Source organism: Sarcophilus harrisii, chromosome 2 (assembly GCF_902635505.1).
Source record: "Sarcophilus harrisii chromosome 2, mSarHar1.11, whole genome shotgun sequence".
In the NCBI taxonomy this organism is placed as follows: Eukaryota; Metazoa; Chordata; class Mammalia; order Dasyuromorphia; family Dasyuridae; genus Sarcophilus; species Sarcophilus harrisii.
The window spans coordinates 8,764,496-8,886,554 of NC_045427.1; the positions used below are offsets into that span (position 1 = coordinate 8,764,496).

At 47.5% G+C, this 122,059-nt stretch overlaps 1 protein-coding gene across 7 annotated transcripts; it reads right to left on the reverse strand.

The window, feature by feature from the left end:
• Nucleotides 1-54,266: 54,266 nt before the first annotated feature.
• On the reverse strand, nt 54,267-121,558 carry LPIN1 (lipin 1). 7 transcript variants are annotated; one of them, XM_031949622.1, is made up of 22 exons: nt 121,206-121,286; nt 98,506-98,628; nt 90,601-90,801; nt 88,891-88,986; nt 87,941-88,248; nt 86,649-86,771; nt 84,329-84,436; nt 80,962-81,091; nt 79,352-79,706; nt 77,520-77,613; nt 76,867-77,057; nt 75,982-76,075; nt 75,147-75,216; nt 72,580-72,669; nt 69,177-69,256; nt 64,100-64,226; nt 60,878-61,026; nt 60,440-60,526; nt 58,808-58,960; nt 57,697-57,811; nt 57,256-57,359; nt 54,267-55,781 (listed from the first exon to the last, which is right to left on the reverse strand). In XM_031949622.1, the coding sequence occupies exons 3-22, from the start codon at nt 90,790-90,792 to the stop codon at nt 55,613-55,615; spliced, it is 2,835 nt and encodes a 944-aa protein (XP_031805482.1). In that variant the 5' UTR covers nt 90,793-90,801; nt 98,506-98,628; nt 121,206-121,286; the 3' UTR covers nt 54,267-55,612. The 7 variants fall into 7 exon arrangements, with proteins under 7 accessions (XP_031805482.1, XP_031805481.1, XP_031805479.1 ...); XM_031949621.1 differs by lacking the exon at nt 121,206-121,286 and adding an exon at nt 109,630-109,706; XM_031949619.1 differs by lacking the exon at nt 98,506-98,628 and having other exon boundaries at nt 121,206-121,556.
• Nucleotides 121,559-122,059: the final 501 nt, after the last annotated feature.

The window sequence follows — 122,059 nt, forward strand, 5'->3', positions numbered from 1 at the left end:
TCACATTTAATCTGAGTCTTTATAATAAAATAACATATTGACTCAAAACTGTTCTTAAGACCATTATTGTTTGTGTCTTTTCCCCTCAAAATCTAACCTGGAGTTTTGCAAATAACTGGTGCTTAATAATTATGTGTTGGATTCCATTGAATTAGCTTGAACTGAATGAAGAACAACAACTAAAACAATAACTCTAATTTCCATAGAACTTTAAAATCCCAGAGGCTTTCCTCCCAGGAACTTAAGGAGGTGGAGAGCATGACCCATTTTACAAACGAGGAAGGGAAATTGCTAAATCGAGATTATTGAGTGGCAGAACTGAGCCCAGCTCTCTACAGACCAAATCCAAGTTGGTTTATTTTTGTTTGGCTCATTTTTCCTCATCTAGTGCTTTCTACTTTACATCTATTGGTCGAGGAGATTGGGGGCAGGGGTTGCCTTTTACTTTTCCTGTATTCCCAGGGCTTAGCTCAGTTCCTGGCACATAGTAGGTACTAATAAATGTCTATTGGCTGATTCACTGACTACACCGAATTGGAAATGAAGTGGGTAAAGAAGGAGGGAGGGAGGGAGTGGTGTTTGGCACTGCTGTAAGGTAGCTTATGTTAGGAAAAGTTATTTTAATATGTTCCACATGAATCCAGGAATTTTTCATACACTTTGTGTCCAGATAAATGGTCTGTATCCATGCAATGAGGAATGGAAAATATGCATTTTTTTTCAGAAAGCTGCATTGAGAAAAATATTACCATATGGCAATGATTTCCTCAATCTTCCTCCATTCTGGAAAAGAGGGGGAAGGGAGGGAAGACCAAGTCCAACAGCTTATAGAAATCACCTGAATCTCTAGGGGAGTATCTTTAGGCTTCTAGAAGGTTTAGGGCTGCAGAGGTGAGCAGAGAAGACTAGGAGCTTTGATGTGGGGATTGCCAAGCCCTTTGCGGGGATGTTCATCTATGACTCCAAGCACGTAGCATGGGCAACAGCCGAGGCAGAGGGGCCATTGTTCACATTAAAAACTGACTGAAAAGGTAAAGCAGGAAGAAGTGATCCCCCAAGATTTCAAGGATACTTCCATTGTCGATCTCTATAAAGGTAAAGAAAATGGGTTATCCTGTGACAATCCCAGAGGATCTCTCCCTTAGTCATTGCCAGGAAGGTTCTAGCCAGGATCCTCCTCCATGGGCTGATCCTTCCCCTGGAAGATGGCCAGCTACCCAAGAGCCAGTGTGGACTTAGAAAGGGCTAAGGAATGGTACTTAATGGTGTTTGCTGCCCAAGAACTCCAAGAGAAATGGCAGGAGCAGAACACAGCTCTGTATACAATGTTCCCGCCCAAGATCTTGGACACTGGAAGTCATGAGAGCTTGTGGAAAGCTTGGTCACCTGGAGAAGCTCATCAGTGCTGGGACACAAGCTTGCGCAGGTCCTGGATGCTGGACAATGGCCTCTCACGCTCTCCCCCTCACCAATGGGGTGGAACAAGACTGGGTGCTTCCTCCCATGTCTTTTAGCTCGATGTTCTCAGCGATGCCTTCAGTGAGGATGAAAACAGCACCAAAGTCAGCTGGGAGGAAATTACTGATCTTGAAAGGCTATAAACAGAGACCCAGGTGCAGGGAGAGCTGGCGCTGACTTCTTGGTCCCTGAGGATCGTGCCTCAGAGACTGAGACGCAATCCAGGATGAACCAAAGCTCTGCTGCTTATGCTAGTTTGGGCCTGGCAATTAGCACCAAGAAAACCCAGATCCTTGACCTCCCAGTACCTGCAAGGGAACCACCAGTTACAGCAAATGGAGAAACGTTTAATGCTGTGGATAAATTCACTCCCCTTGTCAGGACACTTTCCAAGGATACGCACCCGGCTAACAAGGTTGATACTTGCATTGTGAATATTGAGTGTTCACAAGGAAAGCATAGAGGGAAGAGGTTGCTGTCCACCGGACTGAAGGTCTACAGAGCTGTCACATTGATCTCACTGTTGTGTGCCTGTCAAACTTGGATAGTCTACCAGAACCAGGCCAGGAAACTGAGTCACTTCCATTTAGATTGTTGTGGGAGGATTTTGAAGCTCACCTGGCCAGAGAAGAGACTGGAAACTGAGGTCCTTTCTCTAACTAAACAGCCAAGCATCCCAACTCTCCTACAGAGAGGGCAGCTCCTATGGACTGGCCACGTTGTTCAAATGCCCAACATAATTTGCCTAAAAGACTTTTACAGAGAACCCACGTAAGGCAAGCACTCATGTGGAGATTGCAAGATGTTTCTGAAGAACTTTGGAATCAATGGGAGACTTGGGAGACACGGACACAGGAGTGCCCAGCATGGCGTGCCTTTTGTGGTAGCAAGGAACTGGAAATTAAGTGACTGCCCATCAGGTGGGGAAAGACTGAATAAGTCATGGTGTATGAATGTGATGGAATATTATTGTTCTATAAGAAATGATGAGTAGGCTATTTCAGAAAAGCCTGGAAAGATACATTAACTGATGCTGAGTGAAGTGAGCAGAATCAAGAGAACATTGTACACAGCAACAAGAACATGTGATGATCAACTGTGATGGATTTGGCTCTTCTCAACAATAAGGTGATTCAAGGCAATTCCAAATAGATTTGTGATGGGGAGAGCCATCTGCATCCAGAGAGAGGACTACGGAGACTGAATGGGATCAAAGTATAGGATTTTCACCCTTTTGTTATTATTGTTGTTTGTTTGCTTGTTTTTTTTTCTTTCTTGTGTTTTTTCCCCTTTTGATCGGATTTTTCTTGTGTAGCACGATGACATGGAAATGTTTGGAAGAACTGGACATGTTTAACCTTACATTATATTGCTTGGTATCTAGAAGACAGGGAGAGAGGAAGAAAAATTTGAAATACAAGGTTTTGCAGGGGTGTATGTTGAGAATTATCATTGCATGTATTTGAAAAAATAAAAAGCTATTCAAAATTTAAAAAAAGAGAAAAATGTTTAAAATAAATATTTTAGGGCAGCTAGGTGGTGCAGTGGATAGCACACCAGCCCTGAAGTCAGGAGGACCTGAATTCAAATAGGACCTCAGACATTTAACATTTCCTAGCTGTGTGACCCTCGGCAAGTCACTTAACCCCAACTGCCTCAGCAAATAAATAAAAATTTTTAAAAAGAAAAAATAGAAATCTGCTTTTATCCATGGTTCAATTCTATCTGCCCTACTGAAGGGAAAGAATGTGTTGGGTATTGGGGAAAATGCCAGACTGGTAAAATAAGTTAAATAAAGCATTAATTAAGTACTTCCTGTGTGCCAGACATCATGCTAAGTCTGAAAAAATGAATATAAGGAGGGAAAAGACATTCATTGAAATCAAGGAGATTATATTCTCTTTTTTTCAGTTTTTTTCCAAATTTTAAATAAGTAGATTTTTGTTAACCTTTATTTCCTTTATCTATATGCTGCTGCTGCTAAGAAGCTGGATGCTTTCCCTTTTTGTCTTAAATATTTTGTTTTTTAATGTCTTTTTTCTACATCTTTTTATAACTGATGCTTTTTGTTTTTCCATGACAATCATCTCCAAATGTACTTCCTTTCTCCTCTACCACTTTAATAAAGATTTTTAACAAAAAAAAAAAAAAAAAACAGTTCAGCAAAACCACCACAGGCATCAATGGTCTCTGATAATGGGATATGTAATATTTTACACCCATTCTCTCTCACCATGGCAATAAACAGAGGAAGACTTTTCTCATCTCTTCTTTGGTCAAATTTTATCTCAATGTCACAAATCTGTACAGTCTCAGTGAGAAGAATGTCCAAGATCTCTTCTCTCACTATATCTATGATCCTGTAGTCTCAGTTGATAAAACTCATGGCTTGGAATCAGAACAACCTAAGTTAAATCCACTTTCATATATTGTGTCAATGGGTAAGCTACTTAATCATTCTCAGACTCAAGTTTCTTCACTGTAACATGGGTGTGTTGGATGTGAGTTTCTTTTTTTAAAAAAACTTTTCATTTTCAAACACATGAATAGATAGTCTTCAACATCCACCCTTGCAAAACCTTGTGTTCCAATTTTTTCTTCCTCCATTCCCCCATCCCCTCCCCTACAGAGAAGGTAATCAAATATATGTGAAACATGTGCAATTTTTCTATATGTATTTTCACAATTATCTTGCTGTAAAGAAAAATAAAACCAAAAAGGGAAAAATGAGAAAGAAAATAAAAGGCAAGAAAATAACAACAAAAAGAGTGAAAATACTATGTTGCGATCAACACTCAGTCCCAACATTTCTCTGTCTGGGTCCAGATGGCTCTCTCCATCCCAAGATCATTGGAACTGGCCTAGATTATCTCACTGTTAAAGAGAGCCACATCCGTCAGAATTGATCATTGTATAATTTTGTTGTTACCGTTTATAACGTTCTCTTGGTTCTACTGACTTCACTTAGCCTTAGTCCATGTAAGTCTCAAGGGGAATAAATTCTAAAGGGGGAGAATAACTTTGAAAAAGGAGAGAGGGGTAGAGGAGCAAGGGAGAAAGGGGAAGAATGATATGTTATCAATACCCTTACAATGTAAATATATAAAGTCAGAGTTCCTTAGGGTTGGAACTTTGAATTCACTTTAAGGCCAACCCTGTCCTTTGCAGGTGAGAAGTCTGTGGACTAGCAGAGCCTGTGACATGCAAGAGTGATAGAGCTGGTGAGCGTCATGGCCACAAGTAGAGACAAAGCATCTAAATCCCAGTCTGGAGCTCTCTCCACCTTCCCACACACTCACAGATACACATAAACCTATACAATCACACACATGTAGACAGAGATACATATACAATTACACACATACATAGACAGAGATACATATAAATATATACAGTTACATTCATACATGTAGAGAGATACATACAAACATATACAATATATACACACATAAACAGAGATACATAAAAATATGTACAGTTACATTTATACATGTAGACAGAGATACATACAAATATATACAATTATACACACACGTAGACAGAGATACATACAAACATGTACAATCACACACATGTAGACAGAGATACATATACAATTACACACATATATAGACAGAGATACATATAAATAATAGTTACATTCATACATGTAGACAGAGATACGTACAAATATATACAATTATACACACACGTAGACAGAGATACATACAAACATGTACAATCACACACATGTAGACAGAGATACATATACAATTACACATATACATAGACAGAGATACATATAAATAATACAGTTACATTCATACATGTAGACAGAGATACATACAAACATGTACAATTGCACACATGTTGATATAGATACATACAAACATATACAATTATACATGCACATAGATGGAGATACATATAAACATATGTAATTACACACATGTACACAGAAATACAAACATATACAATTATACGCACATGTAGACAGAGATACATACAAACATGTACAATTACACACATGTGGATATACATACAAACATATACAATTACATTCACACATGTAGACAGATACGTGCAGACTTATACAATTACACACACACACACACACACACACACACAAGCACATAGTTTTATCCATAACTGCTGCTTCTTGCCTTCCAGTTGAGCCTCCCCAAAGTCAAGCCGCCCTGATTCAGAAGGGACTGCGGTTTGGAACATCCGATGGGGATGACGGATGTTGCGGCCAGTGCAAAGCCTGCTTTCTCCATCTCCTGTCCACGGTTGCCTCTTCTTTCCTGGGGACATCCTGTCCCGTGCTGGAAGAGGGAAGAGCCCTGTCCGACTGTTTACAATTTTTCCCAACCTGAATGGCTAATGACTTTAACACATCTCCTTTTCAGCTCGAGTTGAGGCTGTCAGAGTGACTCATGCTCCCTTTATATAGAAATTCTAGCCATATTTCAAGGGGAATTGAACTGTGGAAGGCATTCAGTTGCTGGGAAAGAGAAGGGGCCGTTCTTCCTCTGAGGTTTTCGGGGAAGGCTGTCTGTGATGGAGGCAGGGAGATTAGCCAAGGTGAGTCTGGCAACCTTTGGGACAAGCTTCTCCGCAAGCCTAGGCCTGTCAAACCAAGCTTAAGGCAGCATCCTCAGTGCCCGAAAATGCCTCATCGACAAACAAAGGATTGGTCATCCACGGGTCTGGGACGATCTAGACAGGGCCAACGGGAGCACAGTCCAGAGGTGGGAGCCCATCCCCAAGCAGCAGGAAAACTGAGCTCTGAGACTCCCTCCCTCTCCTGCCAAATGATGTGGTCTTAGGAATCTCTTGGTCAGTCATCAAACATTCCTTAAGAGCTCCCGTGTGCCAAGTCCTGTGCTCGGTGACTGGGATGAGTACCCAAAAATGCAACGGCTCCATTCTGGCCGAACTAGCCTGTCGAGGGGAAAGGGAACCAAGCTAGGAGACATCTCAGAGGTCAAACGAGGAGACAGAAGAAAACATATTAAAAGCAGAAATAACAAAGGACAAAATAACCCTTGTGCAGCCAGTCAATTAATCAGCTAGCATTTAAGAAGCATTAAAAATGTGCCAGGTGCTGGTGCAGATGGAGCGCTAAACTTTTAAGTCAGAAAGCTCTGAATTCAAATCCAGACTTAGACACTTACTATGGGACCTTGGGCATATCACTTAACCTTATTGCCTCAGTTTCCTCATCTGAAATATGAATATGGAAGTAGCACCTCCTTTGTAGGGTTGATGTGAGGATCAAATGAGGTCACACCTGTAAAATGTGGTGCAAACCTTAAATCACTATAAATTTTAGCTATTATGATCAAACCCTGAGGTACTTCTGGGTATGTCACCTCAGTGGTATGGGAGCAAATAGAACTGGATCCCCACAGGCCACGTACTTCAAAAACCACAAGTTAACATTATCTTCATTGTGTCATGTTCTTATTCTGTTATCCATCTCTCAGTTACATTTTAATCTCTGTTAACCATCTCCCAGTTACATTTTAATCTGAATGGGGTCTCATCTGGCACTTCTTCTGATTGCTATTGTGAGCCTATGATACCTTCCACCCTTTTGGGTCTATTCTGGGCTTTGGAGACTTACAGGTTAGTGTCTGGAACATAGCAGTCACTTACTAAATGCTCCTCGAATGAATAAAAACCTCCAAGGGTCCTCAGCTGTACAATGAGGCTGATACTAGCACCTACTTGAGCAGGTTGCCGTGAGGATGAAGTGAGAGCCTCATATGGAACTTTCAAATTGACTTAAATGTTGGCTAATTAGACGATTTCTGAATTCCTTTCTAATACTGATGTCACACAATTTCATACCTGCAAAGTGTTATGCTGATGAGATTTCATATTGTGATGATAATAAGAGTTATATATAAATATATTCTATTATTACATTTTTATAAGGTGAATATATTTTAATAAGAATTTATCAAAAATGGCAAAAACTGAAGCAGCGACTCAGCTGAACTCTTTCCAACATTTTTCACCAAATAACTTTAAAAATAACACTTCGAATCTAACTCGAGTGACAGAGCCAAGAAAAGGTCAGGGTGAGACATTTTTTCCAGTCCAAATCAACTTAGGAGTGTAGCAGAAGGCTGTGACGCTGTCTTGGAGAGCCATAGGACGGCAACTCAGCAATGGACTTGGAGGTAGAAGCAACAGCAGCAGAAGAAACTTCAGGGGCTCTCAGCCCAGAGATAGTAAGAGGGTCAACAAGTGGTCAAAAGGAGATTACAGGAAACTCAAAGCTGGCACTGTGCACAGGATCTGGCTCAGTTTAGGAAACTCATTGTCCATACATTGTTCTGGGTCACAATTTCAGGGTGAAGAGGAGAATCTGTGCTTGCAGTTACAAAGGACCTTCCTGGGTAAAGACCAGAATGCTGATCAAGAGAGCATTGACTACACATCTCCCCAAGTCGCATCAAAAACCTTGTGGACCCCCAGGTCTAGCTCTGAAATTAGTAGCACTAAAAAGCCTAAATTTGAGGCAATTCACTCATCATACCCTTCTCCAAGCAAGCAGAGCCCCACTTTAACATAAAATTCAAATCAAGAAATAGACTGGAAAAATAAGTCAACAACAACAAAAAGAATTTGACTGTAAAAACAAAACAAAACAAAACAAAACTACTCTCATGGAAGGGAAGACCAAAAGACAAGCTCAGAAGAATATAATAATGTGAAGATAGTTACAAACAAAACCTCAGAGAAAAATGCCAGGTGGACACAAGAAAAACAAGAATTTCTGAAAGAGTTAAAGAAAACAATAAGAGCGGTAGAGGAAAAATGGAAAAAGACATGAGAGTGATTCAAGAATATTATGAAAACATAATAATTGGTTAAAAAAAAAGCTTGGTAAAAAAAAGAGGCACAAAAATATTGAAAAAATAGCATTGTTGATGGTTTTTTAAAAAGCACAAAAATTTGCTAAAGAAAAGAATGCCTTAAAAAGTAAAATTGACCAAATGATAAAGGGTATATAAAAACTCACTCAAGAAAATAATTTGTTAAAAATTAAAAATAAGCAAGTAGAAATAATGACATCATGGGATATCAAGAAACAAAGTCAAAAGTAAAAGAAAAGAAGAAAATGTGAAATGCATGAAATGCAGCATTGTAAAAACAGATTGATAGCCCCCAAATTCTTAAATTATTTATCCTCAATCCATGATCCAAATAAAGAGGCTAGAAATCATATTTCAAAAAATTATCTAGGAAAACTGACCCAATATCTTAGATCCAGAAGGTAAAATAGAAATTGAAAGAATCCATCAATCACCTACTAAAAAAGGTCCCAAAATAAAAACTAATAGTAACATTATAGCCAAATTCTAGAGCTCCCAGATCAAAGAGAAAATATTATAACCAAAAAGAAAACATTCAAACATTATAGAACCACCATCCAGGTCACACAAGATTTGGAAGTTTCCATTTTAAAGGAGTGTGGATCTTGAAATGTCCTGAAGACAAAGGCACTAGGATTACAACTATGAATAATCAACCCAGAAAAACTTAATATAATCCTTGGAGGGAGGAGGATATTTAATGAAATAAAGCATTTAAGTATTCCTGATGAAAAGACCAGAGCTGAATAGAAAATTTGACATTCAGACAAAAGACTCAAAGAGAAGCATTAAAAAGGCAAATGTTAAAGAAAAATAATAAAGGACTTAATAAGGCTAAGCTATTTACATTCCTATATCAGAAGGTAATGCATATACCTTCTATGAAATTTATCATTATTAGGGCAGTTAAAAGAAATCTACATAAACAGAAGGCACAAGTATGAGTCAATCGCAAAAAAAACAAAAAATGAAGAATTAAGAAAAAGAGAATTGCTGGGAGAAGGAGAAAGGGAAAGGTAGAACAGGAAAAAATTATCCCACATAAAAGAAATACTAAAGAAAGAGCTTTTACAACAGAAGGGGAAAGGCCAGAGCCCTGAGGCAAGTCAGCAGCCAATACAGACCAACAACACAATGAGGTCCCACTGCCATTGCTGGTCAGCAACAAAGTCTTATACTGCTGTCAAGGTGGGCCATCAGTGGCCCCTTCCCTGGATAGACTAACAATGATGCCCGACTCCCAAGGCAAACTGAAAGGGAGGTCCTGCCTTCAAAGGTACAAAACAGCTAGGAGCTCCCTCCCAACTCCAGTGTAAACCAGTAGCTAGGTCCTGAGCCCTTGCAAAAGAAGTTTGTGCTAGTTCAGGAGCAAAGTCTAACTCATAAATAGGATTGTAATGGAATACTATTGTAATATGACAAATGATGAGCAGTATGATTTCAGAAAAACCTAGAAAGACTTACATGAATTGATGCAAGTAAATACATATAAAGTAAAGTGAATAGAACCAGAAGAATTTTGTACATAGTAACAGTAATATTGTACAATGAATAACTGTGAATGGCTTAGCTATTCTCAGCAATACAATGATCCAAGACAGTCCAAAGGACTCATGATGAAAAATGCCATCTGCCTTCAAAGAACTGATGTTGTCTGAATACAGACTAAATCATATTATTTTTGTCTTTCTTCATTTCTTCCTTTCTGGTTTGAATTTTCTTGCACAAAATGAACAATAAGGAAATAATTTTCATGTTTGCACATGTATAACATATATCAAATTGCTTACCAATCTTGACTGGTTGTTGTCCTTCATTCTCAAAGAGAACCAAAATGACATTACTATATTAGAGTCATTAGTGTGTTTGACTCTGGCTGATCAGACTAAGACAAGTTCAGAACGCTCTGCCATAGGTCGGACATAAAAAGTCCCTAGGAGCATTGGGATGGACTCTCTCATATTTTGTCTGAGCTAATTTGATTCTGCTTTGTTTATAGAGCACAGCACCTTCTCTGATGAGAGCTGGGCAGTCCTGTGCCAGTGTCTTCCATGTCATAAATCAATTCCAAAAGTCTTTAAAAAGACGTTGAAAGTGTCCTCATATCACTTTTTCTGGCCACCTCGTGAATGCTTGTCCCGTGTGAGTTCTCCATAAAACAGTCTTTTTTACAAGTGTACATTTGGCACTTGAACGATGTGGCCCGCCCCATGGAGTTGTGCTCTCTGCAGTAGAGTTAGAATGCTTGGCAGTTGAGTTTGAGAAAGGATCTCAATGCCTGGTGTCCTGGCAGGTAATCTTTAGAGGGGAGAATTCAAATGGAAACAATCCATTTTCCTGGCCTGGTGCTGGGACACCATCCAGGTTTCACAAGCACACAACAATGAGGTCAGCACAATGGCTCTGTAGACCTTCAGTTTGGTAATCATTCTAATACCTCCCCCCTCTCCCACACTTTCCTCTAGAACCTCCCAAAGACTGAGCTAGCTCTTGTAATGAAGGGGTCAACCTCATCACCAGTGTGGACATCCCTGGAAAGCGTACTGCCAAAAGAAGAGAACTTATCCACAGCATTCACAACTTCACCGTTTATTGTAACTGATGGTTCCACCTTCCTTTCCTATCCATCCCTTTGTGATGGCTAAGAATTGGAAATTGAGGGAATAATCAACAATTGGGGAATGGCTAAACAAAATTAATGTATAGGATTGTAATGGAATACTATTGTAATATGAGAAATGATGAGCAGGTGTGGTGCTGGCTGATGGAGGATCTGAGTTTTCTTGCTGTTGTTAAACCAAAATTAGCACAAACAGCAGAGAATTGATCATAATTTGTTGTATCTCCCCTTCAGAGGCTGTCCCGAATTCACAATCATCTGCAAAAAAAAATCACTTAGCAACACTCCCTTTGCTTTAGTTTTGGTTTGCAGCCTTTTCAAGTTGAAGACTTTATCACCAGTGCAGTAGCTGACTTTGATGCCATATTTGTCTTCCTTGAAGGCGGCCTCAGTTACTTACTAGCTGTGTGGCCCTGAGCAAGTCACTCAGCTCTATTTGCCTCAGTTACTCATCTGCAAAATAAATTGTGGGAGGAAATGAGGTAATCATCTCAGGAAGAAGAAGAAAGGGGAGATAGAATTTCAAACTCAAAACTTTTTCTAAATAAGTGTTTAAAATTGTTTTCACATATAAAAGAAGAGAAAATAAAATATTATTTACATAAAAAAGAAATAATGAAGGAGATTATTTTCAGAAAAACTTAAGAACTATAAGAGATGAAGTAAGCAGGACCAGATCATTGTACATAACAATATTTTTAGAGTGGTCAGGTGTGAAAAACTTAAGTATACTAATTATCACAATGATCCGAGACAATTCCAAAGGATTCCTCATGAAAAATGCTATCCGCTTTCAGAAAGAGAATCTATGAACTCTGAACACAGATAGAAGTATAATTTTTCTTCCTTTATTTTTCTTTTTTTATTTGCAACATACCTAATATGGAGATATATTTCACATAATTTCACATGTGTAATCAATATATTGCTCAACTTCTCAATGAGTAGAGGAATAGCTGAAAGGAAAGAGAAACTAAAAAATTAAACACTTAATTTTTTTCAATAAGATTACATGGGCAGAAGTCCGAAACATTAATGTGAGACGTGAAGGAAGAAACCAGAGGGAGAAAAAACAATTAAACTGCTATTAAAATAGGCCAGTAAGATCTGAAGGCTTCATTTTCATAGCAGTGAAAAGGAAGGGATGGATAAGAAAGAAATTATAGAAGTTGAATCAATGGGACTTGGCAACTCATGAGAGATGGGCATATTAGAAGAATAAAAATGATTCCAAGATTGCCAACCTAGATCACTAGGATGATACTAGAACCGTCAAGGAAATTAAAAAACACAGTGGAGAGTCCAGATTCTGGGTTTTGTTTGTGTGGTAAAGGAGGTCTTTGTTGTTGTGGAAAATGATGTGTATAATCCTAGGCCTGTTGAATGTGAGGTATCGGTATGGGCTCAAAGTAAAATGATCCAACAGATGAATGAAAACATAGGAATGGAGCACTATTGAAAAAATGGGGGTAAGTCCATTGGCTAAATTACTAATTCCAAGTCCAAGACAGTCTAGGCAAAAAAATTTCTTCTTCTGATCCCTCATCCTCATTCACTTCAACTCTGAGCCTCTGAGGCTCTATTCTGCTCTCACTTCCCTTTCTATTTTATGGACCCCCTGTTCTAGTGTTGAAAAAACTCTCCTTTAAATGAGTTCTCTTCCTCTCAAATGTCTTCCATGTTCAAACAAATATATAAATGCACAAAGGGATTGATCCTTTTACTATTCCTTTACAAACATCCATAAAGCTATTTGCATCACAAACTTAATAAGCTTTATGTTAATGTTAGATACAGGGATGGAGATGGGTCTGTGATTTCATTGCTTAGAAGGAACACCTTCTACCAGAGTAGGTTGTTACCTCTTTTGTGACCTACAGACTCAGCCAATTGCTTAGACCTTAAGCCCTAGAGCAATGAGAGGTTAAAAAGATTTTTAATATAATCAATATGTGCCAGAGATAGGATTTGAACCCAGGGTTTACTGGCTTCCAGATTTGCTCTCTAGTCAACATATCGAGCTGCTCCTCCAAACGTAGCAATATTAAATAGGATAAATAGGAAAGACTCATATAGACCATTGGCAAGACCTAATGAAGTGATCTCCATGACATCCCTCGTACTTTATTCCCTCTATTACCACCAACATTCAGTCCTCAACACCTTTCACGTGGATCATTGTTAAAGTCTCCTAATTATCTCTCTACCTTGTCTCTCCTTCCCTCTTATCCATCTTCCATACAGTTACTCAAGCTTCTTAATATGCATGCCCTACCATATTACTTACTCTAAATCAAAGTGAGGTGCCCTAGTACTCATGAGATGAAATATCAACTCCTCAGCCTAATGTTGAAGACATTACCTCATGTAATCTGTTCCAATCCACCTTTTGGGACTAATTTACAATATTTTCCTTCCCTGAATAACAATTTAACTACTTAAAGATCTCATTCTGCCACTTCCCAACATTAAAACCATAGATTTAGAACTGGAAAAAATATATAAATCATTTACCCCAACCCCCTCTTTTTATAGATGAAAAAAATGAGAGAACCCAAGTGACCCTCCTAGGGTTATACAGCTAGTGAGTCTAAGGTAGGATTTGAACCCAGGCTTCTGTCTTTCAGGCCAGTATCCTATTTATCACTTGATGCTACTCATCAGATGACCATACCAAAAAAGAAGGAAAGGAAAGAAGGAAGGAAGGAAGGAAAAAAGGAAGGAAGGAAAAAGAAGGAAAGGAAAGAAGGAAGGAAGGAAGGAAGGAAGGAAGGAAGGAAGGAAGGGAGGGAGGGAGGGAAAAGCAGGCAGGAGAAAGGGAGAAACTAAAAAAAGAGAAAGAGAGGCTATAAAAGCAGTAAACTCATGGGAGAGGTAGCGTTAATAGCAGAAGTAGATTAGCCCTGTCCAGGAGAAGAGCCATCTTTTCCCCAGAGGACATAACAAAGGCAGATGAAGATGAATAAATGCAGTTGTTTTGCCTCAGCTCACTATGTATTTTAAGCTATTTTGCAAATGTTTACAATTTAAGGGAGAAAAAAAATCAATGAAATGAATTTTGCCATTTTTTTTCCTGTTCCATGATTAAACTCATAAATTCTGGGACAAATGTGATCCTCATGTTTCAGATTCATTTACACTTTTTTCTCAATGTGTTTCTCCCCACTCCTTCATTACCACTTTAAGTCCAAGTCCAAGAAGGTCTCTAAGCCCCCTTTTCAAATTTATTTTCCTAAAACCTAGGCTGCCTTGTACATTAAACAACTAAATTTTTAACTTCAAAATATGTTTCTATTACGAAATTCACCAAGTTCAGAGTGCTGGTTCTCATCTTAGAAAAGTCCATTAAAACCATCCCAGAACTGGTGGCTTCTCTAGCCTGCAAAGCCCCTGGCAAGGCAGGATTCCAGAAAAAAAGAACTGGCAAGGAGAATAGTTTGAAAGGAATGAGTGGCAACTCGGAGAAATCAAACCCATCAGCTATGTAAACACCGAGGAAAATAAACCAGTGGTGGGAAGTGTCATTGGAAGGTGGCCCAACTTTGCACTGCCCCTCCCCCTCAACACTGCCATGAAGACTCGGTGGGTGGGCAAGTGTTTGGGCACCAGTGCCCATGTATTACCCAGATCCCCTAGGTTTTGGGGGACTTTTGACATTGCTTTTTGTGGAGATTTGGGGAGTCTCCTACTGCACAAACCATAGGATTTTCAAGTTGGAAGAGACCTGAGAAATCATCTAATTATTTTTTTCTTTTACAGATGGAAGAAGGTGGAAAATACTTGGCCAAAGTCACGTTATCAATTTGTTGTTGATTCATTTTTCACTGTCTGTGACCCCTTTCTTGGCAAAAACACTGGAGTGAGTGATTTGCCATTTCCTTCTCCAGCTCATTCTACAAATAAGGAAACTGAGGCAAATAGGATTGAGTGACTTGCCCAGAATCACACAACCAGTGATCTGAGGCTAGATTTGAACTCAGGTCTCTGTGTCCCCAAGCCCAGTGTTCTACCCACTGCGCCACCTAGCAGAAATCTTTATTTTCTGTGACCTAAAGGCAAGGAAAGGTAATGTGGATGTTATGTGAACTTGGAAAACCTGCAGTCTCTGAAAGAGCCTTTCAAGCTACACTTACGCTATAAAATGTTTATTGCATGTGCTGCTGATACCACAAAGGATTTTGCACAGGGCTGCAAAATGTTGTAGCCCCAGGAGGAATGTAGTCCATTTTTTATAGCCCCAGCAAAAAACCTCAGGACAGAATTAGGAAAGACAATTGGGGATGTTTGGCAGATCAGCCTCCCAGCATCCTCCAAACTTGGAGGGGTTTCAGACTCTACCTGAAGTCAAAGGATCTAGAGGACCCTGAATTAGAAGGGGGTGTTGGACATCAAGTGGAGTAACACAGAGATTTACAAATTTCATGTTGTAAAAATGGGTATAAAATTACAAACTGATGTATTCTGAGGCAAATGTAAGCCCCAGTTTCCCCCAGTTATGGGAGACATTAAGAATAATGTCCCATCATGTATGTATATATATATATATATGTAATATTTAACTTATACTTTAATATATTTAACATGTATTGGTCAACCTGCCATCTGGGGGAGGTAGTGGGGGGAAGGAGGGGAAAAATTGGAACAAAAGGTTTTGCAATTGTCAATGCTGAAAAATTACCTGTGCGCATATATATATATATATATATATATATGTATATATATATATATCTTGTAAATAAAAAGCTATAATAATAATAAATAAATAAAAAGGAAAAAAAATTTACCTTCTACATAAAAAAAAGAAGAACATCCCATGAGCTTCACTGAGACTTTAGTGCAAGACATTAAGAAAAGGCACTACAAACAGCCATGTTGGGACCTCCACTCATTGAACTGAAATGACAAACACACATGGCAAAAGCAGCACAATTACTTTTCCAAGGACTGCAAATGTTTTACTTGAGAGACAAATAAATTAGGACACATCCTAATAATTAATCACTCCCCTATCAACTCAGTTGATATAACCATAGCAAGTGAGTTAACAGAGGTAATAAAGTGCTCCGCACAGTGCCCGGTATGGAGTAGATGCTTAATAAATGTTTATTGTATTAACGTTAAACCAAAAGAAAATAAGAATCTAGGCCTTATTCGCCCTTTAGAAAATAAGAAAAAGGTTTCCTGATTCAATTAGCTGATGATTACTCATGCCCTAGATGGCCCTTAAAAAAAAGGCAAACATCAATCCATTGTCTCTTTTGAAGAAATATCCAGATGCTGACAAGATGCTTAAAATACAGGAAATAAGGAACAGGAAGACCATGGGCCGACAGATGGCAAAAACAGCCTCCTTGAGAAGCAGGTTCCATCAATTAAATGGTTTGTCAGGACAGACACCAAAATCCTCCATGCTACTGAGGCAAGGCAATCATTCTTTATATTCTTTTCTTATCTAGGCTCCCTGATAAGAGCCAAAAAGCTTTTCCATTAGATGCAGGTAAAAAGTTTTCTTCTTAAAAGCTAACTGACCATTCCCCATTTTAACATTTACTTCATCTTCTGAGCCAGCAGTTGGGACAGAGAGTGTAATCTACAGGCACTTGTTAATTAATCCAAATGGGTGGGTTGGGAATGCAGTTAGGAAAAGGTGGTTGAGGGAAGTGTCTAAGGAAAAAAGAGAGAGAAATTTCCAAGTATAGTGTTTTTCCAAGTACTCCCTTCCACTAGGTCCTCAGAGTTAATCAAGCAAAAAAAAAAAACCATTTGTTACAGCATACATAAATGAGGAGTTAAGTAGAATGAGTAAAATAAATAAGAGTCTAAATAGTCCTGCTCACCACATCACTCCACCATTGCTATGTTTGATATTTTTTTAAATTATACAATTTTGTCCCTTCCAAGGAGAGTACAAAATAAGAATTACAGGGGCATTAAAAGCATCCATTAATCACAAAATCTTGAGACTTCAGAAGATTATAATTCACCCCACCTCTCATCAAAAATGTCTTTCTAACATGACTGAAAAATGGTCTTCCAACCTTTGCTTTAAAGATCTCCAATGACTAGGAATCCACATGTCGATAACTCCAACCCAGTCCTTTCCATTTTAGGATAACTTTAATTGTTTACGAATATATTATAATTTACAGTAGACCTGAATGGGTTAATAAAGCAACATTAAAGTCTTCTGACTTTTAGAATTCATTATTGGATTCGTACTCTGATGAAGAATGAGAATAATGCAATAAAAGGAGTACTATATTTGGTGCTTATTTTGAAGCTCAGTTGTGCTAGTTACTGTACTATCTAGAGGCTCATTTCTCTTAACCTCAATATCCTAAAAAATAAAACGAGAAGGATAAACTAGATGGACCTTTCAGGTGCCTTTTAGCTCTAAATCTGTTAAGTCTAAGTCTTTAATTTCTGGATGTGAAGCAGTTCCTGACTAGATTCTCTTCCCCTCTGTCTCATTGAGGAGTGAAGATTATCCTAGGTCCTTGAAGTCTTTGCCAGCAAAACCCAAGGTTTGCTCACAGGTTCTACCGGACCACATGGACTCTGAAAATGGGTGAACCATGGGCTATCCTCTACAAGTCAACCTCAGCTAATGCAGAGTGTCTCACTGATCCTTGAGGTCCCTCCCAGCTCTGAACCTATGTTCACTAGGAGGTGTTTGTTGTATATAGGTAACTCATGAAACCATCAATAACCATGGAGGTCCTGAGACCTTCATCTATGGAGTAAATCTTGAGTATTGGGAAACAAGTGAAATTTTGAACTATTTCATTATTCCTTTACCTATAAAGACCAGAGCTCTCAATCTAAAGTCAATAAGTTCAAATTTTCATGTTATCCTTTACCATCTGAGATATCTGGAACAAGTTATTGAGTATTTCTATTATTTTCTTATTTGTAACAGCTAGAAATTATGCTACATGACTTCTTAAATGTGTCTGTCCTGCCATTCCAGCTACTGAGGAGACTCAGACTGATGGATCATTTGAGTTTTGGGATTCTAAACAAGGGGTTCTAAGTGAACTAAGCTGACTGATTTATCCACACTAAGTTCAGCATAAAAATGGTGACAGACGTCTTCTCTCCCTTGGGAATGAGTAGCCATCAGAATTCCTGAACAGGGCAAACTTACCCATGTCAAAAATGGAGCATGTCAAAGGTCCAATGCTGACCAGGGTAAAATTGGATCCATGGGGAACTCCTGAATTTCCAGCTTAGGCAAGAGAAGGCAAACCAGTCTCTAAAATAAAAGTAAACACTATCTCCAATCACTATTAGAACCATAAATGATGTAAATTAAGCTGATTCTCCATTTTGTAGAAAATTTTGTTTTCTAATCCTTCAGGACACGACTTTGGCAAAGTTATTGTTGGATAAATCCATCCCTCTCGGTCTCTGGGGTCCCACTCTTCCTCAACCTTTACCATAAATCATACTTTTTTTTCTCTGTGAAAATAGGTATGTCTACTTGTCAAATGCAAGAGGCCGGAATATGCATGAATTACCTTGGGGCTATCTCAGCTCTAAAAAATAGTCCTATCTATCAACATAACACATATTTCTCAGAAAAAAATGAATGTATTTATTTGTTAAACACACAAGACCAAAATATACATTGGTTACCTGAGGGCAATCTTAGCTCCAAAACAAATGTTCCAGCCTATCAAAATAATTTCTTTGCATAGGGAATTTAAGCTCTAATATAAAAAGCTTAAAAATTCATTCATACAAATACAGAGATGGACACAGCTCTTTTTCCTGAATCCCAGGGGAAATGGGCCAGTTCTGTTAAAAAGCCCAAAGGCTAAAAGGTTTAGGAGAGAGAAGTTTGAAAGATGAAAAGAGATCTCACTCACCACATTGTGCAATGGTAACCACAAGGTCCTAAAAGCATGATGTTTGTGCCTTCACATGGAATAGGGGCAGATAGTAAGGAAACCAGGTATCCTCAGTCTAGTTCTCAAAAAGGTTTTTGGGGGGAGTTGGGTTTTGGGGGGCTTTAAATTTATTTATTTATTTAATATTTTCCCCCAGTTGCATTAAAAACATTTTTACATTTCTTTATAAGATTTTTGAGCTTTAGGTTCTTTCCCTTATCCCCACTCACCCTCAAAAAATGTTAAAGTTCAGAATCATGGGAAATAACCACATGCCTTCCAAATATCACCTGAAGGTAAAAGCCCAAGGTCATCCTTCCCTCCCAGCTACCTTCCATCCCAGCCCTCTTTGGTCCCAAAGTTGACATACTCTGGATTCAAAGGTCACTTCCTCTATGACCCAACCCCTTCTAAAGGGTAGGCAAGTTCATTTTATGTCATGCCTTTGTTTGAGGAAACTAAAAGAGAATTTTCCCTTCCAGACCTTTCCAACCCTGAGATTTGGGTTTAGAACAAAGCCCAGCAAGTGGGCTCTGAATTCAAGAGTGTGACAACCCCCCCAAAATCCAGATATTTTCAAGTCTCATAAAAACTGGATCTGAACTCATCAGTATAACAAGTCCCCCCAAAAATCTAGATGTTTTCAAGTCTCATAAAAAATTCCCTAGAAATAGCTGGATTCCTTTCTCGGGTCATGGGGGAATAATGCCAGATAAGTAGCACAATTGTGATCCCAGAAGTCAAAAAAGAACCAAGGCTGCACTTATGCCTTCATGGAGATGAGACCATTGAGTGTGCTCCAAATTCCCCTCGGAGTCGGCCCTTTCCGTAGCAATTCTTATTTTCTTTATATCTGACCTACAGAGCTTTATGGCTGGTCTATAAATAGACAGCCTTCAGCAGAATGATATTTAATGAGTTTTTTTATTAGAGTGCTTGTGTAATGAGATATACTAAGCATATGGACTTCTGCAGGAAATTTCTAGCTTAAGGTAAACATGTAAATCTATTTCCAAAAAAATACCTCCTCGTTTTAATGGGTGCGTGATCATTTTGATAGGGTATTTCACCTACCCAAACAAATATCAATCCTTTCATATCTTCAATTAGGTCATGCAATTCTGTGAATTCAGACCTAGCTGGATGGCAGACTCAAATTTTATTGAATGTTTACATTTCCTAATATCCATCTCAATCTACCTGGCTTTCAAGTCGCCCTCTTGTGAAATTGCTTAACTAAAGGGCCTAAGATTTGTGTGTGACTTGTATGTGAATAACTCTGTATATAATATAAACCTTCCAGAACCTGGGGAGAAGCTGCCACCCCTTCTTTCCAGCTCATTCTCTGCTCTCAAAGGACCTAATAAATTTCTTTCTAAAACTATTTCAGATTTGGGGTTTTATTCTCACAAATAACACTCCTAATAATAATGATAATAGCTTGCATTTATACTTAAAGGTTTACAAAGCACTTTTCACATGTTAATTCATTTGAATAATTTAGTAGGAATAGCATTAAAGCCATAATAAACCTCAAAGATTGCCTGGTCTAACTCCTTCATTTTGTTGAATTTTTTTTAATAAATATCATGCATATATTTTGTCTTACATCATCTATTCTCCCTGTACTCTTTCCTCCATCTCTCAGAAATCTGTCATTTATGAAAGAATTTTTAAAGAAAAAGAGGAAGAAAAAATTAATAAAACTGAACAAAACATAAAAAAAACTGACAATAAATGTAATGTTCCAGCTGGCTCCTCCCAGCTCCCAGCCTTCTATCTACTGTGCCAATCCAGCCTGAATCTGTGACCCAGAACTGGAGAATAAGCCACAGAGCTGCCCCTTGGCACCTGTTCTTATGTCCTGAACAAGGTTAGCCCATTATCTGTGGGTCTAGAACCTCTTCTTGATGTTGGCACAGTATTAATCCTGTCAACCCAGCATTGCAATGCTCTATGTGGTTGTTCCTGGCCAGGCTTTACCTCAGAGTTCAGACACCTCTCTGTCTCAAAAATCTCCCTTTTGCCAACCTTGGCTTGAAAAAAGGACTCACTGTGACTATATTTTTGCATTTCCTAATCAGAACTCAATCTGGCATATTACTCCATTATCTTGGCTCTGCCCCCACCTCCTCTTGGTAGATGGGGAAACTGAGACAGAGAGATAGGAATCTTAATCTCATCCAATCAACTCATTTTACAAACAAAATAACTAACTCCATGCTTCCCACTTGGAGTCAGAATCTATGGATTATATATAACCCTGTTAGTTGTGTGAACTTGAACAAGTTACTTACTCCATCTGGATCTTAATAACTGTAAGACAAGATAATTGTCTTAAAATCCCTTCAGACTTTAAGAATCCATTTCCTACTACTTCTGATACAGTCAAGTTATATGCAAGGAAGTCCATCAAACATCCCCTTACCTTTGGGGGATCACCATAATCTTCTCCTTGGAGCCCTTTGAAGGCTGAAGGCATTTCTTCATTATATGTTTTTCATGGAGAGAGCAGCCACAAGCCTCATTTTGGAGATGTTGCTCCTCAGGAGAATTTAAGTTCCTTGTGGGCAGGGACAGCTTTGTCTTTGTCTGGGTATCTCTACTTTGGCACATTACACTTTGTGGTAAGTGCTTAGAAGATGCTTGATTGCTTGAAGAATAGTGTATTCCTCCCATTTTACAGATGGGAAAACCAAATTCAAGGGAAGACCAAATATTTGCCAAAGATCACACCGACAGTGAGTAGCAGATGCAGAATTGGAATCCAGGTCCTCTGGCTCCAAACCAAGTGTTGTTAGTCTACTTTGACTTATCCTGAGACCTTGGGTCAGACACCGTGCTAGGAAATGGGGACACCTTGCCCCCCAAAAAAAATAAATAAAAGAATCATAAGGATTCCCAGATCGAACGAGATTTCTCAGGTGCTTACACTGCCAGGAGGTGATATCTCTGTGGCCCTCGTCACAAGGTAGTGTGGACAATGAATGGAAGTGGATGGAACCTTCCCTCAGTGTCCCCATGGACAAGGAGATGTGCAGCCCATGTCTGCCTTCCAAGACCAGGGTGAGGTTGCCTGAAAGAATCTCCCAGACCCTCCCGGAACCAGCAAGTTTTCCCTCTTGGTCAAGCCCAGGCCCTTGGGCTCTGCTGCCTTCCCCCTGCACCCCATCTCTCTTGGACAGTTAGAATTCTGCAATCATTGCTCCCCTCATAGAGCAGAGCCAGTGAGGAGGTTCTTTCCACTGAGGCTGCAATTCTAATCCTGAAAATTAATTCCTTGAAGAGTCCTCCTTTGTCAGCAAACTCGCCTTGCTGTACTGCAATAAGCAAAGGAAGGTGCTTGTGTGTCAGTGCCTGGATTTTACTTTTAAGATAAGTTTCCTTATCTGTAAAATGATCTGGACAAAGAAATAGCAAACCATTCCAGTATCTTTTCCAAGAAAAACGCAAAATATCATTTGATTGTCTCGAATGAAACTGAATTTTGGAATCCTACCATCATTTAACATTTTGTTCAAGGACCCCCTCTTCCATCTTCATGAAGAAAACTGTCTTTCTGAATGGTTCATCTCCTTTGATCGTGCACAATAAAGCTCTCCAGAGGAGTGGTCTGGGGACCTGAGCTGCTGGCTCTTTGCTGTGTATCCCTTTTATCTACGACTTCGATAAAGACATAGAGGGCATCCTTATCAAATTTACAGATGGCACAAAGCCGGGAGGGCAGGCCAGCTAACTCACAGATTGACAGTCAGGATCCAAAAAGATATTGACTGACTGAAAAGGCCATCTGAATCTAATAAAATGAAATGTGATAGAGATCAGTGTAAAGTCTGACATTTGAGTTCTAGAAATCGACTCCGTGAGTCTGAAGCGGGGAAGGTGTGCTAACAGAGCAGTTTGTCTTAAAAAGATCTCTGAGTTTTAGAGGATTGTAAATTCAATTTGAGTCAACGGTGTGGTAGGATGGGGGGGGGGGGGGAATTAAGGCGATCTGAAAGCTTCCAGGAAGAAGGAAGTGCTCCTGTCGCGTCATTCTGTCCTCATGGGATCTCACTTGAGTTTAGTCCTGTGCAAAAGTCATGGAAAGCTGGAGAGTAATGAGAATGAGCATAGCTTCTAGGCCATTGTCAACTAGGAATCAGGTCAAGGAGCTGGGCAGGTTTCACCTCAATTTGATAAGGGATGGTGGTTCAGACAATTTTTCTTGGAAGCAGCTGTTTGTCCTTTGATCTCCAAGAGGACCATGACATCAGGGAGGTGACACCATGATGTACAAGTGAAGTGGATTGAAGAGAGGGAGGGGGGCAAGGTCACCCACCTCTCTTTCCCCTCCAGAGCCATCCAGGTCCAGTAGCCAGTTAGAGATCAGGACAACCGGGAGTTGGTTTACAATGGGAGGCCTTGAGTTTTTAAGCTAAGGTTTTCAACACGTCTCAGTCTGATTGAGGCTTAAGCTAAAGTCTCCAAAAGGCCTCAGTCTGATTGAAGCTGTACCCATTCCATGATTAAGGCTAGGTAGCAATTACAACAAACTAGACTCTATTGATTGCCCTCAAAATGATGGCTCTGAGCAATGGGCAGCATTTTTAGTTTTAAGGTCCAGAGAAACTCTGATGATTAAAGATGTCCCAAATGGACCAAGCCTCCTGGAAAACAAAGCTGGCTACAGGTGTTGTCCCAGATATTCTTTCTCAGGTATGGGCTGGGTTTGGTAACTGCTTGGGGTCTCTTCTGATTCTGATTCTGGGACTGAGAACCATTGTCTCAAATAACTAATGGTTCTCTTTAATGCACACATAATAACACAAGTACATGAGCCAACAAAGAGAGAGTTTTGAAATCCACCCGTTGAAACGCACCCTACCTTGATTACACAACCTGATTTTCCTTATTTCACAATTTCTGAGTCACTTAGAGCCCCGAGTGTCTTTTTGATGTAATGTTTTGGCTTAAGAAATCTTTGTGCAAATAAAAGATTAATCTCTTTAACCCCCCTAGCCTCCAAAGTTCTCACTGGGAAGTTAGGAGTCTATATTTATTTTCCCCCTCAATCATTCCCAAAATATTTGGAAAGAATCCGTATCCGTGTTTCATAACAATTTGCTGCACTAAAAGTCGGCACTGTGAGAAGCATTGTGCTATAGTAAAATAGACTGATTTTGTGGGAAAATTCCCCTCTCACCCACCCACCCCCCCCACTTATTAGCTTTCTGACCTTGAAAAAATCACTTCTGAGTCGGAAGAGTCCTTGTTTGCCATTTAATCCAATGTTTTCATGCCCTTCTTTTCTTCTCAGCATCCCTCCTCTAACTTTTAATCTCTCTTTATCCAGTAATACTTTTTTCTCCAACTTGCCAGTTATATGGTTTTTTCCATTTTTAAAAAGCCTTTACTTGACCCTGCTATCCCTACAAACCACGGACTGGATCCTGATTTTCTCAGGAAAACCCACGCTCTTGCCCACTTCCTATTCCCCAACCGCCTGTTGGACAGCTCCCCCGGAACATCCCTCTGCCATGTATTCTTGTCCCCAGGGCTTAGCACTGAGCCAGGCACCCAGTGAGCACTTAATAAATGCTGATTGCCTGTATAATCTGGCTCCCATCTACCTGTCCACATGTAGGTAGCACATCTCTCACTCCACAGTATCCAGACCAACTTTCCTCTTTCCTGGACGCCAGGTACAGTATTCTCCTCCTTTTCAGCTTTGATCCTTTACAATCCTCGAAGTCCCATGAAATCATTTGCTAAAGCAACCGCAGGCGATGATGAGCTGAAAACCAGGTGCAACAACCTCCCATGTCTTGAGTTCTATCAGTTGATAATTCTGGCCAACGAATGAAGAATGAAGTTATAAATATCCAAATGGCCCTTGGCCAAAAAAGAATGGTCCAGTTTGGAAAACTCTCTCTTCTCCTCTACGTGTCTTAGAATCTCTGGCCATTTTTAGAAGCAGCTGAGGTACCTCCAGTCAGGAACAACTTCCAATTAACCATTTCCAGCTGTGTGACTCTGGGTAAGTCACTCAGCCTCTGTTGATGTCAGTCTCCTCATCAGTAAAATGGGAATAATAAGAGCACCCACCTCAAGAATTTATTGTGAAGATCAGATGAGATATATAAGGCACTTAGTAAACTGAGCAAATCACAAGCTTCTGTCTGCCTCAGTTTCCTCATCTGTAAAATGGAAATAAAAATAGTACCTGCCTCCCAGAGTTGTTGTGAGGATCACGTGAGATAATATTCATAAAGCACTTTGAAAATATTAAACTACTAGAAAAGTAATAGCTATGATTGTTATTGTTATCATGTTAAGGCTCAGTTCAGATTTCTCCTCCTTTAAGAAGCCAGTTCTGGGGACGCTCCGAACTTCACTTGCTCCACACTTTGCATTCACTTGCCTTCTTAGTAGAATTGAAGCTCCTTGAGGACAGGATTTGTTTTTGTTTGTTTGTTTGTTTTGTTTGTTTTTATTCTTTGTGATATACTACCTGGTATATAATAAATACTTAATAAATGCTTGTTAAATTGAATTGGATTGGATTGGATTAAATTGAAACTAAAAAATAATGTCTCCTTTAAAATATCCAGAAAGTTCTTATTCAGCTTTTACTTAAAGACTTCCCAGAAGGAAGAGGCCATTCTGCAGCAAAGCAGGACTTTACCTGTGGGATTGTTTTATCCGGGAAGTTTCTCCTTTGGACAAGCCTATATTTGCCCCTTTGTCACTGTAAACTTGTCACTGCTTCCAGATCTGCCCCCTGGGGCCATTTCATCTCCCCCTCCAGTTCTTCATCCATAAAACTAGGGGAATAATGCTTGTGCTAGCTCCATCAAAGGGTTCTGGGACAGACTAAAAAGGATAATCAGTGTAAAGACCTTTGCAAACTGCCATACCAGCTTATGTTTTTCATAAAAACACATAAAAAACATCAAAACACGTTTTCTTGTCCAGGAAAATTTAAAGAATTTTGTTACACTAGAAAGTCAAATGATCGGAACCATCGGTGAGAATGCAGAGCGGACACCTAGAACACAAACTAGAAGAGGGAGATTTATACTTCTATGTAGACATGTACATATATGTATGTGTCTACAACATAGATCTCACATGTGATATGTAGATATTTCATATGCAAGTATATATAATAAACACTTAATATATTGCATGTGAAATATATGTGTATATATGTAAATATTTATATATCTGTAGATAGACAGACAGACAGACAGATAGATAGATAGGTAGACAGATAGGCAGACAGATAAGTAGATAAGTAGGTAGATCAGTAAGTAGGTAGGTAAGTAGACCAATGGAAAGGGGACTAAAAAGGTAGATAGGTTGCATAGTAGGTAGATGACTAGACGACATCAGGAAGACCTGAGTTTAAATCCTGCCTTAGACTCAGTATTACACTGAGCAAGCCACTCTCTCTACCTCAGTTTCCTTATCTATAAAATGAGGCTAATAATAGCAGCAACCTCAAAGTGATGCTGTGAGCACCAAATAAGATAACACATATAAAATTATTCTCTCACTTTCCCTCACTCTCTGTTTCTGTCTCTTTGTCTCTGTCTCTCCAAGTTTCTATTTCTCTGTCTCTGTCTCTGTGTCTTTCTGTCTCTCTGTCTCTTTGTCTCTGTGTGGTTCTCTCTGTTTCTGTCTCTTTGTCTCTGTGTATGTGTCTTTCTGTCTGTCTCTTTGTCTCTGTCTCTGTGTGTCTTTATCTATTTATCTCTAATTCTAGATCTCTCCATATGTATATGTGTATATTATTTTAATTATTAAATGAACCTTCCCAAAGGGTTCCCTACAAGTTTCTTAAATATCTTATAATAGGTTCATTATAAACTTATTTAACTTAATTCAACTTGAGAAAACCCAACATTTTCTATCATTTCAATTTCAAAATTTTGAAATGTTTTCATTTCTTCATTCAGAATACTTTGTCACGTGCTCATTTATCCCTTTATGTACAGAGCCGCCAATCTGTGCAAGACACTGGGATTTTGTGAGGGATATGAAGATGTCCAAAGCAGGGTCATCACTCTATGCAGTCTCCAAGAGAGCTGGCCCTTTTATTTTCTTCATCAAAAGTGCTAGGTGGTGCAGTGGATAGAGCACCAGCCCTGAAGTCACAAGGACCAGAGGTCAAATCTGGTCTCAGACACTTAACACTTCCTAGTTATTTGACCCTGAGCAAGTCATTTAACTCCAATTGCCTCAGAAAAAAAACTGAAAAAAAATCTTTTTTAAAGTACTAGGCTAGATATCTAGCTTAAGATTTCTTCTGGCTCTGCTATTCCATATTCTAAGATTTTCCATTCCCAAATCCAGTTCTGATATTTGTGATCTCTAAGTTTCCTTTTAATCCTAGATCTCTATGTTTTGAAGTGCTCCTTTTAGCTCTAACACTGTAATATTCTCTATATTATAAGTCCCTTAATGTGGCTCACTGATAACATGCTACATTTTGTGCTCCAAGGTCTTCTCCAGTTCTGACATGTGTGTTCTAAAGTCCTTTGTAGTTCTAAGGTTCCATGACTTAAGATTCATTCAGCCCTGATATCCCATGTTCTGCTTGCCTCTAACATTCCATGTTCTCTATTGTAAGGTCCCTATCTTTCCATATTCTATGTTCCTTCCAGTTCTAACATTCTATATTCTATGATCTAAGTTCTCTATCGTTATCTTTAACTTTCTGGGTCATCTCAGTTCTGACATTCTATATTCTAAGGTTCATTCCAGTTCTCAGTTTATAATTCCATATTCCTAATAAAACCATGGATCCTGGATATTTCTTCCATACAAAGAGGGCCTTTGGATACAAATGACACTTTGGAGCAAGCCAGTAGTGAATGATCGCGTAGACAACCTTGTAGAATTGGATTCCACTTATGGAATCAAAATTGGTTAATACGATGGCTAAGCCAAAGCATACAGAGAATGGGAAAGGCGCCACATGCCTAGAGTGCTTGATTCTGGGAAATGGAAAGGGAATGGAGTCAACAAACTGTAACCCGATGAGCTTGACTCTGCTGTCTAGAAAAAATAATGGAACCCATTATTGAAAGGGTGTTAGGGGACATCCACAGAAGATATGGATGACTTCATCAAGAACAGGTCTTGCCGTATCAAGTCTCATTTCCTGGTAGATAAAAGGGCACAGAGCTTCTGAGGGTCCCATTCCCATGGTATTCTTAAAGAAAAGATGGAAAGCTATGGACAAGGTGATATTTCATAGCTGGATCTAGAAATGGTTGCAAACTGGACCTAAAAAGTACAGTGTTTCAATGTCAATTTGGATGAAGGTGCACATTGGACTGCCCAGAACCAATGATTTGGATGGGCATAAATAGAGACCTTGTCAAAGTGCAGAGGATACAATGCCGGGACAGATATCTAATGAGCTAGTGACAAAACCAAATTTAAAAGTATCTAGAGATGTAAGAACATGGAATGATTCTGAGAATATGAAACATATAGCAATAAATGCAAAGTCTTACCTTTGGGTAAAAGAAGAAATCATCTTCACATATATAGAACTGGGGAAGAACCGATATAATTCAATTCATTGAAAAAATGTGTTTTTAGAAAACTACATATTCCTTATGGAACCTTCCTTCCTTCCCCAATCACTTCTCTTTCACTGGATAAGAGTGGGAAAGGAAGATGTACAAACTGGGCTTGTAGGGGAGATTCCTCTTTGGGTATGGATTTGAATAGATAAACATGGCGGAGAGGAGGGTGCATAAGTGGGAGTCTCTTCCAGATATGAATTTCTATATTCTAGATTCATGTTGTAGTTCAATTAGTAGCGGTATGGCAGGTAACACACAAATGTGTTAAGTGCCCACTATGTGTCAGATATTGTGGTTTAGTTGTTCCTGATTCTTAAATAGGAGCAAAATGACATCACCACATTAGAGTTAAGTTGCAGTGTGTCACAAGTCAGACACAAACAATCCATATGGACATTTAAGATGATCTCTAACTTTACTCATCTCACATTTTTTTCCTAAGCTAATTCCATTCTGCTTTGCTCCTAGAGTACAGCCCCTTCTCTGATGAGGGCACACCATGCTGGGCAGTTCTGTGCCAGGGTCTCCCATGTCATACATTCAATTCTAATATCTAACATCAGACATCATGCTAAGTGCTAGAAATACAAATACAAGTAGAAAGAGGCAGTCCTATCTCTGGAGGAGCTTACATTCTAATGGGGGAAAAACACATAAAAGGGGGCTGAAAATAGGAGAGTAGGGAAGAGTAATATATAAGGGGGACAAGGTGGGAAAAGTCCAAAGAGGCAAGAATGGAGTAGCTAAGTTAGTTATGCTCTCTCTTTGAGCCTCAGTTTCTCCCTCTGTCAAGAGGAGACAGAGAGAAGGGTTGGACAAGATGATGTTTCAGTTCTGGGTGGTCTTGGGGCATTTGGGAGCTATGTCTTTGGGGAGTCAGGAGAGCAGAGCAGCACTCAGGAGGCAGCGAGTGCTAGATGCTAGGGGAGGACTCAGCTGGGGTTGGGGCAGAGAAGGAGGGGAAGAGAGAATTTCTGGATAGAAATAGACCATAGAATATGGAAGGTCAGAAATGCACAGCATCTTCAAACTTAGACTATAAGACCTGAAAGAGGTAGTGTAAAATGAGATGTCCGAGCTAGGAGATCCCTTTGAACATCAAACATCAGAGGAAGGAAAGACCCTGAACTACAGAACTGGGAATATCAGAGCTGGGAAGGATCCAGGGGAACAGGGTGGAGGGGTCAAGCATCCCATCTTTGCATTGGTTTCCAGAGATGTGGACATAAATACTGGCTCCAACTCTGACCAGCTTTGACAACAACCTTTCTGAGCCCCAATTTCCACCTATATTTAAATATGCTATATAAATTCTCTACTTCACAGTAGGAAAGTACTTAGTAAACTTAAGGCAAGTGTGTCATCATTATTGTTGGTTTGTTATCACTTACAAAGCCCAGCCTAAAAGAATTGAGTTCCTCTCATGAAATTCAATTTACAAAGGAAGAAACTGAGGTTTGAAGAGGTCTTGTGATTTGTCTTAAAGTTACACAGAGAATAAGAGGCAAGACATAATTCGAAACTGGAGCCTTTAATGCCAAACTCAGGGGTCTTTCTGGTTAGTTAGGTTTTCTGCCATTCCTTAAACTTTGATGAAGAGAACAAAGTCTGACCATGGTGATGAGAATCACAGGTGAAAACTAATAGAGCAACTAGCAATTATGGAGTGCTGCCCAGGTGTGCCCCTGAGAGGAGTTTGAGATTCAGCATCTACCTGCTCAGCTTCTCTAGTCATTCCTCAGGGCTGGTCTTCCCATTCCCAATTGCTGAGAAATCCTAGAACTTCTCAGTCCTGGCTTGGCTGGTTATTATTCCCCAAGATGACATCAGGAAAGTGGGAAGGAGTCAGTTAAAGAAACCCCCTAGCAGAGGAGACTCCTTGTCCTGAGAGGAGAAAGGTCCTTTTGAAATGAGAAATGAGTGCTTTCCGTCATTTACAATCTGGTGAGGGGACTGGTAGGGAGACTTACAAATAAGAAATGCAAATTAAAATAAGAAAGGAAATAGCAAAAGAGAAAGCATAAGAAGCTATCTGAGGGAAGTGTATGCTGGGGAAAACTGACTGGATTTACTTTGGATACAAGACCAATGATTTAAGGACTCTCTGTACAAGGATACAAGACTCTCTGCCAGGTAGCAAAATCCTGTGAGATCCTACAGACAGGTCTAGTTAACAAGTGAGACCCATGTAATAATGAGGGGGGAGGGATGTACTGTCTTTAAAAACTCCTAGAAAAAGGTAGTCTGCCACTTCCTGAGGTAGCCCACTGCACTTTTGTATAGGAAAGGCCAATCTATTTTTGGTCATTAGGAAGTTATCCAAATACACCCAACTCTATGGACACCCCATGTGTGTCCTGATAAATGTTTAACATAAGCTTTGTCCAAAAATGCACCTACATTTAAATTTCATCTTCATCATTAACATTTCCTTTATCACTTTTTTTTAAATCTAGACAATCAGCAAAATAACAAACAAATAAATAAAAGTCATACAAACATTTGGACATTTGCTGATTTCCAAGGTATAAATGCCCAGACTGAAAGTTTAACCAGGCTCCCCTGAGCTACTGGGAGCTGGCTGCACCTAGCCCACATCCCCTTCGGGAGCAGTCCCAGAATCGACAATTTTAAAACCAAATGCAAAGGAAGCCAGATTCGACTGGCTTGACTGGTTCTTGCTGAAGCCACATGAGGACTGCTTCCTGCCCTCCTGTAGATGGAGACCAACCCCTGTTTTTAATAATACAGTCTAGAATTTTCCCAGCGATCCAAGTTAAGCTCCCTGGTTCAAGGTTTGAAGACCACATTCTCTTTCCTACAAAAATAAAAATAAACAATGGGATAGTTGCCCTTTTCAAGTCCCATGGAGAAAGTTCAGACTCCCCCTCCTTGTAAATAAAAAACTTAGGAAAACTCACCTAGCGATTTTCTTGCTCTGGGCAGTTTTCCAGTAATTCTGAATGAATTCTCCAGAGTTTCAATCCAGTGAATATGGTTTCAGCTGAAGCCATTGAGTCTTGGGGCTTTCAGCAGCTGCTGGATGTTTCAGCATCATTCCGAATATTCTGAGGTAGGGGAGATGACTAAGGGTGGGGGCAGCTCCCATGGAAGCTGTCAAACACTCACACACACACACACACACACACACACACACACTCACACTCTCACACACACACACTGACCCATTCACTCACACTCACACTCACACACTCACACATTCACATACCCTTTTTAGCCTCAAGAGGGAAGGCATCCAGGGGAGCCAGTTGTCCTGAAGAAGGCTCAGTCAGGGGAGCAGTGGGGGCCGTGGCCATCATCAGGATTACCCCAAAAGCCAACTTGATGAGGAGTCCCCAGAGACACGCCCAGAGCCAAGCATCAGGTCTATACTCTAGGAGTGTACCTCACTCCCTTTGTGCTTCAAAAAGAATATTTAGACAATGCTTACTATGTTCAGGTTAGAAGCCATAACTACTCAGGGTTACCCCTAAATCCCAGAGCTCCTCTGTCCTCTTCTCCAGGAACCCAACTTTCCAATGCCTGGTCCATAAGAGGTATTCCAAGGGAGTCTCCCTTCCCAGGTGCAGAGCCAAGACACAGACCTTCCGGCTCCAAGGTCCAAGCTGTCCCCATGATGCCACCATTTCTGCCCAAGGTCACAGGTAGGACGGTCCGTAGCCTTGACTGAACCAGGGACGGTCTCCGGTCTACATCCATCTCCTCATGGGAATTTAGGGGCTATCCAGCCTTTTCTGGGTCTCCTCCAACTGCGTCCTATTGAAAGGGGAACCAATCCAGTTCTGGGATACTACCCTGTGGCTCCATCCTCAGCCCTCCAGACAGGAGGTTAAACTGATGGATAAATGGCCCCAGGAGCAGCAGCAAGGACCTGTGAGCCCAGCCCCCTCAGAAAGGACCCTGAGAGCTGTCCTTGCCAGCAGCAAACATCCAAGGACAACTCGGGCAGTTGGGAAGGAAGAGGTCCCAGGGAACCTGGGGCTCATCTGAAGCAAGGTCGCCTTGTCCAAGATGAAGACCGGACCTGAACACATGCCTGATTGTCCTGGAAAGGGTAAAAGTCCTTCCTAAAAGACACCCACTGCCCAGGTGAAGGGTCTGGCAGCCTTTTCAATGGGACTTTCAAGCCAGAGGCGGTTCCCAATGTGTCCCAATCATCTAATCAATTTTCCCTCAGCAGTCACAGTCTCACTTCCTTCCCTTGGGCCTTCTTGCATTTTTTCTTTTTGCTCAAACTAGAGAACACTCCACAATTCCACTGAATCTATGACCTCCCCAACATGTGTTCTCTCCATATAGACAGATTGTGATTCATCCATCTCTACCCACTCACCCAGGGTGACTTCTGCCCAGTTGGGAGATGTTTGGACTGGAGGGCCTTTCTGTTTTCTCCTGTTATTACAGAAGAGGATAAAGGTCATCTTTGAATTATAGATACCTCAGTCTCATCATATTAAAAAAGATGTGGCAAAAATAGCCATCTCAGCATTATCTGTGACAACGAAAAGCTGGAATTAATCAATCAGCCATCATTTATTGAGCACTACCAGGTCAGTGGTTAACATCATGACTGGTAGTCCATGTATTTAGGATGAAGGAAAGCTTAGAGGTCCCCTTCACCAAAGAAAAATATCCAAACATCAAAAAATATAAATATTATGAAAAATGAGAAATAAAGAATAAATTGAAAGAAAAAAATTTTTGAACCCAATGTACAAGACAAATCTCAAGCCCAGAAAATTTAACACTGGTCGCAGATTGCTTATTGATTTTTTTAAAAAGAAAAATGGTAAAATATGTAAATAAATTGATGTTTCTAATTCCCTGGGGTGGGAGAAAAGAATTTTCTGCACAGCATAGAAATTTAAAGCATTCCTTTTTAAAATTTTATTACTATTTACTGTGGAAAGGCTAAGAATGTCATTTGTGTTTTCTACTCCCAAATTTTTAGCTGAACAAGGAACCGTAATCTGGGATTATTAATTTCTTGCTTGGACAATGATCTATTATTGTTTGTCCGATGATAACACGGGGTGATGTCTTGACTTTTAGGTAAATTGGATTCAAATGAGGCAGAATTGCACAAAATCACTCTCTCCTCCAAAATCATCCATATGTCCAATGACAGGACAAAATCAGGGTGAGGGGTGATGTACTGGGGTGCAGTGGATGGTATGGATATATTCAATCCCTGATCAAGCTCTAAGCTCTCCAGGACCTGCTTCAGATGCCTTCATGGCCATTGGAACACATCTACCCATTCTACTGGGAAGTGTTCACATGCTTGGGGCCCCCATTCCTTGGCCACAGAACGCTCTTCTTCAGAATCTGTAGCAATGATCTAAGACAATTCCAAAAGAACGATGGTGAAAACTGCCATCCACCTGCAGAGAGAAGTGAAGAGCTCTGAGTCAAAATTGAAACATGTTTTGTTTTGTTTTGTTTTTATTTTCTCAATTCTTCTTGGGTTTATGCATACATATGTGGTGGGGGGTGGGGAGTTTGCATGATGGTTAATGTAGAAATATGTTTTAAATACTTCTGCATATATAATTGAATATTGCTTGCCTCTCCAAGAATCAGGGGAAGAGAGGAAGGAAGAGAAATTTGGATTTTAACATTTTTTAAAAATGAATGTTTAAAAATTTTACATGTAGTTGTCAAATATCCAATGGAAAAATTTATTTAATATAAAGTAAAATTCTTGTTTTAACAAAAACTCATAAACCATGGAAAGGATAAAAGGACTGCTGTGAGAAGGATATCAAAGTCACTGCAATACAAAGACAAAAATGAAAGCCTCTTCCCTTAAGGACCTTATATTCTGTTAAAAACAAAATATGTGTCCAAAAATTGGGCAATGATTGAACAAATTGCAGTATATCAATGAGTTGCTGATAAATATGCTATTCTTTAGCAGTGCCATTTTGAAAGACTTGTTTGTCTTTTAGCTTTAATTTCTCCAGAAATTTGTCCAATTCTATATTTTTTCTTTTTTTTATATTTCTGTTAGATTTGTCCCAAATTGAGAGAATGACATTGAAATCTCCTGCTACGTGACCAGCAGGATGATTTCAGAAAGGCCTGGAGAGACTTACACGAACTGATGCTGAGCAGCACCAGGAGATCTTTATATACTTCAACAATACTATACGATGACCAATTCTGATGGACCTGGCTATCTTCAGCAATGAGATGAACCAAATCAGTTCCAATGGAGCAGTAATAAACTGAAGCAGCTACACCCAGTGAAAGAATTCTGGGAGATGACTAAGAACCATTACCTTGAATTCCTAATCCCTATATTTTTGCCCACCTGCATTTTTTATTTCCTTCACAGGCTAATTGTACAATATTTCGGAGTTTGGTTCTTTTCGTACAGCAAAATAATGTTTTGGACATATATACTTATTTTGTATTTAATTTATACTTTAATATATTTAACATGTATTGGTCATCCTGCCATCTAGGGGAGGGGGTGGGGAGGAGGGGAAAAATTACAACAAAAGGTTTGGCAATTGTCAATGCTGTGAAATTATCCATGCATATAACTTATAAATTAAAAGCTATTAAAAAGGAAAAAAAAGAAAAAAAGAAATCTCCTGCTACTATTATATTAGTCTATTTCATCTTCTTCTAGTTTAGTTCATTTTTTCCTTTATGAATTTGGATGCCAAGGCACTTGGAGCATTTTAGTTTAATATAGATATCGGTTTCTTCTCTATAGTTTCTTTTGCATTATGTAGTTTCCTTGTTTATCTCCTTTTATGTTGTGAATAGCTTTGTCTGATGGCATGATCGCAACTCTTGCTTTTCTGGATTCATTTACTACATAGTAAATTTTGTTCCAGTCCTCATTTTTATTCTGTATATAACTTTGTTTTTTTTAGGAATATTCCTTTTATGAAATAGATTATAGGGTTTTGTTTTCATATGCAATCTATCAATTTTTTCATTTAATTGAATCCATTTACATCTAAAATTCTGAGAGTTAAGTTTATGTTTTTCTCCATTTGTATCTAATATTGTAACCCCCTAAAAATAAAACTTTCCCCTCTTCCTCTGCAAATACATGTTTTGGTTCTTCAGTTATTCAGCTTAATCTATATTTTAAGGTATTCCTATTCCTAGCTGCTCTCCTCCTATCCCTTTCTCATTGTTATCCCTTCTGTGGCTCTATGGCTTAATTTACCTATTAGTTCCTTTTTACTTCTTCTTTGCCCTCAAGTAGCTTACATCTAATGGGAAAGGCAACCTCTGCATCTCTAAAGACAAAGCAGACAGGAATAACCTGGAGAAGAATGGGAAGGTCTCCTATTGAAGGCGTCACTGGGGGGGTCTCCAAAGAAAGTAGGAATTCCACATAGTGGGGAAGCCTTGAAGGCATGAGGAGACAAGTTAGTTCAGAGCTCCTAGGATGGAGATGAAGAGGAGCTGGATCAGGGTGGTCTGGCAGTCGGCACTGAGCGGAGTCACTAGTAAGAGGAGGAAGGGATCAATGGGCAGAGCCTTGGGGCTCTGAGCAGCAAGGACAGCTAAAGGGAGTGGGGGACAAAGGGGTCTATCCTGTGCTCCAGAGCCAGAAGGGGCCCCAGAGAGTCTGACACCCCTCATTTTACCAAGGAGAAAATTGAGAATAAGATCATACCACAGGGGAGGGTCAATAGCAAGACTTTAATACCTAGAGCTAGTCAAGCCCTCAGTGACCAGCCAGTCCAACCCATATCTCAAAACCAATCTATCATAAATAATAATGGTGATAATGATAGAGAACATTTATAGAGTGTTTACTAATATGGTATCGGGCACCGTATTAAATCATTTACAATTATTATGTCATTTGAGTCCATAAGGCTTTCACAACCAGTGAGTGTCGGAAGGCAGCTTTGAACTCACAAAAATGAGACTTCCTGACTTCAGGCCTGGCACTCTCTCCACCTATTTTACACCCAGTCAACTAGCTACTCCAAGGAGCATTTATCCAGCACCTATTCGATACCTAATATAATAAGGAATCACTGGGAATAGAAATACAATAAATTCTACTCTCAAGGAGCCTGTACAACCTAAGTGGCAAGATCACAATTATTATGGCAGCATGTGAGGCCATCCCAGGAGGGGAAGTCCTGCCCCAGATGGCAGTTGCTTCCCCTTTTGGAGAATTCAAAGAAAAGCTGGATGGAAGCCTGTCAAGAGTGCTCAGAAGTGGTTAAGAAGTTGGGATTCTCATTCACCCACCCAGCCTGCAAGATCTCATGATTTTCACTTTGATGGGTTTTTCCCAAGTTTAATCAAGTCAACAAGGAGCTAAAAAGGGGAGAGGTCTACTCAATGAACAGAAGCCCACTGTCTCCTTGATCCTTGAAATCACCCTAGGAGAGAAGCGGGGACAAAGGTGTCCCCTTGCCTTTGAAAGGCAGAGAGCCTGAAATCAGAGGGATGAAGGGATTTGCCCAGTGTCACCCAGACTCCATGCTGTTGGCCAGACCAGGACTGGAAGCCTGTCGTCTAGGCGGGGACTCATTCTTTTTATCTCAAGGAGCTTTCTAGGTGTCTCTAAAGCTTTGCCAAAAGGCCAAAACATCACTTTCCCTTGGTCTAGAACTTTCCTTCTTTTTATTATGATTTTACTGGTCTCTGGAAACACTGTTCAGCTATAGGAAATGTCACTAAATATTTATCATTCAGTCAATGAAAAGGACTCCAGCTCCCCAAGCAGGGACCCCCATGTGTGTCACCTCCCCGGGCCTCCCTGCCTCCACTAGCTGGCCATGTTGGGCTAGAAGGCTGGTGATTCCTCATGGCAGCTGGAGCAGAACAGGGTGGTTTGTTACAGAATCTCAAACTGGCACCGTGGGGGAGGGCTGATAGAAAATCAGTCCCAGTCCCAGAAAGGGGCTCCCCTCCCCTGCTGTTCCAGCCAAATCTGGAGACAAGACTTTTCAGGGATTATGGCAAGACCCCTGGTACGGCTGACAACCAACAGCTGTGTTGTGATGTTCACAGCTGCTGATCATTTTTAAGTGCCTTTTCAAAAAAGATTCAAAATATTTGAACGTAGGATAAGTCCACTAGGCAATTAGTGTAATTCTAAGGAATCAATGTCTGTAATCCAGGAAAGCCTTCCTCTGATTAGAGCTAGGGGCAGTGCTTGGGACCCCTAAGGAAGGCTGGGAAATGATGAATGGATCTGCAGTCAGAGGAACCAACTGAAAGGAAGAAAGGAGACTTCTGCCCAAGATGTCTGATTGGGCTCCAATCCGCAACTTTGCACACGTGTGGTGTAAAAAATAGAGCTTGGCCAAGGCCAGATCTTACCTCTGACCCTCACTAGAATGGACAAGTCACAGCCTCCCTAAGCCTTGGCTTCCTCAGCACTGAAATCAGGGCAAGAACTCTCAGACTAAGACCTCAGAGGGTCGTGGTAAGAGTGAACAGAGACAAAACGGCTTTGCACGGGTTATATGGTACTATGTCAAGGCAGTCTGAAGAAGGGAAGAAATACTGGACCTTGAGAACCAGAGATGAATCCGCTCTCAATCTTACAAATTCACTCACCTCTCCGTGCTTTATCTGTAAAATGGAGTTAATTAGGACACCTGCTCCCAAGGCTGGGCTGAGGATCCCAAGAGGTCCCATTTGTGGAGCACTTAGCAAATTTTCAAGTGCTTTAGAGATGGCGGTTATTCCAGCTAACCACAGACACTCTAACATGACCAAAAGTTGGGTTGCCATGAGGTTATTTTTTTTCTTAACTTATTAACTCATCAAGCTGTCTACCAAGGTATGGAAAGCTGTGATTGGTCTTTTAATATAAAATGATGTACCCATGGGAAGCAGCTAGCACCAGGAAAAGTGGAAAGAGTGTCAGGAAAGGTTCCAACACTGGTTCTCTTTGTCCACCTTTTCACCTGGCTGACCCTCAGTTCTCACCTTGAAAACAGGAGCAATAACTCCTGCTTGGTCTCCTCCCCCAGGACTGCCAACATATCTTGAAGACCTTGTATGAAAGGGAACCCTGCTCATGTCTCTACAGGCTCCTGAAAGTCCTTCTGAATCAAAGAAAAATTCCTCGATGCTCATTGGAAGCTTACCAGAATATCCCATTCATCATCTCTGGGTGATCAATAGCTTAGTCTTCCTCCATTAACACTACCAGTGAAGGCTATTAAAAGGGAATGGAGAGAAAGGAAGAAAGGAGACTTCTGCACAAGATGGCAGGTTGTCTGGGAGGAAGACCCCTCAGCTCCCATGTGCCCTTTCCAACAAAACCTTGATGTTCACATCACATCAAATTATGAGTAACAAAACTGACTCCTTCTATCCCAAAACCAAAAATAAAATAAAATCTCTGAAGGAAAGAATTGGAAGGGGAACAAGATAGTTTAGATGAGAATGTGGTGAACCTTACTTAAGATCAGACTTCCCCAAAACTAGAATAGATGCCCCCCCAAAAAAATCAAATGCTCCATGTGATAGTAAGAAATAATAGGATAAAATCAAAAGACTGAAACAAATTGGTAAGGAGTGGGAGAAAGTAGGATGTCTGATATAAAAAACTACTGACCTAGGAAATGGGTCAAGAACCCTAGTTAAAAAAACATGATTTTTTAAAGCCGGAACACTATGTTTCAGGAAATTATCTGTGAAAACTTCCTATATCTTTAGAAACAACTAAAAATAAAGTGTAAAGGCAGAAGAATCCACCTATCACTTTCTGAAAGAAACCCTGATGGGAAAAACCTCAGGAATATCATAGCTAAAGTCAGAGCCCCTCATCAAAGTCCTCCATTAATCCAGAAGAAAGAATCCAATTACCAAGGAATGAGTCAGGATCACACAAAACTTGACTGCTTCTATCCTAAAAGAGAAAAGCTCTTAGAATATAGGGTTATACAATACAGGCTTACAAACATAACTAGTTTACCCTGCAAAGTTGAAGGGGTTAGGAAGAAATACAGAATGGATCTTAAATAAGGTTTTGAATAAAGGACTTTCAAACATTTTTGGTGAGAAAGTCAAAGCTGAAAAGGAACATCAAAATATAAACACAAAAGCAAAGGGAAACTTAGAAAGGAAAGTTTAATAATCAGAACTGTATAACGTTTTAGCACTAACATTCTAATAGAAGAAAAAGAAGTAAGCATCCCTTCTGAATCTTAATGTTCTCAAAGGTAGTGTTGGAGTTGAACAAAAAAAAAAAAGAAAGAAAAATCAGAAGTTCTTGGATGTGGATTGACTTTTTTCTACAATTTTGAAGAAGGGGAGGGGGAAATACATTTGTGTAGAAAGTAAGAGATTAAGGGAAGCTACAAGGTCTTCTAAATGTGTCCATCTTTCAAAAGAAGAGACTGGATTAGACAATGTCCATTGTACTCTCCGCCATCGATGTTGGATTTTTTAATATATTCTGACATTCTATGCTCACAAAATCACAGACTTTGAGTTGGAAGAGACCTGTCTTCTACAAGATACTCAATTAATGGTGAATCAACCTTTGACTAAAGACCTCTATTAAAAGGAAGCCAATCACCCTCTAAGGCAGTTCATTTCACTTTAGGAGAGTTCTGATTGTTGGTAAATTTTTCCTGACTTTGAGTTTTTGGCCTGGTTATAACTTCTACCCATTGTTTTTACTACCCATGCCCTCTGGAACCAAGGAGAACAAAGCTAATCTTTTCTCAACATGGACAGCCCTTCAAATACTTGAAGTCAGCCATCATGTCCCACTGTCTTCTCTGGCTATACGTTACTCTAGGTTCTTCCTTGGACTCTGTTGAGGAGTGTTCTCCAATCTCCTGACACCCCAGGTGTCTAATTCAGGACACACAGGACACGCTCCATTAGAATCTGACCAGAACAAAGCAAAAGCAGAATTACATCTCTCTTCTTCTGGACCACATACCTTCTTTAGACTGCCAAAAACAGCATCTGATTTGGGAGTGTCCATTTCATATGATTGAATGATATTGATTTTGTAATCCACTAAATCTCACTGATAGTTTCCATGTAAAATGAAGTTGAATATCGCCTCTCCAATTACACTTGTAAAAATTTTTAATCCAAGTGCAGAGTTTTACAAGAGGAGAAGGAGAAGGAAGAAAAAGGAGAAGGAAGAGGAGAAGGAGGAGGAGGAAGAGAAGGAGTAATGATGATGGTGATGGATGGTAACTAGTGGTAGTAATAGGAGTAGTAGGAGTACTAATGGTGGTGGTGGTGGTAGTAGTAGTACTAGTAGTAATAGGAGTAGTAGGAGTAGTAATGGTAATAGTGGTGGTAGTAGCAGTAGTGGTGGTGGTACTAGTACTAGTAGTAATAGGAGTAGAAATAGGAGTAATGGCAATAGTGGTGGTGGTAGCAGTAGTGGTGGTGGTAGTAGTGATGGTGGTGGTGGTACTAGTACTAGGAGGAAGAGGAGGAGGAAGAGAAAGTGGAGGAAGAAGAGGAGTAATAGCAATAGTGGTGGTGGTAGCAATAGTTGTAGTACTAGTACTAGTAGTAGTAATAGGAGTAGTAAGAGTAGTAATGGTGGTGGTGGTGGTAGTAGTAGTAGTAGTAATAGTAGCAGATTTAATCTTATTATATTTGGCCCATTGTTCTAACCTGACGCCAAGGTATTTGCATTCTGACCATCACTCATTCTATGAGTTAAGCTTTATGACTTTGTTACAACCGATAATTTAACTTTCATGTCTTCGGTCCCATGTTGAGTCCCACAGTTCTAGGTATAGATCCTACACACTATCATTAGCCACTAATTACTCCTCTTTGGGTTCAGTCATCTAACTAGCTCCAAAGCCACCAAATGGCACCATAAAGTTGTCACATCTCAACATTTTGTCCACAAAAATAGCACAAAAGACTTTGTCAAAAAGAGGGCCGTCAAAAGTTTTGCTGCAGTGTACGTGTACTTTGTGTTATGGTGGAAGGAGCAGTGTCTCTGGAGTCATAGATTCATCCTCTGACACTCCTTGGATGACTTCTAGCAGATCAACTAACTTCTCCGAGTCTCAGTTTGTCCATCTTTTTAGAGATTTGCAGTAAGTGACTTCTGAAGTCTCTCCTAGTTCATTCTCTCTCTAGTGCTCATTTTGGTGAACCAGTCTAACAACCTTGTACTAAAAAAAAGAAAATGGTGTTGCTTTAACATGACCTGCTATTGACTAAACCCTAAACCATGTTGGTACCTTGCGATCACTGCTTCACTTTCCCAGACGTCAGAAACCATCCCTTGAATCACATCTTCTAGAATTTAGCCAGAAGCAGACATCAGGCTCACTAGTTTGTCAATTCCATCCATCATTTCTTTTTTTTAAAAAATGGGACATTTGCCCTTCCAAAGACCTATGGTGCCCTTTTCATTTTCCATGATCATCTGAGATCCGATTTCAAAAAGTCAGCAGTCATATCCACCAGTTCTTTTAGCATCTAAGGATACTCTTTTTTTTCAGACCAGGTGATTAGAACTCATTAAAGATATGGAGATAACATCTTATCATTGTATTAATTGTACACCTTCAACATCCTTTCCGTCCTCTGCAAAGAGGAAATGAAAGTAAAAAACGAATTGATTCATCCTTCTCCATGGTCATTATCCAATCAATTCAAACTATGGCCTTGGTGCTTCCCTTGAATCCCTCTCTCCAATATAGCTCAAACATCTCCACAGCCACAGATGATGATGTGTTCCTGACTGTTCTTCAAGAGCTGTCCTTGGTATCCATCCTCTTATATTCCCCTTCATCCATGTTCTTAGAGTCTGAACTGGGAAAGTCTAAGCTGCTCACTAAGCTCCATGTGGATGCTCACTGGACTTTTTTTTCCTTTGGGTTTGAATTATAAGAACTTCCTTCCTTCTTGGGCTGGTTTCCCCTGGAGAAAATCAGTGCAAGGACAAGGCCTAGCTGTGCCTTTGAAATCCACCCTTTCAAAAAGCAATGATTTAGGTCAGACCATTCTCAGCTTCCTCCTCTTCAAGACCATGAGGCCATTTGCCTCCAAGGCTTTTGACATTTATACTCTGACAAATTTCTCCTTATTGCTTGCTCATAGTCAGAGCTAGAAATCTGTGCAGCTTCTTATCTCCTTACTCTCTTAAGGGACTAAATTTTCACTAGGTTAGATTTGAGAAAAAGAAACAGAGACAGAGAACAAAAGAGAGACAGACAGATAGATACACAGAGACAGAGACAGAGCACTTCAATGCTTGTCTTAATCTTTTTTTTTTTTTTTTTTTTTTTTTTTTTTTGCTGAGGCAATTGGGGTTAAGTGACTTGCCCAGGGTCACACAACTAGTATCAAGTATCTGAGGCCAGATTTGAACTGAGATCCTGCTGACTTCCCGGGCTGGAGCTCTATCCACTGCACCACCTAGCTGCCCTGCTTGTCTTTATTTTCAAAAGCCCCAGCCAGCTACCTTATCCTACTCTCCTGCCAGGTTTATAATCAGAACAGAATTTTTTCTTCTTTCTGCCAGATATCTCATGACATTATTTTTTTTTCCTCTTCCTCCATTGCTCTTCATCCAAACACTCTCCACCAAGTTTCCACTCCTGGTTCCTATATTTCCGCAGATGTGTATATATCCCTGAAAACCAGTGACTACCCTAAGACCCCCTTTCCCCATTCTGAAGAAGATGTAACAGAGCCATTTGCCAGGCGTGGCTGGCGTCCCATTGGGCCTCAATGATGCCTGATGATTTAATTTACTTCCTTGTATTAAAAACGATGGTCGGTTCTGTTCTTCGCCATAACACTGCAGGCGCACAGACATCCGGCTTTATGAGTTTCCTTGCTGGGTCTCTTCCTGGATGTTTCCCTGTTTCTTTTTTTCCCCCAGCCAGAAATACTCCTGGAACAGAACAAATTTTTTTTTTTCTTCGCAATAAACAATAATTTTTTAAATATATGCAAATGATAAATTTATTTGCCGTTATATATTAAATATAATATATAGAAAATATGAGTATTTATAAGGGTTAAAATTTATATATATTAATAATATTGATATTAATTTTATTTTATAATATAAATGCAATATAATTTAGTATTGAGCTAAATATTATAAATAATTATATAGAAAATATATTTATGGGTTTTATTTTATTTTATTATTGTTTGTTAAATAATTATAATAAGCAATTAATATCTATTGTATTGCTTATTATAATATTATATAATAATATATAGAAAATAAGTATATATGTATTATGCATAATATATTATTAATATATGAATATATATTATATATGCAATAAAATATATTATATTATAATATATATAATTTATATGAAAACTCTATATCAAGTTTCTTGTAGACATATTACATATGATATATATAATATATGAACTAAAATCATTAAGGAAAAATAAATTATTATTAATTGAGGAAGTAGCTACATGCTCAGCTTTATTATTTGTAAATGAGGAGGCATTATGTTCCTTTGCATTTTCATCAGGCCAGATAGTAAGAGTTATTGGAGTAAACCGAGTCAGGAAGACTGCTGGTTGACCCTAGGAAGAAGTCTTTTCCGTTACTCATTGCCTATCCTAATAACAATAAATTTTTGATGACATTAAATGAATTATTGAATCCGTTACATAGTCCTAGACGTTTCCAAGAGATTTGTGTTAATGCTTCTGGTGGCAGAACTTGGGCTTATGGAAAGTTGGATGGTGGCTGGCCCGAGCAGGCCAGTTGAGGAGCGCCCAGTCTGTCTCCTGAATTTTATTGGCAGTGGGGAGCCCGGTCCAGGCTGAGGGTCATGAACCTGGTCCCGAGTGCCATCCCTTGGCCAGTTCATCCAAGCCAAGCCGGGCGGCTTTCAACCTCAGTGGCGTTCCAACCCGCCGCCAATCAGCCGGGACCGAGGTGTGTCAGGGATGGAGGCAGTTGCGAGCTCCTCTCTGGGGAGCTCCTCCTCAATGGGCCGCCTTGCTAAATGGGGCTGCGCAAGCCCGGGTCCCAAGGAAGGGCTTCCCGTGCCACAGGGGCGCATCCGACACACATCTCACACTCACACAACTCAACTCATCCACTCACAGTCACTTCCTGGAAACTCATAACAGTCACTCGCACACACCCTTCACTCACTCCACTCACAGCACACAAGTCACTCACACCTCCACTCAAACCCTCCACTCAGTAACCACGTCAACACTCCCAAGTCCACCAAGGCCTCCCACCACAGTAACCAGTCACACACACACTCGTAGCACACTCCTCCACCCTGTCACTCACACTCCACACACCACTCACTACCCCACTCCACCCTCACACCTTCACAGTCACACACTCCTCACGCCTCCCACACCCCTCCCAGTCACACCGTCCACTCACTCACCTCACCCAGCTTCACACACACTCAAACACACACACACAGTCCTCACACCCCCTCCACCCTCCCATACACACACTCACTCACCTCCACTCCCCACCCCCACCTCAACACTCCCAGACACTCCACACCCTTCCAACAGTCATCCCGGCACACTCACCCAGCACCCACACACTCCCTCCACTCCCACCTCAGTCACCACACTCCACCCTCCTCACACCACCACACACACCCTCCCTCCAGTCACTCCCCACACCCTCACCAGTCACACACGTCACTCCACCAGTCCACACAACACACAGCACCATCCACACTCACCCCAGTCACACACACACTCCACCTCCACATTCACACACCTCACTCCACACACACACCCTCATACACTCTCACTCAGACACTCACACCCTCACACACAGTCACACACACTCAGTCACACAACACAGACACACACACACTCACACTCACACTCAGTCATTCACACACTCACACTCAAACACACTCCACACTCACACTCACACACACCCTCACATACACACACACTCACACACACCCACACACCCTCATCACTCCACCAACCACACACACCACAGTCACACCTCAGTCCCACACACCCCACCAGACACACTCACCCACTCAGTCACACACCCCCCACCCTCACTACCTCCTCACTCCACCCACACATCACATCCTCACACTCACTCAGACACACACACACACTTACTCACACTCACACTCAGTCATTCACACACACACACACACACATACTCACTCACACACAGTCACACTCACACTCCCACACACACACAGTTCTCTCCGTCCTCCTTCTCCAAGGCCAGGCCACAACTCCTGGTCCGGGTTCTGGCCCGCAGGGGGAGTGGCCGGGCCGGCCGGGCCAGAGCAGATGCTGAGCCAGGAGATGGAGGAACAGAGAGAACACCAGTTCCCAGCTCGTGGCGGGAGAAGGGAAGCTGGAAAAACGGGGTCTCGGACTCTGAGCCGGAAGGGCCTGGGAGCGGCCCGGGGCCAACCCCTCCCCTCAGGGGTGAGAAGCCCCCCTCCCCCCGCCCACGTGGCCGAGAAGGACCCCCCCCTCCTCCCCCGCCGGTGCGCTCGGACAAGCCGCCCGCCGCCCTTCCTGCTTCCGGAGGCCCTCCCTGGGCTCCGGCTCCAGGCCGGGCGGGCGGCCAGGACAGGCCCTTCTCCTCCCGCCCGCTCGAGGGCCGTGGGACAATTAGCAGTCGGGGCCTGGCAGGCAGACCTGGCATTAGCTAGTTAGCTCCAGTGACCTCGATTGTCTTTTCCCAGAGAAGGGTACTTCCTGACTGACTTTTTCTCTGTGACTCTGTGTCTGTCTCTGTGTCTCTGTCTCTCTCTCTGTGTCTCTCTCTGTCTCTGTCTCTTCTCTCTCTCTGTGTCTCTCTCTCTGTCTCTGTCTCTCTGTCTCTCTGTCTCTTTCTGTCTCTCTGTCTCTGTCTCTCTCTGTCTCTGTCTCTGTCTCTCTGTGTCTCTCTTTGTCTCTCTGTCTCTGTCTCTCTGTGTCTCTCTCTTTGTGTCTCTCTGTCTCTGTCTCTCTCTCCATGTCTCTGTGTCTCTCTGTCTGTGTGTGTGTGTCTCTCTGTCTCTGTCTCTGTCTCTCTCTCCATGTCTCTGTCTCTCTGCGTCTCTCTTTGTGTCTCTCTCTGTCTCTCTCTCTCTGTCTCTGTCTCTCTCTGTCTCTCTGTGTGTCTCTCTCTGTCTCTGTCTCTCTCTTTGTGTGTCTCTCTCTGTCTCTGTCTCTGTGTCTCTATCAGACTATGATCCACAATCTAAGGATTTGGGGCCTTTTCCCGTTCCAACTGCCACTGGGGATCTCCCTCCCTGTCCCTGTTCCTCCAGCCCTTCCGTTGCGTCCCAGGTCTTCTGGCTCTGTCACCTTGGTGGAGGGTCGTCTCCAGCTCTGCCTCCGCTGCTCTAAGGGCCGGCCCTGCCCGACCCGTCCAGGCCCCCCACGGCCCGGGCCCCGGGCCTCGGCTTCCCGCTCCCCCGGCTCCTCCTAATGCAGCCTCCCCGGCCCGCTCTCAGGCCCCTTCCCGGCGGCTTCCCGGCGCCTCGGGTCTCCGCGGCTCGGCGCCCCTGCCGGCGCCCGGGCCCGCCTTGGCCTCTGCTCCCCTCCCCAGAGGGCCGGCCCGACAGCGGCGGGCCCCGGGGTCACTGGATTGGCGCGGGCCCCGTCTGGCCCGCAGCTGCTCCGGCCGAGGGCCGGTCCTCCCCCCGTTTCCTGGGGGGGCCGTATCGCCTCTGGCCCAGAAGGACACGGGGAGGAGGGATCCGGCCCCGCCGCGCCGCGCTGGGGCCCAGAGGCGGAAGGCAGCGGAGAGGGGAGGAGGGGGGGAGGGGGGGCTCCGGCCGGCCCGACTCCCGGGAAGGCTTTGACCGGGCCCCTGGAGGGTGGCGTTAAAGCAGAGGGAAAGTGTCCGGTACCTCTTTTGCAAATGGCCATCACACACAACCATCCACACACACACACAGTAACAATCACACACAAAATCAGTCACACAGTCACACAGTCACACACTCAGTCACAATCTCACACTCACACAGTCACAATCACACAGTCACAATCACACACAAAATCAGTCACACAGTCACAATCACAAAATCAGTAACAACCCACCTACAGTCACACAAGCCACAGTCATAATCAATGCGCCAATCACAAGTCAACACCGTCAAACCACAAAAACAGTCACACAAATCACAACACACAAAATCAGTCACACACACCTCAAGTCCAACCACAGTCACAGCACACCCCCAGTAAACCACACAGTCAATCACAGTCACAATCACACACACAGTCACACACAGTCACAATCATACTCACACACAGTCACAATCACACAGTCACACACACAGTCACAATCTCACACTCACACACAGTCACAATCACACAGTCACAGTCACACACACAGTCACAATCATACACAGTCACACAGTCACAATCACACAAAATCAGTCACACAGTAACAATCACACACAAAATCAGTCACACACACTCAGTCACAATCACAGTCACAATCACACACACAGTCACAATCACACACAGTCACAATCACACACAAAATCAGTCACACAGTCACAATCACAAAATCAGTCACACACACACTCAGTCACACTCAGTCACACACAGTCACACACTCATAATCACACGCAGTCACAATCACACAGTCATACACACAGTCACAATCACACACAAAATCAGTCACACAGTCACAATCACAAAATCAGTCACACACACACTCACAGTCACACACTCACAGTCACACAGTCACACACACTCAGTCATAATCACACACGGTCACAATCACAGTCACAATCACACACACAGTCACACACAGTCACAATCATACTCACACAGTCACAATCACACAGTCACACACACAGTCACAATCACACACAAAATCAGTCACACACACAGTCACAATCACACAAAATCAGTCACACACAGTCACACACTCAGTCACACACAGTCACACACAGTCACAATCTCACAGTCACAATCACAGTCACACACACTCAGTCACAATCTCACAGTCACAATCACACAGTCACAATCACATTCACAATCACACACACAATCACAATCATACAGTCACACACAGTCACAATCACACAGTCACAATCACACACAAAATCAGTCACACTCACACACACTCACAGTCACAGACACAATCACACACACACATACACACACAAAATCAGTCGCACACACACACACACTCACACACACACACACACACACACTCCTTCTCCGGTTGTAGGAAACCATGTTCTTTAATTGCAGGTTTTAGCTTTCTGCCCTCAACAACAACAACAAAAGGCGGCTGGTCGCTGCCTCCCCGGTTCCGGGGAACAAAGGCCTTTCCCTGGGAAGAGCCCAGCGGGCGGGAGAGCGTGGCAGGCAGGCGCACTTACTTTCCTCTGTGAAATTTAGAACCGCAGGCTCCGGTTCACAAAAGGCAGGCCGAGTCCCAGGAAGGGGCCACTTGCTTGCAGAACTCATTACAGGCAGCACCAGGCAGAATGGGTTTCCCAGGTCAGTAAAGAGGTGGCTGGGGGCCACTGGCCGCCCCGGGGAGCCCGGCCTAACCCCCCCCCCTCCCAGAGGCTGGCCATTGCATCAGCATCCCGGGCTTCCTTGCCAGCAGGGAACTTAGAGGAAGGTCCCTGGGTCTCCCCCCGGCCAGGGCCAGACCCCAGCCCCGAGCCAGAGGCGATCACCCTGGTCAGACCCTCCCCGGCGTTGTGGGCCAGGCTCGGACACCGGGTGGCCAGAGAGCTCAGCCGGGGTGAGCAGGAACCCGGAGACTGGGCCTCGTGGGAGCTGAAGGAGGACCTGGAGAAGCCGGGGTGGAGAAGGGTGTGATGGCTTCCCTTAAGCACGTAAACAGCCGCTATGAGGGAGGGGGCGACGTGGCCCAGGGAAGGGGGCAATGCGTCCCAGGGGAAAGGGTGATGTGACTCATGGGAGGGGGCGATGCAACAGGGGGAGTAGGCAATGCAGCCCAGGAGAGCGAGCACTGCGACCCAGGGGAGCAGGTGATGCGACCAGGGGAGCAGGTGATGCGACCAGGGGAGCAGGCGGTTCTCCCAGAGAACCCCAGGCCCACCTCGGACACACAGGCCGGGCAGCTCCGGGCAGGTGGGCGGCCTAAGCTCTGACAGCCGGCTTCAAGTGTGCATTGGTCAGTAAATGGAAATAGGTAAACATTCATATAGTTAATAAATAATATATATTAGACATAAATTAATAAAATTTTATGCCCCGTCTAATGTCGGGCACTTAATTAGGCATCAGGGATACAACTAAAAACACAGTATCTGAAGCACTGGACAAGGGCTCAGCCGCGTCCTGCTTGGTCCTAGAGGAAGGAAAGACCCGGAAGCGGGCCATGGACGTGGGAGAGCGAGCAGCAGCCGGGCTTTGTGCTGGGTGCGGCCCTCCCGGACTTTTAAGAGGCCTTGGGATTCTGGCTCCCTGACCTCCTCTGTCCGTGGGCTTCATGGGGGTCGGCCGGTGTGTCAGGGCCTTCTTGAGGCTATCGACCAAGGGGACAATTCCAGATTCTCCTGATAGAAATACAGGGGTCCAGGTCTTGGAAACCCCCCGAAGCCTCCTGCTATTCCAAGAGAGCGAGCTGCAATCTGACCAGGTACCTCGGAGCATCATGTCCCCTGCTCCTGACCTCCAGCCCTGGGCCCCACGCCTCGGGCCTGTCCTCTGAGGGTGACAGAACTCAAGCCAACCTATTAAAGCTTCAGAACAGAAACGGCCTGGGGTCTCCACAACTCCAGGAGTGAACCACTTGATTCATGCTGGAGTCCCTGGACTCGGTGTGGTGCATTGGAAAGGACACAGGCTTGGAAGGCAAAGGCCTCTAAGGAGATAATGGAGCAAGGGTTGAGAGGATCTGAGTTCAGAGTTCACCTTAGATCCCAAATGATAAGACATTTTAATCTCAATTGCCTCAGTTCCCTCATCTGTCTAACTTCTTCAACCAGGTTTGACTCCTGCAAGTCACCGAAATTCCCCGGGTCCTCAGTTCCTTAAATGTAATGATCCAGACTGGTCTGAGAATGAAGCGTGTGTGTGTATATGTGTGTCTGTGTGTGTGTATGTATGTATGAGTTTGTGTGTTTGTGTGTGTATGAGTGTGTTTGTGTGTGTGTGTGTGTGTGTACGTACCTTCATTCCCAAAAGAGAATTCCCAAGGTCAGGCTGTGCTTCAATCGAATATATATATATATAGCAGCTTAGAATACCAGTTAATGAGAAAAAAAAAAAAAAGATTTTCTTATTAAGGGTCCCACAGCCAGGAGGTTGTCAAGTGTCTGAGATGAGATTTGAACTCGGGTCCTCCTGACTTCAGGGCTACTGCTCTATCCACTGCGCCCCCTAGCGGCCCCCACTACCATTAATTTTTGAATCATTTTTTAAATTCACAAAACCTGGAACCACCAATCTCCACCACAGCCTGCTACTCCTTTCAGATCTACAACAGGATTGAAACATCACTTACCCTTCCCTCCATCATCAACTCAACCAGTCAGGGTTCATCTCCCCCTGTCAGAAATGTCGAGTTTTCTTTGGAAATGAGGCTTAGTGACCTGCTGGGGGTCCCCACAGCTAATAAGACCAGAGACCATGTTTGAAGTCAGGTGCTCCTGATCTCAAGAGCACTGCTCTATCCCCCGCACCCCAGGCCGGCCCCCACACACTCATTTTCCCAAAGATATCTCAATCTGTTCCCTTGCCAGACTGATTAATAAAGTGATTATGGGTTACCTAGAAAGTGTCTTTCAGACTTGTCATTTTTCTCACTAACATTTCCATGGTCCCATAGACTCACAAACTTTAGTGTAACTTCCCATGGACAACCAATGACTCTAATCATGCGACTGCTTCTCTCTCTCGCTCTCTCCATCCCGGGGCATTGTGGGTACTTTGATTGGTTGCCTTCACCAAACTTCGGCAGATTTCTGGAGGGGAGTGATGGGGTCCACAGAACTAGGGGATTTGCTGAATTTCTAATAATAGCTAATAGGCATGGGAAGTGGACCTGGGATTTCAATCATGTGGAGAGTAGTCATAATAGTGAACACCTAAGGAGCCAGGCTCTGTGCTAATTGGCTTTTACAAATATAATCTTAAGCCTGCTCTGTTGTGCGGCCCAGGATTCACATCTTGCTCTTCTCTGTGCTCACATCGCTTTGCATGGGTCCTAAAGCAGTTTATGCTTAATGGTGGGAGGAAGGACGGGCAAGGATGAAATAACCAGTTTTAAGCATATTTTGTGATTTTTTAAACAAATTTTTGACGATAGAAATTTATCATTTTGGAGACTGGAATTTTTTACCACTGTCATGCAAGAATGGCTCCCTGACCGAAGTAGGTCAAAGCACAACCTAGGTATAGAATATGACCTTCTGGGAGCAATTTCTAAAGGGTTTTTCCATTTAAATTTTTTAACTGTGAAATTCTAGTAATTTCTAATTATGTTTTTCCACCATGACCCACACCTTGGAGAGACAGAACAAAATGTAACCCGCAAAGACCTGCCATCCTAGTACCATTTTGGACCCGAAGCCCGGTCCTCCACTGCTCCACTGAGGAGATCGATGTGAATTTCTTATCTCTTGCTCTTTGGAAATGGTGATAAAAATGATTTCCAAGTCCATTAGGTAATTTTCTGTTCCCAAGACAGTATATTTCAGGAAAGTGAAAAATATCTTGTTTTAAAAAATACCTAGAAGACACTCGTCTTCTAGTTTGAGGGGAAAATAATTTGTCAAACTACTTGACAGTCCTAGGAAGTTCCCTTTATTCTCAGTATTTAATCCAATTGTAAAGGATGTCTTTTTTTCAGTCTCCTAGCAGAGGGTGACTTGTTCAGAACTTGTTAACTCAGGTCAAACCTACCTGTGGTGAGGGCAAGGAGAGACAGAGATAGACAGGCAGACAGAGACAGAGACGGAGAGAGAGAAAGAGAGAAATAGAGACAGAGACAGCTGGGCCCACCTGGAACATAATGAGTTGAGCTGGAGAACAACCAGTGGCATATGGGCAAGAGCCAAGGAACCTAAAAGAAAAATACGGAGCAGAACCAGAAAGGGGAGCCGAGCTGCAGCGGGGGAGTCGTCAGCTCTCAGCAGACACCCCAGGACACAGGACTCAGGAGCAAGTCTTCACCTTTCAGAGATCCAAGAAGTTCCTGTTCTCACAAACTTCCCTTCCCTATCTATGCCAGTCCGGCAAGTCATTAACACGTTCTGCTTTTTTACCTAAAGTATCCCAGTTGTGCGGGTCATAGCTGGGACTGAGGAAATGCTTCTCTCAATAGGATTGGGCTGTCAAGAGGGTCAAGACATTTTTTCCCATAGTTAATTAAGGTCTGGAAGGGGCCATGTTCAGCATTGACGGAGGGATCACCCCCACCCCCCAAAGAAAACATTCTCGGAGGATTCCCCTCATAACAGAGGAAGAAGCCTTGCAGTGTAAAAGCCTTTACATAAGCACCTCACAGAGAATGGGCTGCTTCCCACAATATTAAGCACAGAAACTCCCGTGTTCTAGAGGAAAATCCCCCTTCCTGGCTTCAGAGCAGGCCACTGCTCTGGCCACTGAGCCACACTGCCCCAGGGAGTAGCACCAAAAACCTTCCACACGTGCTTTAAAAATCCAACATCCACCTTGCATCCCATCAGTCTTATTTATTGTAATGTTTCAAAATGAGGCATGACAATGACTTGGTTTATCGCCGACACACTGCAAACATTGGACGTACAGAGAGCCGGGCGCGGGACGCCGAGGCCCGGAGGGAAAGACCCAGGGCCCAAAAGTGCGATGGCTTCGCCAATGGGACGGGTGTCGTCTTCCTCATTTGTGACGACCACTGTGTGGAGCTCGTGCTTCAGGTCGGAGAACCACGGACCGTGGGGTGATGTGAAACCCCTGCTCACATCGGTGCTGTCGCGTCAAGGCTTAGAGGCACAGATACACACCTGGACGTCAATTCATGTGTGAGCTGCACACACATGTGTATGGATGGAGATGTGTGTGGGTGTATTACATGTATGTGCGTAGCATTTGTAGAGGCATGTAAACATAATACACATGCTTTTACACACATGTATGTAATACACTATATAATATACACGTTATACATTGCAATGCATATGTGTACATATACACACTATAATATGCATGTATATAATATACACATTATGTTGTAATACACATGTATACAATATACATTATATACTGTAATACACATGTATATAATATACATTATACTGTAATACACATGTATATAATATACATTATATTGTAATACACGTGTATATAATATACACTATATATTGTAAGACATATGTATATAAGATAAGCATTATAAATTGTAATACACATGTATATAATACACACACATTCTCCTTTTCTAAAGTGATGTAACTTGAACATTATTATTTTCCCAAGTGCCCCAATTTTTTGCTCAAACATTAAAACAAACACCCCGTATTATCAGCGCACCTCTCTAATTGCAGGGGCTCATTGGCCACCTCCACAAGGAGCACCCAAAGCGCCATGCCATTGGACGCCCCTTTAAATGGAAGATGCAGCTTAAACCCCACAAAAAATGACCCCTTTGGGAGAAGGGGGCTGGGAAGAACCCTCTTGCTCCCAAGGATAATGGGCCATTCCCCATCCTTGAAAGCTCTGCCCCCCAGCCCGGACTCCAGAAGTCTCCTAGGACCCCAAGAGTGGCTAATGAAGAATCGGGCGTTGAAGTGCCTGTCTGTGTATGTGCATTTGGTCGGTGTTTGTAAGGATCTGGGTCTCCGTGCAGAGCACTCCTGGCGGGGAAATGGGGGTTCTTTCTGGGAGAGAAACCACCAGAGTGGAGGATTTTCCATGGACTTTCTTTCACAGAAAGAATAAAACTTCATTCAACCATCTCTTAATAGTGCAAGTGAAATAGGAAAGCATTCCCAGCTACCCAAGGAAAACTCTCTTTAAAAAACAAAACTAGGCAGCTCGGTCTTGTCACCACAGCAGGCCTCCCCTCCCCGATCCCTCTTCCCAGCGAGCCAGCAGGATGAACAGCAATGGCCGCCTCCTCGCCACGATCAAAGAGCTCCAGATCTGAAACGGGATCCGATTGGAACCAACTGTTCCTCGGGGAGGCCCCAAACTGAGGGGGCGGGGGGGAAGGGTTTCTTAAGATAAGCCATGTCGCTGTGAAATTCTAGAGGCGATGGCTCTTTGCATAGAAAGCCGGACAACGGCTGCCCGGCTGGGACTTTTTACAATCTCATCACTGTCGACGAATCCCAGACGCTCGCCGGCCCAGAGAATCCAGCCAGCTCGCTGACACAATGAAGAGGAGGAGATGTCGCAAACCCCACGTACAAAACGCAGATTTAATGTTCTCCGGGGTCTTCAAAGCGGGCTCCCTTGGACAGCGTGGGAGGATGAGCGTCCCCTCTTCTGGCATCCATCCGGCTCGAGGCCCTTTCCCCAGGGTCCGCACAGACCGAGCGAGCGGGGGAATATTGCACGTGGGAATCCCAGCCCCGGGGTCGGGGTGTCTCGTGACCTTCAGAGGGCACGGGCAGCCACCGCCCACACATTCCCTGGCACTAGTGGGGAGGGGCCAGAAAAATAACAAGCACGGTGCCAAGTACCGCGCGTACCCGAGAATCGGATTATCTTTCACAGAACACAAGCATGAGAATTAAAATCAGGCCCAGAAAAAATACAGACACAGCCCAGAGAACTTCCTGAAGCCCGGGGCCTTTCCCAGCAGGAGGGCAGGACTCCCCGGAGGCCTCCTCCAAGACAGCAAGCTCCCCTTTGGCTCAGCGAAGCCGGGTGCCATCCAGGCTGCCCTGAAACGTTGTGCCCAGCTCGTAAGACTTTGCTGAATAACCAAGGTCTGCCACAAAACCAAAACAAAACAACAAACAACCCAGCGCCTTCCGGCAAGTCAGACTTTGGTTTCGCCGGCCCGCATAGTGCAAAGACCCAGGCTGGCCCGGCAGCGTATGGCCCTGTGCCCTTGTCCCTGGATGGGGCCGACCAACAGGGAATCCTTTCCACCCCCAACTCTCAAAATCGGTCTTTCCTAAGTGACTCCGAGGTGAAGGTTCAAGGGGAAATGGGGAAAACGGGGGGAAGCGTTTCTAATTTCTTTGGAAGCGAACGAACACAAGGCCCCGGGCCGCAGCCGAACTCTTCACAAAGCCTATCCTTTAATCGGGGGGAGCCAGTCCTTTGCGCCGATGTCCCAAGCTGTCAGTACGTGTTAGCAGAGGCCGAATGGATATCCTGGTTCTCAAAGGGGGGCAAGGGCTCTCTCCAAAAAGTGAAGTTACTGAAAGTGTCCGAGCAGGGGAAGTCCGAAGAATGGCTTCTTTTCAGTAAGGGGAAAACGTGGTCGACCACCTCGCAGAGTCTCACGTAGCTGCAAGAGAGCGGAGGGCGACCATTACCGACGACAGCGGAAACCCCTCCCACCCTGCGGCGCTTTACACATGGTCCCTTACTGGATCCCCAGGGCGGCCCCGGAGGGAGGTGCTGTCTGACACCCATTTCATAGAGGAGGAGGAGGCTGGGGGGAGGGGGATTCCAAATGAGCCGGGATGACACATCTAGGGCCAGTTTGAGGCTGAGTTTGAGGCTAAATTTGAACTTGGGTTCTCCTGGTTCCAAATCCAGCCACTGTAGATGCCCTCAATTACTCAACTGATGAGAAAGTTACATGAGGTCCAGCTTAAGAGCAGGGACACTGGGGTCCCAAGAACACTGGGCTCGGCTTCAAGGAGATCCGAGTTCAGATCCTACCCCTGGTCTTTTCTAGCTAGGAGACCTCAGGGAAACTCTCCACAGTATTCCCACCCATGAAATGGGGATCATGGCTCCCTCAGGCTGAGTAAGAGAGAGCACTGCTGAGGGTACAGCTTCAGGATCAGGCAGACGTCAGCCCCGACAACACCGAGCTCATTGGGACCAATTACCCAGACAGGAAGGATGCTCCCAGCCCTGAGCGTTCCAGAGGCCACTAATCACAGAGACTCCCCCATGCCCGCCTGCGCCCTTCACAGAGGAACGGAGGCCCTAGGAAGGGATGGGAGGTCCCACAGTTCAGTAATTCATCCCAGAATTATTGTAAACTCCATTCACAAGAGAGAAGATACTTACATTAAGTGCTCTCCTTCCTTAATCACACTTACAGTGACCTCAGAAGACAGGGCTCTCCCCCATTTATTTGGGGAGGAGAGGTTGTTGGGTTCTCCCCCATGTTATTTGGGGAGGGGGTTGTGGGTTCCATGATTTCCTCACAAAAACTCCATGGACCAAACAGGAAATGCTCTGGAGGGCTTTTGAACCCTTCCCACCGGGCTCCTGATTGTGTGGGCCGGCCAACACTCCCTCCCCTCCTCGGCTTTCCTGCACTCCCCTCTATCTGCAAGCCTTGAAGAGCCCATGGCGGGGAGCCCACCAAGCAGCCAGTTCCCTGGCCTGGGACTCTCCCACCTGCCTGACACCGGGCCCACCGGTGCTGGTTCTGCACCAAGCAGACTGTGGCCATCCAACCTGGGCTTATCCGAGCTGCCCTCCTCTGGACGCTCCCCTCCCAGATGTACGCCCTCCCTTGTTCAGGACCATGGCCAGCCCCCTCTGGACTCCTCTACACTCTGGTCCACCAAGTGAGATCGGACCCTTCCAGCGCCAGCGTTCCAGGCTCTCCCAGCCCAGCTGAGGCCCCTCCTCCCATGCCCAGTCTCGGTTCTGGCAGCACTTCAGAGACAGCTGCTCGAGCTCAGGGTCCCCAGGACTTCTGGGCAGGACCCCAATATTCTCTAGGCTTAGCAGCTGTGACCAGGGAGCCCCCCCCGACAACACCCTGCCCGGGGACAGAAAGGGGCACCACTTACGAGGAAATGTTGGTCTTGGCGTGTTCTTGGACCAGTTCTCCTTTGGGATTGACGGTAAAGATCCGATTCAGGGTCACGCCCACTTGCTTATATGAGTATACATCCTAAACCACAAATTCAAGGTCAAAGGGAACCCCGTTAGACAACGAAGCAAACTCCACTCTGCCTGCCGGTCAGTCACCGAGCGGTCACCGGGCACCCGCTCTGTCAGTCGGTCACCGAGCGGTCACCAGGCACCCGCTCTGTCAGTCAGACCACAAGTGGTTACTGAGCACCCTGTCAGTCGGTCACAGAGTCATTAAATCAGAAAAGCCTTCCCCAGGGACCAAGTTCCGATCCCACCTTGGACACTTGCCACCCACTAAGCACCCCCCGGCTCCGTGCCCTCCCCAAGAAGACCCTCGTGATCCCAGAGCCCCCAGAGGTGACCCGGATACTCACAGCGGGCCGGTTTCCAAAAGCAGCATAGAACGGTTCCGTGTTAGGGAGAAACAGGTTTTTGATGTCCGTCAAGCACTGCACCTTAAACTTCTCGGGCTTCTTCTCAATGACCTCTCTGGGAAGAGAACCCACAGCGAGAGCTCCTGAGCCACCCAGCCTCCTGCTGACCGGGGACCAGACCAGCTCGGGCCACACAGAGGGGAGGGCCTCCCAGCGCCCCAGAGGCCCAGGAACGGTGTCTGTGTACAAGCTCTGGCCCCAAACGTCAGCCCTCCGCCCTGACCTCCCAGGGGCAGTTATCAGCCTCAGATCCAAGACCTCCAGTACTATACACGCTTATTATGCTCCTGCTGTATGCCACACTAAAGAAGACAGAAGACAAGCCCTGTCCTCGGAGAGCTTACAATCCCTGCAGGACAGCCCCTCTCCCCTCTAGGCCAATTCAAGTTAACAGAATTTTTTGTGTAGGTGGGGGGCTCCGGTATGGAATACTGCATACAGTCAGAAATTACTGATGTCACTTGTTTGGGGTAATCGTTGAGCAGGCTCAGAGACCTGGGTTCAAGTCATGAAATATGAGCTTAGTGACCAAGACTAAGTCACTCCACCTCTCATGCCTCTGCTCAGCTGCACACCGAGGACACAAGACGAGCCCCCTCCTGTCCTGGCCTCCCAGACTGCTCGGGCACCTGTATCCTCTCATTTTGTGAAGGGCCTGAGGACAATCACCACCCAGAAAGCCTTAGGGTGCCCGGGCACCTCTTACAGATCACCCCACAGGTGAACTGGCAGGTCTCCTAAGGCCGGGGCCAGACCAAACAGAAGTCTGTCCCGTGAGCCACCAGCATCAATATCTACAAGGACCCCCTGGACCCCAGCCCTCCTTGCTCTACAGTGGGAAAACTGAGCACCCTCTGAAAGGCCTTTCTCCGGGCTGTGAGGGCTGGCCCTTGGAGCCAGGACTCAAATACAGATCCTGGGGGGAGAGGCGGGAGAACGCTGGGAGGCGGGAGGATGCTGGGAGGCGGGCCTCCATTTGCCCCAGCCCTCACCCTGCGGGGGAGGGTCCTCACTCCCTCCAGGGACCCCCTCCGGCCAGGGGCTCACTCACCTGTGCAAGGCGGAGAACAGGCTGCTGGGGCTGAGCAGCAAGGGGCCCTGGGGCAGCACGGTCCCCCGCTCGTTTACCCAGTGCAGGTAGCCCCTCGTCATGTCCGCCATGCCGATGGCCCTGGCCGAGCAGTAGAGGAACTTGTAGCCATTTCTGCAGAGGGAGAGACGGGGACGGTCACATCTCCCAGCCCCCCGGGGACAGCCGCCATGGCCCGTGTCCCCACTGTCTCCCCGGAGCTATTTCAAAGGGAATGGGGTGGAAGCAGCAGAAGAGCTTTCTCCCACAGCCTCCATCCTTCAAAATTCAGCGCCGTGAGACTCCTGGTCCCCGAGGGTGGATAGCCCTCCTCCCCATCGATGGGCTCCTCCATTTATATGCTATACCTCTGCACTAACCCGCAAAAGCCCCCTCCCCCTGGTGGCAGGAAGTGTTCTGTTGGACTCTGTGTGTGTATACGGAGAGATGGACGGAAGGAAGGAGGGAGGGAGAGAAGGAGGGGGGAGGGAAGGAGGGAGAGAGAAAGGAAGGGAAGGAGGGGAAAGAGAGACAGAAAGACAGAGACACAAAGAGAGAGGGAGAGAGCGATACATACATACTTACATATAGATGTATATACGTACAAATGTCTATATACTCAGAGACCTATCACATGCATATATATACACATAGATTCATATTTATGTTACATATATACCTATATACACGTGTATATCCATGTACACACGCATGTGTAGTATATATACAAACACAGACATACACCTAAATGTACACACACACACACACACACACCCTTCTTTTTATTAACTTTCACAGCAATTACTATGGTGCCTGGCACATAGTAGGTGCTTGACACATAGTAGGTGCTTAATAAATATTAATTGGATTGCATTAGATGGCGACTTTTTGTCATGGCAAAAACCATTGGAAACTGAGCCCATCGGCTGGGAAATGCCTGAGCGGGATCTGGATACACCAGACGCTATTTTCCTGTCAGAAATGACCCCTAGAATGGTTTCGGTCAGAACTGATGCAAGCAGAGACGGGACAGCGCACAGAGTCACAGAAGAATCGTGAGGACAAACAACTCGGTAAGACAAGACCGCGACCAAAGCCACCGGCCAACCGTAATCCCGGGAGATGCCTGACGAAGCAGGCCGAAGCTGCCCCCACCTCTGCCATGAGGAGCAACGGATGGAAGCGATAGGAAGGCGCTATGGGAATGTTAGTTATGACTATTATTAAGAAAGAGACCAGGGGCAGCCAGAAGACGCAGTGGAGAGAGCATCAGCTCAGAAGTCAGGAGGATCTGAGTTTAAATCCGGCCTCAGACACTCGAGACTTCCTAGCTATGTGACCTTGGATTTAACCCCAAATGCTTTGCAAAAAAAAAAAAAAAAAAAGACCCCACAATTTTCATGTAGATAAGGCAGGAGTCTGTTTTGCTTGACTGTCCATATTTATGCCAAGGGTTTTAGTTTTTCTCTTTTCATTGTGGAAGAGAAAATAAATGACTATTAATTGAAAAAGAAATTAATTTTGTTAAAAAGAGACAACACACAGAGAACATTAGCTAAGCAGTTATGTGCTGACATCAAGGAGGGAAAAAGGAAAAGAACCTTGAACACTTACTGACTGACTTTATGATACAGCTTTGCAATTCCTTGGTGAGTCCAGTCCTTGCCAAGCGTGGGCAAAATATGCCCTAACGTATCGGATCTAAGGGAAGAGAAAAAAGAGAGCGTCAAGGAAAAAGTGAGAGGAGAATGCTGTCCAATGGGCACTCACCTGGAAAGAGCTCCGCCTCTCCAGCACAGGTCACCAAGATCCCACCTCCTTACTCCCCCAAGCTTCTAACCATAAGACTACAATGATCCAACACACATCCTGTTACAAGCGAGGAGTATCCACTCCCGAGAGTGTCCTGAGAGGGAGCAGCCAGTAGCAAGTGACTCTGAAGAGGGGGCTCCTTCGAGAAATCTCCGGGCCCGACCCCCAGGACACACTGAGAGGGATGGGCAGCCCCCGGGCCCTACCTCGGAATGCAAGCACGGGCTTTTGTGGCCGTACCGTGTAATGGTTCCATCAATGTCAGAAATGATCACTTTGTCATCCCAGTTCCAGAGGTAGATGGTGCCTTCGCAGCGGCAGGTGCCCTGGTACTGGGTCGTGACACTGAAAACTACGTCATTGGGGCCATTCTTCAACTTTAAGCTTTTCTGAAAAACACCAAGGACGTGTTTATCCATCAATCAATCATCCTACAAGCATTTATTAAGGACCTACTGTGTGCCAGACATTCAAATCCTGTCTCAGATGCTTATGATCCTTAGCAAATTACTGAACTTCCATCTGCCTCAGTTTCCACTTCTGTGAAATGACGATAATAATTTGTCCCTGCCTTATTCTTCATGATAAAAAGAGCTCTCTGGGAGAAGGAATACATTAGGAAATTAAGGTGAAATTAAAACAAAAAGTATCCAAAAAATCTACTTTTAAAAAAGCTTTTCTGAAAAACACCAGGGATATTGTTATCCGTCAATCTTCCCACAAGCATTTATTAAGGACCTTTGTTGCCAGATTCAAATCCTTTCGATCTATGATCCTTAGCAAATTACTGAACTTCCATCTGCCTCAGTTTCCACTTCTGTGAAATGACGATAATAATTGTCCCTGCCTTATTCTTCATGATAAAAAGAGCTCTCTGAGAGGAATACATTAGGAAAGGTGATTAAAACAAAAAATCTAAAAAAATCTTTAAAAAAAACAAAACATGTATGCCAGATGTTCAAATCCTTTTCGTTATGATTCTATGATCCTTAGCAAATTACTAAACTTCTGTCTGCTCTAGTTTCCACATCTATGAAATGACAATAATAACTGCCCCTCCCTTATTTTTCATAATAAAAAGAGCCTCTCTAGTAGGAGGAAGGATACGTTTATTAGGAACCGATGGTGATGTTAAAACAAAAAATCTAAAAAAATCTTTAAAAAAAACAAAACAATAAAATCTAATTTTAAAAAAGCTCTAGAGGCAAGATTCAAACACAGACAGTGACAAGCCTGAAAGCAAAATATAAACAGTAGCTCTTACAGTAATGAATGTCTCTGAGGCCAAGGAAGTTTCCAAGCTCTCACACAGGATCAGAGATATAAGAGCTAGAAGGGGCCTAAGAGACTGCTGAGTCCAGCTCGCCCCAGAGACATTACAAGGCTCACCTGTGATCACACAACAAACTCAGGCAGAATTTGAACTCTTCCTGACTAAAGTCCACTCTACCCAATCTGTTGCCTGAGGGTTAGAGTTTCACTGAGTCGGGCAGACTCCAAGGATCACACAACCCATGAGCCCCCAAGGCCACGGGCAAGAGCACACAGAGAAAGCCCTTGGTCAAGATGGAAAATTGAGCTGTGATGTGTGACAGGTGATGGCTGGCGTGCTGGACAGCTGTCATTATCCTATATAGTTACTTAGGTCCAAAGCAGATGCAAGGGGATTGTGACAGGAAGGCATCCACGGCTGAGGCCGCATGGAGAAGGTGACACCTGAAGGAAACAATCACTGAGAGATGGGAGAGAGGGAGGGCGACAGCCAGGAAAAGGCATGGAGGCTGCAGCTACAAAGCCCCAGCTGAGAACAGGATTGTGAGGAAGCACTGGACAGATCAAAACGGATTACAAGATGAATGAGTTACCTCGGGGAAGAAAGGGGGGACAGAGGGAGAAACACCAGAATTCTTCTAGTGAAGACCCCGGGCCACTTCTACTGAGAGGGGGGCCACCCGAGAGGGAGGGGAAAGTATTCAAATCTCCTAGAGGGGATTATTACTAGATCAGGGAGAGGCTCAGACCATCTGTCCTCAAAGTGAGTTCCCTTCCATTGGAATTTTGACTCTGTCCTCTCTTCCCTCCCTCTCTCCCCCTCTTCTCTCCTCTTCTCTTCTCTCTCTCTGTCTCTGTCTCTCTCTCTGCCTGTCTCTTCTCTCTGTGTCAAAGACACATACACACACAAACAGGTTCTGAACTTGGGGTCTATGGACTTGGCTTGCTTTTATATTTAGAGGAAGAGGCAGACCATCCTCCTGGCTGTGGCTTACACATGCCACTCTGTGGACCCCAGACCTCCATCTTTCTTCATCCCCAAGGCCCGTAGTGCTCCCCTCCTCGTCTCCACTTCCTGGTTTCCCCGGCTTCCTCCAGATCCCAGCTAAAATCTCAGTCCCTCTTCATCGTGGCGTCTTCCCTCTGGTGGTTATTTCTTGTTTGTCCTCTATATGGTTTGTCCAGTTTCTTTCTGGGTCTCCCCTATTTGAGGATGAGCTCCTTGAAAGCCAGCAGGCGTTCCTGGCTACTGGCTTTCTTTGGATACCTAGTGCTTAGCACAGTATGGGCACACAGCTGGGGCTCAATAAATGCTTGCTGGCTAATTGATTTCCTTTTTTTTGTAACCCTGTATTTTCTTTTTGCACTTAACTCCCCGCTTCTGAAAAGGGGACTCGAGCTTCTCAGAATGCCTGCCAGGAGATTTGGGGGGGAGGGGGAGATGCATGCGCACGTGTGCATGGATGTGTGTGTAGTGCATGTGTATGTGTGCATTCATTCTGTGGTATGTGTATTTGTGTTGTGTGTGCATGTACACGCATGTATTGTATGATGGAGTGTGTGCATGCACGGCATGCATGTGATACTACATTCATACATGTGTGCGTGTGTGTACATGTATGTGTGGTCATCATTTGGGGCGGCTTGCATGTGTGTGCATTATGTAGTGTATGTGGGTCTATGTCGGTGTGTGTATGCATTGTGAGATGTATGTGTGTGCATGTAAGTGCATGCATTGCTGCATGCACTGTGATCTGTGAGAGCATGCATGTGTGCATGTACATGTGTGCATGCACTGTGTGGGACTGTGCATGCATGCATTGGATCTGTGCACATTGTATAGTGTGTGTGTGTGTGTGTGTATGCATTGTGTGGGGCATGTGGGTCTGTGTGCATGCATTGTGAGGTGAATGTTGCATGCACGTATGCATGTGCATGCATTGGATAGGGCTATGTGTGTGCATACATGTGAGTCCATATACATGTGTGCCATGTGTTGTGTACATGTATGCATGCATGTGGGGCTGTGTGCGTACATGTATGTGGGTGTATGTACATGTGTGCAGTATATGCATTGTGAGCTGCATTGTGCGTACATGTGTGTCACTGCTGCCTGCCCATGCATGCAGGCGTGTTGCACCAATCCTACTCCTAACCCACACAGACAAGAGAAAACACGGGCAGACTCACGAGCTGGTCAGAGGTGAGGCGCAGAGTCTTCTTGTAGCTCACGTTGGACATCAGCGCGTGGAGGCTGGCACCGGACTGCTTGGCCCCGACCGAATCCTCGTCACTGGAGGATGTCTCATCCTTCATCCTGGAAGAGTGCAGATGCCCATGAGCCCGTGCTTCCGGCAGCAACGGCGGGGGCCCCAGCTCCAAACCAATGGGGAAGCGTGGGGCTATCCATCCAGTGGGGCCCCGGGGGACCCTCAGCCCATTCCCGCTCATGAGATCACAGCCGGGGAGCGGTGGGGAGGGGCCATCTTCCCACCATTCATCTCTCTAGACCAGCTCCCATCACCACCCATTAAGCAGAGAGTTTACAGCCAGTTTATGGGCTCCAACGGAAGGAGGCTAACACTAACCACTGAGCAGGAACCACATCACCTCAGAGAGACCTCCAAGGTCCCCAGACCAGCCTCCCACTCTAGACAGCCAAGCTCCAACCTGCCTCCCAACAACTATGGCACCTCGGAGCCCAAAGCTGCTCGATGCTGGCTTGGAGAAGGGTCTAGACGACACGCAACAAGGAAATCCAGGATGACACGGATTCAAATTCTACCTGGGTCACTCAATCATAGCTAGCCTCCAAATAGCAGGTTAAGGTTTCCAAAGCCCTTAACTAACAGCTTTATCTTGGTTATATCATGAGAGATAGGGGTTGGTCATAAACCTGTTTTACAGATGAGGAAACTGAGGCAATCAGAGGGTGGCGGAGGTTTTGACAGACAAAAAGAGGAGCGTGAATGGGGACAGATGCTAGTGGTCACAATTGGATTCAAGAAGCCAACAAGATAGAGAAATAATAGCACAGAATCATCTGAAAAAGAGCCCGCAGGATTAATGAACTTCAAGCCCAACATAGGGACACGATCAGCTTGGTTTTTTTTAAGATCTGCAAAGTGTTTCACGGAATAGTTTTAACTCCTATAATGCTTAAAACCGTAGCAGCGCTACTCTTCCTGTGCAGATTTTTTTTTTTAATTTACAAACGAGAAAACTGAGGCTAAAAGAAGGGATATGTTCAGTCACCCAGATAGGAAACAACTAAAGCAGGAAGGGAAGGCAGGCAACCTGAGGGAGCCACCCTGGCCACCCCAGGCTCCAGCGTCCCCAGCGAGGCTCCTTCTAGTCTTCCCGAGGCAGTCAGCCCACTCTGGGCCGGCCCTCTTCTCCTGACTAAAATCCACATTTCCCCTCATCTGCTGAGAATTCCCAATGGGGAGGAGCCCAAAGGCGCCCCCGTGGCTCACGGATCTTGCTTCTGATCATGAAGACCCAGGTCCTCTCATCGCCTCCACAGGATGGCTTTTATGTCTGGCCCTCGAGCCTCTCAGTTTTCTCTTCTCTAGGATCGAACTTCCACAGGTCACGTATGTGTGTAAATGTGTACATGTGTGTGTATGTGTGTGAATGTGCATGAACATGTGTGAATGTGATGCATGAGAATCTGCATGAATGTATATGCAAGGATGTGTGAATATGTATATTTGTGTGCATCTGTATGAGTGTGAATGTGTATATGCACATATGAATGTGTGTTTATGCCAAATGCATATATGCATGAGTATATGCACATGTACAAGTGTATAGATATATATTGTTGCACTATGAATGTGTATGAGTGTATATGAACGTGCACGTGTGCGTGTTGTGTGTGTAAATGTGTGTTAGTGTATGTGTGAATGTGTGTTGTGTGAACATGTACACATGTATAAATTGTGTGAACAGCTGTGCGTTAATGTGTATGCTCACATGTAAGGAATGTGGGGTGAGTATATGTATATATCATGTGCAGATGTGCATGTGACTGTATATTGCATGTCAATGCAATGTGTGTCAGTATGTGTACGTACTGTGCATGTCAGTGTGTGTAACTGAATGAGAGTGCATGTGAATATATGTATGTGCATGTGTGCACTGCGGGGGTCCTCTCCCCGGGCAGCCCCATCTTGCTTTTCCATCAGAAGCCTCGGTATCGGCCACTTGGTGCCCCCCTTCCCCGTCCCCTCACACCGACATACAGAGTGACATCCCCTGGAAGGAAGAGGCCATGTCTTGGTGTCTCCAGCTGGCGCTTCATTATTGCTTGCAGAATCAGCGACCCTGCTGGCCTGAGGCACTTCAACATCGGCTTGTCTGCTAGCCGAGCCCAGTCCGAGAGGCCGCCCGTCCCCACAGAATCGGGCTCCCCAGATGGCCAGAGGGACTCGTCCTGAAGGAGAATGTGGATGTGGTGGTGACACCGTTGGAAGCCGGGCAGTGACGCTGGTGGTGGGACAGATGGACGCCTCAGGGCACACCCTGCTTCCAGCCGCCTCCCATACCCCCTCAAGGCCTCAGTCTCCTCATTTCTAAAGGAGGGAGGGCAATGGTCTGGGTGACTCTGGACAGGTCCTTCTCCATCTAGACAACCCAGACTAAGCTTGGCCACTTCCTAGCTGGGCAAAGTCACTACCCTGCTCTGAGCCTTAGTTTCCCCCACCTGCAAAATGAGATCCAATCAGATGACCCCGCAGTTACTTCCCAGCTCCCACATTTTGTAGGACCACAGGAGCTGAGTCTGTGCCCTTGCTCCATGCAGGAACTACTTATTTATATAAATGTAAATTATATGTATGTGTGTGTGTGTGTGTGTGTGTGTATGTGTGTATAAATTTATATAAAGAGGTGGCTTTCCCAACATCTGGGCACTGTTTATCGTATTCCATACACAAAAGGTGATTAATAAATATTTCTTGGGCTGAATTACATCACTGCAGAGAGAGGAATTGGCCCGGAAACTCTCTGAGATACCTTCGAGCCGTAAGATCCCATGAAGGTCACTCAACTCACTCAATAGGTATTCATTAAACACCTACTGTATACCAAGTTGGCCACCCTCAGGAAGAATCCTGCTGTGTGCAAATCTCTGGGCTCAGACTTCACATCTAACAGCAGCTAAGTTAGAACTTGTCACAGTGCACATTTTCCTGGCATTTTAATTTATTTGGACGGTGATGAGCTGTTTGCTCAATTATAGGACTTCAGGGGGTGTTCTGTCAGTCAAGCCAGGCAATTAGGGGAAGCCTCCAACACCTCTTTTAATCTGTTACGTGAACCTGTCATTTCTTCAGGAGACGAGGATCCAGGAGCAGCTGCATTAAGCGCAAAGCTTTTAAATGCCCCCTCCCCCTGCCCTCTTAATGAACAAACCGCCAACTTGTAACTTGTTTCCAGAACGGCATCAACTCCTGTCTTCACCAAGAGGAGTGAAGGCTTGAATGATCCCAAACGGCAGACGGACAGAGGAGTCCTTGAACGGGCTTTGGAATGGCGTTTCCAGGAAACTCACAATCCCCGAGCTTGGAAGCAGTGGCTCCCCCCCATCCTGGACTGTGCGTCCCCACGACAGTGACCAAGCCACCTGCACCACTCCCCGGGCCACCTGGGCCACTATGGGCCACCTGGGCCACTTCCCAGGCCACCCGGGCCGCCTGCACCATTCCCTGGGCCACCCGTACCATTCCTGAGCCACCTGCGTCACTCCAGGCCACCCACGTCACTTTAGGTCACCTGCACCACTCTGGGCTGCCTGCACCACTCTGGGCCGCCTGCACCACTCCGGGCCACCTGTACCACTCTGGGCCACCTGCACCACTCCCCAGGCCACTCACGTCACTTTAGGTCACCTGTACCACTCCAGGCCATCTGCACCATTCCGGGCTGCCTGCACCATTCTGGGCCACCTGCACCATTCCCCAGGCCACCCACGTCACTTTAGGTCACCTGCACCACTCCGGGCGGCCTGCACCATTCCTGCCAGCTTTTCTATAACTTTCACCCTCAGGGGCCAGGAGCCTCCCTCCGAGCAGACTGCCCTCTGATCCCTTCTTGCCAAGCGGCTTCTCCTTGCCATTGTCCCAAAGAAAGTCCCGCTTGTCGCCCTCAGGTAGCATCAACCCCACCTCCATACAAACCGATAGAACCACGGCAGCCAGATACACCGACACTGGCACGCACGGCCTTTACCACTACATTGAAGCAATTTTCTGACTTTCTTGTTTCTCTTTCCTGATTCTCTCTGTTACCAAGTTCAGTACCTCTACTCCCTGCAGAGTAGATAGGCCTGGAGCTGGGTTCGAATCCTGTCTCAGACACTTTCTACCTCTACAACCTCCCCAAATCTCAGCTTCCTCATCTGTAAGATGGGCAACGTACACAGCACCTACCTCAAGCAAAGCTATCCTTAAGATCCACTGACCCACCAGAAACTCGCCAAGTATCGTAGCCCTTATCTCCCATTGCACAGATGGCAATGAGTGCCGGGGCCTGAGCTGGGTCACGCTGGGCCAGTCACTCGGTATTCTCAAATGTAAAATGGGGATAAGAGCACCCCCCTCCCAGAGTTATTTTTGTAGAACGGTACCTGGCACATAGTAAGTGCTATATAAATGTCAGCTGCTGCTGTTGTTACAGCTCCCTGTACACATGCCACATCTTCTATTAGTCTAGGAGTTCCATAATGCAAGGATCACGTCTCATATAGACTGTTTCACATATACACACAGTCCCAGGGCTAACCACAGGGCAATATAGATATAGAGATAAAGGTATACACACATATACATACGTGCACGTATCTTATACATTATAAATACGTGTTCTATCTGTTATATAGTAGATTATTAAACAGATGTGTGGCATGAATAGATAAATGAATAAATTATCAATTTCAATTAATTAATCAATTTCAAATTATCAATATCAATTAATCCTCATCCTACTCCTGACATAGACAAGAAAAGGTTTTTAAAACCTTTTTAAAACAATTTTTTAAAAAATGATGCACCAAAAAGGAGAAAAATTCTTCAAAATTATATGAGTACTAAGTGGCACTGGGAAAAAATGCAATTGTGTGACCTCCCTTTGATAGACAGACTATTTGGTCTCCTCTGTTTAGGGGTACGATCAGCTCACAGAAAAGGGCCGCCCTCGTTAGCGCCTGCACTGGTGAAGGCCCAGCCCACCCACTGCTCGCCACCCCAAGTTAGTCAGGACATACCTGCTTCCAATGCTGAGCTTGGACGGCTGCTCCCCAATGATGATGCCCTTTCCAGACAAGCACTGCTCCGGCTTGCTTTCCTAGAGGGGGACAAGCGAAAAAGTGCATCAGCCCAAGGGGAGCCCATCGGTACAAGACTAGACAAAGAAGCTTCCAAAATGACACCGTGAGGTGAGCAGAACCAGGATCTGGCACATCATACGTGTTACGTACAAGTTAGCAAACATCATCATGATGATTATTTACAGTCAGGATGAAATGTGAAAGTAGCATTTAGCTCAGTGCCTGGCACACAGTAGGTGTTTAATCCATCTTTCCTTCCTTCCTCTGAAAGGAAGTCATATGACGTGGCGAATCTGGGTCTTTCACAAACTCACCCCAAGATCAGCCATCTCTCTTTTGGGGCCAACTGGGTGCTCACAAGACACCCCAGACATCCCTTCTCAAATCACCACTTAGAAAAGCAGCTGTCCTCCTGCAGGAGCCCCATGCCCTCACCTCCCACTCACTTGGGATGCCATGGCTCTCCCTGGGTTACCACCAATTCCTGCATGATTTAAGCTGATGCCCCTTCTAGGGCTTGGGGCTACACCCCCTGCATGCTGCTTCTCCCGGCTCTCCATCCATGGCTGTCTAAGCCCCCACCCACCGCTCTGGCTCAAAGCCCTGGCACCCCCCAAAACTTTGGGGTTATTCCCTTTAAATCCATCTCTTCTCTGCCAAGTCTTCCGCTTACTCCCCCTCTCCTTTTCTCAGCACCCCAAGCTTCCAGTCTCCATCCTCTCACTCCTGGCTCCTGAGTAGCCTTCCAGCTCCTGGTCTCTCCTCTCTCCATTCACCCCTACCCACCTTCAAAAGCAGCTTCCTCATGGTGCTGCTGCTCAAAAGTCCTCAGAGGCTCCCTGCTGTCTCTCCCGGCCAATCGGCCCCCATGGGCTTCTCCACACATACTGCTCCCCATCATGTTCCCTCCCTGGGCTTTGGAATGGACTTCCCTGCATGCAGAGAACTCCCCTCCTCACAGCTACTTCTCAGTTTCTTTCTAGGCTTGGCTCTGGTGTTCCCTCCCAAAGTTAACCTTTCCTGATCCTCCTTCTTCCTCTGCATGGCTCTCCCTCCCTAAAACCATCTTTTTTTTTTTTTAATCGATTCCCCAGCAACAGAATGTAGTCTAGTGGAAGTAGAAGCAGTATTGGATCCCCAGTGACTAGCATAGAGCCTTGTATATTCTAAGTGCTTAAAAGATATTGTTGAGCGAATCTCAGGGATAGGTAGTGAGCTCCCTGTCACTTGAGGTTTTCAAGCAGGGACTTGCCAAGGATATTATAAGTAGAGCTGAACTAGAACACTGTACCAGGGCACAGGAAGGGCAGAAACACAATTTACAAACTCTGGACTGTAAAGAAATGGAAATTACTCATCAGCAATCAATGAACATTTATTAAGCACCTACTATGTGCTAGACACTGTGCGTAGTACTGGAGCTACAAAAAAAGACAAGTCAGTCCCTGCTCTCAAAGAGTTTCCAGTTTAAGGGGGGAGAAATTAGTGGTCTTGTCTTTCCTCTAAAGACCTTTCTAGGATACTTCAAAACTAGGCCCAAGCTCAGGTTTTCAGCAAAGCACTGGAGAGTGCTTTGAGAGTGGAGAGAGAGAGAGAAAAAGATGGAGTAGTAGAACACTTAGCATGGTGCCTAGTATACAGTAGGCACTTAATAATTGCATATTAACTGACTAGAGGTAGCAAGAGACAAAGAGAGGCAGATGGGAGCGAGCCCTTGACCATGTACAGGGAGAAGTCACTAATGAAGCCCGGTCAGCGTGAGAGAAGGTCTCTGGTGGAGTGCCAGAGCTCTGTCCTTGCCCGACTGCTGAACAGTCTTCCCCGGTACCTTGGCTACAGACCCAGACAGAAGGCTTTTCAGATCTGACCCTTCAGTGCTAGCTAACATCCCGGACGACAGGATCAGGAGGAAAAACAAAAGGCTTACTCTGGCTAAACCATGGCTCAAATTTAAGAAGAAAAATATAAAATCCTGAGTTTTGATTCCCAAAATCAGCTGCAGAAGTACAGCGGGGAGGAGGCAGTTTATCTGAAAAAGAGCTGGAGGTTTTTAATGGACCACATGCTCAACACATAATAAAGTGTCTTCTCTGATACGCCGGCCTCCGAAGCCCCCAAGACCATTGGCTGCCCTGAAATGGACTCAGATCCAACATGGCAGCTCCCATCCCTAGGCCAGGCTGATCCCTTGCCTGCAAAGAACACACTGCCTCCTCACCACTATACCTTGGCATGCCTCATTTCCTTCCAGGCTCACTTCCTACAGCAGGCCTTTCTGGAGCCTCTCCAACACCCTTCCAAAATATTACCTTGTATTCATTTCTTATAAACTCCACCTTAGTCAGAGACAAACCGTCTCTTTAATTAGAATGGAGGCTCCCTAAAGGCAGGACCCACTGTTTCCCCAGCACTTAGCCCAGGGTCCAGCACACAGTAGGTGCTTACTGAGCGCTTGCTAACGAGGGCTCTGGCCTGGCCAGATCGGGCCCAGACGGCTTTGTTCAGAGCCGAGTGTTACATTTTGGGATGTTTGTTTGCAAGTTGGAGGCTGCCAGAGGGAAGCAAGACCTTTGGCATAGAAGAGTGACCCCAAACACAGTATGGCACATTATGCCCTCCTCCAACACTGGCAATCCAATCCAGTCTTAGGTACGTGTTTTATGTGAGATGAGAGCTAAGACTTTCACCAATGTCAGTAAGTTGTTAGCTGCCAAAATATGGTGGGAAAACTATGTATGTCCACTTCCACCAGAAGTGTGGGAGTCTCCCCAGCTGAACCAAGACATCTCCAATGAAACATCTGTTCCAGGAACACAGGGCTTGGGCCCATGAATAGTCTGGAAGGGCGGAGGGGCTCCAACAATAATAAAAATAGTAGCAATGATGCAGATCACAGGCAGGACACGGCACGGCACATGTGCCCAATACTTTATACGGCTTGTTTTCTTTCAGTCTCCTGACAACCCCCCAGAGAACTTCCCCAATGGACATATGAGATAAATGAGGCTCAGTGGATCAGCTAAATTTCCCAGAGATAAATGAGGTGAATCAGCTAAATTTCCCAGTGTCACACAGCATAGCTTTCTGGGTGAGTGAATGCTCCATGCCAGCCTACGTATGACCTTACTCATAGAACTTGTAACTTAGAAGAACTTTGGGACAAATCCTACTTCAGTATCCACAAGCCCTCTGGCCTTAGGAGAGTGACTGAATTCATCTCTCTGGGTCTCAGTTTCCTCAGAATTGAACCAGAAGGTTATTTTTGCTCAAACCCACTCTGCCGAAGGGTCCCACATCCCTTCCCCTGGGATCCAGCACCAGATTTTCCATCTCTGTTTACCTCTTTGACCGTGTTCCGTCCTCTCCACGAGAACCACCATCTTCCTCCCTTCCGAGGCATCTTGTCCCTCACAATGGACTCCACTGTGGCCTGTTGCAAATGGATGGAACATAAATAACAGAACCAAAAGGGAAGGACGGAGCGTTCCATGCAAACCGAAAAAACATGCGGGTGACATGATGGAAAGCAAAGGAACTGGACGTACAGGCTGGGAGCTGTAAATCTTAGAAAAGCAAAGCTTAATGGTGTCCAGAATCATATGAAGGTAGCTTAAGCATGAATACTTAAGAAAATGTTAAAGGAAGAACAAAAAACGAAAACACAAAAGAGGGGGGGAAAGACCAACAAAGAAAATATTAGAAACCACGAGCAATTAGTAAGCAGGGCAGCTTATAAGTGAGTAGTCAGAGGCTTTGAGAGTAAACCACCTGCTTGCAACAACAAGGTAGGAGAGTTAGGAAAAGCATCACTCGTCCAGTTTACAGAGTGGGAAAACCGAGACCCCATGAAGTGAAGCCAAATAAGTGCCCGAGCTTCACAGCTAATCCATATGACATCCCAGCAGGGACCAGAATTCAAACCCCCGGAGGAGGCGCCTTTGAGTGCAAATGTTCTTTTCAAAAAGACTTTTGGCAAAGGAAACCAAGAGGAATTGGGCAGAAAGTATAGGATAGAGAACTGTTTCAACTGATACAAAGAGGAACGGATAATACTTGTTCCTTTCATAATAAAATAGTTTATCCCAATTTTGAATCTGAAACAGATACAATCAACTTCAGCCTGACACTTTATGTTCAATTCAGGGTTCAGGAAGCTAGAAAGCTCTCTGAGGACCTGCTGCCTGGTGCTCTGGCCCTGGAAAGGCCTGCCTCAAGGAGCTTACAACCCAGTAGGCAAGTGTTGGACTTAAGGCAAGAACCATAAATGATGGGATCTACGAAGACGTGACATGGTGTGAGCCCAACAGTCCCAACAAGAGGAGGGAGGGCATCTCAGGCATGAGACGCACATGGGGCAAATGTGTGGAGGAGGGAAGGGACAATGACAAAGGGTCTCAAAGGACTGAAAATGGCTAGAAGTAACATGAGGTGAGGCTCAAAAGGTATTTTGGAGCCAAACTAGGGAGTGAGCATTTTATCCAAGTGATAGAAAAACAACGAATCAAAGGGAAATTCTGTTTATTCCGATGTAATGAATAATTAAAATGTGATTAAATATTCATCCCTCATTTCCTGATTCCTTTCTAACAATCAAATACTTCCACATAAGCACCTGGAGGACATTTCCACTCTCAACTAAGTACTCTAACTCTCCGGGGTTCCAGAGACAGATGCAGGGGAGAGATGCTGGTCACTTTTATAGGTAAGTAAAGGAGGGGAGAGAGAGACAGAAACCAAGATAGAGAGAGGGAAGGAGAAAAAGAGACAGAGACAGAAATGGGGAAATTAAGAGACAGAGAGAGAAAAAAGAGCAACAGAGAAAGAGAAAGAAACAAAGACCGAGATAGAAAGAGGGAAGGAGAAAAAGAGACAGAGACAGAAATGGGGAAACAAAGAGACAGAGAGAGAGGCACAGAGAGAAAAAAGAGCGACAGAGAAAGAGACAGACCGAGATAGAAAGGAGAAAAAGAAACAGACAGAAACAGAGAGAAAGAGACAGACAGACATACAGACAGAGATAGAGACAAAGACAGGTAGAGACAGAAACAGAAAAAAAGAAGGGTAGAGGCCAGCAGAGATTCAAAGAGAGACAGAGAGACTAAAACAAGATTTTTTTTTTTTTTTTTTTTTTTTTTTTGGCTTCATGGGATCTTGATGCTCTATTTCTGTGTGTTAGGGGAGGGCTGATTTTTCCTTTTTGCCTTTGTTTCCCCCAAGCCCAGCACTCTGCCCAGTATACAGTAGGTACTTAATAAATATTTGATGGATCCAAGAGAAGGCTCAGTTCACTTGCTAGGCCCTCCAGGAGGCCTTCCTAACCTTCTTAACTGTTTCTACCTTCTCCTTCTTCGCCATAATGCATTTATTTGCCTAATCTATCTACTGAGCTGTGTTTATTAACCACCTACTGTATGACAACCCAGTGCTAAACTCTGGGAATATAAAGGAGGAAAAGGTGCCCTGAGCTCTGATGGAGACAATCCCCAGCAGGCGGAGGCCATCACCAGCAGGCCGCACCTGTGAGTGCAGGGTGGCTCTGGACAGAGGCCACAGGGTCAGGGGGGATGCCCCCAGGCCTCCTGCCAGAAGCTGTGCTCAGCCTCCTCAGAGGAGAAGCAGGGAGAGAGGGGCTGGAGACTAAGGGTCCCAGAGGTGGGGCTGCTGCTTTGGAGAGCAAGGAAAGCCCAACGGAATCCTTTACATGGGTAACCCCTCCACACACAGAACGTAAGTTCTCTGAAGGCAGGGAGGCCACCCGTGGGCCTCGCCAAGCTCTGGCCTCCCTCTGCTTCTTATCTACTGAAGGGCTCGAGTGAAGGGGGGAAGTGAGGTCCCCACCTACCCCCCAATGTCCCCCAGCCCAGGGGCTGCCTCCCCAAGCCTCCCCAGGTTCATGCTGAGGCTCACCTTTGGCAAAGGTTTCTGGAAGGCCTGCATGGCCAGCAGGAGGGGGGCTGCTGTGGTCCAGTTGTAGTATCTGAGGCAGAGAAAATGGGCGACGGTGAGACCCCTCAATGCCAGGGGCCCAGAGCCCCCCATGTTAATGCCTTCCCTTTGAAATGCCTCTCATTTACCCTGGAGAAGGGAGGAAGGGGAGGAGGGGAGTGTAGGGGGAAGGAAGGGAATCAAAGGAGATCTATGTGGATAGATTGCCTTCCTATTTTCAGGACTGCTGTCTTGTGTACAATAGGCAGTTAATAAAGCCTTTCTTTCTGTACACAGTAGGTGCCTAATAAATGCTTGTTGTTTAATTGGTGGCCAGCAGCCCCAAAACAGTCAGGCGCCAGCCAGACCTGGCATTCAGACAGCCACGTGCTGAGCATGATCTTGTCTAGTGAGAGATGGAAGCCCCAGGAAAGGGGAGGAGCCCCAGCCCTGGTCAGATCTGCCAGCCCCCTCTCCCTCAGGCGGTCTAGGGGACCGCCCCCCCGACATGAGGTGCCTCTATTCCAAGTGTGCCCGACTGTGACCCTGCTTCAGACCCTTAATCACAAGCTGCTCTCCAGCCTGGCACAAGAGTGAGGACCTCAGAGTGGGGCAAGCCTGGGGAGCTCAGCCCGCAGCCCCGGCTCAGTCCAGGACATCCTCCAAGAGAGTGGGGGGCACTGAGAAGCCACGATGTGCCCTGAGAAAAAGCCGTCGCCCAGCACAGAGGGCCCCAAACCCCATGCGAGGAGGGCGCTCAGCAAGGAGGGCACCCAGAGGCCCGCGGGGCCGCCCCCCCTTGCCCGTGGGAACTCACTTGCTCCCGATCTTCACCACCAAGTTGGGGTCATCGATGATGGCGGGGTTGTCCACAAACTGCTGGTAGGACACTTCTTGTTCTAAGAACTCATCTGCAGCCGCCCCGGGGGCCGGGGAGGAAGAAAGGGCCGTTACTCAGGGACCCCATCGGTGAGACCCCCCCCCTCGCTGCTGCCACTCGGTCTCACGGCAGGGCCTCCCAGCCAGGGTGGCCGCAAGCATCCAAGGAGGCCTTAATCAGCCAAGGCTGTGCCCTGGGGGCCGGGGCCATTGCCCCAGATGGGGGAGGGGGGGGCAGAAATGCCTGGGGCACAAGGGGACCTCCGAGGGAATGAGCCTGCCCTGTGCTTTCGGAGACTATGCTCCCAACCCTCATGTCCCACACTGACCCCACCCTGTACATTAGGGAAACTGAGGCACAGAGCCAGGGAGGTGGAGCAGGCCCGGGCAGCATTCAAACCCGGAACCGCCCAGCGCCAGCGCGGGGACCTCCCCGTCCGGGCGGGTCGTGTCCAGCTCAGCCCCAGGTCACCGGGCGCGCGCCGGAGGCTGCAGTCTGGGTCTCTCTCTCACACACCCAAAAGGGTCAGGGACCTCAGCAGCCCCATCCTAGCTGAAACGCTCTCCAGGCCCCGCCCCTGGCTTGTGGCCCCGCCCCCAGGAACCTCCCCCCCCCCCCCATTTCTTTTGTGGGCAGAAGGCAAGTTTCCCCTGACAGTGAGCTCCAATAACCCTTGGGGCCCCGCCCCTCCCCCGGGCCCCGCCCCTCCCCGGGCCCCGCCCCTCCCCAGGCTCCGGCGCCCGGAGCCGGCCCGCAGCCACAGCCTCCGCAGTTCCCGCCGGCGGCCAGCAGAGGGCGGCGCGAGCCCAGGCGGAGCCTCACCCGTGGTGATCTCCTTGCTCTCGCTGAGCCCCCCGCAGAGCGAGATGGCGATGGAGGGCAGCTCCCGGGGGCCGTCCGAGGTGCTCTCCACGCCGCTGTCCGCGCCCGAGCTGCCCACCGACTGAGGGGACTGGCTGGCCGAGCGCAGCCCACCCTCGCTGCAGCTCTTGCCCATGCCGCTGCCGTCGCCGCTAGGGGGCGAGAAGGGCCGGGGCGGCCGTGAGGTCCCGGGTCCCTGCCCTGCCCGGGGAGGCCGCCCCCTCCCCCCAGCCCGGCTCCCCGCCCCCTCCGGGGAGGTCGCTCCCCCTCTCCCTCCCCCTCCCCCCAGCCCGGCTCCCCGCCCCCTGCACCCCCTCTCTCCTCCCCCGCGGCAGCTCCCGCACCCCGGGCCGCCGCCCCCTCCCCACCCCCGCCTCGGCGTCCCCAGCTGCGGGGTCTCGGACGCCTTCCCAGGGCCACGGGTATTGAAATGGCCTCAGAGGCTCTAGTGCAGGAGCCCCTCCCCCCGGGGCCGCCCCAGCCCCGCTTGTAAGCGGTGCTCGGTCAGGAGCCTCGGGAAAAAGTGGGGGCTGGGAGACAGGATCCCCACAAAGACTCGGGGGGAGGGGAAGGGGCCCCTCCCCCAGCCTCGGCCCAGGGCCAGCGGGGCTTACTTTTTGGGGAAATAGAGGGCGGCCACTTCGGGGTCCATGTCGGGCAGGTCATCCAGGTAGACGCCGTCGGCCCCCAGGTGTCTGCTCCTCTTGTCTGGAAGCGCAAGACGAGGGGGGTTCGGGGCGGCCCCCACGGGTTCTGTCCCCCCCCAACATCAGGGCGGCCCCCACGAGATCACTGACCCTTAGAAGTTCAGGGGCCCCCAGGTGGGACCCAGGGGCTTTCTGGATGTCACTTGACCACAGCCTGTGATCGTTTGGGCCCCCCCAAGGCTGCCCACCCCAGGAGCAGCCGGGCGCCCCCTGCTGACTGTCCCAGCGGCCAGAGCTTTGTCATCCCAGCACAGCACGCACAGGAGGTGCTTAATCAATGCACGCTGACTGACCTACACAGGTAGAGCCGGGCAGCAGGAAGGGCTCCAGGGCCAACACAACCCCCACCAGGCCCTTAAATAGGGCCGCCCCCCCAGTCCTACCCCCCCAGGTCACTAGTACCCACAACACTTGCTCTGTAGCCCCAGCCAGGCCTTGGGGTCCAATTCCTCCTAATGGGCCCCCTGAGCTTCTCACAGCTCACCCCCATTTCACAGCTGGGGAAACCGAGGCTCAGAGAACTGAGGGCTCCACAGGATCTCGGTCCTCCCCCGTCCCAGGCCGGCTCCCTGGCCTCTCTCAGAACACAAACTGCGGCCCACCCATTCCCAGCTGGCCGGCCCGGCTTTGTGAGGGCCCACGGCAGGGGGGTCACGGTCCAAAAGCGTGGCCCTGGGCTGCGACCCCTGCTCTGGGCCTCTCTGGGCCTCAGTTTGTCCATCTCAGTCCACTCAACCTTAAACGACCGGCTCTATGAGGCAGGTCCTGGGCACTATCTGAGCCAAGCCAGAGGCCAGGAGCTAAGTGGGAGCTCCCTGAGGTCAGGATGGGGAAGGAGGGAGGGGCACCCTGGCCATGAGCAACCCCTGGAGGGTTAAAGGTTCCCAGACTGGGGAGGGGGGGGGCAATCAAGGTTAAGTGATTTGGCCAGGATCACATGGCTAAGGCCACGTCTGAACTTGGGCCTGTGACCCCAGGCCCTCAATGCCCCTAGAGACGCCAGGATTTAGAGGGGGCAGGAGGTCAGAGGCCATGTAAGTCACCTATTTTGTCACCTCAAAGCCCTGAGTTCCTGTGTGCCCCCATGGCACTGTGACCTGAACATCCCCAGCTCGTGTTCCTCACCTGTGAGCTGGGCTTAACCCTGGGGACCAGGCCAGGGTTCAAATCCCCTCCCTGGGCCTCCATGACCCCTGGGGCCCCTTCCCAACCTGGCTCTGGTTTGCCTTCCAAATCCCCATCCAGTCAGAAAGCCAATTTGGGGTGAGCCTTGTTGGCCCCTGGGGCCCACGGCTGAGCTTATGGGCCCAGACCCTGAGGACCAGGCTCCCCAGAAAGCAGAGGCTGCGAGGGCCTGGCTGCAGACACCCCGCAAAGGAAGGGGGATGCAGAGAGACTCCTGTTTCCCCATGCAGCTGGAAGACCAGCCTCCCTGCCTCCATCAGACCCATTGACCAGATGCAGAAACCAATCAAGAGAGAACCACCGGCCCATCTCCTATCTAGCACCGGGTCTCCCTGCCTCACCCCCTAGCTCCTGCTAGAAACTCCCTGCCCCTCCCCTGGCTCTGGTTGGCCCCCTGGGGCCTCCCTGCCTCCCTTCCAGTCTCCAGTCATTCCCTCCCCCAGGACCCCAGGACCGGCTCACTCCCCCCTCCCTCCTAGCCCAGCACGCGGATGCCCGGGCCCCCCACTGCCTCGGTCTCCCCCACGGGCCCTTTTACCGGCCCAAGCGCTCACCTCGCTTCCTGGACGGCGAGTCCATCTTGGTCCCCTGGAGGTTGGAATTGGGGTGGGGCGGCTTGGACTCCTCCAGGGAGGGCGGGGGCGGGGCTGCGGCGGGGGCGGCCGGGGCGGGGGCGGGGACGGGGGCGGCAGCGGCCCCCGCCGGCTCCTGGGCGCGCTCCCCCGTGCGCGGCCCCTCGGCCGGGGCCTTGGCCTCCTCCGGGGACGGGGAGCCCTCGCTGCGGCCCCCCGACGGCGAGGGCGAGCGGTCACTGACGGTCTCCGAAGACTCGCTCTGAATGACCCGGAAAAGCGTCTTCTCCGAAAAGCTTCTGTTGGCCGAGTCCTTCACCTTGTGCGGGGATGCCGTCTGGGGGGCGGGGAGAGGGAGGGGTCACTGAGAGCCCCGCCCCCGGGGGCGGAGCCCCTCCCGCTCAAAAGATTGCACTTTTTCTTGGGGGGGGAGGGGAAGGGGATCCTCAGCAGGCCACCCAGCACACAGCAGGTGCTTAATCCATGTCTGTAGGCTGAGTGGCAGAGGGCGTGATTGCTCCCTTTAGGCGCAGGGGCATTTACCCTTCCCCCCTCTTATCTCCGCTCCCCAGCTGATGCAGCAGATTCTGTAGGAGTGCTCCCTGCATTTCTGGCCCCCTGGGACAAAGCCCCGTTGGCCCATCCTAGTTGTGACTGTGCCCGACTTTCTCCAGAGCGCTTTCAGGAGGCAAGATCTGCTAGGAGGCAGAGTAAAAGGGAGGAGGGGACACCCTACAAGTGCTGGCCCTTTGGGACTCGGGCAGCCAGTCTGGACTCTGGCTCTGAGGTCCAAGCCACTCACAACTCAGGAAAAGTTTGAAAAAAACAATGAAGTTCCCAACTGGAGGGCTCCTCACAAGAACAAGCGTGAATTAGCATTTAGTAAGTGCCTACTGTATGTGCTGACAAATATCTCATCTGACCCTTACAGCGGCAGGGGATATCACGAGCCCTATTTTACAGACCAGGAAACTGAGGCAGGCAGGCTCAGGGACTTGCCCAGGACCACTCAGGCAGTGAATGTCTAGGCTGAATTTGAATTTGGGTCTCCCAGACATCAGGCCCAGTGCTCTAACCACTCAGCCCCCCAGCCTCGCAGTCAGGAGAAAGAGAGCTGAAGCCCGGCCTCGGACCCTGGCTGAGCCTGGGCCGGCTGTTTAAGTTTCTCAGATGCCATTAAGACTGTAAGCTTCCTCACCCTGGAAGTCCAGATTCAGACTAAAGGAGAAAAGATTGCTAGGATTCTGAGCTGGGAGAGACTTCTGAGAGTATGTTGTAATGCAGTGGGGCAGGAGACCCAACTCCTACCAGCTGGGGGACCCTAGGCCGTCCCCTCCCCCTCTAGCCTCAGTTTCCCCATCTGCAAAGCCAGGAGCAATTACTGGGAGGTCACAGCTTAGGACATGAGAGAAATCACCCCTTCCCCCTAGTGGCTCGGGACGCCGCCATTCCCAAATGGGGACAACACGGTCCACTTGGGACCGAGGGGCCGGATCTAAAAAGGCCGGCCCCTCCCAAGGCCCTCTGAGGATTTGGCGGGGGGAGGACCTAGGCAGCCACCTCCCCACTGGGGGCCCCCTGGCAGGACCCACCTTGGCAGCCTGGGGCAGCTCCCCCCACAACCACAGCATCTCGGGGTTGTTCTTCTGCAAGCCCCGCTCCAAGGACTTGCCGACCAGTTCTGAATCACTCTTAGGCGTGGCGGGGCGAGACCCCGAAGGGCTGGGGGGGAAGATGAGGCACAAATTAGCAAACACGCGCCCGCCCTTCCAGCTCCCCGAAATACGCTCCTGCAGGCCCAGTCGGCGAGGCGGGGGGCAGAGGCACAACTAGGCAGGGCAACCGGGCCTGTGGCCCGGCACCCCATGAAAAAGGGGGCCATTGCTTCAGAGGGCACCCCAACAGCATCTCCAGTAATCCATCAGCACACGAATTAGCAACAACACTTAAAGCAGGAGGCAAAGCCCCCCAGTCTCCCCCTGCAGACCGCTGCCCTGGGCTCAGAGAATCTGCCCCAGCTCTGGCTCCGACGGTGCCCGCCGCCCACCGCCCACCCCACCCGGGGAGGCAGAGGTGCCGAGGAGAGGCGAAGAGGGAGGAAGAAGGAGGCGCCCCCAACTCCCCACCCCCCTCCCCCACCAGAGCCCCAGCAGAGCCCGGCTCAGTGCACGAAGTGCACAAACCAAGCAGGCCGAAGCCTGGCTGCGCTGTGGTCATTAGTTGCTTCAAAAGGAGGAGAATTCTAGCAAAATGTCACAGAAATTAATCATTTCGATAGAATAAAATTTAATAAAATTTGTCATTTCAATAGAATTTGAGAATTTGAATAAGATTTAATAAAAATTAGTCCTATCAACAGAATGGTGATAAAATTTAATAAACATCGGCCCACATTCAACAGACTATGAGAATTTTAACAAAATTCGATAAAAATTAGTCGTTTCGATAGGACTTGAGAAGCTGAATAAAATTTAACAAAATTAGTCACTTCAATAGAATTTGAGAATTTTGACAAAATTTAGTCACATTAATAGAATTTGACCATTTTAATGAAAATTCAATAAAAAGTAGTCATTTCAATAGAATTTAAGAATTTTAATAAAAGGTATTCTTAGTAAATCTTAGTAAAATTTAATAAAATTTAGTTACTTCAATAGAAGTTGAGAATTTTAATGAGACCGTCAAAATTAGCCATTTCAAGAGAATTTGAGAATTTTAATAAGATTTAATAAAAATTAGTCATATTAATAGAATCTTAATTTAAAAAAGCCAGTTTAATAGGATTTGATAGTTTTAATAAAATTGAACAAAAATTACTCCTTTCCATAAAATTTGAAAATTTTGTGATTGAATAAAAACTGGCCACTTCAATAGAATAATTTTAATAAAATTCAATAAAATTTAGTCATTTCAATAGAATTTGGTCATTTTAACAAGCATAAAAATTAGTCACTACAACAGAATTTGAGAATTTGAATAAAATTTAACAAAATTAGTCACTTCAATAGAATCTGCATTTTAAAAATTAATAAAAATTAATCATTTCAATATAATTTGAGAAATTTTCTATAAAACTTAAAAATTTTAAAGATGAAAAAGTCAATAAAATGTGACAATTTTAATAAGCTTAATAAAAATTTAGTCACTTCAATAGAATTTGAGAAATTTAATAATTTTTTTTACTTTAAAATCTGTAATAAATGTTTTTACTCATCTCAATAGAATCTGGCAAATAAAAATTAGTCGTTTCAATGGAATCTGACAATTTTTTTAAAATTAATCATTTCAAAAAAAAACAAAAACAAAATAAAATAAAAAAATAAAATAAAAATAAAAATAAAAAAAATTTATCATTTCAATAGAATTTGACACTATTTTTACAAATTAGTTGTTTCAATAGAATTTGGTAATTTTAATAAAAATTTGTAATTTCAATCGAATTCAATCACTTTAATGACAGTACATTCTCTTAGAATTGTGAGTTTAATAACGAGAATAATAGCTCGTAGTTAAAAAGGTTTTGGAAGGGTTACAAAACAATTATTATTATCTCCTTTGATTCTCACAACCTCCTGGGAAGTGGGCATTTTTACTATCCCCATTGTACAGGTGAGAAAACTGAGGCCCTCGAGGGACCAAGAGTCACTGGAAGTGTCTAATTCGGCTTTTCCAACCTCGAGGCTGGGGCTCTCTCCTAGCTGCCTCTAAGTATTTCATTGAGGCTTCTTGTGGGCCACAATGACTGTCAAAGGCTCTGGGGCCCGATTCCTCTCCCTCTATGGGACCTACAGCTACTGAACCAGCAGATGGCGTCTTCCTCCATAAGCCAGGAGTTTCCCTGGAGGTCAAGTGCAGAGATCTGGCCTTCAGAGGCGCCGTCTAGAATGGCAAGTCCCTCTTAGCGCACGGCCGAACGACGACCATCCAGCCTCGGCTGAAGCACCACTGATGACGGGGAACTCACTACCTTTCCGGGCCGACTGGTCAGAAGTCTCCAGATGTCCAGTCTGCCGTCCTAGCCTCTCCGGCCGCCCTGACAGGTGCCGAAAGCAGCCGCGTCGGGAAGCCTCCCCACGCCCTCTCCATGGCGGCACCTTCTCTCTGCGGGCTGTACCCTAATTCCGTACACAGCTTGTCCGTGAGTACGGTGTCTCCTGCTTCAGACTGTAAGCTCCCAGAGGGCAGGGACTCTGTCTGCTTGTGCCCCATCTCTTAGCACAGTTCCTGGCACACAGTCGGTGCTTAATAAATATATATATTGCTTGACTGACTGAGTGAGGAGAAAGCACCGGATTTGGAGCCTGAGGCCCCGGGCTGGAGTCTCGCCTCCAACATCACTAGCTGGGTGACCAAGGGCACAGTTGGCCGACATCCCTGGTGACCTTTGGCTCCAGAACAGGAGGACCACCAGTGGGCAGAGCAGGGGAAGTGTCATACAGGAGAGGTATACAGTGAATCTGGCGGCGGGAGCCTCCATCCGCCTGGGCACCTGGAAGCCCAAGCTGGGGACAGACAGGGGAGATCCCTGCTGGCCAACGCCAAGGTTCCACGAGTCAGTGACACTCCTGGGGGCTCAGTTTTCTCCTCTGTAAAATGGAAATAATCCTCCTCTCGCTCTCTTCCTCACCAAGCTGCTGGGAGGAAGGCGTTTTGCAAACCACAGCCCTACGAAATGCAAGTCAGCAACCGTACCGACCGCCAGAGCCGGCTGCACCAACACGCTGACCAGTCGGCTCGCCGCCCAACAGCCATTTAAGGCGAGGAGAAAACCCTGTCTCCGTCAGATCGTTAGTTTAAGCCAGAAAGAAGCATTAGACCAAATGCACATGCCATTGGCTGATTAGGAAGTTAGTTGATTCTCTTAACTCTCCAATCAGAGTTAATTAAGCACAGGGTCACCACTGCATCCCATCCACCGTGCTACCACCGCAGGCCCCTATTGGAGAAATGTGCCATTACCTTTCCGAGGAATGGAAATGGGAGGACTGTGGAGGACAAGAGCTAGAAAGGACGCCTTCCGCCACGACCGTGAGCTGAGGGGAGATCCTTTGGCAATCTACCGGCTCACTGGATCCCACCAGATTCAGAGAAAGAAAGAAATCAGAGTAAGTCATCAAAAGGAAGCGAAAACCCGAATTCGTGACCTGGGCCTCCTGATGGCTGGGAGAGCCGAGCAAGAAAATAAGAGCTGCCGAAGCTCGGGACCCCAGGAGGGGGTTCGCACCATGGGGACGGAGACGTCCGAGATGGGCTCCGATCACGCCGCACTCCAGAGCCGGGCCCTTAGCCCGGACCCATCACCTCATTTTCAATGCTGAGACTGATTTGAATGGGATGTGTCTCTTTTGCGATCCTTTGTATTTTATCTCATGAACCTAAAGCCACCGTTCTAAGGGGTCCAGAGTCTGGCCAAAGGTACGAAAATGGGCAAAAGGGAAAAGGCTGAGAACCCTGACTCCAGGGCGCATCCTTGAAGAGGCCTCTGGGAAGAAGAGTGAGGTCAGGGCTCATGGAAGCGACCCCTCCTAGCCTTGGTCGGACGAGGTCCTAGAAGTTCCCGGCCAGCCATTTAACCAGCGGGGCCTCATCTCCCTGGTTCTTGACTCCTTGAGGAAAAATGCTCCTTTGGCTCAAAAATCACTTCCCTGAGAGGGACAAGAGCTGAGGGACTGGGGAGGGGCCGAGGTGGGAGTTCCCAGACTCTGTCTGAAACCATTAAGCTCTCTGAGCATTGGGGAGGGGATGAGATCCCTGGCAGAGACCCCCCCCCCCAATGACTTCCTCTCTAGAACAAGGAAACATCACAGACCAAGCAATACCCGCTGGTGGCACCATAAGCGGGGGGGGGGGGGAAGGGGGGAATAGACCTTCCTTTACAGATAAGGCGAGATCTTGAGAAAGGGGACGCCGTCTGTGAGCCAAGGACCCATGGCTCCTGCCCCCCAAACAAAGGGCGGCTTCCTGAGCACTGGGGGGCTCTAAAAGATCTGCCACCAGGGGCTGAACAGCAGGCACGTGCTCTCTTGTTGGGGTACATGGCAATGGCCACCAGAAACCAGGGGTTCCCACACCCCGGAGAGGCATCGAGGGGGACGCTGGGAAAGAGCTCCCGTACAGAAAGCCTCCATTTCTAACTCTCCTGCGGATTCCACCTGGGCCCCAGAATCCAATGCTTTCTGTGGGAAAGGAGCAAACCACATTGAGGGTGTTTGGTTTTCAAAATGGCCTTAAAAAACAAAACCCTTTTAAAGCGTGCTCTGATCAAGGGTCCGAAGGCTTGGGCACCCAGAGGGCCCCCACTCATACCCCAACGGGTGGTTCCCCGGCAGCCCCCGTGACTTGCGTCCATGGGCCCAAGCCAGCAAGATCCGGATTCGGGTCCCACTGCAGGCCCATCCTGGTTATGGGACCCAGGGCAGGGACTTTGCCCCTCGGAGTCCCGGGCAGCCTTGAGACCACCAGCTAACGTTCAGGGGCTTCTTTGGCGGAGGGAGCTCCCTCACCGGGAGGTCCCAGAGTTACGACACCAAAGGTCCCCAACAGGAAACGACTTCCAGAACATTCCCAAAGGATGATATCCAACTCCTCCCACACTTACAGAGCACTCTACATTCATGAGCCCTTCAACGAGAGGCTCCCACAACCTCTCTGGAAGATTTAGCTCATTTTACAGATGAGGAAACTGAGGCACGCAGCTGGGAAGAATCCCAACACCCACTGCGGCCCACAGCGGGGCACAGGCACGAGACCCCCAGCCTTTACTCACGGCCCCTGGCTTGCCAGAGCACGGGGAAGGGACACCGGTCCTGGCCGAGTCTGGCCCTGCCCAGCCACAGAAAGCCCCCGAGACACAAGGCCAGACGTGGCCAAAGAGTTAATGCTGCCACTTGAGCCAGGGAGGCGGCACGGCATGGCGGGCACTAGGAAGACGGGCGCCCTCCTGTTACAGGAAGCTGTGGCTCCCCCTGTGCCGGTGCCCTACTCTCCATGATACAACACATACAAGACCCAGCAAACATGGGCCTCAGACTACAGACAGGAAGCCCCCCTTCTCTTCCCATCCTCCCCTCCCAAACTTATGGGGGTCCCTAGGAGCAGAAAGAAGCCAGGTGCCTGAGCTCTTCCCAGCCAGGAGGAGGCAGAAGCAAGAAGAGAACTATCAATGCCCAAAATGGGTGAGACCTTGGAGAAGCAGGAGGCCAGCCCCCCACATCCATGAGAATCGCAGAGACCCCCCAACCCCCCGCACGGGGTTAGCCAGGTGGCGGCAGCAGCTTACCTCTGGTTGGGCGACCACTCTTTATCTGAATTAGTGTAACACGCCGGCGGCAGGAACGTCGGGCTGGGAGGCTTCTTCTGGGGTGCTTCATCTCTAAATGTAGGTACGTCGTGAATAAGGGTTCTGGAAGATGAAAAACATGGCATCCTGTCAAACCTGCCCCCGGCACCCCCAGACTGACCTCACAGCCGCCGGCCCGGGACACCTTGTTCCCCAAGCTCCGTGTCACAGACGTGAGGCGTGAGAAATGAATGCACCCCGTCCATGGGAGCAAGCTCCTCCCGGGTTGGGGAAGGGCAGCCCCATGGAGGTCCACAGCTAAGGATGAGACAAGGAGGCCCAGGTGGTGTGAGCGACAGGGCACGAGTTCAAATCCCATTGCGGCCTACAACCTCTGCAACCTTAGGCCTCTGGCCCACCTCAGTCTCGATTTCTTCCTTGGTAGCAAGACGGGGATTAGAGTAGATGGCCCCTCAGGAGCTCAGGAGGGGCTGCTCCAGAAAAGGCCCCATGAAAAGGACCCCAAAAAGGCCCCAGAAAAAGCTCCATGAGGGCCCCAGCAAAGGCCAAAGAAAAGGTCTCATGAAAAGGCCCAATAATGGCCCCAGACAAGGCCCCCAAAAACACCCAAAAAAAGGGCCCCAGAAAAGGCCCTTCTCAGCCGGTACTAGAGGGAGCTCCTGGCCAGTCAGACCTGGGTGGTGGCACTGACGCCTTCTAGCCTGGAAATTCTGTGACTGAGACCCAGGAATCTTCTAAAGAGACTTTAAGATTCTCTCCCACCTGCCTCAGTTTCCCAGTCTGTAAAAGGAGCAGTCAGACTGAACAGTCCCCAGGGTCCCTTCTTGCCCTGATGGAAGCAGAGCCCAAAGCTATGGGCACCAGAGCACTGGTCAGCTCCCTTGCCCTGTCCTAACCACTAGACAGCCCAGCCCCAGGGCAGGATGGGGAAGCAGGATGGGGGAGCAGGAAAGGGGAGCAGGATGGGGGAGCAGTACAGGGGCCTGGGCTTGGGGATCAGTGCGAAGCCACAGGACCTCTGTGAGACTCCTGGGGATCAGAGCTCCACAAATTACACCATCACACATCTGGGCCAGACCCGTGGCTCCATCAGCTCTGGAAGTCTCAGAGGGAGCTCCTTGGGCCCTGGGTCACTGCCCCCTGCTGCTCACAGCAGAGCTGCCTGGGACCCAGCATCGAGGGGCCAGTGTGTCGGGCGGGGGGAGACAGCCTCCCACAGGCGGGACAACTGCCTGACCCCTGATGGCCTCCAGTCCCTCCCATCCCCTCACCTAGTGCTATCCAAGAGCTCCAGGTCGTCATCGGAGCTCATCTCAATGGGAAACAGGTCCTCCTCCTCCGAGGTGTGGAGGGTGTCCTCCCTCTTCAGGCTGTCCAGCTGGCACTTCCTCCTCCTCTTCCTCCTCTTCTTCACGGACAGGCCCGCGCACAGCATCTCGTTCACCGCCTGCGCCTGCCCGGAGCCACCGGCTTCCAGGCCTCGGCTCCGCTCCAGCGCGGCCCGCTTGAGCTGGGTCTCCATGTGAATAGAGCCCTCCGACAGGATGGGGGATGTGGCCAGGTGCAGGGGAATCACCTCCTGCAGGAGAGAAGGCAGACTCCCGTCAGGTGACAGCGGGGGGGCCCAGGGGCGCCACCCCCTCAGAGGGGACCCCTTGGCCAAAGGCAGGAAGTGCAACGAGGGGGCGGGACTTCGACCCCCTCAAGAAGCCAGAGCTTCCTAATGTCGGAAACGCTGAGCAGAAAGAGAATGGCGGCAAAATCCCATCAAAGGCCGCTCTGGACCAAGAACCCAAGGACTAGTGGGTAGGCGGGCCGCCCGACTTCATCTACTGGTTAATTTGGTTAAAACTTGGGTTGTTCAACGAGAAACAGCTAATGTGAAAAGGATGAAAATCTTTGGTTTTCCCTCAAAATATTCATAAAATTGAGATCCCTTGAAATAAAATGACAGATGGAAATATTCATAAAATGGACAAGAAAGTGGGTTTTCCGGACTTGGATGACCTTAGGAGTGAGTTAGAGTCAGAAGGAGCCCATCCATCCCCACCCGTTTATTTTACAGATGAGCGGACGGAGGCCCAGGGAGGGGTCCCAGGTCGGGCCCTGAGGCCGCCCGTCCCACGGGGGGCACTGAGCAAAGCCAGTGAAGCCGCAGGCACAGGGCCCACCGTCCCGGCTCCTTGTGCCCCAGACCGTCCCTGGGGGTGGGGGAGCGCACCTGATCGTTGTCCGTCTCTTGAACAAAAAAAGCTTCTCCGTTATCTCCCAGCTTCATGTGCAGATCCACACACTCCCCATTGATCTCGATGTCCACCTGCAGGGAGCAGACAGACGCGGTGACGCCGCGGGCCCGAGGCCCAGCCTGGGACGCTGCCCTCCTAGAGGCCTGTCTCTGCCTGGGGGGCCAAGGAGAGCCCAGGGAGCCCCCCCCTCCAACAGGGCCATGCTGAGACAGCACGGAGCCCCAAGGCCCGGAGCTCGGCAAGAGGCTGGTGGCGGGGGGGCGCCAAGAGATGGGTGAGTCTGAGCCCCAGAGGCTGGCAGGTAAGAAACAGAGGCCGAGATCAAGCGCAGGGCAAAGACAGACAAGCCATCAGCAGGCAGCCCGGTGGCCCAAGCTGGGGACCCTGGCCCTGCTCTGTCCCAAACAGCCAGAAAAAGAGGCCAGGGGACTGGGAGATCTCATGCCGGAGTCCAACCTCCTCCCCTCAAAGACGAGGAAACAGAGGCAGGGAGGTTCCAAGACTGGCCGAGCCCACAAAGCCAAACTTGAACCCAAGACTCCCGCACTTCAAGCCAGCCCTCGACCCAACAGACAATAGTAATAGTCACACAGAGATAGCACGTGTGCAAATGTTAGCGACTGCAGTATTAAGGAATAGAACCAGTTTTATTATAACACATATATGTAAAAAACCATTGCTGATCCTTAATAATAATGAATATTACTTCATCAATAATAATTAGTTAATTATTAATAATTGGCACTATTCACTAATACCACAACCACCATCATTTCCATTTCCAGCTTTAATGAGTACTTTTCTCCACAAGCCGATAAAAGAGGGAACAGATGGTTTTGATTATTGTCACCATTTCACAAACGGGGAGACTGAGGCACAAAGAAATGACTTCCATCAAGACATGCGTCCTAAAAAACAGAGAGCTGGAATGGGAACTCAGGCCTCCATTCTCCAAGGCAAGATCTGCGTCTGGCCCCAGTGGAGGTCACGGGGCCTCCTCTCACTCACAGAAGATGATTCATTATTAACAATGATAACCGGCATTCATGTAGCACAGCAAGTTTGTAAAGCATTTTGTAGATATTAATAGTGATGAGTCTGAAGGATTAACGGCCTTCGCCAATAGTAGTGATTATTAATAATGAACACTGCCCGTTAGTGATATCAAAAATAGATATTCTACATTAATGAATGATGATTGTGGATAAGGAAAATCGCTCCCTAATTATTATTAAAAATGAATACTGTTCATTAATAATTATTAACCATCACCATTGGTCATTAATGATTACTAATACTATTAATTAATAAAGATGATTACGAGAGAACATTAGTCTTCACGACCTTCCATGATAATATCGGGTCGCGAATGTCGGTCATGGATATTCTAGTGGCTCACATTTACATGGCGCTCTGTGCCTTAAGAGTACTTTCCTCCCAGTAACTCTGTGAGAGATGTGACCAATATCATTCTGCAGATTAGGAAACTGAGGCAGGAAGCAGTTAATTGCCTTCCGTGGCGCCACGGTGCCAGGAAACACCACAGCAGGGTCTTGAATTCAAGTCTCCCTAGGCCCAAGGCCGGACTGCCATGGAGCGGATCCTGATCGCTCGTCGATAATGACCGCTCTTGCTAGACCCATAAACCTACCCCACTCCCCTCGGGGTATGGGGCCCTGACTTACCACCTTTTCCCGGGAGCGCAGCACTCCCATTTTCCCAAAACGAACATGGAAGGGCGAGCACTGAAGGCTGCCATTGGGCTGGCGCACCACGATGATGTCGATGCATCCGGACAGCGTAGCGGGGTTCAGACCCTTGTACAGCTCCTTGACCGTAACGAAGACCTGGCCTGCTAACTGTCCCACGTAATTCATGGTCTGAGCCTGCGGCGGGAACACAAAGAGATGGTCAGGGGAACCTCCGGCCCAGTGGGCTCCTCCTGTGGGGGGGGGGGGGCACAGCAAAATTCTCAGAGCAGCTGTGCCCAACCCAATGGGCCAGATCAAGGAGCTCCACATTTGGGATCTTCACAACAAGTCCAGGTCCCAGAAGCTGTCAATAGCCCCATTTTACAGAGGAGGAAACCAAGCCTGAGAGAAATGTCACGACCCCCCAGCTAGCAAGCAAAGTATGGGAAACAGGGCTTGATCTCAAGTCAGCTTGCTTCAAGTCCAGAGTCTGATCCACTAGGGCCTCCTGCCTCCTGTCTAGCAGGCAAAAAGAGGAGGTAGAGAGACAAATGAGAGATACAGAGATACGAATATTTAGCAGAGACTTAGTAGATACAGCTAGCTGGATGGATGGATGGATGGATGAATAGGTGGATGGAAAGATAGACTGATGGATAGATAGGTAGATGGATATATGGATACACAGATACATAGACAGACAGATAGGTGGATGGATAGACGGACAGACAGACAGATAAAAAAAAGATGGATGGATGGATGAATAGACAAAGAATGATGGATAGACAGATGGATATATGGATAGATAGACCGACAGGCAGACAGACAGATAGATAGGTGGATGGATAGACAAATGGATGGATGGACGGATGGATAGTTAGATGGATAGACGAATGGATGGATGGATACATAGATGGTGGATGATGTATAGACAGATATAGATAGATGGGTGGATGAATGGATAGATGGATAGACATATAGATGGATGGATATATGGATAGATAGGTAGATAGATGAATGGATGGATAGACAGATGTAGATGGATGGATGGATGGATGGATAGATAGGTAGGTAAATGAATTGATAGATAGATAGATAGGCAGAAAGATAGAAAGACAGATGGATGGATGGATGGATGGACAGACAGATGAATAGTTATTGATGGATAGACGGATGGATGAATATATAGATGGTGGATGTATGGATAGACAGATATAGATAGATGGGTGGATATATGGATAGATAGATAGATAGATGAATGGATGGATAGACAGATGTAGATAGTTGGATAGATGGATGGATGGATGGATAGATAGGTAGATAGGTAGATAAATGGATAGATAGCCAGAAAGATAGACAGACAGATGGATGGATGGATAGATGGACCATTTTCCCGGGTTGCCCCCTTCATTCTGACTCCCCCCCACATGACCAAATCCACAATCCATCCCACCCACGCCTTATCTCCATTCCCAGATGCCGGCACCCCCATCCTCCCCTGGACTGCTGCAACAGACTGTTGGGGGCTGGGTCTCCCCTCTCCCTCCCTCCTCCATACAGAGGAGCCATCACCCTGCTCCTCCCCTCCATAAATCCCTCTATCTGGCATTCAAGGCTCTTTCCAACATACACACACAGACCCTGAGGTTACCGCCTGTCCATGCTCTGGCTCCCACTTTTCTCCCCATCAGACAGGTGGATGCACGCCCACATGTGAAATGTGGAGGCCGGGTCTCACCCCACGCCCCCAGATAAGACGGCCAAGGGCCCCCAAGAAGCAGCTGGGCCCGCCTCGTTAGACTGGGGGTGCAGGACGGGCGCACCGCTCGTCAAAGAGGCGACAGAGGAGTAAACGAGAGTCCCAGTGACAGAGCATTTTAATGCTGGGCCTGGAGTCAAGAAGGCTCCATTTCCCGAGTTCAAATCCCTCCTCAGACACTCGCTAGCTGCCATGTGCCCCTGTGTGCCTCAGTTTCCTTATCTATAAAATGACTACAGAAGCAAATGGCCAACATCCCTGTATCTTTGGCAGAAAAAAATAACCCCAAATGGAGTCACAAAGAATCGGAAACTAAAAAACTGTACAATAAAATACAAACAATGACGAGTCAAAAATTAACAGAAAAACAGCTAACTGGGGAGAAAAAAATCTTTTCAAGTTTCTCCTTCAAAAATATGGGCAAGGTTGGGGCAGCTCGGTGGCGCAGTGGATACAGCACCAGCCCTGAAGTCAGGAGGACCTGAGTTCAAATCTAGTCTCAGACACTTAACATGTCCTGGTTGTCTGACCCTGGGCAAGTCACTTAACCACAATTGCCTCAGGAAAAAAAAAAAGAGGGCAAGTTCTCTAGGAATGAATGGATTCCACCATACAGAGCTCGGAACCAACCCTGGTAGCCACATGATCTGAGGATGAAGAGGCAGTTTTAGGAAGAAAACCACAGGTTAGTGACAATGACGTGAGAAAGTGCCATAAATCACTTGTAATTAGGGATGCTACAACTCCCCCATCACATCAGGGGAAATGAGGAGGCTGAAAACGGGCGCGCTGCTACATTGTGGGTGGAGCTGCGGCCTGGCCCGGCCTTTGTGGAACCAGTTTGGCACTAGGCCCAAAGAGGCTCAATGGTGCCCATCTCTGCCAAGGGGCTGCCCTCAATGGCCTGAAGGGATTAGTGAGGAACGGGAGCCTTAGGGACCAAGATACTCGGAGGAAATTAAAGGCGTCTGTCCACTGGGAGTCAAGTGCAGTATGCAGATAGAGCAGACCCTTCCTGCACCAGGATAAGTGTCGCAGCGGTCTGCCCAGGAGGAACCTGACAGACCTCAACGGACTAGGCGCTGATGGACTGACCAGAACCAGAACTGTGTGTAATGACGACAGAAACATTAAGAACTTCTCAGGGAGCCCTCAGAAGTCCGGCCCATGCAAGGTAAGCTCCAAGGAGAAACGGCCAGTGCTCCCTCTCCCGGGCTCCACGGGCAGAGCGTGAAGGTCGGAGGATTCTGGGGGTGGTCATTATAAATTATTATACATCTAGAGTGTTTTTAATGAGACGACTCACTAGCCCCTAGCCTTCCTGGTCTTATAGTTACAACCCAGAAGGCACAAAGCGATCCCCCTCATTCTAAAGACGTGCGTCCAAGCGAGCCGGAACATCGGTTTTTCAGTTATGGCCCAGCTCTCATCAATATGGCGCTTGTGATCTCCTGGGACTCCCAGATCTATTTTATTAAACAAATGTAAATTCTAACATCTCAGCTGTTAGTGCAGGGATGCCCCCCCTTACCCCCAGCAGAAAACCTAGGGGGGTTCTGTCCAAGGGGACGGCAGTGCCCCATCTCATAGCAGATTCCCCCGGTGCAGGGAGGACTGGCTAGGCCGTACTCAGGGTTTAGCCGTCACCCGGCGCAGGGGGAGGGCTGCCTCCACCCAGTTCACCCTTATGTGCTCAAAGGGGAGGGATCGGTTTGACACAATTGGATAAATGGAAGCCACAGATGAGGTCCTTGTCCCAGGATCCATTATTGAAAACAAAAAATGACATAAAAAATAAATAACAAACGCAGAGCACTCTGGGGTTTAAAAATGAAAGCCCTTTGCCCTTAAAAATAAAAGCTGTTTGCTGACATCAGCCTTTTGGGGGGGGGGGGGCGAGACAAGGCCAGGCCCAGAGGAGAATATGGAGGAAAGGCCTGGAGAAGTAACCCGAGATCTGAACAAAGTAAAAGGCCTCAGTTTCGGCAGAACGCCTCCTGGGATCCCGTGGCTGATCCCCAAAGCGGGCAGCCAGAAGCCCGGGCCCCCATGGGCCCTCTCGAGCTGACTGCCGCCATCCTGGAGGCCTGGGGGCTGCCCTTCACACCCTTTCGTCATCTGTGAAATGGGGCTATGGGACAGGCTGTCTCTAAGGACCCTGCTGGAACTTGGCGCACTGTGTTCTAGGTCCTAGGTACTCTTCCACGCTGCAAAGTCCCTCCACGCGCTCACATTCTGCGTTCTGAGTTCGAGGAATCCCCCAGTCCCTGTCACACACCTGACCCAAACGGGAAACACGGCACAGCCCACATCCATCAGGGGTGTGCTTGGCAAATGTTTAACAACCAGCTTGGGGGGGGAGGGGAACACTTGACCCAAGACCCCCGCTTAGTTTCATCTGTACAACTGCATTTTCTCCAGACCATCAAGGCCAGATTTGAGACTTGGGGGGGGGGGGCTGGACCCCTCCCCCCAGGGGCTGTCCCAAGGCACTCTCTGTACCCCAGGGAATGCTGGGTCTCTGGAGGGAGTGGCCTCCCTGGGCTAAAGCTCATAAAAGGCCAGCAAAGTGCTTTACTGGGAGCTCCCCAAGCACCCAGGAGGGAGTGCCCCAAGAAGAAAAGACAAAAGGAAACCGGGTGGGGGGAGGTTTGAACGGGGGAACAAGAAGGACGGAGAGAGGGAAAAAAGAGAACAAAAAAATTAGAACAGGAGAAACCAAAAAAGAGAAAGAACGGGGTGTGGAAGAAAAGCAAGGGAGAAGTGAACGGGAAGGGGAAACCAAAGAGAAAAGGAAAACCGGGCGGGAAAAAGCCCCGGAATTGAGGGGGGAAGAGGCCCAGAGCCCCTGGGAAGGGAAAGGGGCAAGAGCGGGGCCCGGGACCCAGGCCCGAGGCGGAAGAACCCCGCCAGGGAAAAAGAGAGACAGAAAAAAGACAGAAAGAAGAGAGACAAAGGAAGAGAGGGAACACAGGACGGAGAGGAGGAAGAAGAAAGAAAGACAGAGAAAAAGAGACAGAGAAGAGACAAAGGACAGAGAAGAGAGAGGGAGAGACAAGAAAAACGGGAGACAGAGAAAGAAGACAGAAAGAGACAAGAAGAAAAGGGGGAGGAAGGACAGGAGAGAAGAAAAGAACAGAAAGAGAAGAGAAAAGACAGGAAAAAGAGACAGAGAGAGAAAGGAAGAAAGGACAAGAAATGGGAAGGCGAGAGAAAAGAGACAGAGGAAGAAAGAGACAAGGACAGGAGGGAGGGGGAGACAGAACAGAGAAGAGAGGAAAAAGGAAGAGAGGAAAGAGACAGGGAGAGACGAGAGAAGAAGAAAGAAGAAACAGAGACAGGGAAGAGACGGAGACAGAGGAAAGAAGAAGAAAGAGAGAAAACAGAGACAAAAGAGAAGGGAGAGAGACAAGAGAATAGAGAAGAAAGAGACAGAAAAGGACAAAGGAGAGAAGAGAAGGAAAAAACAGAACAGAGAACAGAGGAGAGAGAGACAGAGACATGGAGAAAGAGATGAAAGAGACAGAGAAAAGAGACAGGGAGGAGAAAGAAAACAAAGGGGAGACAGAGAAAGAGGAAGAAAGGCAGAGACAAAGGACAGAAGAGGAGAAGAAAACGGCGAGGCGAGGAAGGAGAGAAAAAGAGAATGGAGGGGGGAGACAGAGAGAAAGAGACAGGAGAGGAAAAGACAGAGAGGAAAAAAAAAGAAGAGAGAAGAGAGAGAGAGACAGGACATGGAGGGGCGGGGAGACGAGAGAAAGAAGAAAGAAAAGAGACAAAGAGACAGAGAGAGGAGAGAGACAGAAAAACAGAGAGAGGAGAGAAGAGACATGGGAGAGGAGAGGAAAGAGAAAGACAGAAGAGAAAAAGACAGAAAAGAAAAAGAGAAACAGAAAGGGAGAGACAGAGAAAGGTGGCAGGAGACAGGAGAGACAGAAAAAAGAGGAGAGAGAAGAGAAGGACAGGAAGGAGGCGGAGAATAGAGAGAAGAAGAAGAGACAGAAAGGAACGGAGACAAAAAGACAGAGAGAGAGAGACACACGCAGGGACAGAGACAGAGGGACAGAGAGACACCCAGAGATGGAAACAGAGCCAGAGAGACTGATGCAGAGAAATAGAGACAGACACAGACCCAGCGCTCCCTTCCAGGCCGGGGCTGTCACCAGCAGGACAATCAATACATAAAACTGCCCGGGGCACTCCGGGAGCTATAGAGGGACGGACGCTAAAGGGGGAGGAGGTTCCCTGAGCCATGGAGGACCACTGAACCCGTGCTGCAGGTGAGCAAAGTGAGGCAGGCGGGGCTCAAGGGCCAGCCCGGGACTGTCGGAGGAAGCCGCGAGGCCGCCCCCTGCACCTTCCAGGGGAGATGCCCCGCCCCAGCGCAGGAACGGAGGGCCCCAGGCTTGGGGGGGGCCGGGGTCTGAGTCCGGGGGAGGGGGTGGCCGGCGTCTGAGGCCTTGCGAGATGGGGCGCCCCCTGCCCGCTTCTGGGAAGTTCCCGCCTTGTCGCCTCAGCCCCCAGGGCTGGGGGGCGGCCCCATTTGCTCAGGCCCACGCGGGGCGGCCCCCGGGGAAATGGGGCCGCCCGGCAAGCCGGGGGGACAGGCCCAGCCTCCCCCGCACGGCCCCCCCCGCTGGGGAGCTGAGACTCTCGGGGGCTCCCGACTGACCTCTGACCCGTTACCGGGACCCCGGCATCCCGCCCGCGGGGATCCCTCCCCTCCTCACGCTTCCCGGCGCCGGCCTCAGGGTGCTGCCCACCACAGGCTGTCTCAGACCCAGCCCGGCAGGGGGAGCCACAGACCGCGAGAGGCGCAGGCGGCCCAGACCGGCGCATGGGGGGGGGTGGCCCCCCCAACCCCGCCCCTTGCGGAACCCCGCCAGTGGCGGAGCAGGTGAGGAGGAGGAGCCAGCTTTTCCCGCCCTCGGGGCCTGCCCCAGGCCAGACAGAGGGAGGAGGGGGGGGCCCTCCCAGCTAACCCCGCCCCCGTGCAGGAACCCCGCCAGTGAGAAGCGGCCGAGCAGGCTGAGGAGGAGGAGCCAGCTTCTGTCCCGCCCTCGGGGCCTGCCCCCAGGCGCAGACAGACGGGAGGCAGGGGGCGGGGCCCTCCCAGCTAACCCCGCCCCCGTGCAGGAACCCCGCCAGTGAGAAGCGGCCGAGCAGGCTGAGGAGGAGGAGCCAGCTTCTGTCCCGCCCTCGGGGCCTGCCCCCAGGCGCAGACAGACGGGGGGCAGGGGGCGGGGCCCTCCCAGCTAACCCCGCCCCCGTGCAGGAACCCCGCCAGTGAGAAGCGGCCGAGCAGGCTGAGGAGGAGGAGCCAGCTTCTGTCCCGCCCTCGGGGCCTGCCCCCAGGCGCAGACAGACGGGGGGCAGGGGGCGGGGCCCTCCCAGCTAACCCCGCCCCCGTGCAGGAACCCCGCCAGTGAGAAGCGGCCGAGCAGGCTGAGGAGGAGGAGCCAGCTTCTGTCCCGCCCTCGGGGCCTGCCCCCAGGCGCAGACAGACGGGGGGCAGGGGGCGGGGCCCTCCCAGCTAACCCCGCCCCCGTGCGGGAACCCCGCCAGTGGGAAGCGGCCGAGCAGGCTGAGGAGGAGGAGCCAGCTTCTGTCCCGCCCTCGGGGCCTGCCCCCAGGCGCAGACAGACTGGGGTGAGGAGGGGCGGGAACAGGCAGCGGTCACCTGACGGGGAGCCTGCCCAAGGAGAAGCTGGGGGCCGAGCCCCCAGCGCGCAAACGCCGGCGAGGCCTCGGCTCGGCCGGCTCCGGGTTCCAAGGCTGCCTCGGTCCGGGGAGGGGGGAGGGGCGCTCCCAGCAGCCCTCAGAGGGGTGACCGGCTGCAGAGCGCGGGCGCAGCGAGGCGCGAGGCGAGCGATCGGCGGGTCTCCCTCCCGCTCCCACAAAGCCAGGGGGGCGCGGCCCTGAGCCCCGCCCCTGCCCCGCGGAGGACCGCCCCCGGAATCGGGCCCGCGGGGAGACCCGGCCTCGGCCCTGCGGCCCCGCTCCCTCCTCCGAGAAATGAGGCTCGGCGCTCCCACCCGCCCCTCCTCCCAGCCCGGCCCTGGGCCCTGGGCGCCCCAAGCGCTCCAGGAGCCCCCCGGGCCTGCAGCCCGCGAACCCCCGGCAGCGCTCCTGGTCCTCACCCGTCCGGTGCAGCTGGCGCTCCCGTGACAGCTCCACGCGGTTCTCAGGGGCCCGAGTGGGGGAGCCCCAGGGGCCCCGGGCTAAGGTCCTGCAGCAGCACAAAGCGAGTTCCAGTATTCCCCCTTGGGAGCACACAACGGTCAGGGGTTAGTGCTGGCCCCCGGGGGCGGCCGGCCGCGCGGGGACACGCCTACCCCACACCCTCGGGGCTCCGGCCTTCCCGGGGGGGGGGGCCCCCAGCTACTGCCCCTCCCCCTCGCTCTCCTCGGCTTCTGCCCGTCAGTCTGCGGAGTCGGTCTCTGTGTCTCTCGCAAACATTCACACTCAGACACAAAGACGGGTTTTCTCTGTTTCTCTCTCCGTCTCGCATTCTCCGTCTTTGTTTCTGATTCTCTGTGTCTCTGTCTCTGTTTCTGTCTCTTTCTCTCTGTCTCTGTTTTCTCTCTTTCTGTCTCTGTCTCTCTGTCTCTTTCTGTCTCTCTTTTTCTATTTCTCTATTTCTGTCTCTGTGTCTCTATCTCTGTTTTTTCTCTGTCTATCTCAGTTTTTCTGTCTCTTTCTCTCTGTCTCTGTTTTCTCTCTTTCTGTCTCTGTCTCTCTGTTTGTCTCTTTCTGTCTCTCTTTTTCTATTTCTCTATTTCTGTCTCTGTGTCTCTGTCTCTATTTTTTCTCTCTCTTTATCTCAGTTTTTCTGTCTCTTTCCCTCTGTCTCTGTGTCTCTGTCTCTGTTTCTGTCTCTTTCTCTCTGTCTCTGTTTTCTCTCTTTCTGTCTCTGTCTCTCTGTTTGTCTCTTTTTTGTCTCTTTCATTTCATTTCTGTCTCTGTGTCTCTGTCTCTCATTTTTTTCTGTCTTATCTCAGTTTTTCTGTCTCCTTTCTCTGTCCCTGTTTTCCTTTCCGTCTCTCTGTCTCTGTCCTCTTCGCCCCTCTTTTCATTTCTCTATTTCTGTCCTGTGTCTCGTCTCTATTTTTCTCTGTCTTTATCTCAGTTTTTCTGTCTCTTTCTCTCTGTCTCTGTTTTCTCTCTCTTCTGTCCTTCTGTCTCGTTTGTCTCTTCTGTCTCTTTTCATTTCTCATTTCTGTCTCTGTGTCTCTGTCTCGTTTTTCTCTGTCTTATCCTCAGCCTTCTGTCTCTTTCCTCTGTCCTTGTCTCTTTTCTATTTCATTTCTGTCCTTGTGTCTCTGTCTCTCTCATTTTTTCTGTCTTATCTCAGTTTTTCTGTCTCTCTCTGTCTCTGTTTTCTCTCTTTCTGTCTCTGTCTCTCTGTTTGTCTCTTTCTGTCTCTCTTTTTCTATTTCTCTATTTCTGTCTCTGTGTCTCTGTCTCTGTTTTTTCTCTGTCTTTATCTCAGTTTTTCTGTCTTCTTTCTCTCTGTCTCTTGCTTTCTCTTTTCTGTCTCTGTCTCTGTCTCCTTTCTCGTCTCTCTTTTTCTTATTTCTTATTTCTGTCTCTGTGTCTCTGTCTCTATTTTTTCTCTCTCTTTATCTCAGTTTTTCTGTCTCTTTCCCTCTGTCTCTGTGTCTCTGTCTCTGTTTCTGTCTCTTTCTCTCTGTCTCTGTTTTCTCTCTTTCTGTCTCTGTCTCTCTGTTTGTCTCTTTCTGTCTCTCTTTTTCTATTTCTCTATTTCTGTCTCTGTGTCTCTGTCTCTATTTTTTCTCTGTCTTTATCTCAGTTTTTCTGTCTCTTTCTCTCTGTCTCTGTGTCTCTGTCTCTGTTTCTGTCTCTTTCTCTCTGTCTCTGTTTTCTCTCTTTCTGTCTCTGTCTCTGTTTGTCCTTCTTCAGTCTCTCTTTTCATTTCATTTCGTCTCTGTGTCCTGTCTCCCATTTTTCTCTGTTCTATCTCAGTTTTCTGTCTCTTCTCTCTCTGTCTCTGTTTTCTCCTCTTTCTGTCTCTGTCTCTGTTTGTCCCTTTCCGTCCTCTTTCATTTCATTTCTGTCCTTGCAACTCTGTCCTGTTTCTTTTTCTCTGGTCTTTATCCCAGTTTTCTGTCCTTTCTCCTCTGTCCTGTTTTCTCTCTCTTCTGTCCTTGTCTCCTTGTCCTCTTTCCTGTCTCTTTCATTTCATTTCTGTCTCTGTGTCTCATGTCCCCATTTTCTCTCTCTCTTTTATCCTGCTTCTTTTCTGTCTCTGTTCCTCTGTCTCTGTGTGTCTCTGTCTCTGTTTCTGTCTCTTTCTCTCTGTCTCTGTTTTCTCTCTTTCTGTCTCTGTCTCTCTCTGTTTGTCTCTCTTTCAGTTCTCTTTTCTATTTCTATTTCCTGTCTCTGTGTCTCTGTCTCTCATTTTTTTCTCTGTCTTATCTCAGTTTCTTCTGTCTCTCTTTCTCTCTGTCTCTGTTTCTCTCTTCTTGTCTCTGTCTCTGTTTGTCTCTTTCTGTCTCTTTTTCTATTTCTATTTCTGTCTCTGTGTCTCTGTCTCTGTTTTCTTCTCTGTTCTATCTCAGTTTTCTGTCTCTTCTCCTCTGTCCTTGTTTTCCTCTTCTGTCTCCTGTCTCTCTCCGTCTCCTTTTCCTTGTCTCTTTCTATTTCATTTCTGTCCTGTGTCTCTGTCTCTATTTTTCTCTCTTTATCCTTCAGTTTTTCTGTCTCTTCCCTCTGTCTCTGTGGTTCCCTGTCTCTGTTTCTGCCCCTTTTCTCTGTCTCTGTTTTCTCTTTTCTGTCTCTGTCTCTGTTTGTCTCTTTCTGTCTCTCTCTTTCTCATTTCCTCATTTCTGTCTCTGTGTCTCTGTCTCTATTTTTTCTCTGTCTTTATCTCAGTTTTTCTGTCTCTTTCTCTCTGTCTCTGTGTCTCTGTCTCTGTTTCTGTCTCTTTCTCTCTGTCTCTTTCTGTCTCTGTCTCTGTTTGTCTCTTCTGTCTCTTCTATTTCTACTCTGTCTCTGTGTCTCTGTCTCTATTTTTTCTCTGTCTTTATCTCAGTTTTTCTGTCTCTTTCCTGCCCCTGTTTTTCTCTTTCTGTCTCTGTCTCTGTTTGTCTCTTTCGTCTCTCTTTTCTATTTCTTCATTTCAATCTCTGTGTCTCTGCCCTATTTCTTTTTCTGTCTTTATCTCAGTTTTTCTGTCTCTTTTCTCTCTCTGTCTCTGTTTTCTCTTTCTGTCTCTGTCTCTCTCTGTTTGTCTCTTTTCTGTCTCTTTTTCTATTTCTATTTCTGTCTCTGTGTCTCTGGTTCTGCTTCTTTTTTCTCTGTCTTTATCTCAGTTTTTCCTGTCTCTTTTCTCTGTCTCTGTTTCTCTCTTTCTGTCTCTGTCTCTCTCTGTCTCCTTTCCTGTCTCTTCATTTCTCTATTTCTGTCTCTGTGTCTCGTGTCTCATTTTTTCCCTTATCTCAGTTTTCTGTCTCTTCCTCTGTCTCTGTGTCTCTGTCTCTGCTCTCTGTCTCTCTCTCTCTGTCTCTGTTTCTCTCTTCTGTCTCACCTGTTTGTCTCCTTTCTGCCCCTTTTCATTTCGCCTCCCTGTCTCAGTCTCTGTCTCTCATTTTTCTCTGTCTTCATCTCAGTTTTTCTGTCTCTTTCTCTCTGTCTCTGTTTTCTCTCTTTCTGTCTCTGTCTCTGTTTGTCTCTTTCTGTCTCTCTTTTTCTATTTCTCTATTTCTGTCTCTGTGTCTCTGTCTCTGTTTTTTCTCTGTCTTTATCTCAGTTTCTTCTGTCTCTCTCTGTCTCTGTTTTCTCTTCTGTCTCTGTCTCTCTGTCTCTTCTGTCTCTTTTTCATTTCTATTTCTGTCTCTGTGTCTCTGTCTCTATTTTTTCCTTATCTCAGTTTTTCCGTCTCTTTCCCTCTGTCTCTGTGTGTGTCTCGTCTCTGTTTCTGTCTCTCTTCTCTGTCTCTGTTTTCTCTTCTTTGTCTCTGTCTCTCTGTTTGTCTCTTTCTGTCTCTCTTTTTCTATTTCTCTATTTCTGTCTCTGTGTCTCTGTCTCTATTTTTCCGTCTTATCTCAGTTTCTTTTTCTGTCTCTTTCTCCTGTCTCTGTGTCTCGTCTCGTTTCTGTCTCTCTTTCTCTCTGTCTCTGTTTTCTCTTCGTCTCTGTCTCTCTGTTTGTCTCTTTTCGTCTCTTTCTTATTTCTCTATTTCTGTCTGTGTAACTTCTGTCTCTCTATTTTTCTCTTGTCTTTATCTCAGTTTTTCTGTCTCTTTCCCTCTGTCTCTGTGTCTCTGTCTCTGTTTCTGTCTCTTTCTCTCTGTCTCTGTGTCTCTGTCTCTGTCTCTGTTTGTCTCTTTCTGTCTCTCTTTTTCTATTTCTCTATTTCTGTCTCTGTGTCTCTGTCTCTGTTTTTTCTCTGTCTTTATCTCAGTTTTTCTGTCTTCTTTTCTCTCTCAAGTCTCTTGTTTTTCTCTCTCTCTCTTTCTGTCTCTCTGTCTCTGTTTGTCTCTTTTCTGTCTCTTTTTCTATTTCTATTTCGTCTCTGTGTCTCTGTCTCTATTTTTCTCTGTCTTTATCTCAGTTTTTCTGTCTCTCTTTCTCTGTCTCTGTTTTCTCTCTCTTTCTGTCTCTGTCTCTGTTTGTCTCTTTTCTGTCTCTTTTTCTATTTCTATTTCTGTTCTGTGTCTCTGTCTCTGTTTTTCTCTGTCTTTATCTCAGTTTTTCTGTCTCTTTCTCTCTCTCTCTGTTTTCTCTCTTTCTGTCTCTGTCTCTCTGTCTTTTCTGTCTCTCTCTATTTCTCTCTATTTCTCAACTTCTGTGTCTCTGTCTCTATTTTTCCTTTATCTCAGTTTTTGTCTCTTTCCTCTGTCTCTGTAAGGTTCTGTCTCTGTTTCCGTCTCTTTTCTCTGTCTCGTTTTCTCTCTTTCTTGTCTCTGTCTCTCTGTTTGCCCCTTCGTCTCTCTTTTCTATTTCTCTATTTCTGTCTCTGTGTCTCTGTCTCTATTTTTTCTGTCTTATCTCAGTTTTTCTGTCTCTTTCTCTCTGTCTCTGTGTCTCTGTCTCTGTTTCTGTCTCTTTCTCTCTGTCTCTGTTTTCTCTCTTTCTGTCTCTGTCTCTCTGTTTGTCTCTTTCTGTCTCTCTTTTTCTATTTCTCTATTTCTGTCTCTGTGTCTCTGTCTCTTTTTTTCTCTGTTCTTATCTCAGTTTTTCTGTCTCTTTTCTCTCTGTCTCTCTTGTTTTCTCTTTCTGTCTCTCAGGTCTCCCTCTCTTGTTTGTCTCTTTCTTGCCTCTTTTCTATTTCTCTATTTCTGCTTCTGTAGTTCTGTCTCTATTTTTTCTCTGTCTTTATCTCAGTTTTTCTGTCTCTCTCTGTCTCTGTTTTCTCTCTTTCTGTCTCTGTCTCTCTGTTTGTCTCTTTCTGTCTCTCTTTTTCTATTTCTCTATTTCTGTCTCTCGTGTCTCGTCTCGTTTTTCTCTGTCTTTATCTCAGTTTCTTCTGTCTCTTTCTCTGTCTCTCTTTGTGTCTCTTTCTGTCTCTGTCTCTGTCTCTTTCTGTCTCTCTTTTTCTATTTCTCTATTTCTGTCTCTGTGTCTCTGTCTCTATTTTTTCTCTGTCTTTATCTCAGTTTTTCTGTCTCTTTCTCTCTGTCTCTGTGTCTCTGTCTCTGTTTCTGTCTCTTTCTCTCTGTCTCTGTTTTCTCTCTTTCTGTCTCTGTCTCTCTGTTTGTCTCCTTTCTGTCTCTTTTCTATTTCATTTCTGTCTCTGTGTCTCTGTCTCATTCTTTTCTCTGTTCCTTATCTCCAGTTTTTCTGTCCTCTCTCTGTCCTGTTTCTCTCTCTCTTCTGTCTCTGTCTCTGTTTGTCTCCTTTCTGTCTCCTCTTTTCATTTCTCATTTCGTCTCCTGTGTCTCTGTCTCTGTTTTTCTCCAGTTCCTGTCTCAGTTTTTCTGTCTCTCTTCTCTCTGTCTCTGTTTCTCTCTTCTGTCTCTGTCTCTCTGTCTCTTCTTCGTCTCTTTCATTTCTCTATTTCTGTCTCTGTGTCTCTGTCTCTATTTTTTCTCTCTCTTTATCTCAGTTTTTCTGTCTCTTTCCCTCTGTCTCTGTGTCTCTGTCTCTGTTTCTGTCTCTTTCTCTCTGTCTCTGTTTTCTCTCTTTCTGTCTCTGTCTCTGTTTTCTCTCTTTCTGTCTCTCTTTTTCTATTTCTCTATTTCTGTCTCTGTGTCTCTGTCTCTATTTTTTCTCTGTCTTTATCTCAGTTTTTCTGTCTCTTTCTCTCTGTCTCTGTGTCTCTGTCTCTGTTTCTGTCTCTTTCTCTCTGTCTCTGTTTTCTCTCTTTCTGTCTCTGTCTCTCTGTTTGTCTCTTTCTGTCTCTCTTTTTCTATTTCTCTATTTCTGTCTCTGTGTCTCTGTCTCTATTTTTTCTCTGTCTTTATCTCAGTTTTTCTGTCTCTTTCTCTCTGTCTCTGTTTTCTCTCTTTCTGTCTCTGTCTCTCTGTCTCTTTCTGTCTCTCTTTTTCTATTTCTCTATTTCTGTCTCTGTGTCTCTGTCTCTATTTTTTCTCTCTCTTTATCTCAGTTTTTCTGTCTCTTTCTCTCTGTCTCTGTTTTCTCTCTTTCTGTCTCTGTCTCTCTGTCTCTTTCTGTCTCTCTTTTTCTATTTCTCTATTTCTGTCTCTGTGTCTCTGTCTCTCTTTTTTCTCTGTCTTTCTCTCAGTTTTTCTGTCTCTTTCTCTCTGTCTCTGTTTTCTCTCTTTCTGTCTCTGTCTCTCTGTTTGTCTCTTTCTGTCTCTCTTTTTCTATTTCTCTATTTCTGTCTCTGTGTCTCTGTCTCTATTTTTTCTCTGTCTTTATCTCAGTTTTTCTGTCTCTTTCTCTCTGTCTCTGTTTTCTCTCTTTCTGTCTCTGTCTCTCTGTTTGTCTCTTTCTGTCTCTCTTTTTCTATTTCTCTATTTCTGTCTCTGTGTCTCTGTCTCTATTTTTTCTCTGTCTTTATCTCAGTTTTTCTGTCTCTTTCTCTCTGTCTCTGTTTTCTCTCTTTCTGTCTCTGTCTCTCTGTTTGTCTCTTTCTGTCTCTCTTTTTCTATTTCTCTATTTCTGTCTCTGTGTCTCTGTCTCTATTTTTTCTCTCTCTTTATCTCAGTTTTTCTGTCTCTTTCCCTCTGTCTCTGTTTTCTCTCTTTCTGTCTCTGTCTCTCTGTTTGTCTCTTTCTGTCTCTCTTTTTCTATTTCTCTATTTCTGTCTCTGTGTCTCTGTCTCTATTTTTTCTCTGTCTTTATCTCAGTTTTTCTGTCTCTTTCTCTCTGTCTCTGTTTTCTCTCTTTCTGTCTCTGTCTCTCTGTTTGTCTCTTTCTGTCTCTCTTTTTCTATTTCTCTATTTCTGTCTCTGTGTCTCTGTCTCTATTTTTTCTCTGTCTTTATCTCAGTTTTTCTGTCTCTTTCTCTCTGTCTCTGTGTCTCTTTTTCTGTTTCTCTGTTTCTCTCTCTCTGTCTCTATCTCTTTCTCTGTGTGTGCGTCTCTCTGTGTCTCTAAGTACACACACACACTTTTATTTTGGGGCCAGCCGGGTGGGCTACTGGGCAGAGCTCTAGGCCTGGAGTCGACACTTCTCTTCCTGAGTTCAAACCCTGCCTCAGACACTCACTAGCTCTGTGCCCTGGACAAGGGGCTTCACCCATTTGCCTCAGTTTCCCCATCTGTAGAACGAGCTGCCTAGGACGTGGCCAGCCAATCAGATTCTCTGCGAAGAAGACCCGCCACGGGCTCACAGAGCATTGGCCACTACCCACCAACCCCGTCCAGGACCATGTGCTTTCTGCCCCACCCCCCTTTTGGTTTAAGTTCCTTGGGGGCAAAACCTTTTTTTTAAGCCCTCCCTGTTTCCAGGGCCAATCAAGCGAGACCCTCAGAAATGTCTGTTGACCGACCAGCGGACCCAAGAAGGCCCCGGGGAGCCAGGCAGAAGCGGCTGATTCCCAGGAGCCTCCAGTATTTGCTCCAGGCCAGACATTCAGAGTCCTCTGCCTTGGGCTTCCCCTGGCTCTCCCTTGTTCACCCCCATCCCCCCTAGGTTCCCAAGGACTCTGCCTGAATCCCCCCTGGACTCCCCCAGGGATCCCCCAGCTCCCCTACCTCTCCTTCCCTCTGAGTACTCCCCCCTGGAGTTCCCCCTCTGTCCCCCCTGGATTCTCACCAACTCCCCCCAACTTCCCCCTTGGATTCCTGCCAGGGTACTCCCCCTGAGCTCCCTCCCATTATCCCTGGTCCCCTTGACTCCCCCAACTCCCCCTCACCCCCCAAGGCCCCCTGTTGGGCTCCTCCCCGGGTTCCCCCGACTCCCCATGTCCCCCAGCCACATGACAGTAGTCAGCCTGGCAGCCAATCTGGGCCCGGCTAGCAGCAGGCCCCTTGTCTAGACTGCCCCTCAACTGTCTGCCTGCTCTTAAGGATTGGGGCCTGGATGGTGCCCCCCCCACCTCAAACCCCAAGTGGGTCCCCCGGACTAAAGGCCGTGGGATGTGCCCATGCCCGCCGGGGTTTCCCTGGCAGAGGAAGGCGTTGCCATTCCCTTCTCCAGCTCGTTTTTACAGACAAGGAAACAGAGGCAAACAGGCTGAAGCGAATTCCTCAAAAGGCTCTGAAGGAAGATTTGAACTCGGGCCTTCCCGACCCCAGGTCTGGCCCTCTGCCCACTGTCCCACCTAGCTCCCCCCAAAGGATGCCAATGGGCGTCTCAGGACAGAACAGCCTGTAACAAAGAGCAGGAGGGACTGTGGGAAGTCAGGGCCACGGACATTTATTAAATGCTAACTGTATACCAGGTATTAAACACAGAATGTCTGTGCTAGGAGAGATGTGACAACACAGGACCCAGCACCCTTCATCTGAGAGGGCCTTAGAGCAGGCCAAGGACAATGCCCAAGCAAGGGGGCACCTTGGAACCCGGCATGGGGAAGGACGCCAAATCAAGAGCCTGCGCCTGGCACACAGCAGGCGCTAAATAAATGCCTACTGACAGACGGCCTTCCAGAAATGGAAAAAGCTGGAGCACAGCTAGCAGATGGGCCTGGGTGGGGGAGGTCAAACTGTGGAAGAGCCTTAGAAGGCAGAAGCTACAGCTCAGAGAGCAGAATTTGGGAGCCAAATGGAACTGAGAGCAGAGAATCCCAGAACTGGCAGCGACCACCAAATGCCACCCAAAGTGCTAGAGCCAGGAGGGGCCTTGGAACCGAGACGTCGGAGCCACGAGAACCTCAGACTGGAAGGTCACAAAGGGGCAGGCTGAGCTAGAACAGCACCCAAAGTGCTAGAACCCGGAGGGACCTTGGAATCGAGACCTCAGAGCCACGAGAACCTCACTTCCTCACTGGGAAATCACAGGGTCTAGCTAAGAATAGGAGGGTGGTCTGCATTCGGAACCTCGCTTCAGATTAAATGCACATTAAGTTCCGCCTTTAACACCCTCTTCCCCAAAGGAGAGCCCAGGCTCTCCTCAAGCCCCAGCAAACTCCACTCTCTTCTCCTTGGCTGTGGGACTGGACAATGGCTCTCCTTCTGTTTGTCCATCTGGACAGAGGTGGGGTGGGGCAAAACACCAAGGGCCTGGCTGCCCCCTGTGAGCCTCCACTGAATTCTGTCTGGGCACAGAGCAGATCGATCCCCCCAATGCACCCTAAATCCGGACCGATCTGCTGCTATTTTCTGTGTCCGCAGAGAGCCACAATTCCAGGAAAGGACAGATCACAGAACCAGGCTAATTACCCAAGATAAGAGGCAGGGGGCAGGGGTAGGAGGCAAGAGACATGGGGCAGAGGGCAGGGGAAGGGGCAGGAAGCAGGGGGGGCAGGGGCAGAGGCAGGGGCAGAAGCAGGGGAAGGGGCAGGAGACAGGGGAAGGGGCAGGGGAAGGGGAAGGGGCAGGAAGCAGGGGGGGCAGGGGCAGAGGCAGGGGCAGAAGCAGGGGAAGGGGCAGGAGACAGGGGAAGGGGCAGAGGCAGGGGAAGGGGCAGGGGAAGGGGGAGGCTCTTTCCTTTCCAATGCATCAACTCAGAAAAATCATTTCAAAAGTCATTTCCCCAGGGCGGGGAAAGCTTAAGCAAATCCCCCAAACCAGATCTCAGGCCGGCTCCCAGTGCGTTCCCTTCCCTGGGGAAAAACTCGGAGAGGGACAGGAAATAAGAGGTACTGGATGGGGGGGAGGGGGGTCCCCAGGATCCTGACAGTGGTCTCCGAGGCAGCGCTGCCCTCCCGGCGCAGCCCGCTTCCTGAGCGGGGGGTGGCCAGGGAAGGCGCAGTGAGGGGAACCAAGGTCCCCCCGCAGGGGACACAGAAAAGTCTCTGTGCCTTGTCTGGCTCCATCTCTGTCCGTCTCACCGACTTGTCTGTTTCTTCCCTGTGTCTGTCTCCGGGTCCTTCTCTGTCTCTCCCTGCCGGGTCTGTTTCTGTCTCTCTGTCCGGTCTCTCACTGTCTCTGTCTCTGTCTCCCAACTCTTTTCTGTCAGTGACACCCACAGAGACGCAAAGGACGAGGAGCGGGCGCCACGGACTCGGGCGCCACGGGAGCGGGCACCACGGGCGCGGGGCACCACGGACTCGGGCACCACGGGAGCGGGGCACCACGGACTCGGGCACCACGGGAGCGGGGCACCACGGGAGCGGGCACCACGGACGCGGGCGCCACGGGAGCGGGCACCACGGGAGCGGGCACCACGGGCGCGGGGCACCACGGACTCGGGCACCACGGGAGCGGGGCACCACGGGAGCGGGCACCACGGGAGCGGGCACCACGGGAGCGGGGCACCACGGGAGCGGGGCACCACGGGAGCGGGCACCACGGACTCGGGCACCACGGGAGCGGGGCACCACGGGAGCGGGCCGCCACGGGAGCGGGCACCACGGGCGCGGGGCACCACGGGAGCGGGGCACCACGGGAGCGGGCCGCCACGGGAGCGGGCACCACGGACCGGGACCACGGGAGGGGCCCGGACGCGGGGCCCACACGGGGACGGACCGGGCCACGGGCGCGGGCACCACGGGAGCGGGCCGGCCCTGGGGCCCCTGCGGCCTCCCGGGAGGATGCCGGAGGCGCGGGCCAGCTGTTGGGCCGGCAGCCTCGGCTTCCTCTTCCCTCCGCCCTCCGCAGCTCACTCTGCACGTCCTCATCGGCCGCCCCCCGCCCCACGCAGCCCCCTCTCTGACAGGCCCACGCGCATCCCGGGCTGGCGCAGTCTCCCCCCTCCCCCGCCCGCGCCCGATGCAGGCCGAGGCCGTACCTGAGGCTTGGGGGGCCGCAGGGCGCCCCGAGATTCGGCGGGGAGCTGTCCCGGGAAGCAGGAAGAGCGTCCCCCCCGGTCTCCGCCGCCCGGCCGCGGGTGTCTCTTTGTATGCAAACAAAGTCTGGGCCGCCCGGTCAATTCCGCGGCCGGCGCCCGCCCGCCCCGAGGTGGAGCCCAGAGGTGTGTGGGGGGGCGGCAGGGGGGCGCGCGGGGGCGGGCCTACGGACGTGACCGGAGCCTCGCGGGCAGCGGCGGGTCACCCGGCGTCTCCCACGGCGCTTCAGAGGGACCCGAGGACGCGCGCGCGTGGAGAGCGGGGGGCACGTTTATACACACACACAGATGCAGCATCAGACACTTGCTCGGCACAGAACCTAAAGTCACCCGATGTAGGTGGGAGGAGCGGAGCGCTCCGGGCGCCAGAATATGCAGATCAGATCTAAATACACACAACGCTCCGAGCGCACGTATAATGGGCTTGTTGCTTTTACATTCTCGCTTTAACGATCCAAAGCGTAACTTCTAAAGACAGCACTTCTCTGCCATTCTGTCCGTACGTCCACATTTACGGGCAGACAGCGCGTACCTGGCCAGAGCACGCGTATGCCCACACGCACGTACACGTCTGTGGGGGTGGTCCTGCCTGTCCGGGGGCCGTGCGCGGGCCGAAGCCCCGGGCCCGGACCCGGTTCCGAGCTCTCTGGGTCACGGGCAGCGTGGGACACTCAGACCTCCCGGGGCGGCTCCTCCTCCAGCACGTGCCAGAGTGGGCTGGGGACGGGAGAGGACTTCGGGCTCCCTTCCCTTAGGCGGGACGGGGAGAGAACACCCGATTTCTGACCCTGCGCAAGCACCCCAGGCCTCAGTTTCCCCCACTGTGAAAGGGAGGAGTTGGGCTGCGCGGCCCCTGCCTTGAGCGGTCTCGCAGCCCAGAGCCCGCACCTCCTCCCCTCCCCCCACCCCCCGGGGTTGGCCCCCCAGGGTCCGGCTCTCGGAAAGCGTTCCGGGCTCCCACGGGCCGCGCCGAACATTGCGAGCGGTTGCGTTGGGCTGCCCAGGGCCCGCGGCTGTCGGACACCCCCCTCCGCGGGCCCCGCAGCCAGCCCTGCTCAGGCTGGTGACTAGCGATGACTCAGCCCCCGGAGGAGGAGAGCTGAGGTGATCCGCTCAGCCAATCACGAGCGGCCCTCAGGAGCAGCCCAGCTCGGCCGGAGAGGAGGCGGCTCGGCGGGAGGGGGAGAGGGAAAGGAGGGAGGGGGAGGAGACGGAGAGGGTGGAAGGAGGGATGCAAGTGGGAGGGGGGGAAGGAGTGGGAGGGGAAAGGCTCAAAGGTCGGCGTCACTCTGGGGGGGGGGGGGGGGGGCCTCCGGGAAAGGCTGCGCTGGAGCCCGGCGGCTCCCGTGGGACTCAGTTTCTCCTGCTGTTCTACTTCCCTCCCTTCTGACCTTCCTGGCCCAGCTCCGGCATCCTCGGCTTCCTTTCCCTGACGGGCACGGGGGTCGCCAGCCCCTCCCGAGAGCAGGGAATGTAAGGAGAGAGAGCCTTTACGCGGGGACCGGGGACCTGCCCGGCGCTTCCTCTCCACAGCCCCCGAGGGAAGCCGCCGGACGTTGTGGGCCCACTCCGCGGGTGGGGAGCTGAGGGCCGGCCTCGCCTCGGAGGCCCAGGCCGGGATTGCTGCTGCTTCTCCCGGCGCTGCCTCCCTCTCCCTCAGCCCTAAGCGCAGCGGGTCAAGGGACGCGTGGCCTCTGAGGTCCCTGGGACCCATGACTATTCCTCTAAAATCTGTGCGCCCCCATGTCACCTAAATGCAGGCGGGACGGGGCAGCCCAGCTCCTGACTCCGGGAGGGTCATCTGAGACATCCCCCTGCCTCCGCACCCGGCCCAGAGGGAAGAGAGGGCGCTCGGGCGGTGAGCCTCCAAGGTCCCCGGCCAGGGCCCACCCCAGGAAGCGGCAGCCGCCCCCTGCCTCCTGGGCCCAGGCTGCTCCCCAGTCAGGAGGGAAGGACCAGTCCCTGCCCCCTGCTCCAGCCCGGGGCGGCCCACCGGACGGGCGACCCCTTCCCCCAGGGACCTGCTGGCTCCCAACCCAGCCCCGGAGTACCCAGCTTAAAGGCAAGGCAGTCTGGAGGATGAACAATCATTGCCTTCTAATGAGACTGACTTGTTGGGCAGGGACAGACTAAAATCTGTGATTCCATCGATGGGTGATATTCCTAGAATGGGGATTCCCTCTCTGTGAAAATAATAGGGCAGAGTGTATAGAGCATTTATGGATTCCCTTTTAGTATGATTGAATAAGCACGCATTAAGCACTGGCTGTATGCCAGGTGGCGTGTTGGATGCTGCGTGTTCAAAGGAGCGACTGTCCCTGCCCCAGCGGGACCCACCCTGTGAGCTGGCTGTGGGAGCGAAGAGAGGGAGAGCCTCTGTAAGGACTAGGACAATCCCGGAAGACTTCCTGTAGGAGAAGCTGGGCTTTGAAGAACCAGTATTGTCAACAAGTAGACCATACCAAGGCTATTCTGCATCCCTTGACTGGCCCCGAAAAGATGTTTCCCCTTTTCTGCCTGGAGAACCAAGGGATGACCCAAAAGGGTGCAGATTGTGGCTCGGTGTTCAGGAGCGCCTCAGATCAGAGTTGTGTAAAAGTAAAGTGGGCTGCTTCAGAAGGTAGCGAGCTCCCCGCCCCTGGAGGGGTTCCAGCAGAAATGGGGTATGGCCCCAAGGGGGCCACCTCATCTCTAAAGTGGGTACGTGGCACCTCACAGGGGTGCCATCGGGAGAGCACTCTGGGAACTTTCAAGAGGCAGAAATGGGAGCTTTTCTCGGGGATCCCAACAACCATTCCTGCTGTGGACCGGATGCATCAGGACGGGAGAGCCCCCTAACACGGGAGTCCATCCCACCTCGGGGACCCCCAAGATTCCATAAATGACAAGACTGACCACTCAGTACCCCCGGGGCTCCTTTGCCTCGGGGTACGATCAGCATTTCACAATCAGGCCCCAGACTTCCTTCCCCACCTCATCCCACAGACTCTCTCCATCCAATTAACCTTCTTTCCTCCTCAGAACAATGGCTTCTACCCCTGTTCCCGGCAGACTGGAATCAGGAAGAGCCGAGTTCAAAGCCAGCCTCAGCCCCTTCCTAGCTGTATCACCTCAAGCAAGTTGTTAGCCCCTGTTTGCCTCAGTTTCCTCATCTGCAAAATGGGGGTAATAGAGGCAAAACTATCTTAAGTAGTTTTGGGGCTTTCCATAATTTAGCAGGGTTGTTGTGAGGATGAAACGAGATCGTATTTGTAAGTGCTTGGCACAGTGCTTAGCACATAGTAGGAGCTTAATATAGGCTTATTCCTTTCCCTCCTCTATGTTTTTGCAATAGCTGTACCCTATGCCTGCCATTCCCTCTCAGAATCACACACTTCCTTCAAAGCTCAGTCCACACAGAAACTCTGTGCTTATTTCTAATCCTACCAGTTGGTCACGCTCCCTCCCAAACTTACCTGGTCTTAATTCTCTAAATTCTCTATATCCTTTTTGCAATATTTATACATGTAACTAGCATACATAATATGCTAGTTATATGATAATAATACATATTATAATATATATTATATTATATATAATAATAATATATATATAATAACCATTATATATATAATATATATAACCAATATTTATATATTATGTTATATATAATAATATATATTATATATATATATAATAACCAATATAATAGGTATTATAATATATAACATAATATATATTATGTTATATATTATAATACCTATTATATTATATATAATAATACATATTATAATATATATTATATTATATATAATAATACATATTATGTTATATATTATAATACCTATTATATTATATATAATAATACATATTATAATATATATTATATTATATATAATAATACATATTATGATATATATTATATTATATAGAATAAAACCTATTATAATATATATTATATTATATATAATAATAATATAAGAAGAAAAATAAGTTACATGTCACACCTATTGTCTCTCCTGAAAAGATTCGAAGTTCCTTGAGAGCAGGGCCTGTTTCATTTGTAGGGCTTAATACTGTGCCAGGCATATAGTAGGTGCCTAATAAATGCTTTTTTGATTAGTTATTGGTTCATTTGTTCCCAGAGGCAGCTAGCTGGCACACGAGTTAGAGCGCAGAGATTGAAATCAAGGTGCTATGGGTTCAAATCCTGCCTCAGACACTTATCAGATAAGTAATATCCTACTGTGCGCCTCAGTTTCCTTACTAGCAAAATGGGAATAATAGCATTCAAGTCATAAACTTGTTATATATATATATGTGTGTGTGTGTGTGTATACACATATATACACACACACATAATATATACAAACATAATATAGGATATATATATAACAACCTGGTGACATGAATGCTATTATATATATAACATATATTATTATATGCAAAGTGCTAGAAAGCTGCTCGCTAATTTGTACTCTTTTACAGATGAAGAAATCGGGGCCAAAAACTAGCCCAAGGACACACAATGTTGGAACTCTGAGGTCCGGATTCGAATCCCGCCTCCAAATTCAGCGTTCTTGCTGCAGTCACCTTCCTGACTCAGAAAACTAACCCCATGACCCCAGCGGATCGTTGGGCACACTTAGGCGGCACCAAAATGAGACACAGGCCCCGGAGTGGGCTCTGAGCCCCGCAAGGAAGGCCCCGAGCGGGAGGGTGTGGAACCCCGGAAGCCGGGCCTGCTCTGGGGCACTTCCACCCACCAGACCAACTGGACAGGTTTCCTCAGGCAGGCACACACACACCCCGTGTGCAAACACAGACCAGCCCCAGCCGTGTCCTGGACCTGCCAAAGCACGAGAGCCAATCAATGGCTACAGTGGAAATCCGCTCGCACTATTTCCCCCCGAGCCTCCATCGATGACCTGCAATTTCCCAAAACCGATCCTCATGGAGGGCCCCAACCCAGCTGGCCCTGCATCTGGAGCAGCCCCGCGGCACCCAGGGACCCCCGTCGTCCCCTCCCAGGCCGGGAAGGAAAGGGAAATACGGGGCTGCCAAGCAAGCTCTCCTGGAAGGCTCGAGGAACGTCAGAGCCTGAGAGAACCTTAGAACATACAACATCGGGCGTGGGAAAGGTCGCAGAACATGGAACAGACAATGTCCAATTTGGAGGGGCCTTGGAACATAGAACAGAGAATATAAAAGTTGAAAAGGGCCTACAACAGAGAATACCAGCATTAAGAGCTCAGAACATAGAATGGAGAATGTCAGAGTTGGGAAAAGTCTTAGAGTACGGATCAGAAAATGTTAGGAAGGGTTTTAGAACAGAGAAGAGAGAATGTCAGAGGTGGGAAAGAGCTGAAGAGCACAGACCGGACAATGTCAAAGTTGGAAAAGGCCTTAGTACATAGAGTTTAAAAATATCAAGAATTGAAAAGAGCTTTAGAACAGAGAATATCAGAGTTAAGGAGGAAGTGGGAAAGGCCTTAGAATTTAGAACAGAGTATAACTTAGTTGGGAAGGGGTTTAGAATAGAGAACACAGAATGTCAGAAATGGGAAGACCTTAGAACAGAGAAGGAAGGAAGCAGGAAGGGAGCAAGCATTTATTAAGCACTTAATATATGCCAGTCACTGTGCTAAGCCCCTTAGAACTTGAAACATAGAATGTCAGAAGTGGAATGTGGACGTCAGAGCCTCAGATTTAGAGTTAAGAGACAGGTTAAAATCTCTCCCTTTTCTCCAATGTAAATGGGTACAAGAATGAGTTTTATAAAACACTTTACCTCAGAGTCTTGTGGTAAGAAGAATACATTGTTAAGTTCAAGCACTGATTTAGTGCCTACTGTGTGTACAGGTGCTGGAGGTTGACATGGGTATTCTTGTTCTGGGTGCATAGTGGGGGCTCCGAGGTGGTCCCATAGTGCACAGAGTGCTAGACCTGGCATTAGGAAGCTCTGAATTCAAATTCAGTCTCGGGCTCTTACTAGTAAGTTAAATCACTTCTCCCTACCTCAGTTTCCTCATCTGTAAAAGGGGGATAATAATAATAGCATCTATCCATTAGGCCACAGTGCCCCCCCCCCAAGACATTTACTTCAATAACTGAAGGACTCCTCACTCAGAGGGAGCCTTCTCTTCACTGAGAGCTGTTTTTAGCTTGGATGATGGCTGTGGCCAGAAAGCTCATGCCCTTGCAGCCACCCCAAGCTTAGCCATCCTGGTCTGTGGAGGGGGGGCAGGTGGGAAGGCATCCCCAGCTGAGAACTACAAAAGCAAAGGTGCAAGGTGAGAAATCCCAGCTCTTCTCCAGAACATGCAGAAGGCCCAGTCTGGTTAGAGATCAATCCAGGAGATCTTGGGGCCATCCTTTGGGAGGGAGACGTGTCCTCAAGAACTGGGGCAGGGGAGGAAAGGCCAGCCTCAGGCAAGAGAAGAAGGCTGGGGGCTGAAGACACAGATGAAGGAAGCCAGGACTACTCACTCGGAACCTCGTTCATCTTGGAGGAAGGTGCGCAGTGGTTTGGGAAGAGAAGGGTCAAGGGGCAAAGCCTGGTCCAGCCAAGCACGGCTCATTCCAGTGTCCAGCTGACGAAGCTCACAGTGATCACACTCTTATTTATTCCCAATACTGGCTCCTCAGTGCCCCCAGACATCCCCACGAAGGAGGAGGACCCACCCCCCACCCCAACTTACAGCTGTGACCGCCTGAGGACTGCAAGCCCAGGCTTTTTCCCCCAGTCTGTCTCTAACCTCCTCCTGGGGTGTTTTAAAAACTGGAGGTGGGCCCCCTGCTGGGCCTTCGAAATACAAAGACAAAATCAAACATATTCTTGCCCTCAAGGAGAATTCAGTCTATTTGCATTTTCAGATCAATGAATTCAAGATAATCTGAGGAAGGGGAGAGCTTTAACAACCGGGGGTGATTGAGGAGGCTTGCTACAGGAATTGCCACTTTTGCAGAACCTGGAAGACAGGGAAGGGCAAGAGGGAGTGCATTTTAGGCATGGAGACAGCCTGAGGGAATCATGGAGGTAGGAGATGGAAGAAACGTTAGGGAGCAGCAAGTAGGCTAATTAGGCTGGAATATAGGGTAGTGAATATCTGGAAAGAAAAGCCTGAAGGAAAAAAAAAAAAAAAAGAAAAGAAAAGAAAAGAAAAAGGAGGGGGAAAAAACTAAAAAAGAAAAAAAGAAAGAAAAAGAAAAAGAAAGAAAAGCCTGAACCAGGCTGGGATGGCACTTGTAAAATCCAGACAAAGCCATTTGCATTTTGTCTTAAAGCCATTGAAGCTTATTGAGATCCTGGCTGTCACTTTAGAACAATCTTAAAGTAAAGCAAAGAAACTTGGAAAAGGTGAATAATTTTCCCTTTAATACACCCTCATTCTCCATGTATATGTTCTCCCACTACCCAAACTCAATCTTTTCTGTTACTCTTTCCTTAGAACTCTCCTGGCCAATCCAGTGGTTAAAGCATTGGAGTCAGAAAGGCCTGAATTCCAACTGGCTTTGGACACAACAATTGTGGGATCCTCTTTATTTCAGTTTTCCCATCTGATAAATGGGAGTAATAAGAGCATCCAGGACTCAGGGTTGTTGTAAGGATCAAATGAACTACTAATTTTAAAGCATTTAACACAGTCCCTGGTACACAGTGAGCACTATATAAATATTAGCTGTATGTTCTCATTATTATTGGTGCAGAGGACCTGGTTCAAATCCAGCCTCTATTTTCTGAATTACCTGTGTGACCCTGAGCAAGGATTTTCCTTCAGTGGAGTAGGGAAAAACTGGAGAGAGGGAGAACAATTAGAATCCTCTTGAATTAGTCCAAGCACGAGGTGATAGGGGCTTGAATCAGGGTGGGGGCAATATCAGAGGAGAGAAGGGGAATAAATCAAGTACAATCTAGAAACTGTGGAAAAGAACAGATCTAGGAGGAGAGAGAGAATGAGAGGGAAGCCTGGTGGCCGGTGAGGAGATGGACTCTCAGCAGTAATAGGAAAGGATGAGAGAGGGAAAGACAATGAGCTCGGTTCCATTTTCATTCCTCTTCCAACCTTTCAGTTTAAGCTATCTATTGGACAGCTGGAGCCTCAAAACTAGTCAGCAAAGTAGTTAGGGCTGGATGGATAGAATGAGAATCACTAGAGAGGGACTAAAACATATGACAATGAGTAGATAAATAAGTAAAATAAAGTATAGAGGGATAGAAGGGGCCAGGACACAGCCTTTGGAAGCTATTTCTAATATAACCTGGGGTGACCAAAATAAAGATTCAGCAAAGATGGAGCAGAGAGGTAGGACGAGAACCAGAAGAAGGAGATGTCCCTAAATCTAGGGCAAATCCAGGAGCATAAAATATCCCCGGTGTCCAGGGCTGCCAGGAGGTCAAGGAGAATGAGGAACAAGACTGAGATTTGGCAACTAAGAGACCACTGGTCACTTTGGAGAGAGAGCAGTTGAATGAAGAGATCAGAAGTGGCTTTGAGAGGATTAAAAAGTGAAAGCATAGAAAGTGGAGCCATCCATGGTAGAGCGGTTTCTCTAGGGGTTTAGGCCAAAGGGCAGAGGGATTTGGGATGACAGTTGTGGGAATGGACAGGTCAGACGAGGGGGAGACACGGGCATCTTTGTGGACAGTAGGGAGGTGGTCACTAGATGGGGAGAGTTTGAAGATAAGTGAGAAAGTGGAGGTACAGAACAAAGGGACATGATTTTATTTGCTTGATTCTACTTAATTGTTAAAAAACAAAAGGGCCCTAACTTTTAGTCTTGTGTCCCAGTTTCCATGTTCTACAGTCCCTATTTTAGAGTTCCTTTCTGCTGACATTTCTTCCCTCTCCCAACTCTAACACTCTAGGTTCTTTGCTTTTAATTTGTACTTAAAGGTTTCTTTCCATCCCAGCTTATTGTGTTCTAAGGTTCAGCCAGGCTTTGACATTCTGTGATTCCCAGAGACTTTCATCACATCCAGTGAAATTTAGGCTCTGGGGAAAGCATTGGTCCATAATTCCACAGTTTTCAGATGGTTCCAGAAGGAGACAGGCTAAATTCAGGCCACGGGATCTAGGATCTGTTAATTACCAAATCCCAGTGACCTCCAGATTGGGCAAAGCCTCAGCTCTCAGATACAGATCAGCAAAGGACCTTGGGAGGTCCCTGCCCAAACCCTGCCTAAGTTCATACTGTGACCATTTAACCAGGGAAAGAGAAGGCTTGGGGGGACAAGGTTTCTGCCTCCAGGCTTTTTAAGGGCAAAGAATATGTTTTAATGCACCCCAAGTGAGAACGGACTTAGGAGTCTCTCACACCAATGAAATCCAAACCTCTCCCAGTCCTGCCCACCAGATAAGACATTTTTCAAGGTAGAAAGGCCAGAGACTGAGGCAATCAGAGAAGGCTTCCCGGGGGAGATGGTATCTGTACTGAGCTGGGGATTTTAGGAGATGGAGAGGAAGATAGAGGGCAATCCTGGCGTGAGGTCCAGCTAATTGAAAGAGAGGAGATTGTGGGGCTAAGACTGGATGGAACCTAACATTCTCTAAGGGGAACAATGTGAATTCCACCTGAGAAAGATAATCGTGGTTGTCTGAAACCAAGAGGAATTCTGTCCCTTCCCAGGAGGCACTAGGGACTAGGAGTCAGTCTTGGGCTGTGAGGATGCTTCCTTTAGCAGCCGCATGGAGGATGAAAAGCACAGGGACAAGGATCAGGGACCAGAGGAGGAAGCCATGTAACAATTAGGTGAGAAAGCACAGGAACATGAGTCAAAGTGGTGACCGTGTGCTTGGGGATGAGGGGCCGGATGGGAGGGGGACCACAAAGCTCGACAGATCATGCTTAAGGGCAGCGTGATGGAGACAGGCCGTGTAGGAGAAAAAGGCTCATCAGGGATGACGGTAACCTTGAGGATGGGCACCTGGGCAGCGGGGGGGCACAGCCTTGCCCTAGAGAGCAAAAGGAAGTTTGGAGATGGATGGCCATTTTGGACATGCTGAGCTCAAGGTGCCATTGGATGGAGCTGTCTAGGTGATAACTGCAACCTCGTTTGGAACTTAGAATACAGACATATAAATGGAGAGAGAGAGAGAGAAAGAAAGAGACAGACAGACAGAGACAGAGACAGGCAGAGACAGAGACAGGAGAGAGAGAGAGAGAGAGAGAGAGAGAGAGAGAGAGAGAGAGAGAGAAACAGAGAGGCAGAAAGACAGAAAGACAGAGACAGAGAGACAGAGAGAGACAGAAAGACAGAGAGAAACAGAGAGAGAGAGAGAGAGAGAGAGAGAGAGAGAGAGAGAGAGAAACACAGAGGCAGAGAGACAGAAAGACAGAGAGACAGACAGACAGAGAGAAATAGAGACAGAGAGACAGACAGAGAGACAGAGAAGAATGAGAGAAAGAAACAGAGACACAGAGAGACAGAAAGAGACAGAAGAATGAGAGAGAGAGAGAGAGAGAGAGAGAGAGAGAGAGAGAGAGAGAGATGGATATAGAGAGTTGGAATATCAACGATAGATGGAGAGGTAAAGAGATAAGAGACAATGAAAGGAGACAGAGACCGTTGAATTGAACTGGCCCAGCCGAGCCCTTCCTCATGAGGGTCTCTCCCAGTCCAGTCTCAGAAGGAGCCCAGAATGGCGGCCGTGGATGAGGTGGGGCCTCGGGTGGCCTCTGGAAAGCCCAGTGTGTCCCCGAGAAGGGAAGAGCTGATGGCAGACCCGGCTTCTTTAGGCCCTTAAGGACGGCGGGCAATGTTATGTCTGCTTTTAACTCCTTCCATAAGGGCAGTGCTGAGTGTCCGTTAGGGGTCAGTAAGAATGAAGGCGTCGTTCGCCCGGCTCGGTTGCCGGCCCGGGCCCGTCCCTGGAGACCTGAGTGAGACCCTCCTTCAGACCCTCAGAAGCAGCAGGGACCAAGCGAGGAGTGAGCCGGGGCGTCCCCATTTCCTGGGTGCCAGAAGACGGGCAGCCCTTTGAGCACCGCCCAGAGACCACCAGGGCTGAGGGGCTCTAGGGCAGAGAACGACCGCCAGGGAGGGCCTGGACACAGGACAGAACGTCAGGGCAAGGGGAGAACATGGCGTGGAATGCCGGAGCTGGAACGCGTCCTGGGCATTTCTTAAGAACCCTAGGTGGGGCAGGGGGTGGCACAGGGGGTGGCGCACCGGCTCTGGAGTCGGGGGGAACGGAGTTCAAATACCGCCTCAAACACTGGACGCTTACAAGCCGCGTGACCCTGACTGCCTCGGCCTCTCCCAGAAGCCCTACTATGTGCCTGTCACTGGTGTAGGCCCTGAGATCGGAGCTCCCCTTCTCCCAGAAGGGGAGACGTCCCCATTTCACAGGGGGCCCCGGAGCTGGCTCGGGGGCCTGGACTCCCAGGCCCCCGGCTCTCTGCCCCACTGGCCGCCCGTGCCCCGGCCCCTCAGCCTGAGAGCTCTGTTCCCGACCGCAGGAGGGGCCCGGCAGACATGTTTGCCGACGGACTGGCTGAGGGCAGCCCCGGGGAGGGTCTCCTGGGCAGCCTTTTACCTTTTTTCTCAGAAGAAAGCCTCGTGTGCCCCACGCCCTGTGCCCCGCGTAGGTGCTCTCTGACATGGCGGGAGGCGCTTGGTCCCGCTTGTTCCACAGTCTCAGCCGTCGATGCCAGTGCCGAGGGTTCTCCTCCCTCTGACGCTGTCTCTGCTCTTGCATTGTCTGCCCTGATCAGCATGGCAGGCTACCACCGAGTAGCTGGTGCTGGGATGGACATGGCTCCCTCTCGCCCCTTCCGGCCCCTTCCTTTCTCCTCCCGCTCCGTTCTTTCCCCTCGATCCACCAATTCTTAGTCCTCCCATTTTTCCTCTTTCTCCATCTTCCTTTGGCCCCCTCTTTCCCTCTAGAGAGGGCCCAGGAAAATGATGCATTATTGCCTGGCAGGATTGTGACATCAGCGCCCAGTGGGGCCTCAGTGAGGAGAAAGCTTTGAAGAAAGGCTGAGGGGGCTGGAGGGGGCAGAACCGGACCGAGACGGGCTCACCCTCGGGGGGCCATTTTTACCAAATGTTTCGGTACACGTCCTGGAGCATCACAAATACTGGGACTTTGTGATCCTCGAAAAACACTTCCTGAAAAGAGTCCGAGGCTTCCCCACAGGAGCTGATCCTGGGCTCCTCGACCAGAAAAAGGCCTGGGGTCCAAGGGTCTTCTTGTGGGTGACTTTGGGAACACTGCTTAAGGGCCTACTATGCGCCAGGCACACAGTATGATACTATACTATACTACTATATATACTATTATACTACAATAATTAGATAATGACTGATAATACTTATCTAATAATTATCTGATACAAATACTGTCTTATTTGATCCTCACAATAACCTTGGGAGTAGGAGCTACTGTTG

Coding starts and splice junctions, on each gene's coding strand:
- LPIN1 (XM_031949619.1), bottom strand. CDS start 121,367: ATGCAAGAGCAGAGACAGCGTCAGAGGGAGGAGAACCCTCGGCACTGG. Junction 86,772..87,940: donor GAGCTCTTGGATAGCACTAG/GTGAGGGGATGG, acceptor TTCATCTTCCAG/AACCCTTATTCACGACGTAC. Junction 77,614..79,351: donor CTCGCCGTCCAGGAAGCGAG/GTGAGCGCTTGG, acceptor TTGCGCTTCCAG/ACAAGAGGAGCAGACACCTG.